A 143,248-nucleotide genomic window follows, 5' to 3' on the forward strand; every position below is an offset into this window, starting at 1 on the left:
TCTGTAGATTGCCATGGATATTACAGTCATTTTACTAATATTAATTCTTCCAATTCATGAACATGGTATATCTTTTCATCTGATAGTGTCATCTTCAGTTTCTTTCATTAGTGTCTTATAGTTTTCTTAGTACAGGTCTTTTACCACCTTAGGTTTATTCCTAGGTATTTTATTCTTTTTGGTGTGATTGTGAATGGGATTGTTTTTTTAATTTCATTTTCTGATAGTTTGTTTTTAGTGTATAGAAGTGAAACAGATTTCTTTTTTTTTTTTTTAATAAATTTATTTATTTATTTTTGGCTGTGTTGGGTCTTCATTTCTGTGCAAGGGCTTTCTCTAGTTGCGGCGAGCGGGGGCCACTCTTCATCGCGGTGCGTGGGCCTCTCACTATCTCGACCTCTCTTGTTGTGGAGCACAGGCTCCAGATGCGCAGGCTCAGTAGTTGTGGCTCACGGGCCCAGTTGCTCCACGGCATGTGGGATCTTCCCAGACCAGGGCTCGAACCCGTGTCCCCTGCATTGGCAGGCAGATTCTCAACCACTGCGCCACCAGGGAAGCCCCTGAAACAGATTTCTTTATATTAATTTTGTATCCTGCCACTTTACCAAGTTCATTGTTCCAAGTTCAGTGTTCCAGTAGTTCTTGGGTTTTATCTTTAGGATTTTCTATGTACACTATGATGTCATCTGTAACCAGTGACATTTAACTTCTACCTTTCCAATTTGGACTCTTTTTATTTCTTTTTCTTTTCTGATTGCTGTGGCTAGGAATTCCAATACTGTGTTGAATAAAAGTGGCAAGAGTGAGCCTCCTTGTCTTGTTCCTGATGTTAGAGGAAATGTTTTCAGCTTTTCACCATTGAGTATGGTATTAGCTGTGGGCTTGTCATATGTGGCTTTTATTATGTTGAGGTGTGTTCCCTCTATACCCATTTTGTTGAGAGTTATATTTCTTTAAAAAACTATCAGGAGCTATGGTTTCTTGATGCAGGACACTTTGAATTACTAATACCATTTTTTTGGCAAACAATAAACATTTATTGAATCAAAGAATTAATGAATGGATGAATGGATAAAATAGTTATTTTTAAAATCTGTCTCATTACCCTTGTTTTCATGAGACCTTTTTTTTTGGCCATGCCATGCAGCTTGTGGGATCTTAGTTCCCCAACCAGGGATCGAACACAGGCCCCAGCAGTGGAAGTTCGGAGTCCTAACCACTGGACCACCAGGGAATTCCTGTCATAAGGCTACTTTTTAAAGCAGTTTTAGGTTCAGAGTAAAATTGTGACGGAGGCACAGAGATTTTCCACATACCCCAAGCCCCACACATGCATAGCCTCCTTTATTATCATCATAACTCATCAGGGTGGTACATTTGTCAAACTGATGAATAAAAATTGAAGCATCATAATCATCTGAAGTCCGTGGTTTACATTAGACTTCACTCTTGGTGTTCAAACATTCTATGGGTTCGGACAAATGTATAATGACATATATGCATCATTATAATATCACACAGAGTATTTTCATTGCCCTCAAAATCCTCTGTGCTCCACATATTCATCACTACTCCCTAAGCCCTGCAAACCACTGACCTTTTTACTGTTTTCATAGTTTTACGTTTTCTAGAATGTCAAATAGCTGGAACGGTAAAGTATGTAGCTTTATCAGATTGGCGTCTTTCACTTATCAATATGCCTTTAAGTTTCTTCCATTTGTCTTTTCATTTGTTTGTTTGTTTGTTTGTTTTCGGCTGTGTTGGATCTTCGTTGTTGTGCGTGGGCTTTCTCTAGTTGCGGTGAGCAGGGGTTACTCTCCATTGCAGTGCGTGGGCTTCTCATTGTGGTAGCTTCTCTTATTGTGGAGCACGGGCTCTAGGTGCACAGGCTTCAGTAGTTGCAGCACATGGACTCACTAGTTGTGGCATGCGAGCTTCAGTAGTTGTGGCTCATGGACTCTAGAGCACAGGCTCAGTAATTGTGGTGCATGGGCTTAGTTGCTCCATATCATGTGGAATCTTCCCAGACCAGGGATTGAACCCATGTCCCCTGCATTAGCAGGTGAATTCTTAGCCTCTGCACTACCAGGGAAGTCCCTTTTCATGGTTTGATAGCTCATTTCTTTTTAGTGCTGGAGAATGTTCCATTCCTGGATGTACTACATTTTATTGACTCATTCACCTACCAAAGGACGTCTTGGCTGCTTCTGAGTTTTGACAATTATTAATAAAGCTGCATAACATTCGAGTGCAGATTTTTGTGTGAACATAAGTTTTCAATTCTTTTGTGTAAATACCAAGATACATGATTAGATTCCACATATAAGTGATATCATATGATATTTGTCTTTCTCTGTCTGACTTACTTCACTTAATGTGATAATCTCTGGGTCCATCCACATTACTGCAAATGACACTATTTCATTCTTTTTTATGGCTGAGTAGTATTCCATTATATATATATATATATATATATATATATATATATATATATATATATATATATATATATATACCACATCTTCTTTATCCATTCATCAGTCAATGGGCATTTAGGTTGCTTCCATGTCTTGGCTATTGTAAACAGTGCTGCTATGAACATTGGGGTGCATGTATCTTTTTGAATTAGAGTTTTCTCCAGATTTATTCCTAGGAGTGGGATTTCTGGATCATATGTTAACACTATTTTTGGTTTTTAAGTAACTTCCATTCAGCTCTCCACAGTGGCAGCACCCATTTACATTCCCACCAACAGTGTAGGCGGGTTCCATTTTCTCCACACCCTCTCCAGCATTTGCTATTTGTAGGCTTTTAAACTATGGCCATTCTGACTGGTGTGAGGTGATACCTCATTGTGGTTTTGATTTGCATTTCTCTAATAATTAGTGATATTGATTATCTTTTCATGTGCCTGTTGGCCATCTGTGTGTCTTCTTTGGAGAAATTTCGGTCTTCTGCCCATTTTTTGATTGAGCTTTTTAAAAAATATTAAGCTGTATGAGTTGTTCATGCTGCCTTGACAACTGCAGCATTATAGAAATTTTGAAGTCAGATAGTGTCAGTCTTCCAATTTTGTTCTTCTCCTTCAATATTTTTTTGTCTATTTTGTGTCATTTGCCTCCACATATAAAGTTTTCAGTCAGCTTGTCCATACCTACAAAATAACTTGCTGGGATTTTGAATGGGATTGCATTGAATTTATAGATAAATTTGGGAAGAACTAAAATCTTGACAATATTGAGTCTTCCTGCCCATGAACATGGATTATCTCTCCATTCACTTAGCTATCCTTTGATTTAATTCAAAAGAGTTTTGTAGTTTTTCTCATGTAGATCACGTAAAAATTTTGTTTGATTAAAACCTAAGCATTTCGGGCTTCCCTGGTGGCGCAGTGGTTGGGAGTCCGCCTGCCGATGCAGGGGACGCGGGTTCGTGCCCCGGTCCGGGAAGATCCCACATGCCGCGGAGTGTCTGGGCCCGTGAGCCATGGCCGCTGGGCCTGCGCGTCCGGAGCCTGTGCTCCGCAGCGGGAGAGGCCACAGAAGTGAGAGGCCCGCATACCGCAAAAAAAAAAAAAAAAAAAAAAAAAAAAACCTAAGCATTTCACTTTTGGGGTGCTAATGTAAATTATATTGTGTTTTTTACTTCAAATTTTGTTTGTTCATTGCTAATATATAGGCAAGCAATTGACTTTTGTATATTAACCTTTTTATTCTGCAGCCTTGGTATAATCATGCATTACTTCCAAGAGGTTTTTTATTTCTTAACAGTTCTTTCATATTCTCTAAGAGATGATCATGTCATCTGTGAACAAAGTTTATCTCTTCCTTACCAATCTGAATACTTTTTACTTACTTTCTTTGCCTTATTGCATACTGGAAGCAAAACTTTCCAGTATGATGTTGAAAAGGAGTGGTGAGAGGGAATATACTTGCCCTATACCAGATATTCATGGGAAGATTTGAATTTCTCAACGGTAGGTATGATGCCTGCTATGGGGTTTTTATGCATATTCTTTATGAAGTTGAGGAAATTTCCCTCTATTCCTATTTTACCCTGAATATTGATGACGAATGAGTTGAATTTTGTCAAATGTTTTCATGCATATATTGTTACGATCATGTGGTTTTTCTTTTTCACCCTATTGATGTGCTGGATTACAATAATTGACTTTTGCATGTTCAACCAGCCTTATGTACCCATAAGAAATCCCACATGATTGTGTGTATACACTGTTGGATTCAATATACTAACATTTTGTTGAAGATTCTTGCCCATATGGCTTTGAAATTATTTCAAAATAAATTATTATTTTTTAAATATCAGAAGTTATGCCTTCAATGATACCATTGATCTCCTTCAAGATTCCTATTACAGTCTTTGCAGGAGTGTTCTTAAAAATTAATCTGGAGTGATGAGGTAAATCCATAGAGACAGAAGCAGATGGATGGTTGCAAGGTAGTGTCAGTCTTCCAACAGGATGGAGGGGAAAAGAGATGACCATTTATGTTGTGGGCTTCATTTAGGGCCGATGAAAATGCGTTGGACCTAGATAGACTTGGTGGCTGTACAACACGGTGATTATACCAAACTCCACTGAAGTACCCTTGAAATGGTTCATTTTATGTTATGTAAATTTCACATCATTAAAAATAATCTCAATCTCCCAGTTTATTGGGATTGACATATATACACCAATATGTATAAAACGGATAACTAATAAGAACCTGCTGTTTAAAAAAATAAATAAAATTATAAAAAAATAAACATAAAAGAGCCAAATGGCTTTTAGAATACCTTTGAGGAAACTTGTCACTGATTAAATAAAGTTGGTCATTTAGACACATGAGGCAAAACAAAAAACAAAAAACAATCTCCCCAAACACACTAATCCAGAGTAAACTTCTGTGCCAATTGTTGATTTCCTTGGCCAACATGCTTAGCATTTCCTTCAATAAATGTGTTGTCATTTGGTTTTGCAGGTCCATTTGGAGTGGGATATCTTCATGATCTCTGTGTCTCCCACAGCCCTCTCCCCATCCTCCGTCCCCACACTCTCCTCTCCTGGTCCTAGTGGTTTCACAGTCACCTCCTCACAGCTCTTTCCTGGGCCAGCTGGATCTCCTGCAGAGATACTGCAGATCTAGTTGGAGATCTAGTCAGAGATCCAGGAGTGCCTGCACTGTGTCCACCTTCCATCTCCCACAGCAGGGCCCCAGGTCCAGCAGAAGATCTTCATCAGCCTCCCTTAGCTGGTGGTCGTTGGGTGGGTGGATGCACGTCAGTCCCCATGTGGTTGGCCAGCTCCTGGCCCTCCCAGCAGGTCATGTCAGTGGAGGCCATGGCGGCTCCTAGCTCTCAGTTGACCCTGAGCTTCAACCTATTGCCCATTTTTGTGTCATCAGTGTTTCCAGATCTTAGAAACATTACTTTTCTATTTGAACCCATGTGAGCTTTTGATTTTTCCCTATGTTATCCATATAGTCATGTGCTGAATTTCAGGGAGGTTTTTACCCCAAGGCAAAGGGACATTTCTCCAAGTGACTGGTGAGTCAACTCTGTAAGAATCACAGTTGGGAGTGGGAGGACTGTAGCTCACCGCCCTGCACCAGCTCAACCAGAGAGGCTCCTGAGTGACTCTAAAGTTTGAAATGACTTAGCTTTAAAACAATTGAGCCTATTTAAAATATTGAACCTGTTTTCATGTTTACCCTGAAGGAATTCAGAACTTGCCACCAGAAAGCATGCTGATATGGCATATTAACTGTTTTGACTTAAAGACACTTGAAAAAAGACAAATCCAAAACAACAACACACTCAGCGCACTCTGACCTTCTTTCATTTTCTTAAAAACAGGAGACAAGTTGCCATTGAAATGCATACTCCTTATGCCAGAAGGAAATAACATTCTTTTTTTCTTTTTTTTGCGGTACGCGGGCCTCTCACTGTTGTGGCCTCTCCCGTTGCGGAGCACAGGCTCCGGACGCGCAGGCTCAGCGGCCATGGCTCACGGGCCTAGCCGCTCTGCGGCATGTGGGATCTTCCCGGACCGGGACACGAACCCGTGTCCCCTGCATCGGCAGGCGGACTCTCATCCACTGCGCCACCAGGGAAGCCCCAGAAATAACATTCTTATCATCAGGACATAAAGTTGAGTCCAGAGAATTCTATACACAGAGACCTTGATAAAATAATTCTAATTATCTTGTCTTCCTCACATAGTGTAATTACTTTTCTACCATTGTTTCTCTTTGTTGAAACACATATAAAAGCAAGTAGGTTTCCCAATTTGGGAGGTTTTCATTTCTTATGAAGTCTCTCCCCATGTCATGTAAAACTTGCATTAAATAAACTTGTATGCTTTCCTCCTGTTGAGTTGTCTTCTGTCAACTGAAGCCGCAGCCCTGCCGCATAAAACCCGAAGAGGGTAACGATAAGCTTTTGCCCCCCAACCACTACAAGCCAAACCTAATTCCAGTTCAGCAGCCTTTGTCTCCAGGGGTGACGTCAATCTGCTTCCCTGTGTTAGAGAAAAGAGTCAGGCACATTACAGATGCAGTTACAAACTGAGAACAAGTCCAAGGAAAAGCCCTGGGCCTCATCTGACTGCTCTCCGTTCCCGCAAAGTGCAGCCCCAGGGTGGGCTCCGTGCCCACGGCTTTGCAGAGGCAGCCCGTTTGCAGTTTCCAGCTGGTCCTCCTGAAAAGGGCAGACAACACCCAAATGGCTTCTTCTCTCTCTGAGCTAGACCCTCCCTCCACAGAGAAGTCAAAGCAGGACTAGCCTCCCTTCAAGGAATCTCTTCCTGAAACGGACATCCTGTTAGAACGGGGTCCTGTGACTCCAGCCACCAGGGACCCTTCCCCACTAGACACTTTCCCTTTTCCACTTCTCCTGCAGGCAGAGATGTCACTGTGCTCACACGCTGGAGAGTGACCATGAGTGGTGCTGACCTAGCTCCTCACATGGTGCTGGAAGACATTACCCAGTCCACCCCAGGTGTGCGCGTGCGTGCACACACACACACACACACACACACGTCATGAAGGCCCATATGCTTTTGTAACTCAGGGTCTTGATCCAGTCCTGAGTAAAACCTGAGGTCTTCTCACCCATCTGGTCTTGGCCCCTAGAGACCAGAAAAGAGAAAAAAAAAGACCAGACACTAACCTGAGCTAACGGGCAGTCTCCCAAATCCTGTGTCCGGGGGATCAAGGCAGGTAGCAGCCACAGCCACCTTGGCTGCTGCACTTTGGCCTGGTCTCCTGCCTGCTTCTCCATCCTGTCTGCTACATGGTGTGGTTGTCATGGGAACCTAGACCCCAGCTCCCCGCTAGCCCTGCTGCCCAAAGTTTAGGTTGACCAACCCTCCTGGTTAGTCAGGGAACAGAGGGAATTCTCAGGACAAGGAGCAGCAGTGTCAAACCAAGAAGGGCCCAGGAAAATAAGGGTGAGTGGTCCCCTCCCAAACCAGGGTGATATAAATGAGGCTCCAGTGGCCAAAGGACAGGGGACAGGTTTTAGTGGTCAGATGGCCAACCGCATGCAGCAGTGTCAAGCAGGTCCCCTGTCAACCTAGCAGGAGATGCTTTCACACAGATGTTAAAGGCTCCAACTTCCTGTACTTCCTGACCCTCCACCAAGTCTACTCCACACTTCCCACCTCACGGGAGGCCATGTGGGAGGGAGCCGACATGTCAAGGGTCATTGCAGGTCTCTGTCGAGAGTTTTCTGTCCTGTTTCCCCCATGAGCTCCTGACATTTCACCCTCTCAGCCCACACCCCAAGCTCGACACCACCCCAGGACCCTCGGGCCAACCTCAGCCCTCCTACAACTACCTGCTCCATCGAGGACACGTACAAGAAGAGAATGTGCCCAACTTTGCCTCCCATGCCCTGCGTACAGAGGCTGTAATGGGTCCAGGGAGGGGAAGCAGGTTGATGTGGGCATGGCTGTCTGCCCATCACAGCCGCCTTGCCCGTGAAGACCCCCAGGGGCTGTGTGTGGAGGATGCAGTGAAGCTGTCTCACCCCCATCTGTCCACTGCTCACTCCACACTCTCCTCTGCCTCAGGGGCACGACAGGGCAGGGCCCCGTGGCCTATCTCACTCCTTGTGGGAGCCCACATTACCTGTCTACCTCACATGAAGGGATCAGTGCTTAGATGTGACACTGGAAACAGTGACCAAACCGACACTTGCTTTGAAAATTTCTTTATTTGGCTTGTCCTATGATAAGAAAAGGCTAATATATACACCACAGGCCAAAGAAGCTGGTTCATAAAGAGTCAGAAAAGAAATTCTATCTAGAACAAGCGCTGCTGCTTCTAGTGTGTGGCTCACTGCCTCACGTGGGATTTTAGGTTCCAGCACCTGCTTGCCTGACATTTTGTCCCAGCACCAAGTCTGCGTTTCTGGGAAAACCTGCTCCCATCTTTCTCACCCCCTCCTCCACCACCCATCACTGTGCACCTGGGCCAGAGTTGGGTGCTCTGTGTGCCAAGCTCTGGACGCTGGTTTCTTCCCTCCTCTTACGGGCTCCAGGGCATGGGGGCCTGTGTCTGAGCACCGCGCGTGTCCTCCTGCTTCACATCCTAGAGCTCAGACGCTGGCCATGGGCAGCACGGGTGCTTCTCCCCAGTGTGAAGGCTGCTACAGCCAAGAGCACGACCAGGAAGACCCCAGCAAAGATGGTGGCACTGTGGTAGCTCCCCTGGGCGCTGGCCTCCTCTTCCAGGTCAACCTCTGGCTGGTCTGGGAAGGAGAGGGGAGAGATGTAAGGACGGGGGTCCCCGGGCAGGGTGATGGCAATCAGAACTGTTTGGTGGGCGGGGAAGAGAAGGGAGAAAAGAGTGCCTTTCAGGAAACTGAGGTCAGACCCCAAAGAGCAGCTGAGTGTCAGCCCTGGCAGATTTCACAGTGTCTTGTTGGCCAACAGGAGCAAAGAAGGTGTGTGAACAGGAAGTCAGAGCTGGGCTTTGGCATAAGATATCTGGCTGAAGGCTACCGATGGATGGGAGGAGAGTGAGTTGGGGCATTTGAGCCCATTTGGGAAATGGGCACAAAGGTCCCAGCAAGAGGGACACCGGCCTTAAGCTACCACAGTGTCGGTGGGAAGAGAAGGGAAAGGAGAGACATGAGCAGTGTCATCATCGGCCGCCTTTGCCCCTCCCCCTGCCCTGCCTTCCTTCTCTCTTGTAGCTCCAGCCCCCGTGGTGGGTACCATGCAGGTGACTTATGGCCGCACTGTGTCCCCTCCCGCTGGAATGGAAGCTCCTCCGGGCAAGGATTTTGATGTATTTAGTTCTCTGTCTCCTGGCACATAATAGGGCTTCCAAAGATGCCGGGAATGTTGCACATGGGAGGAAAGACCCTGGGAGCAGCCAGACTTCTGGGGAAGGGTCTGAATCTGGGCCTGGAGGGGAGCGAGCTGTCAGAGATCCTCTGTGGGGTGAAGCCCTGTGACTGCGGGAGGATTTGTGACCAGTGCTGCTCCGCATCTGCTCCTGTCACCAACGCCGCCACCACATTTGTCGACCTGGCCCGGTCTGGACCAGAAATCATGGGAATCCCTCGGCAAACATTTCCTCACCCACGTGCACAGCAGAACAGCACAGTGGGAAATCTGCTCCCCGTTCTAGATGGGGAAAATGAAATGGCTTTTCCAGGATCAACCCCTGGGAGCCGTGAGAATAAACCAGTCCTGCCTGGACCCACACGGCCCTGCCCAGACCCTGACTGTGCTTCCCCAGGGCTACAGTTTGTCACCATCATTATAAGTAATAATGTGATGATTACTGTTAACGTTGGTGACAGTAACGATAGTAACAAAATCACCGTTCTTTGCAGCCAGTGACTTACACCAGGCAGGGGCCAGAGCAGTGTAACTAACAGTGCTTTGTGTAACGCCCTCAACAGTCCTAAGAGGTAAGTATTAACGTTTTTGTTTTACAGAAGAGGAGTGTGAGGTTGGGTATTCAGAACCCAGAGGGTAAAACCGTCAGGTGTTCTGTGTCCCACATGAGAACTGTCTTGACCACACCCTACATGCGCATCCCCCAGAGACCAGAAGCTCTTGGAAGAAGGTGAGAACCAGGTCTAGCTCCACTTCATATCGCCCAGGGTAGCACAGGAACCCTATTCGAGGGGAAACGGGACACCCACGGAAGCATCCCAAGTCCCCACGGTTCATGGGCCTGGGCCCCGGCAGATGGCGGGGTGGGGTGATGGCCACCTACCCAGGCTCCTCTTCTCAGCATGCGGGACCTGCAGGTGGATGGGTCCCAGGGCGACATCCACCTTCTCCTGGTAGGAGCCCACGCCCCTCTTGGCCCTCACGATGCAGCCTCTGCTGCAGCGGGACGAGGCGTCGTACGCCCTGCACACGACCATCTTGCACTGCAGGTACACGGAGGGGAAGCGGCTCAGGAAGTGGAAGGAACTGAACTTGAAGCGGAGGACGTTGGGCGAGGGCTGGCGGTAGGATCGGTAGGTTTCATCCTTCACACACCTGGAGAAGGAGAGGAGTCACCGTCAGCCCTCAGCAAGGCGCTGCCCTCCTCAAGCCACCCACCCCGTGGGCTGGGCATCCTCCTCAGAGGGTGGCGGTCAGGGGACCGCCTGCTGCCTTCACAGCCTTCCTTGTGGACCACCTGCTGGGCATGCTCTTTGTGCGGCACCCCACCTCCTCCTTCTTGTTTAATCCTTCCAACAGGCTGTGATATGTATGGGCTTCACTACGCGCATTTGATGGCTGCAGAAACTGGCTCAGAGAGACGCTATTGCCTGTCCAGAGCGATGCAGCTGGGACGGGGCAGAGCTGGCATCCCAACCTCCATCTGCTTCAAAATCAGTGTTTTCCCACTACAGGCATGTCTTTTTAATATTAAGGCTTGCCTGGAGTTTAGTCACTCGGTCTAATTTTACTTTATAGTTAACCTGCTTGATGGCCACTCAGTCCTCCAGATGCCCAGAGATGACAGCCTGGCTGGTTAAGCTGGAGCTACTGGGAGCCCAGTCTGCCTTCCTTGAGCTCTGGGCTGGCTGTGTGTGAGTTATCAGGTAGAGGCTGAAGTCCACCCCATGAAGACACTCCTTACCCGCTCCGGATGAGATCATAAGTCAAAGATGTAAAGTCATTGGGAGATGGTGACGCCACACAGGTGTCCACAAATAAGGCCAGGGAGGCGTTAGAATGGAGGATTTCAGCCTGAAGGTACAAATCCTGATTCAGGTCCACATAGTATGGGCTGCTGGTCACGGGATATAAGAATGAAGAGGATGTATAAAAGGAAATGTTCACGTCAAAATTGCTGTATTGTATGTTCTTGACCTCGAGGGTGTCATTAACAATGTACATCGTGTTAACCCAGGTGTTCTGGAGCATTTTGCAGCTGATGTGAATGTGGAGGTCTTTCCTCCTGCTGATAATGCCACTCGAAACAGCTGCTTTGAGGAAGTTGGAGTAGGTGATGGTATCATTATCCACCTGGGGAGACAGGCAGGCGAGCAGAGTCAGGCAAACGTCACCCACTAAGGGAATCTCGTTGCTGCTTTGGGTGAGAATGAGACTGAAGAGATGCTGCAAGATTTCAAAACCCTCCCAGAACCACACAGAGACGGCACATCATGCCTATCACCATGGCTACCATTCCCTGGGATGGATACACTTCACCAACAAGACTCCCTCCTTTCACACATCCCCTTTCCTCTGCCACGTGACGGGGACCACAGTGTGTTGGTGCCTCCCAGGAGCTGCTGCTTATGGAAAGATGGGGGTGTCTGGATGACTCCCTACCCCTGCTGTATGACTAAGCTGAGTTTGGTCTTCATGGCTCAGGGCCCTTCTGGCTTGTTCTATTTCACTCTCACTCTTGCTGGGAGAAATCAGGGGAGGCAGTCGTGGGAGGGGCTAGTGGGATTCGTTTTCACTGTGCTGTTTGGATGGGTCAGTAGTTATTGCAGTTTGGTGTCTGAAGCTGCCGGAGCCCGAAGCAACAGAGATCCAGAGTTATGGCTGCGGCAGGTCTCTGATCTCTGGGGCAGGAAATTCCCCAGAGGCTCGTATGGACCACGAGGTGGTGGTGTGTGTGGGGGATTGGAGTGGGGGCCATGGCAATGCTGGAGCGCTTCCTGTCACGCTTTGCTTCTCCACTCCCCAAACCACAGGACCATTTCCTGCTGTGCCTTTCATGAAGCAGCAAATTCATAAGAATGTTGGTCTCTCATGCTGTTTGATGTGCCTACCGTCTCATAAGAGTGACCTTTCCAGAGACAAGAGTCTCACACCTGGTGGTCTGTAAGCATTTCAAGGAAAGGGTGGTGTCTAAGCATCTCTCTTTTCCCAGGGCTTGGTGTAGTGTTAACTATAGCATCAACAGCATCAGTAAAGATCCATGGAATGGAGGAAAGGTCCAGGGGACAGAAGTCCAACAAAAGTACTTGTGATGAAAGAAGGATGGTGCCAGGAGCAACCAGCCCAAATGGCCAAGAGGACACAGGTGAGCAAGCGCCCCTGGAAGCCCCATGGTCATGATCATCTGGCCGCAGGTGAGGTGAGCACAAGAGCAGCGTCCCCAGGTGGAGACTGGGGGTGGCGCACTCCTTCCCTCCCAAGTGCTGTGATGGTTGTGAGCAAACTTGTCCTTGCCTCGTACGAGTTCCCACCAGCTGTGGGTGCTTCTGCAAGAACAGGCATAAAAATAACACCATAGTGGCCTAAATAGAAGCCCTAAAATGTAAGACAACCTTACTCTTTAAAAAAAAAAAAATAGGGGCTTCCCTGGTGGCTCAGTTGTTGAGAGTCCGCCTGCCAATACAGGGGACACGGGTTCGTGTCCCGGTCCGGGAAGATCCCACATGCCGCGGGGCGGCTGGGCCCGTGAGCCGTGGCCGCTGAGCCTGCGCGTCCGGAGCCTGTGCTCCGCAACGGGAGAGGCCACAACAGTGAGAGGCCCGCGTACCGAAAAAAAAAAACAAAGCAAGTTTGCCACAGCAAGTTAGTCATATACGCTGTCAGGAGCAAAAGTTCATTCCTGGCCATTTGGGAGATTAGACAAGTTCCCTTCTGAAGCCAACACTTGTACAACGTAAATATAATTATTCTTTAGAGCAGCATGTGTTGGAGAGGCTTTCACTTCATGTCTGAAGCTGCAAAATTCAGCTCTGAGTTTGTCCTTTCCAGAAAGACATGCGAAAAGAGAAAAGTTTAAAAACTACCTAAAGTGGTCTTGCCACCCTGGGACCCTTGCCTACTCTCTGACCGTGGGTTTCCCTTTTCTCCCATCAGAGGGAGGCTCTGGCCTGCAGGGAGCGCCAGAGCCCGCACTTTGGACTCAGGTCTGGCAAAGGGCCTAGGAAGGGCTCTATGCCTTCCAGTCCTTCATGGGAAGTACACTGTGTTTTCTGCCTTTATATTTTCTTAAAAAGGGGGGGGGGCTTTATATTGGAGTGCCAATGGTTATTGCAAGAAACCATATAAATGTTGCCACTTTGTTACTCCTTCAAAGACAAGCTGAGGTGCCTTCAGTTGAACTCTGTACAGTCCCATGAAAGTGTTCTTGAATCCACATTTGCCTGTGGTTTCCATGGTCAAGCTAGATTCTGAATGCATGCCAAACAATGAACGTGGGGTGCAGGTTTATTTCTTGATCATCAGAAGCTGTTCTGATTTTAAATTAAAATTCATTATTAGACGTCTGCTCAGTGTGCAAGGCACTTGGGATGGAGTGGGAGTCTGGCAGACATGTCCACGGCTTTCCCATAGAGACTTGGCCCCTTCCGCCTGGCATCCCACTCCTGTGGTGGGGAGACCTTGCCTGTTCAGACACATGATCCAACGTTTGTCAGACACATACTAAACGGGGCACCTGGAGGAGATGCAGAAAGTACCAGCTACGGTTCATGCCGTCCTGCCTTTGAATGCCGGCTCCACAGTTCATGTTCATGTGGCCTTGGGCAAGTGGCTTAACCTCTGCAAGCTTCCGTTTCCTCACAATTAAATGGGAATAGAAGTTGTCTCGAGAATTTTGAAAGTCTCGTGGAACTCTTCGTTCAGTGCCTGGCACGCATACTAGCCCTTAATAATCTGATTATAAAGGCTTAGGCTCCACACCAGGGGCACTGGCAGTTGCAAAGATGAATGAAACACTGGCTTGCCCTGGAGGCACGGTTTGCTAAGGGATACAAGTATTTAAATAAGCAGAGGAATCAGAATGTAGCCTGTGCTGCCCATGACCAGCCACGTTGGAAGACCAGGGCTGGCCCGTGGATTTGGCAGCTCCTATTGGAGATGAAGGAACACAAATAGGATGGATCGGATGTCAGAGGCTCCAGGCTGCATGTCCGGAACTGGGAGGGCTGGGTCACCTTTGGTAGACTGATTCCCCCTGACTAAACTCAGGACAAACCAGAATCCAACACGACTGACTGATAGCACGAAATGTAAAAGCCAGGTCCACTAGAACATTCGCAGGGCGTGACTCATCTGTGCCCTTCTCTGCGTGTAAGCCTCCCTGACCCACTCGGCTCCTATCAGAAGGAGATCTGGTGTCTGCAGGGACTGTCCAGTGGGAGCTGGGGGGCCACAGTGGCAACTGCAGACCCTTGGGCGCGGGCACCCACCTGTGGCCGACAGGCCCATGTGGTTAGCTTAACGAGTGTCCCCTCCTTCTCTCACGGTTCCTTATGACCTTGCCAGATAACGAACAGCACGCTCATAGCACCTAGCCTGGCACGCGGCAAAGGTACGGTACGTCTTTGGTGATGGGCAAACCCTCTGATCGCGTGTGTCACACACATGGTACGTATTTGAGCCTTTTGTGCTGTATATTTATACTGCGGTCCTAAACCTAATAAAAGTATTTGCACTGTGTCTGCTCCCTGACAGACAAAATCTTGAAGTGATTACTTAGGTGTCAGCCAAAAATTCAGAACTTAGAGTGCAGAGTTTAAAATGAATTTACATAAAATTAAATGCAACAACTCTAAGTTTACCATTCGGTGGGGTTTGACAGTAAAAGACTCAACACTCTCATTAATTCAAACAGCTCCATCCTGCCCCTTTGCAGGCAGCCCCCTCCCGCCAGGTCGGCTTACTATGTACACAAATTTCATAGACATGACGTCACAGGGTGGGTAATCTTTCGTGCCTGGCTTCTTTCACTCAGTGCCACATTTTTGAGATTCTCAGCGTCTGGCGTTGGCCCTACCGCTTCCTGGCTAAGTAGCTTTAAGCAGCCTGCTTGACCCCTCAAAGCCCAGTCTCCCTGTTTTTCAAGTAGGATGACAATGAGGGGAGACTTGCATCATCTTGCTGGGGATTTGAGGGAGTTGGACACAGACTAATCTCAGTGTCTGCCACTTGTAGGTGGACAGGATTAAGGAGTTTCCTGAGACATAAGACTTCTCCATGCTAAAATCTGCAAAGTCCCAGGTCAACCAAGACAACTGGTCGCCCCAGGTGGTGACAGCTCAACAAATGATAGCTGCAGAGGCCAATTTACTGTGAAGCTAATGAAGCTTAAGCTTCAGGGCCCGCCTGCACAGGCTCTTCCGGGGCTCAGCAATGCACTGGCACAGCCATGTGTTTTTGTAAGATTTCTAAAACTAAGATATGCTTGCATTCTTTCCATGAATGAGGCACCTGCCTCTCTTGCCCACCCCAACACCAACCTGTATAAGCTCCAGGCCCTTTAGAACCTGGAGCTGCCCCTGGGAGCTGCTATCGCTCTGCCAGGCACCCTCTCTGATGGACAATGTGGGAAAAACTCCCCACTGACTTTCCTTCCTTCTATTTGGACATGGCTGCAGCTACGTCATGGCACCAAGGGATGGATTTATATCTTCAGCCCGATTACGTTCTGGTTATATCATAATCATGTTTTCTGGGTCCCCAGAATTCAAAAAGCACAGCGCAGGGCACTGTAAGAAAGCTGGCCCAGCAGGAGGGAAAGGAAGAAGCTCCAGGCTTACCTGCTGGATGGTGCCACAGCCAGAGTAGGGAACTGTGAAGGTCACCTGGCTCGAAGTCATCTGGGGCTGACACCAGTAGTTCCTGTTCCAGCCGGGAATGACAAGGTTTCTGGCAGAGTAGCCCAGGGACTGGAGGTAGCTCACGCTCACGCTGGCTCGCATGTGATTCTGCAGGCAAAGCAGCTCTGGGGGCCAAGGGCAGACAGTGCGGTCAGTGTCAGCGCCCCCCCCCCCAAGCCCACAGAAAGGAGCAGAGATTGAGATGGCTGGCAGATGGTCTGCGTGCGGACACAGCTCACCACCACGCCCGGTGCCCTGGGGCCCAAGTCAGTTTCACTCTCATGAGACCCCTTGAGGGCACAGGGACTAGGATTCCTCTGATGGAGAAGTGAAGGCAGGGTGTGAAACAAGCAAAATGTTTTGCCAAGTTGCCGCTTATCCATATAGTAAAGTAACGCTCGGGTTGAATTGCGGGGATGTCGGAAAATCAACATCCTTAGCTATGGACCTAAACATAGGTCCTTTAGCTAAGGGGCAGGTCGGTGCTTAAAATCCTGACCTCAAAGAGAGCCAGTACCTCACCTTGCCTGGCCCCTGGCCAATCTGTACATCAGTCCACTTAACAGCTCAAACCGTGGCCATCAGCCTCTGCTGGACGTGGCTGAGTGACCAGCTCAGACCATCTTCAGGCAGCAGCCGAATGTGCTAGGTCTCAGGACAAGGTCACAGTGTCCCACACTCTGGGAAGGCCACAAGGCCTCAAGCCAGGTGATCCCCTCTGCCCTTGACACTGACATCTCACTATCTGTTGAAAGCAACACCTTGCCCTTCTCCTTCATCTCTGCTGACCACAGAAAGGCCAACGCACCACCCATTGGCCATGTCTGGGAGCCAGAGTCCCAAGACCCACTGCTCTTGGCCCCTTTCTGCACCAGATTGAGCCTTGGTGACCTGAAAAGGCGGCTATCATTTCTCATTTCACAGCCATGGGATGGCTGAGCAGCAGAAGTCACTCCGAGGGGCCCCACCCAGACAGACGGGGACTTACTTGTGCTCCCAGTGGAAAGTCTGGAGTAGTATTCAGCCTGGAACCCTCTCATCTTGACGCTGCCATCGCTGACGAAGCGAATGGACATGAAGTTGGATGACGAGGTGAAGGAGTCCCTTGCCCCATCACAAACCCGGGCAAGCAGAGGGGAACTGTGGTGAGGGCCGTCAAACACTTCAATATAATCGTAGTTACAGCCGCCTTCAAGCCTGCAGAGACACAACGCACAGATCTGGCTTCACTTTTTTTTTTTTTTTTTTTTTTTTGCGGTACACGGGCCTCTCACTGTTGTGGCCTCTCCCATCGTGGAGCACGGGCTCTGGATGCGCAGGCTCAGTGGCCATGGCTCACGGGCCCAGCCGCTCCGCGGCATGTGGGATCTTCCCGGACCGGGTCACAAACCCGTTTCCCCTGCATCGGCAGGCAGACTCTCAACCACTGAGCCACCAGGGATCTGGCTTCGCTTTTAACCAGGATTTGATGCAGGGGGTCAGATCTCCGTGAGAGGCATCACACCGCTAAGCCAGAAACTCTGACAAAATTAATAATTGAAAGTAATAGATTTCCTTTTTTATTGAAGTATAGTTGATGTACAATATTATACAAGTTACGGGTGTACAATATAGTGATTCACAATGTTTAAAGGTTATACTCCATTTATAGTTATTATAAAATATTGGCTATATTCCCTGCGTTGTATTGATACAATGTATCCTTGTAGCTTATTTTATACATAATAGTTTCTACCTCTTACTCCCCTACCCCTGTACTGTCCCTTCTCCAATCCCTCTCCCCACTGGTAACCACCAGGTTGTGAGACTTTCTTAAATCGGGGGGAGATTCATCTTCCCATGACCTCCATACATGGTTCTAGTCCTGCCTTTTGGGGTCACACATATGAGATCTACAGCCCCTCTCCTGACAGCCTTTTGCATCACGTGAGAAAGGATCACATCCTACCTTAGACTTTTTCTTTGATCAAAAAGACCCCAGTTTCCCATAGAATTTTTTAAAATCCATGAATTCATAGTGATAGAAACAAATAATTGAACAAAAAAAGTACTGGGCAAGTCAAATAGCCTCTCTGCAGCTTAGGTTTCTTAAGCTGAAATCTCAGCTTAAGTGAAATCTCCCTACCCATGTATACTGAAGTAAGCCGTCGTGAGGCTCAAACAATGTAATATATGGAAAAGTGCTTCATAAAGTGTCACAAATGGTGGTCATTGTTATTAAGGTGCTGACTCAGAACCAGTCACGGTCAACCTTCCTCTAAAGGATTTCATACAGTCCCCCAAATCCAGTAGGAATTGTAATGATGAAGAGATTAAAATAATATTGTACTTTTCACAAAACCCCACACAAATTTCCAAGGCAGAGACTCCCAAGGCCACTGCAACCAGAAATCAAGAGAGAAAACTGCTTTGTTCAGTGGTGGCTGTTAGAGAAGAAATTATGGTACCTCCTTCCCAGGACTCTAGAAACTACTGGTGACTCGCTGTGGTCACCCCCCTCCTTGAACCAATCATGTATCACTGTCATTCTGATGAAGGCTCCTCCACTTAAAACAAGGATTCCAACTCTTCATTGGATGAGGAACAGATAACCTAAGCTCTGCTGCAGGGATTTCTCCTCCTCTGCCCGAAACTCGCCCCAAAAACGGAGGGGGTAGAGTGAAAAGGGTTCAGAAAAACGGGTGCGGTTGTTAATAGGATTCTTGTTATTATTACTCCTCACAATGAGTATTATTACTATTATAATAAATACTGTAATAATAATAATTATTATTACTCCTAACTATAATCCCTCCCACTGGATAACGTTGTCCAAGTATTTTCATATATTTCTCTCTTGTGGCCCTCCCGGTAACCAGCAAGGGTAGGAAAGCACTTATTTTATTCTCCTCTCTTGAGGCTAAGGTGAATTAAGTGATTTCCCGTGGTCGGTCACACAGGAAATTAGTGACATAGGTGCAACTTGAAACCAGGGCTCTGGTCCTGGTGCCACCTCTGTGCTCGGTCGAAAATGGAACCCCTAAGAAGAAATGTCAACGGGGCAAACATCTCTCCTGAAGTTCTAGTTGCCATTTATCCCCTTCTGAAGTGTCTGCAAGGTCCCTCACACACACTTACCGGACGTCTCTGAAGACCACAGTCACATGGTAGTTGTTTTGAACTTCAATGTCCCACACACACTTGGCATTGTTCGGATAGTTCCCAGGGTAGAATGGGCTGAAAAAGCTCCCTGAAGGTTGAGACAGGAAGCCTCCGCAGGAATAATTTGCTGTTGGGATAAAATGGAAATACTGATGACCTAAAATGCACGCTGCACAGTCACCTGGGGGAGATGTTTTTTTTAACAATTCCCAAGACAGAAACCCACCAGGAGGTGCCTAGACCCAAACTGAACACTGATGGTCAGTGGGATGCCCCTCCACAGAGACTGTACTTAGGGAAAACATCTCCTCATCATTCTCCTCATCCCTCCCCAGTGTCACTGTCACTGAGCAGAAGGGAAGGGGGACTTGTCAGGGAGCTCAGAACTTACTGGCTGGGCGGGTGAGGTTGTAAACAGGATCTGTTGACAAAAAGAAAACATAATGATCAGTTTCTTGGTACCCTTGACACAACTGTTGAATCCTTGCTGGCTCTGTGCCTGGAAATGTGCCAACCCTAGGTTCACAGTGAATGCTGGATACAGGCCTTGCCCTCAGGGACCACAGAGCCTGGAGGAGAGGATGGAAAAGAGCAAATCCCAGCGTCATGGGCTGGGCCTGTGATGGAGCAAAGCCCAGGAGGTGGTGGGAGCCTGGAGCTTTGGCTCCTGACCCAGACTGAGCAGGGAAAGGGGGGTGGATAATCAGGGAGGCGAGGCAAAAAGGGAAAAATGGTGTTCCAGGCAGAGAGAACAGTGTGTGCGAAGGAACCTAGGTGTACCGGGCACATTTGGGGAACCTCAGTGTGCACGCAGCAGGGACGGGAGGGATAGCGGGAACTAACCAGATGACAGGAGAGAATTGTGCAGAGCCCTAGAGGTTGTCCTGAGCAGTGAGGATCTGTGACCAGAAGGCCTTGAGGAATCAGTCCCCAAGGCTGGGACTGACCTTGGCATCTCGTGAAGATGCCCCTAGCTGCACTGCAGAGAATGGATCAGAGGGGAGGGGCAGCCGGAAGCTGCTGCTGCTTCAGGAAGCCAGGTGGTGAGGAGGGGAGGGTGGGGACGGAGAGGAAAGGTCTCAGGGGTGGGGGGCAGAGGGGGAGTTCAGCAGCAGCTCAAGAGCAGCCAGTCAGGAGCTCTTGCTGATTACACACCGAGCTCGGAGATGAAGCAGGCTCCAGCCAGCCAGCACTGACCGGGGTCTAGTGTCCAAGGGGAGGGGTGGGGTCTTCACGGGGGAGGAGGGCAGCCTCGCCTAGGGACTGACCAGAGATCCGAATCTTAGGCTGGCCAAGCTACTAAAGGGCAAAGAGGAGCCTAAAGAGAGGCCCAGCCCTCCTGGGGCTGGGACATCAGCTGCAGGCGATGCCACGTGCCAGGAAAGGCAGGAGAGGCAAACTCTTTAGAGAGTGAGCACCATGACTGCAGCTCGGGGACCAGCAGCCAAGGCTGGGGAGAAGAAATCCATGCCCTCTCGGTCAGGTGGAAGAATATGATAGTTACTCTGAGTGGTTGGAGTGGATGGGTGCCACCAATCAAGAAAGAAAATGAAGTGATTTTAGGCTACTGCTGGATCATTTTTTAATTCCATGGTCATCAGTTTGATGGAGAAAATAAATCCTTTTCCTTGCTGCAGGACTTCTCAGAGCCTTGACTATTCCAATTTACACTGTGGCTGGCCAGAAAGGGTCGGAGTATGTAGCGCTTCTCAACATATTTAGCACCAGATATTTTCTCTGTATCATAAAGATATTTGAGGGATTGCTCTGAACGTGAAGCATTCTTTAACAGACAAACGTTTGTACGAGTGTTCCTTGGCCATGTTTCTAGCATGGTCACAGTTCTCTATGGAATGACTAGGAGTTATTTTCATTGGAAACAACGAGAAAACCAAACCTCTTCCCCCACAGCGTCTCTGAACGAGCACTGGCAGCAAGCGGTGGCAGGAGACCAGAGGGGCCCTCCAGCCAGAGGTGAGTAACAGCCATAGTTTGGGGGACTCAGCTTATCACTAAAACAGCTTCCAGAGTCCTCAGTGGAAAGCACTCCATAGGAGGAGGCTGCACTTCTCCTCCTTCTGGACACCTGAGAGGGGAGAATTCTGGAGAGGAGTCTTGGGTTGGGCTGCAGTGACTCACCTGGGGTAGTGTAGTTGATTTCTGCGCCTGCAAGAAAGAGGAAACATGATCAGCCTCAGCACCCAGTATGTACTGAAACACACCCATCAGGTTCCTGAGAGAGAGATGCTGAGTGCCTGGCCCCTACCCTCCAGGGCGTGAGAAGGGCACCATGGGAGTTGTCCAGGAGAGCTGAAGAGCAAACCTCAAACTCATACATCAGGCTCCACAATAAAAATGGTTTGTAGGGAATTTGTTTTTGCAACCTGTATTCACCCTTCTCTCCCCTGGTGGTCCACTAAGGAAGGTGCTACACCAGACCCAAGACATGCAGGGACCAAGGTATATGGGTGATACATTCAGGGAAACTGCCCATCCTTCGGGGAAGTTCAGAGTGAGGGGAGCCCAGCACAAAGAGCCCTTTTCTGGAAAAAAAAACGCACTAAAATAGAAGCTCAATGACTTGGAAGCCAAGCTGAGCAGGTAAAACTGGCGGCCGTGTGGTGCCCACAGCTGTGAGAGTTCAAACTGCTGTGGAACTGCTCTACAGTCAGCCAGACCGAAGGGTCCAGGCAGCCCAACATCATGTATTTCCAACGTCAAGGTCATCAGCTCTGTGTCTAGAGGACCGAGTGGACCCAAACCAGTCAAAAGCCTCACAGCATTTATGGGCGCACTGAGGGAGCAAGATTGAGGTGTCCACTTACAGGTCCAAATCCCGTGTGAGATCTGTCCGGCCCGACCGTAGGTGATGAGAAGTCTGTGCCTGGCAGGCCACACAGGGGCCACAGTCCTGCACACGGCAGACCTGGCACCCAGACAGTGCATCCCAGTTCCCTGGAGGGGCTACCGTCCAGGACTCAGGAACCAAGCCCTCGGCCACCTGCACTCCTAGGCTATGACCTCCATTCACAGACCTCATGACCGAACTAGCCTCTTTTGCCTCTGCCTTGTACTGTGGCATGGAGAAAAAAGGCTTCAAGTCACTTTCAGTTTGGTTCTTTGTTCTCATTCACCAGCTACATGGCTGGCAGCTTGGCATAAAGCTCATACTAATTCTTAGCAGAGAGACAAGGTGATTTAAGGAAGCGAGAAATGTACAAAATGCTCTGAGAGGAGATCAGAGTGTCAGAAGGAAACCACACCCCCAGAGAGGGACACCCAGCTTATTTGAGACCAACCTGAGCAGACGACACTGGCGTCCTCGCTATGTCCACAGTTGTGTGTGTTCCAGCCACTGTGAGGGCAGTTCCACAGGTAGCGCTCGTGCCCCGAGCAGCCCACGTCATCCAGGACGATCGGCCCTGAGCCCTGACCGTACCGGGCACTTCCTGGGGCCGACGTGGCCCGGCCACAGCCCAGCTGCCTGCAGACCACGTCGGCGTCATTGGTGTCCCAGCCGTCGTCACACACGGTGCCCCAGGAGCCTCGGTACAGGACCTCCACTCGGCCCTGACACCTGTCACCTCCATTCACCAGCCTCAGGGCCAAACCTGATTCAGTTCCTGGAAGAAGACGGGAAAATGTACTCTCCTGTGTCTTCCGAAAGAACAGGTCCTGAGGACCGAACGAGATTCAGAAACCTTCCAGGGAAAGACTTCTGAGTTCAAGGTAATGTTTTCCTTATGGACGACCTGACTGAGCCTGGTTATCATCATTTATCCACACGGGGATGTTTGATACAACCCTTGGCTGTGGACTGAGCTACGCATGTTCTCTGATGGGTTCCCCACAAGGCCCAGCTATTCAGTGGCTGATCCCAGCCTTGGGAAGGAGGTGGGAAGAGGGGAAGCCCACAGCCTGAATCCCCAGGGACCACTGAGATGAACTTGAGTCCCTGCAGCAAGAGCCCACCAGAGACAGCTTCCCAGACCCCGCCACGGAGCCACCTTCAGATATTCACTCACACACGGGAACCCCCTCCATCAGGCCCAAGTTTATTCTAAAAATTACTTTTCGCTGAGCACTCACTCATGTCATTCTCAAACCCCAAACTTATGCTGAGTCTTGAACAAGCCATGCACCCCCTGAAAATCATCAGAGCACATGGACATGCTTAGGGACAAAGTGTCTATTGGTAGCAGGCTGTTCAGAGTCGCTCCAGGGCCCTGGGGCTCCTGGATGGTGTCTGTGCAGGTGAGTGGGGAGGGAGGGGAAACCCCGGAGTCAAGAGGCACCAGGCCTCACCTGGCAGGAGCGTGGACTGCGGCCTGGCAGCTGGGAGAGAGAGAAGGCAGATCAGACACCTTGCACAGAAGGGGCACCACAGGGGCAAAGGGGGACGACGCTGAGCAGGTGAGACGCTCAGTCCATGCCTGTGCCCCGCCATGCGGGGTGGGACCTCTGCCGTCCTCACCCCCAAAAGATGCTCCTCCTGAGAGGTCCAGGCACCCAAGCATCCCTTATTTCCAATGTCAAGGTGATTAGCTCTGTGTCTAGATGACCGAGTGCACCCAAACCAGTCATCAGCCTCACAGCATTTATGGGCTCACTGAGGAAGCAAGGCTGAGGGGTCCAGCTCCAGGTCCAAATCTCGTGTGAGGTTTGTCAGGCTCGACTGTAGGCGGTGACAAGGCTGTGCCTGGCAGGCCACACAAGGGCCACTGCCCTGCACACGACAGCTCTGGTGCCCAGACAGTGCATCCCAGTTCCCTGGAGTGGCTACCGTCGAGGCCTCAGGAACCAAACCCTGGGCCACCTGCAGTCCTAGATCATGACCTCCATTCACAGACCTCGTGACAGAACTAGCCTGTTTTTTTTGTTTTTGTTTTTTTCTTTGGCAGCACGTGGGCCTCTCAGTACTGTGGCCTCCTCCGTTGTGGAGCAACAGGCTCCGGATGCGCAGGCTCAGCGGCCATGGGTCACGGGCCCAGACGCTCCGCGGCACGTGGGATCTTCCCGGACTGGGACACAAACCCATGTCCCCTGCATCGGCAGGAAGACTCCCAACCACTGCGCCACCGGGGAAGCTCAGAACTAGCCTCTTTTGCCTCTGGCTTGCACTGTGACATGCAGAAAAAAGGCTTCAAGTCACTTTCAGTTTGGTTCTTTGTTCTCATTCACCAGCAACATGCCTGACAGCTTGTCAAAAAACTCACACTAATTCTTAGCAAAGAGACAAGGTGATTTAAGGAAGCGAGAAATGTAGAAAATGCTTTGAGAGGGGATCAGAGTGTCAGACGGAAACCACACCACCAGAGAGGGACACCCAGCTTATTTGAGACCAACCTGAGCAGACGACACTGGCGTCCTCGCTGTGTCCACAGTTGTGTGTGTTCCAGCCACTGTGAGGGCAGCTCCACAGGTAGCTCTCGTGCCCCATGCAGCGCACATCGTCCAGGACGATCGGGCCAGAGCCCTGACCGTACTGGGCACTTCCTGGGGCCGACGTGGCCCGGCCACAGCCCAGCTGCCTGCAGACCACGTCGGCGTCATTGGTATCCCAGCTGTCGTCACACACGGTGCCCCAGGAGCCTCGGTACAGGACCTCCACCCGGCCCTGACACCTGTGACTTCCATTCACCAGCCTCAGGGCCAAACCTGATTCAGTTCCTGGAAGGAGATGGGAAAATGCACTCTCCTGTGTTTTCCGAAGGAACAGGTCCTGAGGACCGAACGAGATTCAGAATCCTTCCAGGGGAAAGACTTCTGAGTTCAAGGTAATGTTTTCCTTATGGATGACCTGACTGAGCCTGGTTATCATCATTTATCCACACGGGGATGTTTGATACAACCTTCGGCTGTGGACTGAGCTATGCTTGTTCTCTGATGGGTTCCGCACAAGGCCCAGCAATTCGGTGGCTGATCCCAGCCGTGGGAAGGAGGTGGGAAGAGGGGAAGCCCACAGCCTGAATCCCCAGGGACCACTAGGATGAACTTGAGCTCCTGCAGCATGAGCCCACCAGAGAGAGCTTCCCAGACCCCGCCAAGAAGCCTCCTTCGGAAGTTCATTCCCACATGGGCACCCACTCCATCAGGACAAAAGTTATACTAAAAACTACTTTTCGGTGCGCACTAAGTCATGTCATTTTCAAGCCCCAAACTTATGCTGACTCTTGAACAAGGCGTGCACCCACTGAAAATCATCAGAGCACATGGACATGCTTAGGGACTAGGCATCTATTGGTAGCAGGCTGTTCAGAGTCCTTCCACGGCTTGCTGGCTGAAGAGCTAGAAAAAAACCAGTCTCTCTCCCCTCCTGGGCTGTAGACCTGTGGCTAACAACTGCCCCTTGGCAGGAAGCAAGCTGACAGTGAAGTTTATAAACATTAGAAAATAGAGGTAATAAAAGTGCATCGGAAAAGCTGTACTGGAACTTCTGGATCCAACTCTACCTGAAGACCATCCTACCACTGACCTATGGAAGTCATTGCGTCCCCCACCCCTACCCCCAACTCAAGAGAGTGTCAGTTGGGATCCTATCGCTTGGCAACAAAAGCATTCTGAGTAACATATGCCACAACTGGGAGGTGAAGGTTCTCCATTACTCTGGCACGCGACAGGAACCCTCCACAGTAGATGAGGCGCTGAGCTCAGAGGCTCAAACCAAGAGTCAGGAATTGCACCCAGGCCTGAGGAGTGGAGTGTTTTGCAGGACCCAAGTCACGCTTACCGTCGGCAGGAGCTGTGGGCGTCCACCAGCCTGAAGGGAAAACACAGCAGGATTAGAGAGAAGGTGTCTACAGTCAGGGTTGCTCTAGTGACCTGTCACTCACATCAGGGAAAGTGGGGTCTGAGAATCTCCACTGCCTGGGGGAGGAAGAGGCCTTTTCTGAGAACTGGCCGTGAGCCAGAACATGCCCTCAACTGTCCACGGCATGGCGATGAGGCGCCACACTACACAGGAGCGATTAGCACGCTCTCCTGACTGAGGGCTCCCTGGTGAAAGTATCCCTTTTGGACTCCGCGGGGGTGTGGGACCTGAAACAGCCCGGTTCTCCCCGCACTCATAACTCTCGGTCTAGACAATGCTTTCAAGCATTGTTGAGCGCAGGACAGGCCTCCTTGTCACCCAAAGCTCTGGGGAGACACTGTGTAGCCACAATGTCCTTAAATCTCTGAGCCAGACCAGAGGATCCTTGTGCTATGGCTCCTCTGGAAGTGTCTGCTCACTCTAGAGTGACCAGGGCAGGTACTGAGAGGTGGCAAACGTCCACTCGCCCCGCCTGGGGCTCCTGGTTGGTGTCTGTGCAGGTGAGTGGGGAGGGAGGGGACACCCTGGAGTCAAGGGGCAGCAGGACTCACCTGGCAGGGACGTGGACTGGGGCCTGGCAGCTGGGAGAGAGAGAAGGCAGATCAGACACCTTGCACAGAAGGGGCACCACAGGGGCAAAGGGGGTAGACGCTGAGCAGGTGAGACGCTCAGTCCATGCCTGTGCCCCGCCATGCGGGGTGGGACCTCTGCCATCTCATCCCCCAAAGGTGCTCCTCCTGAGAGGTCCAGGCAGCCCAGCATCCCTTATTTCCAATGTCAAGGGGATTAGCTCTGTGTCTAGATGACCGAGTGGACCCAAACCGGTCATCAGCCTCATGGCATTTATGGGCTCACTGAGGAAGCAAGACTGAGGGGTCCAGCTCCAGGTCCAAATCCCGTGTGAGATCTGTCCAGCCCAACTGTAGGTGATGACAGGTTTGTCACCACCACCCAGGGGCCACTGCCATGCACACGGCCGATGTGGTACCCAGACAGTGCATCCCAGTTCCCTGGAGGGGCTACCATCCAGGACTCAGGAACCAAACTCTGGGCCACCTGCACTCCTAGGCCATGACCTCCCTCAGAGATCTCATGACAGAACTAGCATCTTTTGCCTCTGCCTTGCACTGTGGCATGGAGAAAAAAGGCTTCAAGTCACTTTCAGTTTGGTTCTTTGCTCCATTTCACCAGCTACATGCCTGGCAGCTTGTCAAAAGCTCATACTAATTCTTAGCAGAGAGACAAGGTGATTTAAGGAAGCGAGAAATGTAGAAAATGCCTTGAGAGGAGATCAGAGTGTCAGAAGGAAACCACACCCCCAGAGAGGGACACCCAGCTTATTTGAGACCAACCTGAGCAGACGACACTGGCGTCCTCACTGTGCCTACAGTTGTGTGTGTTCCAGGGGCTGTGAGGGCAGCTCCACAGGTTGCTCTCGTGCCCAGAGCAGCCCACGTCATCCAGGACGATTGGCCCTGAGCCCTGACCGTACCAGGCATTTAATGGGGCCGACGTGGCCCAGCCGCAGCCCAGCTGCCTGCAGACTACGTTGGCGTCGTTGGTGTCCCAGCCGTCGTCACACACGGTGCCCCAGGAGCCTCGGTACAGGACCTCCACCCGGCCCTGACACCTGTCACCTCCATTCACCAGCCTCAGGGCCAATCCTGATTCAGTTCCTGGAAGGAGACGGGAAAATGCACTCTCCTGTGTCTTCCGAAGGAACAGGTCCCGAGGACCGAACAAGGTTCAGAATCCTTCCAGGGAAAGACTTCTGAGTTCAAGGTAATGTTCTCCTTCCGGCAGGCATGACTGAGCCTGGTCATCATCATTTAGCCCCACGGGGCTGTTTGATACAACCCTTGGCTGTGGAATGAGCTACACTTTTTCTCTGATGGGTTCCGCACAAGGCCCAGCAATTCGGTGGCTGCTCCCAGCCTTGGGAAGGCGGTGGGAAGAGGGGAAGCCTACAGCCTGAATCCCCAGGGACCACTGGGATGAACTTGAGCCCTTGCAGCAGGAGCCCACCTGAGACAGCTTCCCAGACCCCGCCAAGGAGCCTCCTTCAGATGTTCACTCCCACATGGGCACCCACTCCATCAGGACCAAGGTTATACTAAAAACTACTTTTCGGTGCACACTAACTCATGTCATTTTCAAACCCCAAACTTATGCTGACTTTTGAAGAAGCCGTGCACCCACTGAAAATCATCAGAGCACATGGACATGCTTAGGGACTAGGCATCTATTGGTAGCAGGCTGTTCAGAGTCCTTCCGCGGCTTGCTGGCTGAAGAGCTAGAAAAAAACCAGACTCTCTCCCCTCCTGGGCTGTAGACCTGTGGCTAACAACTGCCCCTTGGCAGGAAGCAAGCTGACAGTGAAGTTTATAAACATTAGAAAATAGAGGTAATAAAAGTGCAGGGGAGAAGCTGTACTGGAACTTCTGGATCCAACTCTACCTGAAGACCATCCTACCACTGACCTATGGAAGTCATTGCGGCCCCCACCCCCACCCCCACCCCCAAGTCAAGAGAGTGTCAGTTGGGATCCTATCACTTGGCAACAAAAGCATTCTGAGTAATGTATGCCACAAGTGGGAGGTGAAGTTTCTCCATAACTCTGGCACGCGAAAGGAACCCTCCACAATAAATGAGGCGCTGAGCTCAGAGGCTCAAACCAAGAGTCAGGAATTGCACCCAGGCCTGAGGAGTGGAGTGTTTTGCAGGACCCAAGTCACGCTTACCATCGGCAGGAGCTGTGGGCGTCCACCAGCCTGAAAGGAAAACACAGCAGGATTAGAGAGAGGGTGTCTACAGTCAGGGTTGCTCTAGTGACCTGTCACTCACATCAGGGAAAGTGGGGTCTGAGAATCTCCACTGCCTGGGGGAGGAAGAGGCCTTTTCTGAAAGCTGGCTGTGAGCCAGATCAGGTCCTCAACTGTCCACGGCACGGCGATGAGGCGCCACACTACACAGGAGCGATTAGCACGCTCTCCTGACTGAGGGCTCCCTGGTGAAAGTATCCCTTTTGGACTCCACGGGGGTGTGGGTGGGACCTGAAACAGCCCGGTTCTCCCCGCACTCATAACTCTCCGTCTAGACAATGCTTTCAAGCATTGTTGAGCGCAGGACAGGCCTCCTTGTCACCCAAAGTTCTGGGGAGACACTGTGTAGCCACAATGTCCTTAAATCTCTGAGCCAGACCCGAGGATCCTTTTGCTATGGCTCCTCTGGAAGCGTCTGCTCGCTCTAAAGTGACCAGGGCAGGTACTGAGAAGTGGCAAACGTCCACTCGCCCCGCCTGGGGCTCCTGGTTGGTGTCTGTGCAGGTGAGTGGGGAGGGAGGGGACACCCTGGAGTCAAGGGGCAGCAGGACTCACCTGGCAGGGACGTGGACTGGGGCCTGGCAGCTGGGAGAGAGAGAAGGCAGATCAGACACCTTGCACAGAAGGGGCACCACAGGGGCAAAGGGGGTAGACGCTGAACAGGTGAGACGCTCAGTCCATGCCTGTGCCCCGCCATGTGGGGTGGGACCTCTGCCATCCTCAGCCCCCCAAAGGTGCTCCTCTTGAGCGGTCCAGGCAGCCCAGCATCCCTTATTTCCAATGTCAAGGGGATTAGCTCTGTGTCTAGATGACCGAGTGGACCCAAACCAGCCATCAGCGTCACAGGATTTATGGGCTCACTGAGGAAGCAAGACTGAGGGGTCCAGTTCAAAGTCCAAATCCCGTGTGAGATCTGTCAGGCTCAACTCTTGGTGGTGACAAGGCTGTGCCTGGCAGGCCACACAGGGGTCACTGCCTTGCACACGGCCGATCTGGTACCCAGACAGTGTATCCCAGTCCCCTGGAGGGGCTACTGTCCAGGACTCAGGAAACAAACCCTGGGCCACCTGCAGTCCTCTGCCGTGACCTCCATTCACAGACATCGTGACCGAACTAGCTCTTTTGCCTCTGCCTTGCAGTGTGGCATGGAGAAAAAGGCTTTAAGTCACTTTCAGTTTGGTTCTTTGTTCTTATTCACCAGCTACATGCCTGGCAGCTTGTCAAAGGATCATACTAATTCTTAGCAGACAGACAAGGTGATTTAAGGAAGCGAGGAATGTAAAAATGCTATAAAAGTGATTCAGAATGTCAGAAGGAAACGACATCCCCAGAGAGGGACACCCAGCTTATGTGAGACCAACCTGAGCAGACGACACTGGCGTCCTCGCTATGTCCACAGTTGTGTGTGTTCCAGGGGCTGTGAGGGCAGCTCCACAGGTAGCTCTCATGCCCCGAGCAGCCCACGTCATCCAGGACGATCGGCCCTGAGCCCTGACCGTACCGGGCATTTCCTGGGGCCGATATGGCCCATCCACAGCTCAGCTGCCTGCAGACCACGTTGGCGTCGTTGGTGTCCCAGCCGTCGTCACACACGGTGCCCCAGGAGCCTCGGTACAGGACCTCCACCAGGCCCTGACACCTGTCACCTCCATTCACCAGCCTCAGGGCCAAATCTGATTCAGTTCCTGGAAGGAGACGGGAAAATGCACTCTCCTGTGTCTTCCAGAGGAAGAGGTCCTGAGGACCGAACGAGGTTCAGAATCCTTCCAGGGAAAGACTTCTGAGTTCAAGGTAATGTTCTCCTTCCGGCAGGCATGACTGAGCCTGGTCATAATCATTTACCCCCACGGGGCTGTTTCATAGAACCCTTGGCTGTGGACTGAGCTACGCATGTTCTCTGATGGGTTCCGCACAAGGCCCAGCATTTCAGTGGCTGATCCCAGCCTTGGGAAGGAAGTGGGAAGAGGGGAAGCCCACAGCCTGATTCCCCTGTGGCCTCTGGGATGAACTTGAGCCCCTGCAGCAGGAGCCCACCAGAGACAGCTTCCCAGACCCTGCCAAGGAGCCTCCTTCAGATGTTCACTCCCACCTGGGAACCCCCTCCATCAGGCCCAAGGTTATTCTAAAAACTACTTTTCGCTGAGCACTCACTCATGTCATTCTCAAACCCCAAACTTATGCTGAGTCTTGAATAAGCCATGCACCCCCTGAAAATCTTCAGAGCACATGGACATGCTTAGGGACAAGGCGTCTATTGGTAGCAGGCTGTTCAGAGTCAGTTAGAAAGAATTACTTCTTTTGTCCTATGAATTGTCATTATTTAACTAAATCATGGTATATCCATACAGTCGTAAACTGTGCAGCCATTAAACTTTATGATGTAGAAATAATTTCAGTGCCATAAAAATGCTAACTTGAAGACCATCAAAAAAGTATTTATTATATACTCAAGTGAAAAAGGATGTTATAAAACAGGGTAAAAAGCATACTGTACTTTGTGTGTGTGTGTGCATGCGCCCGTATATATATATATGGACTATACATCAGAATGCCAATAGTAATTATACATTCATCCATCCATTCATGTGTTCACTATTCTTTCTACTTATGGAATGCCAGACACAATGCTAGATAATAAGGATGCAATAATGAAAATAGCAGACATAATTCCCGCCCTCGGGAAGTGCAGTTTGGCAGAAAAGATACGTGTGATCTTCTGCAAACACACTTCTGATTGTGGAATTCCCTAGCTTAAAACATTTCAGCAGCTCCCACTGCCCTTAGCATAAAGCCAGGAGTTTTAATCTGCACACAAGCTCTGAAGGATCTGGCCCTCCCTCACCCAGCTCTCCCACAATCCCTCCTGTTGCCACCTGTCACTCATTTGAAAAGCCAAGATCCTTCCCACATAGACCATCAAAGCATTCTTTCTGGCTGGAAGGCATTTTACCAATGAACCTGCTTCTCCTGTAAGCCTCAGCAAAAGTGTCACTTCGTAAAGAACTTCCCTTAATCCCTTGAGCAAGTAAAGACTCTGCTAATATGCCTCCCTGCACACTGAACTTTCCCTGTGAAGCACCTGTTGCTGTAATTATATCATTAATTCGGTATTTGATATTTAATACCTGAGTGAGGAGATTAATATATCCTTTTCATTGTTCTGTAATTTTACAAACATTCTTAATGGTGATTTGACCATACACAAAGCAAAGATGGTAAAATGTTTAACGTAATAAGAGTTAGTATTTCTTCAGTACATTCTATGTACAAGGCGCTATATTAAATTTAGCCAGTAAATCTATCTCTGTCCTAAAAAGTATTGAGGAGGTATGCAAAATTTATTTATGAAAATATTCTTCATCACAGGGACATTTATTTAAAATGATGGTAAGAGAAGACAATGACAAGGAAAAGTAGCCATATCATTTCTTAAGAACAATGGAAACCTACTGAACTACATCCATATCATGAGGTAAAAAATACTTGTAAAAGCATGATTATTTGTGAAACTATCCGTTTATTCTTTATCCCCCTTCTTTCTCCCAAAGCTTTGGAGATACTCCAAGAAACAAAAGCCATGAGGTCTATGATTTTGAGAATCACTTATCTCATTCAGAAAAAAGAAGGGGAAGGTGATCTCCTTAGTTAAAACAGAAGTCATCTACCGAGCAGGGGAGAGCGAGGTTGAGAGTGTGCAGGCTCCACGCTGGCTGTGGGTGAGGGCCGGGGCAGGACGTGGTGGGGCAGCCTGGGTGGGCTGTGTGTGCAGGTTGAGGTGGGCTATGCATGTGTCGGCATTAGCTGCATAGACAGCCACGCCTGGGGACAGGAAACCCATGCCCGGGGGGTCAGGTGGAAAAATGTGACACTTACTTTCCGTGATTAGAGCTGATGGACGCCACCAATCTAGAAAGAAAATGAAGTGATTTTAGGATATTGCTGGATAATTCTTTAATTCCAGGTTGTCAGTTTGATGGAGAAAGTCAATCCTTTTCCTTACTGCAGGACTTCTCAGAGCCTTGACCATCCCACCTGCACTGAGACTGGCCAAATGGGTTGGAGTACATCGCACTTCCCACCTTCTTTGGCACCAGATATTATCACTATGGCAATGAGGCAGGAGAAAGATGGGCTCCAGGCTAGACATTTACAACTGGCCTGCTGTTCACACTTCCTGGGGTGAGAAGAAGATGGACTCCAGGCCAGACATTCATTCCCAGCTCCCTGTTTACATTTCCTGAGGCAAGAGACAAATGGGCTCTGGACTACGTATTTATGACCAGAGTCCTATCTATATTTTGAGATCTGCACTTCAATATAAGAAACAACAACAGGAATGGGGTAGATAACTGAACACTGGACACTTTTATGGCAGGGACAAAGAGGGGCTAAACCCTGTTAAAAGATCAAGAGGTCATACATTGCCCATCCTTGGGGCAAGGGAAACATTGCACATGCACAGAAAGGCTCTTTGGGGGTCAAAAAGGAGGGGGCGCCACCCCATAATAGGTGATGCTAAGGCCGTCCCATAGGCCTCTGGGCTGGAATGTATCTTGGAAAAAAGTTGTGCAAGCATGTGGGGAGGGTCCTAGGGCAGGTCAGGTGTGGAAAAAGAAACCAGATAATTGGCCAGAGGTAAACAGAGACCCGGAAGAACTGCCCTGTATAAATGACTTACCCGCCTCTTCACTGCGTTCCTCCTCATTAGGGGGACGCCCACACCCTTGCTCTCCGAGTGTGCATCTCTGCCCTGCTTCTCTCTTAACAGTTTCTCTGTGTGCTCTCCCACTTGTTGTTCTGCTATGTCTCTACTAATAAACTTTGTGCCTGTTTTTACAGTTTTTGCCTCTGTGAGAAATGCGTTTCACTGGGGGCAAAAGCCAGGGGGTGTGGTGCCTAGGATTCCTGGTTTTCATGCAGGCTCCCCATGTTCAATTCCTGGGCAGGGAATCAAGATCTCGCTTCATGCCACTACTCACTGCTGCATCTGTGAGATCAGCAAGAAGATCATTTGGGGGATTGCTCTCAACATGAAGGATTCTTTAACAGACAAACATTTGTAAGACTGCTACTTGGCCATGCTTCTAACATGGTCACAGTTGTCCATGGGATGACTGGGACAGTTATTTTCATCCAAAATGACCAGAGGAAACAATCTTTTTCTTCCAGAGTCTCTCTGAAAGAGCACCGGCAGCAAGCGGTGGCAGGAGACCAGAGGGGCCTTCCAGCCCGAGATGAGTGACAGCCATGGTCTTGGAAATTCGGCTGGTCACTGAAACGGATTCCAGAGTCCTCAGAGGGAAATCACTCCCCAGGAGGAGCATGCTTTTCTCCTTCTATTTCTGGAAACCTGAGAGGGCAGAATTCCAGAGAGGAGCCTTGCTGGGTTAGGCTGCAATGACTCACCTGGGGTAGTGGATTTGATTTCTGGGCCTGCAAGAAAGAGGAAACACGATCAGCCTCAGCACCCAGAAGGCACTGCAAGAAACCCATCAGGTTCCCAAGGGAGAGATGCTGAATGCCCAGCCCCTCTGTGGCCTGAGAAAGGCGGCCTGGGAGTTGTCCAGGAGAGCTGAATAGGAAACTTCAACCTCAGATATCAGTCTACACACAAAAAAATGTTTGGGGGAATTTGTTCTTACAACCTTGGTGTCCATTTCCTGAGGAATGAGTCCGTCCCCGAGACTGGGACTGACCTTGGCATCTCGTGAAGATGCCCCTAGCTGCACTGCAGAGAATGGATCAGAGGGGAGGGGCAGCCGGAAGCTGCTGCTGCTTCAGGAAGCCGGGTGGGGACGGAGAGGAAAGGTCTCAGGGGTGGGGGGCAGAGGGGGAGTTCAGCAGCAGCTCAAGAGCAGCCAGTCAGGAGCTCTTGCTGATTACACACCGAGCTCGGAGATGAAGCAGGCTCCAGCCAGCCAGCACTGACCGGGGTCTAGTGTCCAAGGGGAGGGGTGGGGTCTTCACGGGGGAGGAGGGCAGCCTCGCCTAGGGACTGACCAGAGATCCGAATCTTAGGCTGGCCAAGCTACTAAAGGGCAAAGAGGAGCCTAAAGAGAGGCCCAGCCCTCCTGGGGCTGGGACATCAGCTGCAGGCGATGCCACGTGCCAGGAAAGGCAGGAGAGGCAAACTCTTTAGAGAGTGAGCACCATGACTGCAGCTCGGGGACCAGCAGCCAAGGCTGGGGAGAAGAAATCCATGCCCTCTCGGTCAGGTGGAAGAATATGATAGTTACTCTGAGTGGTTGGAGTGGATGGGTGCCACCAATCAAGAAAGAAAATGAAGTGATTTTAGGCTACTGCTGGATCATTTTTTAATTCCATGGTCATCAGTTTGATGGAGAAAATAAATCCTTTTCCTTGCTGCAGGACTTCTCAGAGCCTTGACTATTCCAATTTACACTGTGGCTGGCCAGAAAGGGTCGGAGTATGTAGCGCTTCTCAACATATTTAGCACCAGATATTTTCTCTGTATCATAAAGATATTTGAGGGATTGCTCTGAACGTGAAGCATTCTTTAACAGACAAACGTTTGTACGAGTGTTCCTTGGCCATGTTTCTAGCATGGTCACAGTTCTCTATGGAATGACTAGGAGTTATTTTCATTGGAAACAACGAGAAAACCAAACCTCTTCCCCCACAGCGTCTCTGAACGAGCACTGGCAGCAAGCGGTGGCAGGAGACCAGAGGGGCCCTCCAGCCAGAGGTGAGTAACAGCCATAGTTTGGGGGACTCAGCTTATCACTAAAACAGCTTCCAGAGTCCTCAGTGGAAAGCACTCCATAGGAGGAGGCTGCACTTCTCCTCCTTCTGGACACCTGAGAGGGGAGAATTCTGGAGAGGAGTCTTGGGTTGGGCTGCAGTGACTCACCTGGGGTAGTGTAGTTGATTTCTGCGCCTGCAAGAAAGAGGAAACATGATCAGCCTCAGCACCCAGTATGTACTGAAACACACCCATCAGGTTCCTGAGAGAGAGATGCTGAGTGCCTGGCCCCTACCCTCCAGGGCGTGAGAAGGGCACCATGGGAGTTGTCCAGGAGAGCTGAAGAGCAAACCTCAAACTCATACATCAGGCTCCACAATAAAAATGGTTTGTAGGGAATTTGTTTTTGCAACCTGTATTCACCCTTCTCTCCCCTGGTGGTCCACTAAGGAAGGTGCTACACCAGACCCAAGACATGCAGGGACCAAGGTATATGGGTGATACATTCAGGGAAACTGCCCATCCTTCGGGGAAGTTCAGAGTGAGGGGAGCCCAGCACAAAGAGCCCTTTTCTGGAAAAAAAAACGCACTAAAATAGAAGCTCAATGACTTGGAAGCCAAGCTGAGCAGGTAAAACTGGCGGCCGTGTGGTGCCCACAGCTGTGAGAGTTCAAACTGCTGTGGAACTGCTCTACAGTCAGCCAGACCGAAGGGTCCAGGCAGCCCAACATCATGTATTTCCAACGTCAAGGTCATCAGCTCTGTGTCTAGAGGACCGAGTGGACCCAAACCAGTCAAAAGCCTCACAGCATTTATGGGCGCACTGAGGGAGCAAGATTGAGGTGTCCACTTACAGGTCCAAATCCCGTGTGAGATCTGTCCGGCCCGACCGTAGGTGATGAGAAGTCTGTGCCTGGCAGGCCACACAGGGGCCACAGTCCTGCACACGGCAGACCTGGCACCCAGACAGTGCATCCCAGTTCCCTGGAGGGGCTACCGTCCAGGACTCAGGAACCAAGCCCTCGGCCACCTGCACTCCTAGGCTATGACCTCCATTCACAGACCTCATGACCGAACTAGCCTCTTTTGCCTCTGCCTTGTACTGTGGCATGGAGAAAAAAGGCTTCAAGTCACTTTCAGTTTGGTTCTTTGTTCTCATTCACCAGCTACATGGCTGGCAGCTTGGCATAAAGCTCATACTAATTCTTAGCAGAGAGACAAGGTGATTTAAGGAAGCGAGAAATGTACAAAATGCTCTGAGAGGAGATCAGAGTGTCAGAAGGAAACCACACCCCCAGAGAGGGACACCCAGCTTATTTGAGACCAACCTGAGCAGACGACACTGGCGTCCTCGCTATGTCCACAGTTGTGTGTGTTCCAGCCACTGTGAGGGCAGTTCCACAGGTAGCGCTCGTGCCCCGAGCAGCCCACGTCATCCAGGACGATCGGCCCTGAGCCCTGACCGTACCGGGCACTTCCTGGGGCCGACGTGGCCCGGCCACAGCCCAGCTGCCTGCAGACCACGTCGGCGTCATTGGTGTCCCAGCCGTCGTCACACACGGTGCCCCAGGAGCCTCGGTACAGGACCTCCACTCGGCCCTGACACCTGTCACCTCCATTCACCAGCCTCAGGGCCAAACCTGATTCAGTTCCTGGAAGAAGACGGGAAAATGTACTCTCCTGTGTCTTCCGAAAGAACAGGTCCTGAGGACCGAACGAGATTCAGAAACCTTCCAGGGAAAGACTTCTGAGTTCAAGGTAATGTTTTCCTTATGGACGACCTGACTGAGCCTGGTTATCATCATTTATCCACACGGGGATGTTTGATACAACCCTTGGCTGTGGACTGAGCTACGCATGTTCTCTGATGGGTTCCCCACAAGGCCCAGCTATTCAGTGGCTGATCCCAGCCTTGGGAAGGAGGTGGGAAGAGGGGAAGCCCACAGCCTGAATCCCCAGGGACCACTGAGATGAACTTGAGTCCCTGCAGCAAGAGCCCACCAGAGACAGCTTCCCAGACCCCGCCACGGAGCCACCTTCAGATATTCACTCACACACGGGAACCCCCTCCATCAGGCCCAAGTTTATTCTAAAAATTACTTTTCGCTGAGCACTCACTCATGTCATTCTCAAACCCCAAACTTATGCTGAGTCTTGAACAAGCCATGCACCCCCTGAAAATCATCAGAGCACATGGACATGCTTAGGGACAAAGTGTCTATTGGTAGCAGGCTGTTCAGAGTCGCTCCAGGGCCCTGGGGCTCCTGGATGGTGTCTGTGCAGGTGAGTGGGGAGGGAGGGGAAACCCCGGAGTCAAGAGGCACCAGGCCTCACCTGGCAGGAGCGTGGACTGCGGCCTGGCAGCTGGGAGAGAGAGAAGGCAGATCAGACACCTTGCACAGAAGGGGCACCACAGGGGCAAAGGGGGACGACGCTGAGCAGGTGAGACGCTCAGTCCATGCCTGTGCCCCGCCATGCGGGGTGGGACCTCTGCCGTCCTCACCCCCAAAAGATGCTCCTCCTGAGAGGTCCAGGCACCCAAGCATCCCTTATTTCCAATGTCAAGGTGATTAGCTCTGTGTCTAGATGACCGAGTGCACCCAAACCAGTCATCAGCCTCACAGCATTTATGGGCTCACTGAGGAAGCAAGGCTGAGGGGTCCAGCTCCAGGTCCAAATCTCGTGTGAGGTTTGTCAGGCTCGACTGTAGGCGGTGACAAGGCTGTGCCTGGCAGGCCACACAAGGGCCACTGCCCTGCACACGACAGCTCTGGTGCCCAGACAGTGCATCCCAGTTCCCTGGAGTGGCTACCGTCGAGGCCTCAGGAACCAAACCCTGGGCCACCTGCAGTCCTAGATCATGACCTCCATTCACAGACCTCGTGACAGAACTAGCCTGTTTTTTTTGTTTTTGTTTTTTTCTTTGGCAGCACGTGGGCCTCTCAGTACTGTGGCCTCCTCCGTTGTGGAGCAACAGGCTCCGGATGCGCAGGCTCAGCGGCCATGGGTCACGGGCCCAGACGCTCCGCGGCACGTGGGATCTTCCCGGACTGGGACACAAACCCATGTCCCCTGCATCGGCAGGAAGACTCCCAACCACTGCGCCACCGGGGAAGCTCAGAACTAGCCTCTTTTGCCTCTGGCTTGCACTGTGACATGCAGAAAAAAGGCTTCAAGTCACTTTCAGTTTGGTTCTTTGTTCTCATTCACCAGCAACATGCCTGACAGCTTGTCAAAAAACTCACACTAATTCTTAGCAAAGAGACAAGGTGATTTAAGGAAGCGAGAAATGTAGAAAATGCTTTGAGAGGGGATCAGAGTGTCAGACGGAAACCACACCACCAGAGAGGGACACCCAGCTTATTTGAGACCAACCTGAGCAGACGACACTGGCGTCCTCGCTGTGTCCACAGTTGTGTGTGTTCCAGCCACTGTGAGGGCAGCTCCACAGGTAGCTCTCGTGCCCCATGCAGCGCACATCGTCCAGGACGATCGGGCCAGAGCCCTGACCGTACTGGGCACTTCCTGGGGCCGACGTGGCCCGGCCACAGCCCAGCTGCCTGCAGACCACGTCGGCGTCATTGGTATCCCAGCTGTCGTCACACACGGTGCCCCAGGAGCCTCGGTACAGGACCTCCACCCGGCCCTGACACCTGTGACTTCCATTCACCAGCCTCAGGGCCAAACCTGATTCAGTTCCTGGAAGGAGATGGGAAAATGCACTCTCCTGTGTTTTCCGAAGGAACAGGTCCTGAGGACCGAACGAGATTCAGAATCCTTCCAGGGGAAAGACTTCTGAGTTCAAGGTAATGTTTTCCTTATGGATGACCTGACTGAGCCTGGTTATCATCATTTATCCACACGGGGATGTTTGATACAACCTTCGGCTGTGGACTGAGCTATGCTTGTTCTCTGATGGGTTCCGCACAAGGCCCAGCAATTCGGTGGCTGATCCCAGCCGTGGGAAGGAGGTGGGAAGAGGGGAAGCCCACAGCCTGAATCCCCAGGGACCACTAGGATGAACTTGAGCTCCTGCAGCATGAGCCCACCAGAGAGAGCTTCCCAGACCCCGCCAAGAAGCCTCCTTCGGAAGTTCATTCCCACATGGGCACCCACTCCATCAGGACAAAAGTTATACTAAAAACTACTTTTCGGTGCGCACTAAGTCATGTCATTTTCAAGCCCCAAACTTATGCTGACTCTTGAACAAGGCGTGCACCCACTGAAAATCATCAGAGCACATGGACATGCTTAGGGACTAGGCATCTATTGGTAGCAGGCTGTTCAGAGTCCTTCCACGGCTTGCTGGCTGAAGAGCTAGAAAAAAACCAGTCTCTCTCCCCTCCTGGGCTGTAGACCTGTGGCTAACAACTGCCCCTTGGCAGGAAGCAAGCTGACAGTGAAGTTTATAAACATTAGAAAATAGAGGTAATAAAAGTGCATCGGAAAAGCTGTACTGGAACTTCTGGATCCAACTCTACCTGAAGACCATCCTACCACTGACCTATGGAAGTCATTGCGTCCCCCACCCCTACCCCCAACTCAAGAGAGTGTCAGTTGGGATCCTATCGCTTGGCAACAAAAGCATTCTGAGTAACATATGCCACAACTGGGAGGTGAAGGTTCTCCATTACTCTGGCACGCGACAGGAACCCTCCACAGTAGATGAGGCGCTGAGCTCAGAGGCTCAAACCAAGAGTCAGGAATTGCACCCAGGCCTGAGGAGTGGAGTGTTTTGCAGGACCCAAGTCACGCTTACCGTCGGCAGGAGCTGTGGGCGTCCACCAGCCTGAAGGGAAAACACAGCAGGATTAGAGAGAAGGTGTCTACAGTCAGGGTTGCTCTAGTGACCTGTCACTCACATCAGGGAAAGTGGGGTCTGAGAATCTCCACTGCCTGGGGGAGGAAGAGGCCTTTTCTGAGAACTGGCCGTGAGCCAGAACATGCCCTCAACTGTCCACGGCATGGCGATGAGGCGCCACACTACACAGGAGCGATTAGCACGCTCTCCTGACTGAGGGCTCCCTGGTGAAAGTATCCCTTTTGGACTCCGCGGGGGTGTGGGACCTGAAACAGCCCGGTTCTCCCCGCACTCATAACTCTCGGTCTAGACAATGCTTTCAAGCATTGTTGAGCGCAGGACAGGCCTCCTTGTCACCCAAAGCTCTGGGGAGACACTGTGTAGCCACAATGTCCTTAAATCTCTGAGCCAGACCAGAGGATCCTTGTGCTATGGCTCCTCTGGAAGTGTCTGCTCACTCTAGAGTGACCAGGGCAGGTACTGAGAGGTGGCAAACGTCCACTCGCCCCGCCTGGGGCTCCTGGTTGGTGTCTGTGCAGGTGAGTGGGGAGGGAGGGGACACCCTGGAGTCAAGGGGCAGCAGGACTCACCTGGCAGGGACGTGGACTGGGGCCTGGCAGCTGGGAGAGAGAGAAGGCAGATCAGACACCTTGCACAGAAGGGGCACCACAGGGGCAAAGGGGGTAGACGCTGAGCAGGTGAGACGCTCAGTCCATGCCTGTGCCCCGCCATGCGGGGTGGGACCTCTGCCATCTCATCCCCCAAAGGTGCTCCTCCTGAGAGGTCCAGGCAGCCCAGCATCCCTTATTTCCAATGTCAAGGGGATTAGCTCTGTGTCTAGATGACCGAGTGGACCCAAACCGGTCATCAGCCTCATGGCATTTATGGGCTCACTGAGGAAGCAAGACTGAGGGGTCCAGCTCCAGGTCCAAATCCCGTGTGAGATCTGTCCAGCCCAACTGTAGGTGATGACAGGTTTGTCACCACCACCCAGGGGCCACTGCCATGCACACGGCCGATGTGGTACCCAGACAGTGCATCCCAGTTCCCTGGAGGGGCTACCATCCAGGACTCAGGAACCAAACTCTGGGCCACCTGCACTCCTAGGCCATGACCTCCCTCAGAGATCTCATGACAGAACTAGCATCTTTTGCCTCTGCCTTGCACTGTGGCATGGAGAAAAAAGGCTTCAAGTCACTTTCAGTTTGGTTCTTTGCTCCATTTCACCAGCTACATGCCTGGCAGCTTGTCAAAAGCTCATACTAATTCTTAGCAGAGAGACAAGGTGATTTAAGGAAGCGAGAAATGTAGAAAATGCCTTGAGAGGAGATCAGAGTGTCAGAAGGAAACCACACCCCCAGAGAGGGACACCCAGCTTATTTGAGACCAACCTGAGCAGACGACACTGGCGTCCTCACTGTGCCTACAGTTGTGTGTGTTCCAGGGGCTGTGAGGGCAGCTCCACAGGTTGCTCTCGTGCCCAGAGCAGCCCACGTCATCCAGGACGATTGGCCCTGAGCCCTGACCGTACCAGGCATTTAATGGGGCCGACGTGGCCCAGCCGCAGCCCAGCTGCCTGCAGACTACGTTGGCGTCGTTGGTGTCCCAGCCGTCGTCACACACGGTGCCCCAGGAGCCTCGGTACAGGACCTCCACCCGGCCCTGACACCTGTCACCTCCATTCACCAGCCTCAGGGCCAATCCTGATTCAGTTCCTGGAAGGAGACGGGAAAATGCACTCTCCTGTGTCTTCCGAAGGAACAGGTCCCGAGGACCGAACAAGGTTCAGAATCCTTCCAGGGAAAGACTTCTGAGTTCAAGGTAATGTTCTCCTTCCGGCAGGCATGACTGAGCCTGGTCATCATCATTTAGCCCCACGGGGCTGTTTGATACAACCCTTGGCTGTGGAATGAGCTACACTTTTTCTCTGATGGGTTCCGCACAAGGCCCAGCAATTCGGTGGCTGCTCCCAGCCTTGGGAAGGCGGTGGGAAGAGGGGAAGCCTACAGCCTGAATCCCCAGGGACCACTGGGATGAACTTGAGCCCTTGCAGCAGGAGCCCACCTGAGACAGCTTCCCAGACCCCGCCAAGGAGCCTCCTTCAGATGTTCACTCCCACATGGGCACCCACTCCATCAGGACCAAGGTTATACTAAAAACTACTTTTCGGTGCACACTAACTCATGTCATTTTCAAACCCCAAACTTATGCTGACTTTTGAAGAAGCCGTGCACCCACTGAAAATCATCAGAGCACATGGACATGCTTAGGGACTAGGCATCTATTGGTAGCAGGCTGTTCAGAGTCCTTCCGCGGCTTGCTGGCTGAAGAGCTAGAAAAAAACCAGACTCTCTCCCCTCCTGGGCTGTAGACCTGTGGCTAACAACTGCCCCTTGGCAGGAAGCAAGCTGACAGTGAAGTTTATAAACATTAGAAAATAGAGGTAATAAAAGTGCAGGGGAGAAGCTGTACTGGAACTTCTGGATCCAACTCTACCTGAAGACCATCCTACCACTGACCTATGGAAGTCATTGCGGCCCCCACCCCCACCCCCACCCCCAAGTCAAGAGAGTGTCAGTTGGGATCCTATCACTTGGCAACAAAAGCATTCTGAGTAATGTATGCCACAAGTGGGAGGTGAAGTTTCTCCATAACTCTGGCACGCGAAAGGAACCCTCCACAATAAATGAGGCGCTGAGCTCAGAGGCTCAAACCAAGAGTCAGGAATTGCACCCAGGCCTGAGGAGTGGAGTGTTTTGCAGGACCCAAGTCACGCTTACCATCGGCAGGAGCTGTGGGCGTCCACCAGCCTGAAAGGAAAACACAGCAGGATTAGAGAGAGGGTGTCTACAGTCAGGGTTGCTCTAGTGACCTGTCACTCACATCAGGGAAAGTGGGGTCTGAGAATCTCCACTGCCTGGGGGAGGAAGAGGCCTTTTCTGAAAGCTGGCTGTGAGCCAGATCAGGTCCTCAACTGTCCACGGCACGGCGATGAGGCGCCACACTACACAGGAGCGATTAGCACGCTCTCCTGACTGAGGGCTCCCTGGTGAAAGTATCCCTTTTGGACTCCACGGGGGTGTGGGTGGGACCTGAAACAGCCCGGTTCTCCCCGCACTCATAACTCTCCGTCTAGACAATGCTTTCAAGCATTGTTGAGCGCAGGACAGGCCTCCTTGTCACCCAAAGTTCTGGGGAGACACTGTGTAGCCACAATGTCCTTAAATCTCTGAGCCAGACCCGAGGATCCTTTTGCTATGGCTCCTCTGGAAGCGTCTGCTCGCTCTAAAGTGACCAGGGCAGGTACTGAGAAGTGGCAAACGTCCACTCGCCCCGCCTGGGGCTCCTGGTTGGTGTCTGTGCAGGTGAGTGGGGAGGGAGGGGACACCCTGGAGTCAAGGGGCAGCAGGACTCACCTGGCAGGGACGTGGACTGGGGCCTGGCAGCTGGGAGAGAGAGAAGGCAGATCAGACACCTTGCACAGAAGGGGCACCACAGGGGCAAAGGGGGTAGACGCTGAACAGGTGAGACGCTCAGTCCATGCCTGTGCCCCGCCATGTGGGGTGGGACCTCTGCCATCCTCAGCCCCCCAAAGGTGCTCCTCTTGAGCGGTCCAGGCAGCCCAGCATCCCTTATTTCCAATGTCAAGGGGATTAGCTCTGTGTCTAGATGACCGAGTGGACCCAAACCAGCCATCAGCGTCACAGGATTTATGGGCTCACTGAGGAAGCAAGACTGAGGGGTCCAGTTCAAAGTCCAAATCCCGTGTGAGATCTGTCAGGCTCAACTCTTGGTGGTGACAAGGCTGTGCCTGGCAGGCCACACAGGGGTCACTGCCTTGCACACGGCCGATCTGGTACCCAGACAGTGTATCCCAGTCCCCTGGAGGGGCTACTGTCCAGGACTCAGGAAACAAACCCTGGGCCACCTGCAGTCCTCTGCCGTGACCTCCATTCACAGACATCGTGACCGAACTAGCTCTTTTGCCTCTGCCTTGCAGTGTGGCATGGAGAAAAAGGCTTTAAGTCACTTTCAGTTTGGTTCTTTGTTCTTATTCACCAGCTACATGCCTGGCAGCTTGTCAAAGGATCATACTAATTCTTAGCAGACAGACAAGGTGATTTAAGGAAGCGAGGAATGTAAAAATGCTATAAAAGTGATTCAGAATGTCAGAAGGAAACGACATCCCCAGAGAGGGACACCCAGCTTATGTGAGACCAACCTGAGCAGACGACACTGGCGTCCTCGCTATGTCCACAGTTGTGTGTGTTCCAGGGGCTGTGAGGGCAGCTCCACAGGTAGCTCTCATGCCCCGAGCAGCCCACGTCATCCAGGACGATCGGCCCTGAGCCCTGACCGTACCGGGCATTTCCTGGGGCCGATATGGCCCATCCACAGCTCAGCTGCCTGCAGACCACGTTGGCGTCGTTGGTGTCCCAGCCGTCGTCACACACGGTGCCCCAGGAGCCTCGGTACAGGACCTCCACCAGGCCCTGACACCTGTCACCTCCATTCACCAGCCTCAGGGCCAAATCTGATTCAGTTCCTGGAAGGAGACGGGAAAATGCACTCTCCTGTGTCTTCCAGAGGAAGAGGTCCTGAGGACCGAACGAGGTTCAGAATCCTTCCAGGGAAAGACTTCTGAGTTCAAGGTAATGTTCTCCTTCCGGCAGGCATGACTGAGCCTGGTCATAATCATTTACCCCCACGGGGCTGTTTCATAGAACCCTTGGCTGTGGACTGAGCTACGCATGTTCTCTGATGGGTTCCGCACAAGGCCCAGCATTTCAGTGGCTGATCCCAGCCTTGGGAAGGAAGTGGGAAGAGGGGAAGCCCACAGCCTGATTCCCCTGTGGCCTCTGGGATGAACTTGAGCCCCTGCAGCAGGAGCCCACCAGAGACAGCTTCCCAGACCCTGCCAAGGAGCCTCCTTCAGATGTTCACTCCCACCTGGGAACCCCCTCCATCAGGCCCAAGGTTATTCTAAAAACTACTTTTCGCTGAGCACTCACTCATGTCATTCTCAAACCCCAAACTTATGCTGAGTCTTGAATAAGCCATGCACCCCCTGAAAATCTTCAGAGCACATGGACATGCTTAGGGACAAGGCGTCTATTGGTAGCAGGCTGTTCAGAGTCAGTTAGAAAGAATTACTTCTTTTGTCCTATGAATTGTCATTATTTAACTAAATCATGGTATATCCATACAGTCGTAAACTGTGCAGCCATTAAACTTTATGATGTAGAAATAATTTCAGTGCCATAAAAATGCTAACTTGAAGACCATCAAAAAAGTATTTATTATATACTCAAGTGAAAAAGGATGTTATAAAACAGGGTAAAAAGCATACTGTACTTTGTGTGTGTGTGTGCATGCGCCCGTATATATATATATGGACTATACATCAGAATGCCAATAGTAATTATACATTCATCCATCCATTCATGTGTTCACTATTCTTTCTACTTATGGAATGCCAGACACAATGCTAGATAATAAGGATGCAATAATGAAAATAGCAGACATAATTCCCGCCCTCGGGAAGTGCAGTTTGGCAGAAAAGATACGTGTGATCTTCTGCAAACACACTTCTGATTGTGGAATTCCCTAGCTTAAAACATTTCAGCAGCTCCCACTGCCCTTAGCATAAAGCCAGGAGTTTTAATCTGCACACAAGCTCTGAAGGATCTGGCCCTCCCTCACCCAGCTCTCCCACAATCCCTCCTGTTGCCACCTGTCACTCATTTGAAAAGCCAAGATCCTTCCCACATAGACCATCAAAGCATTCTTTCTGGCTGGAAGGCATTTTACCAATGAACCTGCTTCTCCTGTAAGCCTCAGCAAAAGTGTCACTTCGTAAAGAACTTCCCTTAATCCCTTGAGCAAGTAAAGACTCTGCTAATATGCCTCCCTGCACACTGAACTTTCCCTGTGAAGCACCTGTTGCTGTAATTATATCATTAATTCGGTATTTGATATTTAATACCTGAGTGAGGAGATTAATATATCCTTTTCATTGTTCTGTAATTTTACAAACATTCTTAATGGTGATTTGACCATACACAAAGCAAAGATGGTAAAATGTTTAACGTAATAAGAGTTAGTATTTCTTCAGTACATTCTATGTACAAGGCGCTATATTAAATTTAGCCAGTAAATCTATCTCTGTCCTAAAAAGTATTGAGGAGGTATGCAAAATTTATTTATGAAAATATTCTTCATCACAGGGGCATTTATTTAAAATGATGGTAAGAGAAGACAATGACAAGGAAAAGTAGCCATATCATTTCTTAAGAACAATGGAAACCTACTGAACTACATCCATATCATGAGGTAAAAAATACTTGTAAAAGCATGATTATTTGTGAAACTATCCGTTTATTCTTTATCCCCCTTCTTTCTCCCAAAGCTTTGGAGATACTCCAAGAAACAAAAGCCATGAGGTCTATGATTTTGAGAATCACTTATCTCATTCAGAAAAAAGAAGGGGAAGGTGATCTCCTTAGTTAAAACAGAAGTCATCTACCGAGCAGGGGAGAGCGAGGTTGAGAGTGTGCAGGCTCCACGCTGGCTGTGGGTGAGGGCCGGGGCAGGACGTGGTGGGGCAGCCTGGGTGGGCTGTGTGTGCAGGTTGAGGTGGGCTATGCATGTGTCGGCATTAGCTGCATAGACAGCCACGCCTGGGGACAGGAAACCCATGCCCGGGGGGTCAGGTGGAAAAATGTGACACTTACTTTCCGTGATTAGAGCTGATGGACGCCACCAATCTAGAAAGAAAATGAAGTGATTTTAGGATATTGCTGGATAATTCTTTAATTCCAGGTTGTCAGTTTGATGGAGAAAGTCAATCCTTTTCCTTACTGCAGGACTTCTCAGAGCCTTGACCATCCCACCTGCACTGAGACTGGCCAAATGGGTTGGAGTACATCGCACTTCCCACCTTCTTTGGCACCAGATATTATCACTATGGCAATGAGGCAGGAGAAAGATGGGCTCCAGGCTAGACATTTACAACTGGCCTGCTGTTCACACTTCCTGGGGTGAGAAGAAGATGGACTCCAGGCCAGACATTCATTCCCAGCTCCCTGTTTACATTTCCTGAGGCAAGAGACAAATGGGCTCTGGACTACGTATTTATGACCAGAGTCCTATCTATATTTTGAGATCTGCACTTCAATATAAGAAACAACAACAGGAATGGGGTAGATAACTGAACACTGGACACTTTTATGGCAGGGACAAAGAGGGGCTAAACCCTGTTAAAAGATCAAGAGGTCATACATTGCCCATCCTTGGGGCAAGGGAAACATTGCACATGCACAGAAAGGCTCTTTGGGGGTCAAAAAGGAGGGGGCGCCACCCCATAATAGGTGATGCTAAGGCCGTCCCATAGGCCTCTGGGCTGGAATGCATCTTGGAAAAAAGTTGTGCAAGCATGTGGGGAGGGTCCTAGGGCAGGTCAGGTGTGGAAAAAGAAACCAGATAATTGGCCAGAGGTAAACAGAGACCCGGAAGAACTGCCCTGTATAAATGACTTACCCGCCTCTTCACTGCGTTCCTCCTCATTAGGGGGACGCCCACACCCTTGCTCTCCGAGTGTGCATCTCTGCCCTGCTTCTCTCTTAACAGTTTCTCTGTGTGCTCTCCCACTTGTTGTTCTGCTATGTCTCTACTAATAAACTTTGTGCCTGTTTTTACAGTTTTTGCCTCTGTGAGAAATGCGTTTCACTGGGGGCAAAAGCCAGGGGGTGTGGTGCCTAGGATTCCTGGTTTTCATGCAGGCTCCCCATGTTCAATTCCTGGGCAGGGAATCAAGATCTCGCTTCATGCCACTACTCACTGCTGCATCTGTGAGATCAGCAAGAAGATCATTTGGGGGATTGCTCTCAACATGAAGGATTCTTTAACAGACAAACATTTGTAAGACTGCTACTTGGCCATGCTTCTAACATGGTCACAGTTGTCCATGGGATGACTGGGACAGTTATTTTCATCCAAAATGACCAGAGGAAACAATCTTTTTCTTCCAGAGTCTCTCTGAAAGAGCACCGGCAGCAAGCGGTGGCAGGAGACCAGAGGGGCCTTCCAGCCCGAGATGAGTGACAGCCATGGTCTTGGAAATTCGGCTGGTCACTGAAACGGATTCCAGAGTCCTCAGAGGGAAATCACTCCCCAGGAGGAGCATGCTTTTCTCCTTCTATTTCTGGAAACCTGAGAGGGCAGAATTCCAGAGAGGAGCCTTGCTGGGTTAGGCTGCAATGACTCACCTGGGGTAGTGGATTTGATTTCTGGGCCTGCAAGAAAGAGGAAACACGATCAGCCTCAGCACCCAGAAGGCACTGCAAGAAACCCATCAGGTTCCCAAGGGAGAGATGCTGAATGCCCAGCCCCTCTGTGGCCTGAGAAAGGCGGCCTGGGAGTTGTCCAGGAGAGCTGAATAGGAAACTTCAACCTCAGATATCAGTCTACACACAAAAAAATGTTTGGGGGAATTTGTTCTTACAACCTTGGTGTCCATTTCCTGAGGAATGAGTCCGTCCCCGAGACTGGGACTGACCTTGGCATCTCGTGAAGATGCCCCTAGCTGCACTGCAGAGAATGGATCAGAGGGGAGGGGCAGCCGGAAGCTGCTGCTGCTTCAGGAAGCCGGGTGGGGACGGAGAGGAAAGGTCTCAGGGGTGGGGGGCAGAGGGGGAGTTCAGCAGCAGCTCAAGAGCAGCCAGTCAGGAGCTCTTGCTGATTACACACCGAGCTCGGAGATGAAGCAGGCTCCAGCCAGCCAGCACTGACCGGGGTCTAGTGTCCAAGGGGAGGGGTGGGGTCTTCACGGGGGAGGAGGGCAGCCTCGCCTAGGGACTGACCAGAGATCCGAATCTTAGGCTGGCCAAGCTACTAAAGGGCAAAGAGGAGCCTAAAGAGAGGCCCAGCCCTCCTGGGGCTGGGACATCAGCTGCAGGCGATGCCACGTGCCAGGAAAGGCAGGAGAGGCAAACTCTTTAGAGAGTGAGCACCATGACTGCAGCTCGGGGACCAGCAGCCAAGGCTGGGGAGAAGAAATCCATGCCCTCTCGGTCAGGTGGAAGAATATGATAGTTACTCTGAGTGGTTGGAGTGGATGGGTGCCACCAATCAAGAAAGAAAATGAAGTGATTTTAGGCTACTGCTGGATCATTTTTTAATTCCATGGTCATCAGTTTGATGGAGAAAATAAATCCTTTTCCTTGCTGCAGGACTTCTCAGAGCCTTGACTATTCCAATTTACACTGTGGCTGGCCAGAAAGGGTCGGAGTATGTAGCGCTTCTCAACATATTTAGCACCAGATATTTTCTCTGTATCATAAAGATATTTGAGGGATTGCTCTGAACGTGAAGCATTCTTTAACAGACAAACGTTTGTACGAGTGTTCCTTGGCCATGTTTCTAGCATGGTCACAGTTCTCTATGGAATGACTAGGAGTTATTTTCATTGGAAACAACGAGAAAACCAAACCTCTTCCCCCACAGCGTCTCTGAACGAGCACTGGCAGCAAGCGGTGGCAGGAGACCAGAGGGGCCCTCCAGCCAGAGGTGAGTAACAGCCATAGTTTGGGGGACTCAGCTTATCACTAAAACAGCTTCCAGAGTCCTCAGTGGAAAGCACTCCATAGGAGGAGGCTGCACTTCTCCTCCTTCTGGACACCTGAGAGGGGAGAATTCTGGAGAGGAGTCTTGGGTTGGGCTGCAGTGACTCACCTGGGGTAGTGTAGTTGATTTCTGCGCCTGCAAGAAAGAGGAAACATGATCAGCCTCAGCACCCAGTATGTACTGAAACACACCCATCAGGTTCCTGAGAGAGAGATGCTGAGTGCCTGGCCCCTACCCTCCAGGGCGTGAGAAGGGCACCATGGGAGTTGTCCAGGAGAGCTGAAGAGCAAACCTCAAACTCATACATCAGGCTCCACAATAAAAATGGTTTGTAGGGAATTTGTTTTTGCAACCTGTATTCACCCTTCTCTCCCCTGGTGGTCCACTAAGGAAGGTGCTACACCAGACCCAAGACATGCAGGGACCAAGGTATATGGGTGATACATTCAGGGAAACTGCCCATCCTTCGGGGAAGTTCAGAGTGAGGGGAGCCCAGCACAAAGAGCCCTTTTCTGGAAAAAAAAACGCACTAAAATAGAAGCTCAATGACTTGGAAGCCAAGCTGAGCAGGTAAAACTGGCGGCCGTGTGGTGCCCACAGCTGTGAGAGTTCAAACTGCTGTGGAACTGCTCTACAGTCAGCCAGACCGAAGGGTCCAGGCAGCCCAACATCATGTATTTCCAACGTCAAGGTCATCAGCTCTGTGTCTAGAGGACCGAGTGGACCCAAACCAGTCAAAAGCCTCACAGCATTTATGGGCGCACTGAGGGAGCAAGATTGAGGTGTCCACTTACAGGTCCAAATCCCGTGTGAGATCTGTCCGGCCCGACCGTAGGTGATGAGAAGTCTGTGCCTGGCAGGCCACACAGGGGCCACAGTCCTGCACACGGCAGACCTGGCACCCAGACAGTGCATCCCAGTTCCCTGGAGGGGCTACCGTCCAGGACTCAGGAACCAAGCCCTCGGCCACCTGCACTCCTAGGCTATGACCTCCATTCACAGACCTCATGACCGAACTAGCCTCTTTTGCCTCTGCCTTGTACTGTGGCATGGAGAAAAAAGGCTTCAAGTCACTTTCAGTTTGGTTCTTTGTTCTCATTCACCAGCTACATGGCTGGCAGCTTGGCATAAAGCTCATACTAATTCTTAGCAGAGAGACAAGGTGATTTAAGGAAGCGAGAAATGTACAAAATGCTCTGAGAGGAGATCAGAGTGTCAGAAGGAAACCACACCCCCAGAGAGGGACACCCAGCTTATTTGAGACCAACCTGAGCAGACGACACTGGCGTCCTCGCTATGTCCACAGTTGTGTGTGTTCCAGCCACTGTGAGGGCAGTTCCACAGGTAGCGCTCGTGCCCCGAGCAGCCCACGTCATCCAGGACGATCGGCCCTGAGCCCTGACCGTACCGGGCACTTCCTGGGGCCGACGTGGCCCGGCCACAGCCCAGCTGCCTGCAGACCACGTCGGCGTCATTGGTGTCCCAGCCGTCGTCACACACGGTGCCCCAGGAGCCTCGGTACAGGACCTCCACTCGGCCCTGACACCTGTCACCTCCATTCACCAGCCTCAGGGCCAAACCTGATTCAGTTCCTGGAAGAAGACGGGAAAATGTACTCTCCTGTGTCTTCCGAAAGAACAGGTCCTGAGGACCGAACGAGATTCAGAAACCTTCCAGGGAAAGACTTCTGAGTTCAAGGTAATGTTTTCCTTATGGACGACCTGACTGAGCCTGGTTATCATCATTTATCCACACGGGGATGTTTGATACAACCCTTGGCTGTGGACTGAGCTACGCATGTTCTCTGATGGGTTCCCCACAAGGCCCAGCTATTCAGTGGCTGATCCCAGCCTTGGGAAGGAGGTGGGAAGAGGGGAAGCCCACAGCCTGAATCCCCAGGGACCACTGAGATGAACTTGAGTCCCTGCAGCAAGAGCCCACCAGAGACAGCTTCCCAGACCCCGCCACGGAGCCACCTTCAGATATTCACTCACACACGGGAACCCCCTCCATCAGGCCCAAGTTTATTCTAAAAATTACTTTTCGCTGAGCACTCACTCATGTCATTCTCAAACCCCAAACTTATGCTGAGTCTTGAACAAGCCATGCACCCCCTGAAAATCATCAGAGCACATGGACATGCTTAGGGACAAAGTGTCTATTGGTAGCAGGCTGTTCAGAGTCGCTCCAGGGCCCTGGGGCTCCTGGATGGTGTCTGTGCAGGTGAGTGGGGAGGGAGGGGAAACCCCGGAGTCAAGAGGCACCAGGCCTCACCTGGCAGGAGCGTGGACTGCGGCCTGGCAGCTGGGAGAGAGAGAAGGCAGATCAGACACCTTGCACAGAAGGGGCACCACAGGGGCAAAGGGGGACGACGCTGAGCAGGTGAGACGCTCAGTCCATGCCTGTGCCCCGCCATGCGGGGTGGGACCTCTGCCGTCCTCACCCCCAAAAGATGCTCCTCCTGAGAGGTCCAGGCACCCAAGCATCCCTTATTTCCAATGTCAAGGTGATTAGCTCTGTGTCTAGATGACCGAGTGCACCCAAACCAGTCATCAGCCTCACAGCATTTATGGGCTCACTGAGGAAGCAAGGCTGAGGGGTCCAGCTCCAGGTCCAAATCTCGTGTGAGGTTTGTCAGGCTCGACTGTAGGCGGTGACAAGGCTGTGCCTGGCAGGCCACACAAGGGCCACTGCCCTGCACACGACAGCTCTGGTGCCCAGACAGTGCATCCCAGTTCCCTGGAGTGGCTACCGTCGAGGCCTCAGGAACCAAACCCTGGGCCACCTGCAGTCCTAGATCATGACCTCCATTCACAGACCTCGTGACAGAACTAGCCTGTTTTTTTTGTTTTTGTTTTTTTCTTTGGCAGCACGTGGGCCTCTCAGTACTGTGGCCTCCTCCGTTGTGGAGCAACAGGCTCCGGATGCGCAGGCTCAGCGGCCATGGGTCACGGGCCCAGACGCTCCGCGGCACGTGGGATCTTCCCGGACTGGGACACAAACCCATGTCCCCTGCATCGGCAGGAAGACTCCCAACCACTGCGCCACCGGGGAAGCTCAGAACTAGCCTCTTTTGCCTCTGGCTTGCACTGTGACATGCAGAAAAAAGGCTTCAAGTCACTTTCAGTTTGGTTCTTTGTTCTCATTCACCAGCAACATGCCTGACAGCTTGTCAAAAAACTCACACTAATTCTTAGCAAAGAGACAAGGTGATTTAAGGAAGCGAGAAATGTAGAAAATGCTTTGAGAGGGGATCAGAGTGTCAGACGGAAACCACACCACCAGAGAGGGACACCCAGCTTATTTGAGACCAACCTGAGCAGACGACACTGGCGTCCTCGCTGTGTCCACAGTTGTGTGTGTTCCAGCCACTGTGAGGGCAGCTCCACAGGTAGCTCTCGTGCCCCATGCAGCGCACATCGTCCAGGACGATCGGGCCAGAGCCCTGACCGTACTGGGCACTTCCTGGGGCCGACGTGGCCCGGCCACAGCCCAGCTGCCTGCAGACCACGTCGGCGTCATTGGTATCCCAGCTGTCGTCACACACGGTGCCCCAGGAGCCTCGGTACAGGACCTCCACCCGGCCCTGACACCTGTGACTTCCATTCACCAGCCTCAGGGCCAAACCTGATTCAGTTCCTGGAAGGAGATGGGAAAATGCACTCTCCTGTGTTTTCCGAAGGAACAGGTCCTGAGGACCGAACGAGATTCAGAATCCTTCCAGGGGAAAGACTTCTGAGTTCAAGGTAATGTTTTCCTTATGGATGACCTGACTGAGCCTGGTTATCATCATTTATCCACACGGGGATGTTTGATACAACCTTCGGCTGTGGACTGAGCTATGCTTGTTCTCTGATGGGTTCCGCACAAGGCCCAGCAATTCGGTGGCTGATCCCAGCCGTGGGAAGGAGGTGGGAAGAGGGGAAGCCCACAGCCTGAATCCCCAGGGACCACTAGGATGAACTTGAGCTCCTGCAGCATGAGCCCACCAGAGAGAGCTTCCCAGACCCCGCCAAGAAGCCTCCTTCGGAAGTTCATTCCCACATGGGCACCCACTCCATCAGGACAAAAGTTATACTAAAAACTACTTTTCGGTGCGCACTAAGTCATGTCATTTTCAAGCCCCAAACTTATGCTGACTCTTGAACAAGGCGTGCACCCACTGAAAATCATCAGAGCACATGGACATGCTTAGGGACTAGGCATCTATTGGTAGCAGGCTGTTCAGAGTCCTTCCACGGCTTGCTGGCTGAAGAGCTAGAAAAAAACCAGTCTCTCTCCCCTCCTGGGCTGTAGACCTGTGGCTAACAACTGCCCCTTGGCAGGAAGCAAGCTGACAGTGAAGTTTATAAACATTAGAAAATAGAGGTAATAAAAGTGCATCGGAAAAGCTGTACTGGAACTTCTGGATCCAACTCTACCTGAAGACCATCCTACCACTGACCTATGGAAGTCATTGCGTCCCCCACCCCTACCCCCAACTCAAGAGAGTGTCAGTTGGGATCCTATCGCTTGGCAACAAAAGCATTCTGAGTAACATATGCCACAACTGGGAGGTGAAGGTTCTCCATTACTCTGGCACGCGACAGGAACCCTCCACAGTAGATGAGGCGCTGAGCTCAGAGGCTCAAACCAAGAGTCAGGAATTGCACCCAGGCCTGAGGAGTGGAGTGTTTTGCAGGACCCAAGTCACGCTTACCGTCGGCAGGAGCTGTGGGCGTCCACCAGCCTGAAGGGAAAACACAGCAGGATTAGAGAGAAGGTGTCTACAGTCAGGGTTGCTCTAGTGACCTGTCACTCACATCAGGGAAAGTGGGGTCTGAGAATCTCCACTGCCTGGGGGAGGAAGAGGCCTTTTCTGAGAACTGGCCGTGAGCCAGAACATGCCCTCAACTGTCCACGGCATGGCGATGAGGCGCCACACTACACAGGAGCGATTAGCACGCTCTCCTGACTGAGGGCTCCCTGGTGAAAGTATCCCTTTTGGACTCCGCGGGGGTGTGGGACCTGAAACAGCCCGGTTCTCCCCGCACTCATAACTCTCGGTCTAGACAATGCTTTCAAGCATTGTTGAGCGCAGGACAGGCCTCCTTGTCACCCAAAGCTCTGGGGAGACACTGTGTAGCCACAATGTCCTTAAATCTCTGAGCCAGACCAGAGGATCCTTGTGCTATGGCTCCTCTGGAAGTGTCTGCTCACTCTAGAGTGACCAGGGCAGGTACTGAGAGGTGGCAAACGTCCACTCGCCCCGCCTGGGGCTCCTGGTTGGTGTCTGTGCAGGTGAGTGGGGAGGGAGGGGACACCCTGGAGTCAAGGGGCAGCAGGACTCACCTGGCAGGGACGTGGACTGGGGCCTGGCAGCTGGGAGAGAGAGAAGGCAGATCAGACACCTTGCACAGAAGGGGCACCACAGGGGCAAAGGGGGTAGACGCTGAGCAGGTGAGACGCTCAGTCCATGCCTGTGCCCCGCCATGCGGGGTGGGACCTCTGCCATCTCATCCCCCAAAGGTGCTCCTCCTGAGAGGTCCAGGCAGCCCAGCATCCCTTATTTCCAATGTCAAGGGGATTAGCTCTGTGTCTAGATGACCGAGTGGACCCAAACCGGTCATCAGCCTCATGGCATTTATGGGCTCACTGAGGAAGCAAGACTGAGGGGTCCAGCTCCAGGTCCAAATCCCGTGTGAGATCTGTCCAGCCCAACTGTAGGTGATGACAGGTTTGTCACCACCACCCAGGGGCCACTGCCATGCACACGGCCGATGTGGTACCCAGACAGTGCATCCCAGTTCCCTGGAGGGGCTACCATCCAGGACTCAGGAACCAAACTCTGGGCCACCTGCACTCCTAGGCCATGACCTCCCTCAGAGATCTCATGACAGAACTAGCATCTTTTGCCTCTGCCTTGCACTGTGGCATGGAGAAAAAAGGCTTCAAGTCACTTTCAGTTTGGTTCTTTGCTCCATTTCACCAGCTACATGCCTGGCAGCTTGTCAAAAGCTCATACTAATTCTTAGCAGAGAGACAAGGTGATTTAAGGAAGCGAGAAATGTAGAAAATGCCTTGAGAGGAGATCAGAGTGTCAGAAGGAAACCACACCCCCAGAGAGGGACACCCAGCTTATTTGAGACCAACCTGAGCAGACGACACTGGCGTCCTCACTGTGCCTACAGTTGTGTGTGTTCCAGGGGCTGTGAGGGCAGCTCCACAGGTTGCTCTCGTGCCCAGAGCAGCCCACGTCATCCAGGACGATTGGCCCTGAGCCCTGACCGTACCAGGCATTTAATGGGGCCGACGTGGCCCAGCCGCAGCCCAGCTGCCTGCAGACTACGTTGGCGTCGTTGGTGTCCCAGCCGTCGTCACACACGGTGCCCCAGGAGCCTCGGTACAGGACCTCCACCCGGCCCTGACACCTGTCACCTCCATTCACCAGCCTCAGGGCCAATCCTGATTCAGTTCCTGGAAGGAGACGGGAAAATGCACTCTCCTGTGTCTTCCGAAGGAACAGGTCCCGAGGACCGAACAAGGTTCAGAATCCTTCCAGGGAAAGACTTCTGAGTTCAAGGTAATGTTCTCCTTCCGGCAGGCATGACTGAGCCTGGTCATCATCATTTAGCCCCACGGGGCTGTTTGATACAACCCTTGGCTGTGGAATGAGCTACACTTTTTCTCTGATGGGTTCCGCACAAGGCCCAGCAATTCGGTGGCTGCTCCCAGCCTTGGGAAGGCGGTGGGAAGAGGGGAAGCCTACAGCCTGAATCCCCAGGGACCACTGGGATGAACTTGAGCCCTTGCAGCAGGAGCCCACCTGAGACAGCTTCCCAGACCCCGCCAAGGAGCCTCCTTCAGATGTTCACTCCCACATGGGCACCCACTCCATCAGGACCAAGGTTATACTAAAAACTACTTTTCGGTGCACACTAACTCATGTCATTTTCAAACCCCAAACTTATGCTGACTTTTGAAGAAGCCGTGCACCCACTGAAAATCATCAGAGCACATGGACATGCTTAGGGACTAGGCATCTATTGGTAGCAGGCTGTTCAGAGTCCTTCCGCGGCTTGCTGGCTGAAGAGCTAGAAAAAAACCAGACTCTCTCCCCTCCTGGGCTGTAGACCTGTGGCTAACAACTGCCCCTTGGCAGGAAGCAAGCTGACAGTGAAGTTTATAAACATTAGAAAATAGAGGTAATAAAAGTGCAGGGGAGAAGCTGTACTGGAACTTCTGGATCCAACTCTACCTGAAGACCATCCTACCACTGACCTATGGAAGTCATTGCGGCCCCCACCCCCACCCCCACCCCCAAGTCAAGAGAGTGTCAGTTGGGATCCTATCACTTGGCAACAAAAGCATTCTGAGTAATGTATGCCACAAGTGGGAGGTGAAGTTTCTCCATAACTCTGGCACGCGAAAGGAACCCTCCACAATAAATGAGGCGCTGAGCTCAGAGGCTCAAACCAAGAGTCAGGAATTGCACCCAGGCCTGAGGAGTGGAGTGTTTTGCAGGACCCAAGTCACGCTTACCATCGGCAGGAGCTGTGGGCGTCCACCAGCCTGAAAGGAAAACACAGCAGGATTAGAGAGAGGGTGTCTACAGTCAGGGTTGCTCTAGTGACCTGTCACTCACATCAGGGAAAGTGGGGTCTGAGAATCTCCACTGCCTGGGGGAGGAAGAGGCCTTTTCTGAAAGCTGGCTGTGAGCCAGATCAGGTCCTCAACTGTCCACGGCACGGCGATGAGGCGCCACACTACACAGGAGCGATTAGCACGCTCTCCTGACTGAGGGCTCCCTGGTGAAAGTATCCCTTTTGGACTCCACGGGGGTGTGGGTGGGACCTGAAACAGCCCGGTTCTCCCCGCACTCATAACTCTCCGTCTAGACAATGCTTTCAAGCATTGTTGAGCGCAGGACAGGCCTCCTTGTCACCCAAAGTTCTGGGGAGACACTGTGTAGCCACAATGTCCTTAAATCTCTGAGCCAGACCCGAGGATCCTTTTGCTATGGCTCCTCTGGAAGCGTCTGCTCGCTCTAAAGTGACCAGGGCAGGTACTGAGAAGTGGCAAACGTCCACTCGCCCCGCCTGGGGCTCCTGGTTGGTGTCTGTGCAGGTGAGTGGGGAGGGAGGGGACACCCTGGAGTCAAGGGGCAGCAGGACTCACCTGGCAGGGACGTGGACTGGGGCCTGGCAGCTGGGAGAGAGAGAAGGCAGATCAGACACCTTGCACAGAAGGGGCACCACAGGGGCAAAGGGGGTAGACGCTGAACAGGTGAGACGCTCAGTCCATGCCTGTGCCCCGCCATGTGGGGTGGGACCTCTGCCATCCTCAGCCCCCCAAAGGTGCTCCTCTTGAGCGGTCCAGGCAGCCCAGCATCCCTTATTTCCAATGTCAAGGGGATTAGCTCTGTGTCTAGATGACCGAGTGGACCCAAACCAGCCATCAGCGTCACAGGATTTATGGGCTCACTGAGGAAGCAAGACTGAGGGGTCCAGTTCAAAGTCCAAATCCCGTGTGAGATCTGTCAGGCTCAACTCTTGGTGGTGACAAGGCTGTGCCTGGCAGGCCACACAGGGGTCACTGCCTTGCACACGGCCGATCTGGTACCCAGACAGTGTATCCCAGTCCCCTGGAGGGGCTACTGTCCAGGACTCAGGAAACAAACCCTGGGCCACCTGCAGTCCTCTGCCGTGACCTCCATTCACAGACATCGTGACCGAACTAGCTCTTTTGCCTCTGCCTTGCAGTGTGGCATGGAGAAAAAGGCTTTAAGTCACTTTCAGTTTGGTTCTTTGTTCTTATTCACCAGCTACATGCCTGGCAGCTTGTCAAAGGATCATACTAATTCTTAGCAGACAGACAAGGTGATTTAAGGAAGCGAGGAATGTAAAAATGCTATAAAAGTGATTCAGAATGTCAGAAGGAAACGACATCCCCAGAGAGGGACACCCAGCTTATGTGAGACCAACCTGAGCAGACGACACTGGCGTCCTCGCTATGTCCACAGTTGTGTGTGTTCCAGGGGCTGTGAGGGCAGCTCCACAGGTAGCTCTCATGCCCCGAGCAGCCCACGTCATCCAGGACGATCGGCCCTGAGCCCTGACCGTACCGGGCATTTCCTGGGGCCGATATGGCCCATCCACAGCTCAGCTGCCTGCAGACCACGTTGGCGTCGTTGGTGTCCCAGCCGTCGTCACACACGGTGCCCCAGGAGCCTCGGTACAGGACCTCCACCAGGCCCTGACACCTGTCACCTCCATTCACCAGCCTCAGGGCCAAATCTGATTCAGTTCCTGGAAGGAGACGGGAAAATGCACTCTCCTGTGTCTTCCAGAGGAAGAGGTCCTGAGGACCGAACGAGGTTCAGAATCCTTCCAGGGAAAGACTTCTGAGTTCAAGGTAATGTTCTCCTTCCGGCAGGCATGACTGAGCCTGGTCATAATCATTTACCCCCACGGGGCTGTTTCATAGAACCCTTGGCTGTGGACTGAGCTACGCATGTTCTCTGATGGGTTCCGCACAAGGCCCAGCATTTCAGTGGCTGATCCCAGCCTTGGGAAGGAAGTGGGAAGAGGGGAAGCCCACAGCCTGATTCCCCTGTGGCCTCTGGGATGAACTTGAGCCCCTGCAGCAGGAGCCCACCAGAGACAGCTTCCCAGACCCTGCCAAGGAGCCTCCTTCAGATGTTCACTCCCACCTGGGAACCCCCTCCATCAGGCCCAAGGTTATTCTAAAAACTACTTTTCGCTGAGCACTCACTCATGTCATTCTCAAACCCCAAACTTATGCTGAGTCTTGAATAAGCCATGCACCCCCTGAAAATCTTCAGAGCACATGGACATGCTTAGGGACAAGGCGTCTATTGGTAGCAGGCTGTTCAGAGTCAGTTAGAAAGAATTACTTCTTTTGTCCTATGAATTGTCATTATTTAACTAAATCATGGTATATCCATACAGTCGTAAACTGTGCAGCCATTAAACTTTATGATGTAGAAATAATTTCAGTGCCATAAAAATGCTAACTTGAAGACCATCAAAAAAGTATTTATTATATACTCAAGTGAAAAAGGATGTTATAAAACAGGGTAAAAAGCATACTGTACTTTGTGTGTGTGTGTGCATGCGCCCGTATATATATATATGGACTATACATCAGAATGCCAATAGTAATTATACATTCATCCATCCATTCATGTGTTCACTATTCTTTCTACTTATGGAATGCCAGACACAATGCTAGATAATAAGGATGCAATAATGAAAATAGCAGACATAATTCCCGCCCTCGGGAAGTGCAGTTTGGCAGAAAAGATACGTGTGATCTTCTGCAAACACACTTCTGATTGTGGAATTCCCTAGCTTAAAACATTTCAGCAGCTCCCACTGCCCTTAGCATAAAGCCAGGAGTTTTAATCTGCACACAAGCTCTGAAGGATCTGGCCCTCCCTCACCCAGCTCTCCCACAATCCCTCCTGTTGCCACCTGTCACTCATTTGAAAAGCCAAGATCCTTCCCACATAGACCATCAAAGCATTCTTTCTGGCTGGAAGGCATTTTACCAATGAACCTGCTTCTCCTGTAAGCCTCAGCAAAAGTGTCACTTCGTAAAGAACTTCCCTTAATCCCTTGAGCAAGTAAAGACTCTGCTAATATGCCTCCCTGCACACTGAACTTTCCCTGTGAAGCACCTGTTGCTGTAATTATATCATTAATTCGGTATTTGATATTTAATACCTGAGTGAGGAGATTAATATATCCTTTTCATTGTTCTGTAATTTTACAAACATTCTTAATGGTGATTTGACCATACACAAAGCAAAGATGGTAAAATGTTTAACGTAATAAGAGTTAGTATTTCTTCAGTACATTCTATGTACAAGGCGCTATATTAAATTTAGCCAGTAAATCTATCTCTGTCCTAAAAAGTATTGAGGAGGTATGCAAAATTTATTTATGAAAATATTCTTCATCACAGGGGCATTTATTTAAAATGATGGTAAGAGAAGACAATGACAAGGAAAAGTAGCCATATCATTTCTTAAGAACAATGGAAACCTACTGAACTACATCCATATCATGAGGTAAAAAATACTTGTAAAAGCATGATTATTTGTGAAACTATCCGTTTATTCTTTATCCCCCTTCTTTCTCCCAAAGCTTTGGAGATACTCCAAGAAACAAAAGCCATGAGGTCTATGATTTTGAGAATCACTTATCTCATTCAGAAAAAAGAAGGGGAAGGTGATCTCCTTAGTTAAAACAGAAGTCATCTACCGAGCAGGGGAGAGCGAGGTTGAGAGTGTGCAGGCTCCACGCTGGCTGTGGGTGAGGGCCGGGGCAGGACGTGGTGGGGCAGCCTGGGTGGGCTGTGTGTGCAGGTTGAGGTGGGCTATGCATGTGTCGGCATTAGCTGCATAGACAGCCACGCCTGGGGACAGGAAACCCATGCCCGGGGGGTCAGGTGGAAAAATGTGACACTTACTTTCCGTGATTAGAGCTGATGGACGCCACCAATCTAGAAAGAAAATGAAGTGATTTTAGGATATTGCTGGATAATTCTTTAATTCCAGGTTGTCAGTTTGATGGAGAAAGTCAATCCTTTTCCTTACTGCAGGACTTCTCAGAGCCTTGACCATCCCACCTGCACTGAGACTGGCCAAATGGGTTGGAGTACATCGCACTTCCCACCTTCTTTGGCACCAGATATTATCACTATGGCAATGAGGCAGGAGAAAGATGGGCTCCAGGCTAGACATTTACAACTGGCCTGCTGTTCACACTTCCTGGGGTGAGAAGAAGATGGACTCCAGGCCAGACATTCATTCCCAGCTCCCTGTTTACATTTCCTGAGGCAAGAGACAAATGGGCTCTGGACTACGTATTTATGACCAGAGTCCTATCTATATTTTGAGATCTGCACTTCAATATAAGAAACAACAACAGGAATGGGGTAGATAACTGAACACTGGACACTTTTATGGCAGGGACAAAGAGGGGCTAAACCCTGTTAAAAGATCAAGAGGTCATACATTGCCCATCCTTGGGGCAAGGGAAACATTGCACATGCACAGAAAGGCTCTTTGGGGGTCAAAAAGGAGGGGGCGCCACCCCATAATAGGTGATGCTAAGGCCGTCCCATAGGCCTCTGGGCTGGAATGCATCTTGGAAAAAAGTTGTGCAAGCATGTGGGGAGGGTCCTAGGGCAGGTCAGGTGTGGAAAAAGAAACCAGATAATTGGCCAGAGGTAAACAGAGACCCGGAAGAACTGCCCTGTATAAATGACTTACCCGCCTCTTCACTGCGTTCCTCCTCATTAGGGGGACGCCCACACCCTTGCTCTCCGAGTGTGCATCTCTGCCCTGCTTCTCTCTTAACAGTTTCTCTGTGTGCTCTCCCACTTGTTGTTCTGCTATGTCTCTACTAATAAACTTTGTGCCTGTTTTTACAGTTTTTGCCTCTGTGAGAAATGCGTTTCACTGGGGGCAAAAGCCAGGGGGTGTGGTGCCTAGGATTCCTGGTTTTCATGCAGGCTCCCCATGTTCAATTCCTGGGCAGGGAATCAAGATCTCGCTTCATGCCACTACTCACTGCTGCATCTGTGAGATCAGCAAGAAGATCATTTGGGGGATTGCTCTCAACATGAAGGATTCTTTAACAGACAAACATTTGTAAGACTGCTACTTGGCCATGCTTCTAACATGGTCACAGTTGTCCATGGGATGACTGGGACAGTTATTTTCATCCAAAATGACCAGAGGAAACAATCTTTTTCTTCCAGAGTCTCTCTGAAAGAGCACCGGCAGCAAGCGGTGGCAGGAGACCAGAGGGGCCTTCCAGCCCGAGATGAGTGACAGCCATGGTCTTGGAAATTCGGCTGGTCACTGAAACGGATTCCAGAGTCCTCAGAGGGAAATCACTCCCCAGGAGGAGCATGCTTTTCTCCTTCTATTTCTGGAAACCTGAGAGGGCAGAATTCCAGAGAGGAGCCTTGCTGGGTTAGGCTGCAATGACTCACCTGGGGTAGTGGATTTGATTTCTGGGCCTGCAAGAAAGAGGAAACACGATCAGCCTCAGCACCCAGAAGGCACTGCAAGAAACCCATCAGGTTCCCAAGGGAGAGATGCTGAATGCCCAGCCCCTCTGTGGCCTGAGAAAGGCGGCCTGGGAGTTGTCCAGGAGAGCTGAATAGGAAACTTCAACCTCAGATATCAGTCTACACACAAAAAAATGTTTGGGGGAATTTGTTCTTACAACCTTGGTGTCCATTTCCTGAGGAATGAGTCCGTCCCCGAGACTGGGACTGACCTTGGCATCTCGTGAAGATGCCCCTAGCTGCACTGCAGAGAATGGATCAGAGGGGAGGGGCAGCCGGAAGCTGCTGCTGCTTCAGGAAGCCGGGTGGGGACGGAGAGGAAAGGTCTCAGGGGTGGGGGGCAGAGGGGGAGTTCAGCAGCAGCTCAAGAGCAGCCAGTCAGGAGCTCTTGCTGATTACACACCGAGCTCGGAGATGAAGCAGGCTCCAGCCAGCCAGCACTGACCGGGGTCTAGTGTCCAAGGGGAGGGGTGGGGTCTTCACGGGGGAGGAGGGCAGCCTCGCCTAGGGACTGACCAGAGATCCGAATCTTAGGCTGGCCAAGCTACTAAAGGGCAAAGAGGAGCCTAAAGAGAGGCCCAGCCCTCCTGGGGCTGGGACATCAGCTGCAGGCGATGCCACGTGCCAGGAAAGGCAGGAGAGGCAAACTCTTTAGAGAGTGAGCACCATGACTGCAGCTCGGGGACCAGCAGCCAAGGCTGGGGAGAAGAAATCCATGCCCTCTCGGTCAGGTGGAAGAATATGATAGTTACTCTGAGTGGTTGGAGTGGATGGGTGCCACCAATCAAGAAAGAAAATGAAGTGATTTTAGGCTACTGCTGGATCATTTTTTAATTCCATGGTCATCAGTTTGATGGAGAAAATAAATCCTTTTCCTTGCTGCAGGACTTCTCAGAGCCTTGACTATTCCAATTTACACTGTGGCTGGCCAGAAAGGGTCGGAGTATGTAGCGCTTCTCAACATATTTAGCACCAGATATTTTCTCTGTATCATAAAGATATTTGAGGGATTGCTCTGAACGTGAAGCATTCTTTAACAGACAAACGTTTGTACGAGTGTTCCTTGGCCATGTTTCTAGCATGGTCACAGTTCTCTATGGAATGACTAGGAGTTATTTTCATTGGAAACAACGAGAAAACCAAACCTCTTCCCCCACAGCGTCTCTGAACGAGCACTGGCAGCAAGCGGTGGCAGGAGACCAGAGGGGCCCTCCAGCCAGAGGTGAGTAACAGCCATAGTTTGGGGGACTCAGCTTATCACTAAAACAGCTTCCAGAGTCCTCAGTGGAAAGCACTCCATAGGAGGAGGCTGCACTTCTCCTCCTTCTGGACACCTGAGAGGGGAGAATTCTGGAGAGGAGTCTTGGGTTGGGCTGCAGTGACTCACCTGGGGTAGTGTAGTTGATTTCTGCGCCTGCAAGAAAGAGGAAACATGATCAGCCTCAGCACCCAGTATGTACTGAAACACACCCATCAGGTTCCTGAGAGAGAGATGCTGAGTGCCTGGCCCCTACCCTCCAGGGCGTGAGAAGGGCACCATGGGAGTTGTCCAGGAGAGCTGAAGAGCAAACCTCAAACTCATACATCAGGCTCCACAATAAAAATGGTTTGTAGGGAATTTGTTTTTGCAACCTGTATTCACCCTTCTCTCCCCTGGTGGTCCACTAAGGAAGGTGCTACACCAGACCCAAGACATGCAGGGACCAAGGTATATGGGTGATACATTCAGGGAAACTGCCCATCCTTCGGGGAAGTTCAGAGTGAGGGGAGCCCAGCACAAAGAGCCCTTTTCTGGAAAAAAAACGCACTAAAATAGAAGCTCAATGACTTGGAAGCCAAGCTGAGCAGGTAAAACTGGCGGCCGTGTGGTGCCCACAGCTGTGAGAGTTCAAACTGCTGTGGAACTGCTCTACAGTCAGCCAGACCGAAGGGTCCAGGCAGCCCAACATCATGTATTTCCAACGTCAAGGTCATCAGCTCTGTGTCTAGAGGACCGAGTGGACCCAAACCAGTCAAAAGCCTCACAGCATTTATGGGCGCACTGAGGGAGCAAGATTGAGGTGTCCACTTACAGGTCCAAATCCCGTGTGAGATCTGTCCGGCCCGACCGTAGGTGATGAGAAGTCTGTGCCTGGCAGGCCACACAGGGGCCACAGTCCTGCACACGGCAGACCTGGCACCCAGACAGTGCATCCCAGTTCCCTGGAGGGGCTACCGTCCAGGACTCAGGAACCAAGCCCTCGGCCACCTGCACTCCTAGGCTATGACCTCCATTCACAGACCTCATGACCGAACTAGCCTCTTTTGCCTCTGCCTTGTACTGTGGCATGGAGAAAAAAGGCTTCAAGTCACTTTCAGTTTGGTTCTTTGTTCTCATTCACCAGCTACATGGCTGGCAGCTTGGCATAAAGCTCATACTAATTCTTAGCAGAGAGACAAGGTGATTTAAGGAAGCGAGAAATGTACAAAATGCTCTGAGAGGAGATCAGAGTGTCAGAAGGAAACCACACCCCCAGAGAGGGACACCCAGCTTATTTGAGACCAACCTGAGCAGACGACACTGGCGTCCTCGCTATGTCCACAGTTGTGTGTGTTCCAGCCACTGTGAGGGCAGTTCCACAGGTAGCGCTCGTGCCCCGAGCAGCCCACGTCATCCAGGACGATCGGCCCTGAGCCCTGACCGTACCGGGCACTTCCTGGGGCCGACGTGGCCCGGCCACAGCCCAGCTGCCTGCAGACCACGTCGGCGTCATTGGTGTCCCAGCCGTCGTCACACACGGTGCCCCAGGAGCCTCGGTACAGGACCTCCACTCGGCCCTGACACCTGTCACCTCCATTCACCAGCCTCAGGGCCAAACCTGATTCAGTTCCTGGAAGAAGACGGGAAAATGTACTCTCCTGTGTCTTCCGAAAGAACAGGTCCTGAGGACCGAACGAGATTCAGAAACCTTCCAGGGAAAGACTTCTGAGTTCAAGGTAATGTTTTCCTTATGGACGACCTGACTGAGCCTGGTTATCATCATTTATCCACACGGGGATGTTTGATACAACCCTTGGCTGTGGACTGAGCTACGCATGTTCTCTGATGGGTTCCCCACAAGGCCCAGCTATTCAGTGGCTGATCCCAGCCTTGGGAAGGAGGTGGGAAGAGGGGAAGCCCACAGCCTGAATCCCCAGGGACCACTGAGATGAACTTGAGTCCCTGCAGCAAGAGCCCACCAGAGACAGCTTCCCAGACCCCGCCACGGAGCCACCTTCAGATATTCACTCACACACGGGAACCCCCTCCATCAGGCCCAAGTTTATTCTAAAAATTACTTTTCGCTGAGCACTCACTCATGTCATTCTCAAACCCCAAACTTATGCTGAGTCTTGAACAAGCCATGCACCCCCTGAAAATCATCAGAGCACATGGACATGCTTAGGGACAAAGTGTCTATTGGTAGCAGGCTGTTCAGAGTCGCTCCAGGGCCCTGGGGCTCCTGGATGGTGTCTGTGCAGGTGAGTGGGGAGGGAGGGGAAACCCCGGAGTCAAGAGGCACCAGGCCTCACCTGGCAGGAGCGTGGACTGCGGCCTGGCAGCTGGGAGAGAGAGAAGGCAGATCAGACACCTTGCACAGAAGGGGCACCACAGGGGCAAAGGGGGACGACGCTGAGCAGGTGAAACGCTCAGTCCATGCCTGTGCCCCGCCATGCGGGGTGGGACCTCTGCCGTCCTCACCCCCAAAAGATGCTCCTCCTGAGAGGTCCAGGCACCCAAGCATCCCTTATTTCCAATGTCAAGGTGATTAGCTCTGTGTCTAGATGACCGAGTGCACCCAAACCAGTCATCAGCCTCACAGCATTTATGGGCTCACTGAGGAAGCAAGGCTGAGGGGTCCAGCTCCAGGTCCAAATCTCGTGTGAGGTTTGTCAGGCTCGACTGTAGGCGGTGACAAGGCTGTGCCTGGCAGGCCACACAAGGGCCACTGCCCTGCACACGACAGCTCTGGTGCCCAGACAGTGCATCCCAGTTCCCTGGAGTGGCTACCGTCGAGGCCTCAGGAACCAAACCCTGGGCCACCTGCAGTCCTAGATCATGACCTCCATTCACAGACCTCGTGACAGAACTAGCCTGTTTTTTTTGTTTTTGTTTTTTTCTTTGGCAGCACGTGGGCCTCTCAGTACTGTGGCCTCCTCCGTTGTGGAGCAACAGGCTCCGGATGCGCAGGCTCAGCGGCCATGGGTCACGGGCCCAGACGCTCCGCGGCACGTGGGATCTTCCCGGACTGGGACACAAACCCATGTCCCCTGCATCGGCAGGAAGACTCCCAACCACTGCGCCACCGGGGAAGCTCAGAACTAGCCTCTTTTGCCTCTGGCTTGCACTGTGACATGCAGAAAAAAGGCTTCAAGTCACTTTCAGTTTGGTTCTTTGTTCTCATTCACCAGCAACATGCCTGACAGCTTGTCAAAAAACTCACACTAATTCTTAGCAAAGAGACAAGGTGATTTAAGGAAGCGAGAAATGTAGAAAATGCTTTGAGAGGGGATCAGAGTGTCAGACGGAAACCACACCACCAGAGAGGGACACCCAGCTTATTTGAGACCAACCTGAGCAGACGACACTGGCGTCCTCGCTGTGTCCACAGTTGTGTGTGTTCCAGCCACTGTGAGGGCAGCTCCACAGGTAGCTCTCGTGCCCCATGCAGCGCACATCGTCCAGGACGATCGGGCCAGAGCCCTGACCGTACTGGGCACTTCCTGGGGCCGACGTGGCCCGGCCACAGCCCAGCTGCCTGCAGACCACGTCGGCGTCATTGGTATCCCAGCTGTCGTCACACACGGTGCCCCAGGAGCCTCGGTACAGGACCTCCACCCGGCCCTGACACCTGTGACTTCCATTCACCAGCCTCAGGGCCAAACCTGATTCAGTTCCTGGAAGGAGATGGGAAAATGCACTCTCCTGTGTTTTCCGAAGGAACAGGTCCTGAGGACCGAACGAGATTCAGAATCCTTCCAGGGGAAAGACTTCTGAGTTCAAGGTAATGTTTTCCTTATGGATGACCTGACTGAGCCTGGTTATCATCATTTATCCACACGGGGATGTTTGATACAACCTTCGGCTGTGGACTGAGCTATGCTTGTTCTCTGATGGGTTCCGCACAAGGCCCAGCAATTCGGTGGCTGATCCCAGCCGTGGGAAGGAGGTGGGAAGAGGGGAAGCCCACAGCCTGAATCCCCAGGGACCACTAGGATGAACTTGAGCTCCTGCAGCATGAGCCCACCAGAGAGAGCTTCCCAGACCCCGCCAAGAAGCCTCCTTCGGAAGTTCATTCCCACATGGGCACCCACTCCATCAGGACAAAAGTTATACTAAAAACTACTTTTCGGTGCGCACTAAGTCATGTCATTTTCAAGCCCCAAACTTATGCTGACTCTTGAACAAGGCGTGCACCCACTGAAAATCATCAGAGCACATGGACATGCTTAGGGACTAGGCATCTATTGGTAGCAGGCTGTTCAGAGTCCTTCCACGGCTTGCTGGCTGAAGAGCTAGAAAAAAACCAGTCTCTCTCCCCTCCTGGGCTGTAGACCTGTGGCTAACAACTGCCCCTTGGCAGGAAGCAAGCTGACAGTGAAGTTTATAAACATTAGAAAATAGAGGTAATAAAAGTGCATCGGAAAAGCTGTACTGGAACTTCTGGATCCAACTCTACCTGAAGACCATCCTACCACTGACCTATGGAAGTCATTGCGTCCCCCACCCCTACCCCCAACTCAAGAGAGTGTCAGTTGGGATCCTATCGCTTGGCAACAAAAGCATTCTGAGTAACATATGCCACAACTGGGAGGTGAAGGTTCTCCATTACTCTGGCACGCGACAGGAACCCTCCACAGTAGATGAGGCGCTGAGCTCAGAGGCTCAAACCAAGAGTCAGGAATTGCACCCAGGCCTGAGGAGTGGAGTGTTTTGCAGGACCCAAGTCACGCTTACCGTCGGCAGGAGCTGTGGGCGTCCACCAGCCTGAAGGGAAAACACAGCAGGATTAGAGAGAAGGTGTCTACAGTCAGGGTTGCTCTAGTGACCTGTCACTCACATCAGGGAAAGTGGGGTCTGAGAATCTCCACTGCCTGGGGGAGGAAGAGGCCTTTTCTGAGAACTGGCCGTGAGCCAGAACATGCCCTCAACTGTCCACGGCATGGCGATGAGGCGCCACACTACACAGGAGCGATTAGCACGCTCTCCTGACTGAGGGCTCCCTGGTGAAAGTATCCCTTTTGGACTCCGCGGGGGTGTGGGACCTGAAACAGCCCGGTTCTCCCCGCACTCATAACTCTCGGTCTAGACAATGCTTTCAAGCATTGTTGAGCGCAGGACAGGCCTCCTTGTCACCCAAAGCTCTGGGGAGACACTGTGTAGCCACAATGTCCTTAAATCTCTGAGCCAGACCAGAGGATCCTTGTGCTATGGCTCCTCTGGAAGTGTCTGCTCACTCTAGAGTGACCAGGGCAGGTACTGAGAGGTGGCAAACGTCCACTCGCCCCGCCTGGGGCTCCTGGTTGGTGTCTGTGCAGGTGAGTGGGGAGGGAGGGGACACCCTGGAGTCAAGGGGCAGCAGGACTCACCTGGCAGGGACGTGGACTGGGGCCTGGCAGCTGGGAGAGAGAGAAGGCAGATCAGACACCTTGCACAGAAGGGGCACCACAGGGGCAAAGGGGGTAGACGCTGAGCAGGTGAGACGCTCAGTCCATGCCTGTGCCCCGCCATGCGGGGTGGGACCTCTGCCATCTCATCCCCCAAAGGTGCTCCTCCTGAGAGGTCCAGGCAGCCCAGCATCCCTTATTTCCAATGTCAAGGGGATTAGCTCTGTGTCTAGATGACCGAGTGGACCCAAACCGGTCATCAGCCTCATGGCATTTATGGGCTCACTGAGGAAGCAAGACTGAGGGGTCCAGCTCCAGGTCCAAATCCCGTGTGAGATCTGTCCAGCCCAACTGTAGGTGATGACAGGTTTGTCACCACCACCCAGGGGCCACTGCCATGCACACGGCCGATGTGGTACCCAGACAGTGCATCCCAGTTCCCTGGAGGGGCTACCATCCAGGACTCAGGAACCAAACTCTGGGCCACCTGCACTCCTAGGCCATGACCTCCCTCAGAGATCTCATGACAGAACTAGCATCTTTTGCCTCTGCCTTGCACTGTGGCATGGAGAAAAAAGGCTTCAAGTCACTTTCAGTTTGGTTCTTTGCTCCATTTCACCAGCTACATGCCTGGCAGCTTGTCAAAAGCTCATACTAATTCTTAGCAGAGAGACAAGGTGATTTAAGGAAGCGAGAAATGTAGAAAATGCCTTGAGAGGAGATCAGAGTGTCAGAAGGAAACCACACCCCCAGAGAGGGACACCCAGCTTATTTGAGACCAACCTGAGCAGACGACACTGGCGTCCTCACTGTGCCTACAGTTGTGTGTGTTCCAGGGGCTGTGAGGGCAGCTCCACAGGTTGCTCTCGTGCCCAGAGCAGCCCACGTCATCCAGGACGATTGGCCCTGAGCCCTGACCGTACCAGGCATTTAATGGGGCCGACGTGGCCCAGCCGCAGCCCAGCTGCCTGCAGACTACGTTGGCGTCGTTGGTGTCCCAGCCGTCGTCACACACGGTGCCCCAGGAGCCTCGGTACAGGACCTCCACCCGGCCCTGACACCTGTCACCTCCATTCACCAGCCTCAGGGCCAATCCTGATTCAGTTCCTGGAAGGAGACGGGAAAATGCACTCTCCTGTGTCTTCCGAAGGAACAGGTCCCGAGGACCGAACAAGGTTCAGAATCCTTCCAGGGAAAGACTTCTGAGTTCAAGGTAATGTTCTCCTTCCGGCAGGCATGACTGAGCCTGGTCATCATCATTTAGCCCCACGGGGCTGTTTGATACAACCCTTGGCTGTGGAATGAGCTACACTTTTTCTCTGATGGGTTCCGCACAAGGCCCAGCAATTCGGTGGCTGCTCCCAGCCTTGGGAAGGCGGTGGGAAGAGGGGAAGCCTACAGCCTGAATCCCCAGGGACCACTGGGATGAACTTGAGCCCTTGCAGCAGGAGCCCACCTGAGACAGCTTCCCAGACCCCGCCAAGGAGCCTCCTTCAGATGTTCACTCCCACATGGGCACCCACTCCATCAGGACCAAGGTTATACTAAAAACTACTTTTCGGTGCACACTAACTCATGTCATTTTCAAACCCCAAACTTATGCTGACTTTTGAAGAAGCCGTGCACCCACTGAAAATCATCAGAGCACATGGACATGCTTAGGGACTAGGCATCTATTGGTAGCAGGCTGTTCAGAGTCCTTCCGCGGCTTGCTGGCTGAAGAGCTAGAAAAAAACCAGACTCTCTCCCCTCCTGGGCTGTAGACCTGTGGCTAACAACTGCCCCTTGGCAGGAAGCAAGCTGACAGTGAAGTTTATAAACATTAGAAAATAGAGGTAATAAAAGTGCAGGGGAGAAGCTGTACTGGAACTTCTGGATCCAACTCTACCTGAAGACCATCCTACCACTGACCTATGGAAGTCATTGCGGCCCCCACCCCCACCCCCACCCCCAAGTCAAGAGAGTGTCAGTTGGGATCCTATCACTTGGCAACAAAAGCATTCTGAGTAATGTATGCCACAAGTGGGAGGTGAAGTTTCTCCATAACTCTGGCACGCGAAAGGAACCCTCCACAATAAATGAGGCGCTGAGCTCAGAGGCTCAAACCAAGAGTCAGGAATTGCACCCAGGCCTGAGGAGTGGAGTGTTTTGCAGGACCCAAGTCACGCTTACCATCGGCAGGAGCTGTGGGCGTCCACCAGCCTGAAAGGAAAACACAGCAGGATTAGAGAGAGGGTGTCTACAGTCAGGGTTGCTCTAGTGACCTGTCACTCACATCAGGGAAAGTGGGGTCTGAGAATCTCCACTGCCTGGGGGAGGAAGAGGCCTTTTCTGAAAGCTGGCTGTGAGCCAGATCAGGTCCTCAACTGTCCACGGCACGGCGATGAGGCGCCACACTACACAGGAGCGATTAGCACGCTCTCCTGACTGAGGGCTCCCTGGTGAAAGTATCCCTTTTGGACTCCACGGGGGTGTGGGTGGGACCTGAAACAGCCCGGTTCTCCCCGCACTCATAACTCTCCGTCTAGACAATGCTTTCAAGCATTGTTGAGCGCAGGACAGGCCTCCTTGTCACCCAAAGTTCTGGGGAGACACTGTGTAGCCACAATGTCCTTAAATCTCTGAGCCAGACCCGAGGATCCTTTTGCTATGGCTCCTCTGGAAGCGTCTGCTCGCTCTAAAGTGACCAGGGCAGGTACTGAGAAGTGGCAAACGTCCACTCGCCCCGCCTGGGGCTCCTGGTTGGTGTCTGTGCAGGTGAGTGGGGAGGGAGGGGACACCCTGGAGTCAAGGGGCAGCAGGACTCACCTGGCAGGGACGTGGACTGGGGCCTGGCAGCTGGGAGAGAGAGAAGGCAGATCAGACACCTTGCACAGAAGGGGCACCACAGGGGCAAAGGGGGTAGACGCTGAACAGGTGAGACGCTCAGTCCATGCCTGTGCCCCGCCATGTGGGGTGGGACCTCTGCCATCCTCAGCCCCCCAAAGGTGCTCCTCTTGAGCGGTCCAGGCAGCCCAGCATCCCTTATTTCCAATGTCAAGGGGATTAGCTCTGTGTCTAGATGACCGAGTGGACCCAAACCAGCCATCAGCGTCACAGGATTTATGGGCTCACTGAGGAAGCAAGACTGAGGGGTCCAGTTCAAAGTCCAAATCCCGTGTGAGATCTGTCAGGCTCAACTCTTGGTGGTGACAAGGCTGTGCCTGGCAGGCCACACAGGGGTCACTGCCTTGCACACGGCCGATCTGGTACCCAGACAGTGTATCCCAGTCCCCTGGAGGGGCTACTGTCCAGGACTCAGGAAACAAACCCTGGGCCACCTGCAGTCCTCTGCCGTGACCTCCATTCACAGACATCGTGACCGAACTAGCTCTTTTGCCTCTGCCTTGCAGTGTGGCATGGAGAAAAAGGCTTTAAGTCACTTTCAGTTTGGTTCTTTGTTCTTATTCACCAGCTACATGCCTGGCAGCTTGTCAAAGGATCATACTAATTCTTAGCAGACAGACAAGGTGATTTAAGGAAGCGAGGAATGTAAAAATGCTATAAAAGTGATTCAGAATGTCAGAAGGAAACGACATCCCCAGAGAGGGACACCCAGCTTATGTGAGACCAACCTGAGCAGACGACACTGGCGTCCTCGCTATGTCCACAGTTGTGTGTGTTCCAGGGGCTGTGAGGGCAGCTCCACAGGTAGCTCTCATGCCCCGAGCAGCCCACGTCATCCAGGACGATCGGCCCTGAGCCCTGACCGTACCGGGCATTTCCTGGGGCCGATATGGCCCATCCACAGCTCAGCTGCCTGCAGACCACGTTGGCGTCGTTGGTGTCCCAGCCGTCGTCACACACGGTGCCCCAGGAGCCTCGGTACAGGACCTCCACCAGGCCCTGACACCTGTCACCTCCATTCACCAGCCTCAGGGCCAAATCTGATTCAGTTCCTGGAAGGAGACGGGAAAATGCACTCTCCTGTGTCTTCCAGAGGAAGAGGTCCTGAGGACCGAACGAGGTTCAGAATCCTTCCAGGGAAAGACTTCTGAGTTCAAGGTAATGTTCTCCTTCCGGCAGGCATGACTGAGCCTGGTCATAATCATTTACCCCCACGGGGCTGTTTCATAGAACCCTTGGCTGTGGACTGAGCTACGCATGTTCTCTGATGGGTTCCGCACAAGGCCCAGCATTTCAGTGGCTGATCCCAGCCTTGGGAAGGAAGTGGGAAGAGGGGAAGCCCACAGCCTGATTCCCCTGTGGCCTCTGGGATGAACTTGAGCCCCTGCAGCAGGAGCCCACCAGAGACAGCTTCCCAGACCCTGCCAAGGAGCCTCCTTCAGATGTTCACTCCCACCTGGGAACCCCCTCCATCAGGCCCAAGGTTATTCTAAAAACTACTTTTCGCTGAGCACTCACTCATGTCATTCTCAAACCCCAAACTTATGCTGAGTCTTGAATAAGCCATGCACCCCCTGAAAATCTTCAGAGCACATGGACATGCTTAGGGACAAGGCGTCTATTGGTAGCAGGCTGTTCAGAGTCAGTTAGAAAGAATTACTTCTTTTGTCCTATGAATTGTCATTATTTAACTAAATCATGGTATATCCATACAGTCGTAAACTGTGCAGCCATTAAACTTTATGATGTAGAAATAATTTCAGTGCCATAAAAATGCTAACTTGAAGACCATCAAAAAAGTATTTATTATATACTCAAGTGAAAAAGGATGTTATAAAACAGGGTAAAAAGCATACTGTACTTTGTGTGTGTGTGTGCATGCGCCCGTATATATATATATGGACTATACATCAGAATGCCAATAGTAATTATACATTCATCCATCCATTCATGTGTTCACTATTCTTTCTACTTATGGAATGCCAGACACAATGCTAGATAATAAGGATGCAATAATGAAAATAGCAGACATAATTCCCGCCCTCGGGAAGTGCAGTTTGGCAGAAAAGATACGTGTGATCTTCTGCAAACACACTTCTGATTGTGGAATTCCCTAGCTTAAAACATTTCAGCAGCTCCCACTGCCCTTAGCATAAAGCCAGGAGTTTTAATCTGCACACAAGCTCTGAAGGATCTGGCCCTCCCTCACCCAGCTCTCCCACAATCCCTCCTGTTGCCACCTGTCACTCATTTGAAAAGCCAAGATCCTTCCCACATAGACCATCAAAGCATTCTTTCTGGCTGGAAGGCATTTTACCAATGAACCTGCTTCTCCTGTAAGCCTCAGCAAAAGTGTCACTTCGTAAAGAACTTCCCTTAATCCCTTGAGCAAGTAAAGACTCTGCTAATATGCCTCCCTGCACACTGAACTTTCCCTGTGAAGCACCTGTTGCTGTAATTATATCATTAATTCGGTATTTGATATTTAATACCTGAGTGAGGAGATTAATATATCCTTTTCATTGTTCTGTAATTTTACAAACATTCTTAATGGTGATTTGACCATACACAAAGCAAAGATGGTAAAATGTTTAACGTAATAAGAGTTAGTATTTCTTCAGTACATTCTATGTACAAGGCGCTATATTAAATTTAGCCAGTAAATCTATCTCTGTCCTAAAAAGTATTGAGGAGGTATGCAAAATTTATTTATGAAAATATTCTTCATCACAGGGGCATTTATTTAAAATGATGGTAAGAGAAGACAATGACAAGGAAAAGTAGCCATATCATTTCTTAAGAACAATGGAAACCTACTGAACTACATCCATATCATGAGGTAAAAAATACTTGTAAAAGCATGATTATTTGTGAAACTATCCGTTTATTCTTTATCCCCCTTCTTTCTCCCAAAGCTTTGGAGATACTCCAAGAAACAAAAGCCATGAGGTCTATGATTTTGAGAATCACTTATCTCATTCAGAAAAAAGAAGGGGAAGGTGATCTCCTTAGTTAAAACAGAAGTCATCTACCGAGCAGGGGAGAGCGAGGTTGAGAGTGTGCAGGCTCCACGCTGGCTGTGGGTGAGGGCCGGGGCAGGACGTGGTGGGGCAGCCTGGGTGGGCTGTGTGTGCAGGTTGAGGTGGGCTATGCATGTGTCGGCATTAGCTGCATAGACAGCCACGCCTGGGGACAGGAAACCCATGCCCGGGGGGTCAGGTGGAAAAATGTGACACTTACTTTCCGTGATTAGAGCTGATGGACGCCACCAATCTAGAAAGAAAATGAAGTGATTTTAGGATATTGCTGGATAATTCTTTAATTCCAGGTTGTCAGTTTGATGGAGAAAGTCAATCCTTTTCCTTACTGCAGGACTTCTCAGAGCCTTGACCATCCCACCTGCACTGAGACTGGCCAAATGGGTTGGAGTACATCGCACTTCCCACCTTCTTTGGCACCAGATATTATCACTATGGCAATGAGGCAGGAGAAAGATGGGCTCCAGGCTAGACATTTACAACTGGCCTGCTGTTCACACTTCCTGGGGTGAGAAGAAGATGGACTCCAGGCCAGACATTCATTCCCAGCTCCCTGTTTACATTTCCTGAGGCAAGAGACAAATGGGCTCTGGACTACGTATTTATGACCAGAGTCCTATCTATATTTTGAGATCTGCACTTCAATATAAGAAACAACAACAGGAATGGGGTAGATAACTGAACACTGGACACTTTTATGGCAGGGACAAAGAGGGGCTAAACCCTGTTAAAAGATCAAGAGGTCATACATTGCCCATCCTTGGGGCAAGGGAAACATTGCACATGCACAGAAAGGCTCTTTGGGGGTCAAAAAGGAGGGGGCGCCACCCCATAATAGGTGATGCTAAGGCCGTCCCATAGGCCTCTGGGCTGGAATGCATCTTGGAAAAAAGTTGTGCAAGCATGTGGGGAGGGTCCTAGGGCAGGTCAGGTGTGGAAAAAGAAACCAGATAATTGGCCAGAGGTAAACAGAGACCCGGAAGAACTGCCCTGTATAAATGACTTACCCGCCTCTTCACTGCGTTCCTCCTCATTAGGGGGACGCCCACACCCTTGCTCTCCGAGTGTGCATCTCTGCCCTGCTTCTCTCTTAACAGTTTCTCTGTGTGCTCTCCCACTTGTTGTTCTGCTATGTCTCTACTAATAAACTTTGTGCCTGTTTTTACAGTTTTTGCCTCCGTGAGAAATGCGTTTCACTGGGGGCAAAAGCCAGGGGGTGTGGTGCCTAGGATTCCTGGTTTTCATGCAGGCTCCCCATGTTCAATTCCTGGGCAGGGAATCAAGATCTCGCTTCATGCCACTACTCACTGCTGCATCTGTGAGATCAGCAAGAAGATCATTTGGGGGATTGCTCTCAACATGAAGGATTCTTTAACAGACAAACATTTGTAAGACTGCTACTTGGCCATGCTTCTAACATGGTCACAGTTGTCCATGGGATGACTGGGACAGTTATTTTCATCCAAAATGACCAGAGGAAACAATCTTTTTCTTCCAGAGTCTCTCTGAAAGAGCACTGGCAGCAAGCGGTGGCAGGAGACCAGAGGGGCCTTCCAGCCCGAGATGAGTGACAGCCATGGTCTTGGAAATTCGGCTGGTCACTGAAACGGATTCCAGAGTCCTCAGAGGGAAATCACTCCCCAGGAGGAGCATGCTTTTCTCCTTCTATTTCTGGAAACCTGAGAGGGCAGAATTCCAGAGAGGAGCCTTGCTGGGTTAGGCTGCAATGACTCACCTGGGGTAGTGGATTTGATTTCTGGGCCTGCAAGAAAGAGGAAACACGATCAGCCTCAGCACCCAGAAGGCACTGCAAGAAACCCATCAGGTTCCCAAGGGAGAGATGCTGAATGCCCAGCCCCTCTGTGGCCTGAGAAAGGCGGCCTGGGAGTTGTCCAGGAGAGCTGAATAGGAAACTTCAACCTCAGATATCAGTCTACACACAAAAAAATGTTTGGGGGAATTTGTTCTTACAACCTTGGTGTCCATTTCCTGAGGAATGAGTCCGTCCCCGAGACTGGGACTGACCTTGGCATCTCGTGAAGATGCCCCTAGCTGCACTGCAGAGAATGGATCAGAGGGGAGGGGCAGCCGGAAGCTGCTGCTGCTTCAGGAAGCCGGGTGGGGACGGAGAGGAAAGGTCTCAGGGGTGGGGGGCAGAGGGGGAGTTCAGCAGCAGCTCAAGAGCAGCCAGTCAGGAGCTCTTGCTGATTACACACCGAGCTCGGAGATGAAGCAGGCTCCAGCCAGCCAGCACTGACCGGGGTCTAGTGTCCAAGGGGAGGGGTGGGGTCTTCACGGGGGAGGAGGGCAGCCTCGCCTAGGGACTGACCAGAGATCCGAATCTTAGGCTGGCCAAGCTACTAAAGGGCAAAGAGGAGCCTAAAGAGAGGCCCAGCCCTCCTGGGGCTGGGACATCAGCTGCAGGCGATGCCACGTGCCAGGAAAGGCAGGAGAGGCAAACTCTTTAGAGAGTGAGCACCATGACTGCAGCTCGGGGACCAGCAGCCAAGGCTGGGGAGAAGAAATCCATGCCCTCTCGGTCAGGTGGAAGAATATGATAGTTACTCTGAGTGGTTGGAGTGGATGGGTGCCACCAATCAAGAAAGAAAATGAAGTGATTTTAGGCTACTGCTGGATCATTTTTTAATTCCATGGTCATCAGTTTGATGGAGAAAATAAATCCTTTTCCTTGCTGCAGGACTTCTCAGAGCCTTGACTATTCCAATTTACACTGTGGCTGGCCAGAAAGGGTCGGAGTATGTAGCGCTTCTCAACATATTTAGCACCAGATATTTTCTCTGTATCATAAAGATATTTGAGGGATTGCTCTGAACGTGAAGCATTCTTTAACAGACAAACGTTTGTACGAGTGTTCCTTGGCCATGTTTCTAGCATGGTCACAGTTCTCTATGGAATGACTAGGAGTTATTTTCATTGGAAACAACGAGAAAACCAAACCTCTTCCCCCACAGCGTCTCTGAACGAGCACTGGCAGCAAGCGGTGGCAGGAGACCAGAGGGGCCCTCCAGCCAGAGGTGAGTAACAGCCATAGTTTGGGGGACTCAGCTTATCACTAAAACAGCTTCCAGAGTCCTCAGTGGAAAGCACTCCATAGGAGGAGGCTGCACTTCTCCTCCTTCTGGACACCTGAGAGGGGAGAATTCTGGAGAGGAGTCTTGGGTTGGGCTGCAGTGACTCACCTGGGGTAGTGTAGTTGATTTCTGCGCCTGCAAGAAAGAGGAAACATGATCAGCCTCAGCACCCAGTATGTACTGAAACACACCCATCAGGTTCCTGAGAGAGAGATGCTGAGTGCCTGGCCCCTACCCTCCAGGGCGTGAGAAGGGCACCATGGGAGTTGTCCAGGAGAGCTGAAGAGCAAACCTCAAACTCATACATCAGGCTCCACAATAAAAATGGTTTGTAGGGAATTTGTTTTTGCAACCTGTATTCACCCTTCTCTCCCCTGGTGGTCCACTAAGGAAGGTGCTACACCAGACCCAAGACATGCAGGGACCAAGGTATATGGGTGATACATTCAGGGAAACTGCCCATCCTTCGGGGAAGTTCAGAGTGAGGGGAGCCCAGCACAAAGAGCCCTTTTCTGGAAAAAAAAACGCACTAAAATAGAAGCTCAATGACTTGGAAGCCAAGCTGAGCAGGTAAAACTGGCGGCCGTGTGGTGCCCACAGCTGTGAGAGTTCAAACTGCTGTGGAACTGCTCTACAGTCAGCCAGACCGAAGGGTCCAGGCAGCCCAACATCATGTATTTCCAACGTCAAGGTCATCAGCTCTGTGTCTAGAGGACCGAGTGGACCCAAACCAGTCAAAAGCCTCACAGCATTATGGGGGCACTGAGGGAGCAAGGTTGAGGTGTCCAGTTACAGGTCCAAATCCCATGTGAGATCTGTCCGGCCCGACCGTAGGTGATGAGAAGTCTGTGCCTGGCAGGCCACACAGGGGCCACAGTCCTGCACACGGCAGACCTGGCACCCAGACAGTGCATCCCAGTTCCCTGGAGGGGCTACCGTCCAGGACTCGGGAACCAAGCCCTCGGCCACCTGCACTCCTAGGCTATGACCTCCATTCAGAGACCTCGTGACAGAACTAGCCTCTTTTCCCTCTGCTTTGCACTGTGGCATGGAGAAAAAAGGCTTCAAGTCACTTTCAGTTTGGTTCTTTGCTCCATTTCACCAGCTACATGCCTGGCAGCTTGTCAAAAGCTCATACTAATTCTTAGCAGAGGAACAAGGTGATTTAAGGAAGCGAGAAATGTAGAAAATGCCTTGAGAGGAGATCAGAGTGTCAGAAGGAAACCACACCCCCAGAGAGGGACACCCAGCTTATTTGAGACCAACCTGAGCAGACGACACTGGCGTCCTCGCTATGTCCACAGTTGTGTGTGTTCCAGCCACTGTGAGGGCAGCTCCACAGGTAGCGCTCGTGCCCCGAGCAGCCCACGTCATCCAGGACGATCGGCCCTGAGCCCTGACCGTACCGGGCACTTCCTGGGGCCGACGTGGCCCGGCCACAGCCCAGCTGCCTGCAGACCACGTCGGCGTCGTTGGTGTCCCAGCCGTCGTCACACACGGTGCCCCAGGAGCCTCGGTACAGGACCTCCACCCGGCCCTGACACCTGTCACCTCCATTCACCAGCCTCAGGGCCAATCCCGATTCAGTTCCTGGAAGGAGACGGGAAAATGCACTCTCCTGTGTCTTCCGAAGGAACAGGTCCTGAGGACCGAACGAGATTCAGAATCCATCCAGGTAAAGACTTCTGAGTTCAAGGTGATGTTTTCCTTCTGGAGGACCTGACTGAGCCTGGTCATCATCATTTATCCCCACGGGGCTGTTTGATACAACCCTCGGCTGTGGACTGAGCTACGCATGTTCTCTGATGGGTTCCCCACAAGGCCCAGCAATTGAGTGGCTGATCCAATCCTCGGGAAGGAGGTGGGAAGAGGGGAAGCCCACAGCCTGAATCCCCAGGGACCACTGGGAGGAACTTGAGCCCCTGCAGCAGGAGCCCACCAGAGACAGCTTCCCAGACGCCGCCAAGGAGCCACCTTCAGATGTTCCCTCCCACGTGGGAACCCATTCCATCAGTTCCAAGCTTATTCTGAAGACTACTTTTCCGCTGAGCACTTACTCATGTCATTTTCCAACCCAAAACGTAATCTGAAACTTGAACAAGCCGTGTACGCACTGAAAATCATCAGAGCACATGGACATGCTTAGGGACTAGGCATCTATTGGTAGCAGGCTGTTCAGAGTCCTTCCAGGGCTTGCCGGCTAAAGAGCTAGAAAAAAAACATACTCTCTCCCCTCCTGGGCTGTAGACCTGTGGCTAACAACTGCCCCTTGGCAGGAAGCAATCTGACAGGGAAGTTCATAAACATTAGAAAATAGAGGTAATAAAAGTGCATCGGAAAAGCTGTACTGGAACTTCTGGATCCAGCTCTACCTGAAGACCATCCTACCACTGACCTATGGAAGTCATTGCGGCCCCCACCCCCACCCCCACCCCCAAGTCAAGAGAGTGTCAGTTGGGATCCTATCACTTGGCAACAAAAGCATTCTGAGTAATGTATGCCACAAGTGGGAGGTGATGGTTCTCCATAACTCTGGCACGCGACAGGAACCCTCCACAATAAATGAGGCGCTGAGCTCAGAGGCCCAAACCGAGAGTCAGGAATTGCACCCAGGCCTGAGGAGTGGAGTGTTTTGCAGGACCCAAGTCACGCTTACCGTCGGCAGGAGCTGTGGGCGTCCACCAGCCTGAAGGGAAAACACAGCAGGATTAGAGAGAGGGTGTCTACAGTCAGGGTTGCTCTAGTGACCTGTCACTCACATCAGGGAAAGCGGGGTCTGAGTATCTCCACTGCCTGGGGGAGGAGAGGCCTTTTCTGAGAGCTGGCCGTGAGCCAGAACATGCCCTCAACTGTCCACGGCATGGCAATGAGGCGCCACACTACACAGGAGCGATTAGCACGCTCTCCTGACTGAGGGCTCCCTGGTGAAAGTATCTCTTTCGGACTCCGTGGGGGTGTGGGACCTGAAACAGCCCGGTTCTCCCCGCACACATAACTCTCGGTCTAGACAATGCTTTCAAGCATTGTTGAGCGCAGGACAGGCCTCCTTGTCACCCAAAGTTCTGGGGAGACACTGTGTAGCCACAATGTCCTTAAATCTCTGAGCCAGACCCGAGGATCTTTCTGCTATGGCTCCTCTGGAAGCGTCTGCTCGCTCTAGAGTGACCAGGGCAGGTACTGAGAGGTGGCAAACGTCCACTCGCCCCCCTTGGGGCTCCTGGTTGGTGTCTGTGCAGGTGAGTGGGGAGGGAGGGGACACCCTGGAGTCAAGGGGCAGCAGGACTCACCTGGCAGGGACGTGGACTGGGGCCTGGCAGCTGGGAGAGAGAGAAGGCAGATCAGACACCTTGCACAGAAGGGGCACCACAGGGGCAAAGGGGGACGACGCTGAGCAGGTGAGACGCTCCTTCCATGACTGTGCTGCGCTACGCGGGGTGGGACCTCTGCCGTCCACACCCCCAAAAGATGCTCCTCCTGAGAGGTCCAGGCAGCCCAGCATCCCTTATTTCCAATGTCAAGGGGATTAGCTCTGTGTCTAGATGACCGAGTGGACCCAAACCGGTCATCAGCCTCATGGCATTTATGGGCTCACTGAGGAAGCAAGACTGAGAGGTCCAGCTGCAGGTCCAAATCCCATGTGAGATCTGTCAGGCTCGACTGTAGGTGGTGACAAGGCTGTGCCTGGCAGGCCACACAGGGGTCACTGCCCTGCACACGACAGCCCTGGTGTGCAGACAGTGCATCCCAGTTCCCTGGAGGGGCTACTGTCCAGGACTCAGGAACCAAACTCTGTGCCACCTGCACTCCTAGGCCATGACCTCCATTCAGAGACCTCGTGACAGAACTAGCCTCTTTTCCCTCTGCTTTGCACTGTGGCATGGAGAAAAAAGGCTTCAAGTCACTTTCAGTTTGGTTCTTTGCTCCATTTCACCAGCTACATGCCTGGCAGCTTGTCAAAAGCTCATACTAATTCTTAGCAGAGAAACAAGGTGATTTAAGGAAGCGAGAAATGTAGAAAATGCCTTGAGAGGAGATCAGAGTGTCAGAAGGAAACCACACCCCCAGAGAGGGACACCCAGCTTATTTGAGACCAACCTGAGCAGACGACACTGGCGTCCTCGCTATGTCTACAGTTGTGTGTGTTCCAGCCACTGTGAGGGCAGCTCCACAGGTAGCGCTCGTGCCCCGAGCAGCGCACGTCATCCAGGACGATCGGCCCTGAGCCCTGACCGTACCGGGCACTTCCTGGGGCCGACGTGGCCCGGCCACAGCCCAGCTGCCTGCAGACCACGTCGGCGTCGTTGGTGTCCCAGCCGTCGTCACACACGGTGCCCCAGGAGCCTCGGTACAGGACCTCCACCCGGCCCTGACACCTGTCACCTCCATTCACCAGCCTCAGGGCCAATCCCGATTCAGTTCCTGGAAGGAGACGGGAAAATGCACTCTCCTGTGTCTTCCGAAGGAACAGGTCCTGAGGACCGAACGAGATTCAGAATCCATCCAGGTAAAGACTTCTGAGTTCAAGGTGATGTTTTCCTTCTGGAGGACCTGACTGAGCCTGGTCATCATCATTTATCCCCACGGGGCTGTTTGATACAACCCTCGGCTGTGGACTGAGCTACGCATGTTCTCTGATGGGTTCCCCACAAGGCCCAGCAATTGAGTGGCTGATCCAATCCTCGGGAAGGAGGTGGGAAGAGGGGAAGCCCACAGCCTGAATCCCCAGGGACCACTGGGAGGAACTTGAGCCCCTGCAGCAGGAGCCCACCAGAGACAGCTTCCCAGACGCCGCCAAGGAGCCACCTTCAGATGTTCCCTCCCACGTGGGAACCCATTCCATCAGTTCCAAGCTTATTCTGAAGACTACTTTTCCGCTGAGCACTTACTCATGTCATTTTCCAACCCAAAACGTAATCTGAAACTTGAACAAGCCGTGTACGCACTGAAAATCATCAGAGCACATGGACATGCTTAGGGACTAGGCATCTATTGGTAGCAGGCTGTTCAGAGTCCTTCCAGGGCTTGCCGGCTAAAGAGCTAGAAAAAAAACATACTCTCTCCCCTCCTGGGCTGTAGACCTGTGGCTAACAACTGCCCCTTGGCAGGAAGCAATCTGACAGGGAAGTTCATAAACATTAGAAAATAGAGGTAATAAAAGTGCATCGGAAAAGCTGTACTGGAACTTCTGGATCCAGCTCTACCTGAAGACCATCCTACCACTGACCTATGGAAGTCATTGCGGCCCCCACCCCCACCCCCACCCCCAAGTCAAGAGAGTGTCAGTTGGGATCCTATCACTTGGCAACAAAAGCATTCTGAGTAATGTATGCCACAAGTGGGAGGTGATGGTTCTCCATAACTCTGGCACGCGACAGGAACCCTCCACAATAAATGAGGCGCTGAGCTCAGAGGCCCAAACCGAGAGTCAGGAATTGCACCCAGGCCTGAGGAGTGGAGTGTTTTGCAGGACCCAAGTCACGCTTACCGTCGGCAGGAGCTGTGGGCGTCCACCAGCCTGAAGGGAAAACACAGCAGGATTAGAGAGAGGGTGTCTACAGTCAGGGTTGCTCTAGTGACCTGTCACTCACATCAGGGAAAGCGGGGTCTGAGTATCTCCACTGCCTGGGGGAGGAGAGGCCTTTTCTGAGAGCTGGCCGTGAGCCAGAACATGCCCTCAACTGTCCACGGCATGGCAATGAGGCGCCACACTACACAGGAGCGATTAGCACGCTCTCCTGACTGAGGGCTCCCTGGTGAAAGTATCTCTTTTGGACTCCGTGGGGGTGTGGGACCTGAAACAGCCCGGTTCTCCCCGCACACATAACTCTCGGTCTAGACAATGCTTTCAAGCATTGTTGAGCGCAGGACAGGCCTCCTTGTCACCCAAAGTTCTGGGGAGACACTGTGTAGCCACAATGTCCTTAAATCTCTGAGCCAGACCCGAGGATCTTTCTGCTATGGCTCCTCTGGAAGCGTCTGCTCGCTCTAGAGTGACCAGGGCAGGTACTGAGAGGTGGCAAACGTCCACTCGCCCCCCTTGGGGCTCCTGGTTGGTGTCTGTGCAGGTGAGTGGGGAGGGAGGGGACACCCTGGAGTCAAGGGGCAGCAGGACTCACCTGGCAGGGACGTGGACTGGGGCCTGGCAGCTGGGAGAGAGAGAAGGCAGATCAGACACCTTGCACAGAAGGGGCACCACAGGGGCAAAGGGGGACGACGCTGAGCAGGTGAGACGCTCCTTCCATGACTGTGCTGCGCTACGCGGGGTGGGACCTCTGCCGTCCACACCCCCAAAAGATGCTCCTCCTGAGAGGTCCAGGCAGCCCAGCATCCCTTATTTCCAATGTCAAGGGGATTAGCTCTGTGTCTAGATGACCGAGTGGACCCAAACCGGTCATCAGCCTCATGGCATTTATGGGCTCACTGAGGAAGCAAGACTGAGAGGTCCAGCTGCAGGTCCAAATCCCATGTGAGATCTGTCAGGCTCGACTGTAGGTGGTGACAAGGCTGTGCCTGGCAGGCCACACAGGGGTCACTGCCCTGCACACGACAGCCCTGGTGTGCAGACAGTGCATCCCAGTTCCCTGGAGGGGCTACTGTCCAGGACTCAGGAACCAAACTCTGTGCCACCTGCACTCCTAGGCCATGACCTCCATTCAGAGACCTCGTGACAGAACTAGCCTCTTTTCCCTCTGCTTTGCACTGTGGCATGGAGAAAAAAGGCTTCAAGTCACTTTCAGTTTGGTTCTTTGCTCCATTTCACCAGCTACATGCCTGGCAGCTTGTCAAAAGCTCATACTAATTCTTAGCAGAGAAACAAGGTGATTTAAGGAAGCGAGAAATGTAGAAAATGCCTTGAGAGGAGATCAGAGTGTCAGAAGGAAACCACACCCCCAGAGAGGGACACCCAGCTTATTTGAGACCAACCTGAGCAGACGACACTGGCGTCCTCGCTATGTCTACAGTTGTGTGTGTTCCAGCCACTGTGAGGGCAGCTCCACAGGTAGCGCTCGTGCCCCGAGCAGCGCACGTCATCCAGGACGATCGGCCCTGAGCCCTGACTGTACCGGGCACTTCCTGGGGCCGACGTGGCCCGGCCACAGCCCAGCTGCCTGCAGACCACGTCGGCGTCGTTGGTGTCCCAGCCGTCGTCACACACGGTGCCCCAGGAGCCTCGGTACAGGACCTCCACCCGGCCCTGACACCTGTCACCTCCATTCACCAGCCTCAGGGCCAATCCCGATTCAGTTCCTGGAAGGAGACGGGAAAATGCACTCTCCTGTGTCTTCCGAAGGAACAGGTCCTGAGGACCGAACGAGATTCAGAATCCATCCAGGTAAAGACTTCTGAGTTCAAGGTGATGTTTTCCTTCTGGAGGACCTGACTGAGCCTGGTCATCATCATTTATCCCCACGGGGCTGTTTGATACAACCCTCGGCTGTGGACTGAGCTACGCATGTTCTCTGATGGGTTCCCCACAAGGCCCAGCAATTGAGTGGCTGATCCAATCCTCGGGAAGGAGGTGGGAAGAGGGGAAGCCCACAGCCTGAATCCCCAGGGACCACTGGGAGGAACTTGAGCCCCTGCAGCAGGAGCCCACCAGAGACAGCTTCCCAGACGCCGCCAAGGAGCCACCTTCAGATGTTCCCTCCCACGTGGGAACCCATTCCATCAGTTCCAAGCTTATTCTGAAGACTACTTTTCCGCTGAGCACTTACTCATGTCATTTTCCAACCCAAAACGTAATCTGAAACTTGAATAAGCCGTGTACGCACTGAAAATCATCAGAGCACATGGACATGCTTAGGGACTAGGCATCTATTGGTAGCAGGCTGTTCAGAGTCCTTCCAGGGCTTGCCGGCTAAAGAGCTAGAAAAAAAACATACTCTCTCCCCTCCTGGGCTGTAGACCTGTGGCTAACAACTGCCCCTTGGCAGGAAGCAATCTGACAGGGAAGTTCATAAACATTAGAAAATAGAGGTAATAAAAGTGCATCGGAAAAGCTGTACTGGAACTTCTGGATCCAGCTCTACCTGAAGACCATCCTACCACTGACCTATGGAAGTCATTGCGGCCCCCACCCCCACCCCCACCCCCAAGTCAAGAGAGTGTCAGTTGGGATCCTATCACTTGGCAACAAAAGCATTCTGAGTAATGTATGCCACAAGTGGGAGGTGATGGTTCTCCATAACTCTGGCACGCGACAGGAACCCTCCACAATAAATGAGGCGCTGAGCTCAGAGGCCCAAACCAAGAGTCGGGAATTGCACCCAGGCCTGAGGAGTGGAGTGTTTTGCAGGACCCAAGTCACGCTTACCGTCGGCAGGAGCTGTGGGCGTCCACCAGCCTGAAGGGAAAACACAGCAGGATTAGAGAGAGGGTGTCTACAGTCAGGGTTGCTCTAGTGACCTGTCACTCACATCAGGGAAAGTGGGGTCTGAGAATCTCCACTGCCTGGGGGAGGAAGAGGCCTTTTCTGAGAGCTGGCCGTGAGCCAGAACATGCCCTCAACTGTCCACGGCATGGCGATGAGGCGCCACACTACACAGGAGCGATTAGCACGCTCTCCTGACTGAGGGCTCCCTGGTGAAAGTATCCCTTTTGGACTCCGCGGGGGTGTGGGACCTGAAACAGCCCGGTTCTCCCCGCACACATAACTCTCGGTCTAGACAATGCTTTCAAGCATTGTTGAGCGCAGGACAGGCCTCCTTGTCACCCAAAGCTCTGGGGAGACACTGTGTAGCCACAATGTCCTTAAATCTCTGAGCCAGACCCGAGGATCTTTCTGCTATGGCTCCTCTGGAAGCGTCTGCTCGCTCTAGAGTGACCAGGGCAGGTACTGAGAGGTGGCAAACGTCCACTCGCCCCGCCTGGGGCTCCTGGTTGGAGTCTGTGGAGGTGAGTGGGGAGGGAGGGGACACCCCGGAGTCAAGTGGCACCAGGACTCACCTGGCAGGAGCGTGGACTGGGGCCTGGCAGCTGGGAGAGAGAGAAGGCAGATCAGACACCTTGCACAGAAGGGGCACCACAGTGGCAAAGGGGGATGACGCTGAGCAGGTGAGACGCTCAGTCCATGCCTGTGCCCCGCCACGCGGGGTGGGACCTCTGCCGTCTTCACCCCCCAAAGATGCTCATCCTGAGAGGTCCAGGCACCCAAGCATCCCTTATTTCCAATGTCAAGGGGATTAGCTCTGTGTCTAGATGACCGAGTGGAACCAAACCGGTCATCAGCGTCACGGCATTTATGGGCTCACTAAGGAAGCAAGACTGAGAGGTCCAGCTGCAGGTCCAAATCCCATGTGAGATCTGTCAGGCTCGACTGTAGGTGGTGACAAGGCTGTGCCTGGCAGGCCACACAGGGGTCACTGCCCTGCACACGACAGCCCTGGTGTGCAGACAGTGCATCCCAGTTCCCTGGAGGGGCTACTGTCCAGGACTCAGGAACCAAACTCTGTGCCACCTGCACTCCTAGGCCATGACCTCCATTCAGAGACCTCGTGACAGAACTAGCCTCTTTTCCCTCTGCTTTGCACTGTGGCATGGAGAAAAAAGGCTTCAAGTCACTTTCAGTTTGGTTCTTTGCTCCATTTCACCAGCTACATGCCTGGCAGCTTGTCAAAAGCTCATACTAATTCTTAGCAGAGAAACAAGGTGATTTAAGGAAGCGAGAAATGTAGAAAATGCCTTGAGAGGAGATCAGAGTGTCAGAAGGAAACCACACCCCCAGAGAGGGACACCCAGCTTATTTGAGACCAACCTGAGCAGACGACACTGGCGTCCTCGCTATGTCTACAGTTGTGTGTGTTCCAGCCACTGTGAGGGCAGCTCCACAGGTAGCGCTCGTGCCCCGAGCAGCGCACGTCATCCAGGACGATCGGCCCTGAGCCCTGACCGTACCGGGCACTTCCTGGGGCCGACGTGGCCCGGCCACAGCCCAGCTGCCTGCAGACCACGTCGGCGTCGTTGGTGTCCCAGCCGTCGTCACACACGGTGCCCCAGGAGCCTCGGTACAGGACCTCCACCCGGCCCTGACACCTGTCACCTCCATTCACCAGCCTCAGGGCCAATCCCGATTCAGTTCCTGGAAGGAGACGGGAAAATGCACTCTCCTGTGTCTTCCGAAGGAACAGGTCCTGAGGACCGAACGAGATTCAGAATCCATCCAGGTAAAGACTTCTGAGTTCAAGGTGATGTTTTCCTTCTGGAGGACCTGACTGAGCCTGGTCATCATCATTTATCCCCACGGGGCTGTTTGATACAACCCTCGGCTGTGGACTGAGCTACGCATGTTCTCTGATGGGTTCCCCACAAGGCCCAGCAATTGAGTGGCTGATCCAATCCTCGGGAAGGAGGTGGGAAGAGGGGAAGCCCACAGCCTGAATCCCCAGGGACCACTGGGAGGAACTTGAGCCCCTGCAGCAGGAGCCCACCAGAGACAGCTTCCCAGACGCCGCCAAGGAGCCACCTTCAGATGTTCCCTCCCACGTGGGAACCCATTCCATCAGTTCCAAGCTTATTCTGAAGACTACTTTTCCGCTGAGCACTTACTCATGTCATTTTCCAACCCAAAACGTAATCTGAAACTTGAACAAGCCGTGTACGCACTGAAAATCATCAGAGCACATGGACATGCTTAGGGACTAGGCATCTATTGGTAGCAGGCTGTTCAGAGTCCTTCCAGGGCTTGCCGGCTAAAGAGCTAGAAAAAAAACATACTCTCTCCCCTCCTGGGCTGTAGACCTGTGGCTAACAACTGCCCCTTGGCAGGAAGCAATCTGACAGGGAAGTTCATAAACATTAGAAAATAGAGGTAATAAAAGTGCATCGGAAAAGCTGTACTGGAACTTCTGGATCCAGCTCTACCTGAAGACCATCCTACCACTGACCTATGGAAGTCATTGCGGCCCCCACCCCCACCCCCACCCCCAAGTCAAGAGAGTGTCAGTTGGGATCCTATCACTTGGCAACAAAAGCATTCTGAGTAATGTATGCCACAAGTGGGAGGTGATGGTTCTCCATAACTCTGGCACGCGACAGGAACCCTCCACAATAAATGAGGCGCTGAGCTCAGAGGCCCAAACCGAGAGTCAGGAATTGCACCCAGGCCTGAGGAGTGGAGTGTTTTGCAGGACCCAAGTCACGCTTACCGTCGGCAGGAGCTGTGGGCGTCCACCAGCCTGAAGGGAAAACACAGCAGGATTAGAGAGAGGGTGTCTACAGTCAGGGTTGCTCTAGTGACCTGTCACTCACATCAGGGAAAGCGGGGTCTGAGTATCTCCACTGCCTGGGGGAGGAGAGGCCTTTTCTGAGAGCTGGCCGTGAGCCAGAACATGCCCTCAACTGTCCACGGCATGGCAATGAGGCGCCACACTACACAGGAGCGATTAGCACGCTCTCCTGACTGAGGGCTCCCTGGTGAAAGTATCTCTTTCGGACTCCGTGGGGGTGTGGGACCTGAAACAGCCCGGTTCTCCCCGCACACATAACTCTCGGTCTAGACAATGCTTTCAAGCATTGTTGAGCGCAGGACAGGCCTCCTTGTCACCCAAAGTTCTGGGGAGACACTGTGTAGCCACAATGTCCTTAAATCTCTGAGCCAGACCCGAGGATCTTTCTGCTATGGCTCCTCTGGAAGCGTCTGCTCGCTCTAGAGTGACCAGGGCAGGTACTGAGAGGTGGCAAACGTCCACTCGCCCCCCTTGGGGCTCCTGGTTGGTGTCTGTGCAGGTGAGTGGGGAGGGAGGGGACACCCTGGAGTCAAGGGGCAGCAGGACTCACCTGGCAGGGACGTGGACTGGGGCCTGGCAGCTGGGAGAGAGAGAAGGCAGATCAGACACCTTGCACAGAAGGGGCACCACAGGGGCAAAGGGGGACGACGCTGAGCAGGTGAGACGCTCCTTCCATGACTGTGCTGCGCTACGCGGGGTGGGACCTCTGCCGTCCACACCCCCAAAAGATGCTCCTCCTGAGAGGTCCAGGCAGCCCAGCATCCCTTATTTCCAATGTCAAGGGGATTAGCTCTGTGTCTAGATGACCGAGTGGACCCAAACCGGTCATCAGCCTCATGGCATTTATGGGCTCACTGAGGAAGCAAGACTGAGAGGTCCAGCTGCAGGTCCAAATCCCATGTGAGATCTGTCAGGCTCGACTGTAGGTGGTGACAAGGCTGTGCCTGGCAGGCCACACAGGGGTCACTGCCCTGCACACGACAGCCCTGGTGTGCAGACAGTGCATCCCAGTTCCCTGGAGGGGCTACTGTCCAGGACTCAGGAACCAAACTCTGTGCCACCTGCACTCCTAGGCCATGACCTCCATTCAGAGACCTCGTGACAGAACTAGCCTCTTTTCCCTCTGCTTTGCACTGTGGCATGGAGAAAAAAGGCTTCAAGTCACTTTCAGTTTGGTTCTTTGCTCCATTTCACCAGCTACATGCCTGGCAGCTTGTCAAAAGCTCATACTAATTCTTAGCAGAGAAACAAGGTGATTTAAGGAAGCGAGAAATGTAGAAAATGCCTTGAGAGGAGATCAGAGTGTCAGAAGGAAACCACACCCCCAGAGAGGGACACCCAGCTTATTTGAGACCAACCTGAGCAGACGACACTGGCGTCCTCGCTATGTCTACAGTTGTGTGTGTTCCAGCCACTGTGAGGGCAGCTCCACAGGTAGCGCTCGTGCCCCGAGCAGCGCACGTCATCCAGGACGATCGGCCCTGAGCCCTGACCGTACCGGGCACTTCCTGGGGCCGACGTGGCCCGGCCACAGCCCAGCTGCCTGCAGACCACGTCGGCGTCGTTGGTGTCCCAGCCGTCGTCACACACGGTGCCCCAGGAGCCTCGGTACAGGACCTCCACCCGGCCCTGACACCTGTCACCTCCATTCACCAGCCTCAGGGCCAATCCCGATTCAGTTCCTGGAAGGAGACGGGAAAATGCACTCTCCTGTGTCTTCCGAAGGAACAGGTCCTGAGGACCGAACGAGATTCAGAATCCATCCAGGTAAAGACTTCTGAGTTCAAGGTGATGTTTTCCTTCTGGAGGACCTGACTGAGCCTGGTCATCATCATTTATCCCCACGGGGCTGTTTGATACAACCCTCGGCTGTGGACTGAGCTACGCATGTTCTCTGATGGGTTCCCCACAAGGCCCAGCAATTGAGTGGCTGATCCAATCCTCGGGAAGGAGGTGGGAAGAGGGGAAGCCCACAGCCTGAATCCCCAGGGACCACTGGGAGGAACTTGAGCCCCTGCAGCAGGAGCCCACCAGAGACAGCTTCCCAGACGCCGCCAAGGAGCCACCTTCAGATGTTCCCTCCCACGTGGGAACCCATTCCATCAGTTCCAAGCTTATTCTGAAGACTACTTTTCCGCTGAGCACTTACTCATGTCATTTTCCAACCCAAAACGTAATCTGAAACTTGAACAAGCCGTGTACGCACTGAAAATCATCAGAGCACATGGACATGCTTAGGGACTAGGCATCTATTGGTAGCAGGCTGTTCAGAGTCCTTCCAGGGCTTGCCGGCTAAAGAGCTAGAAAAAAAACATACTCTCTCCCCTCCTGGGCTGTAGACCTGTGGCTAACAACTGCCCCTTGGCAGGAAGCAATCTGACAGGGAAGTTCATAAACATTAGAAAATAGAGGTAATAAAAGTGCATCGGAAAAGCTGTACTGGAACTTCTGGATCCAGCTCTACCTGAAGACCATCCTACCACTGACCTATGGAAGTCATTGCGGCCCCCACCCCCACCCCCACCCCCAAGTCAAGAGAGTGTCAGTTGGGATCCTATCACTTGGCAACAAAAGCATTCTGAGTAATGTATGCCACAAGTGGGAGGTGATGGTTCTCCATAACTCTGGCACGCGACAGGAACCCTCCACAATAAATGAGGCGCTGAGCTCAGAGGCCCAAACCGAGAGTCAGGAATTGCACCCAGGCCTGAGGAGTGGAGTGTTTTGCAGGACCCAAGTCACGCTTACCGTCGGCAGGAGCTGTGGGCGTCCACCAGCCTGAAGGGAAAACACAGCAGGATTAGAGAGAGGGTGTCTACAGTCAGGGTTGCTCTAGTGACCTGTCACTCACATCAGGGAAAGCGGGGTCTGAGTATCTCCACTGCCTGGGGGAGGAGAGGCCTTTTCTGAGAGCTGGCCGTGAGCCAGAACATGCCCTCAACTGTCCACGGCATGGCAATGAGGCGCCACACTACACAGGAGCGATTAGCACGCTCTCCTGACTGAGGGCTCCCTGGTGAAAGTATCTCTTTTGGACTCCGTGGGGGTGTGGGACCTGAAACAGCCCGGTTCTCCCCGCACACATAACTCTCGGTCTAGACAATGCTTTCAAGCATTGTTGAGCGCAGGACAGGCCTCCTTGTCACCCAAAGTTCTGGGGAGACACTGTGTAGCCACAATGTCCTTAAATCTCTGAGCCAGACCCGAGGATCTTTCTGCTATGGCTCCTCTGGAAGCGTCTGCTCGCTCTAGAGTGACCAGGGCAGGTACTGAGAGGTGGCAAACGTCCACTCGCCCCCCTTGGGGCTCCTGGTTGGTGTCTGTGCAGGTGAGTGGGGAGGGAGGGGACACCCTGGAGTCAAGGGGCAGCAGGACTCACCTGGCAGGGACGTGGACTGGGGCCTGGCAGCTGGGAGAGAGAGAAGGCAGATCAGACACCTTGCACAGAAGGGGCACCACAGGGGCAAAGAGGGACGACGCTGAGCAGGTGAGACGCTCCTTCCATGACTGTGCTGCGCTACGCGGGGTGGGACCTCTGCCGTCCACACCCCCAAAAGATGCTCCTCCTGAGAGGTCCAGGCAGCCCAGCATCCCTTATTTCCAATGTCAAGGGGATTAGCTCTGTGTCTAGATGACCGAGTGGACCCAAACCGGTCATCAGCCTCATGGCATTTATGGGCTCACTGAGGAAGCAAGACTGAGAGGTCCAGCTGCAGGTCCAAATCCCATGTGAGATCTGTCAGGCTCGACTGTAGGTGGTGACAAGGCTGTGCCTGGCAGGCCACACAGGGGTCACTGCCCTGCACACGACAGCCCTGGTGTGCAGACAGTGCATCCCAGTTCCCTGGAGGGGCTACTGTCCAGGACTCAGGAACCAAACTCTGTGCCACCTGCACTCCTAGGCCATGACCTCCATTCAGAGACCTCGTGACAGAACTAGCCTCTTTTCCCTCTGCTTTGCACTGTGGCATGGAGAAAAAAGGCTTCAAGTCACTTTCAGTTTGGTTCTTTGCTCCATTTCACCAGCTACATGCCTGGCAGCTTGTCAAAAGCTCATACTAATTCTTAGCAGAGAAACAAGGTGATTTAAGGAAGCGAGAAATGTAGAAAATGCTTTGAGAGGAGATCAGAGTGTCAGAAGGAAACCACACCCCCAGAGAGGGACACCCAGCTTATTTGAGACCAACCTGAGCAGACGACACTGGCGTCCTCGCTATGTCCACAGTTGTGTGTGTTCCAGCCACTGTGAGGGCAGCTCCACAGGTAGCGCTCGTGCCCCGAGCAGCGCACGTCATCCAGGACGATCGGCCCTGAGCCCTGACCGTACCGGGCACTTCCTGGGGCCGACGTGGCCCGGCCACAGCCCAGCTGCCTGCAGACCACGTCGGCGTCGTTGGTGTCCCAGCCGTCGTCACACACGGTGCCCCAGGAGCCTCGGTACAGGACCTCCACCCGGCCCTGACACCTGTCACCTCCATTCACCAGCCTCAGGGCCAATCCCGATTCAGTTCCTGGAAGGAGACGGGAAAATGCACTCTCCTGTGTCTTCCGAAGGAACAGGTCCTGAGGACCGAACGAGATTCAGAATCCATCCAGGTAAAGACTTCTGAGTTCAAGGTGATGTTTTCCTTCTGGAGGACCTGACTGAGCCTGGTCATCATCATTTATCCCCACGGGGCTGTTTGATACAACCCTCGGCTGTGGACTGAGCTACGCATGTTCTCTGATGGGTTCCCCACAAGGCCCAGCAATTGAGTGGCTGATCCAATCCTCGGGAAGGAGGTGGGAAGAGGGGAAGCCCACAGCCTGAATCCCCAGGGACCACTGGGAGGAACTTGAGCCCCTGCAGCAGGAGCCCACCAGAGACAGCTTCCCAGACGCCGCCAAGGAGCCACCTTCAGATGTTCCCTCCCACGTGGGAACCCATTCCATCAGTTCCAAGCTTATTCTGAAGACTACTTTTCCGCTGAGCACTTACTCATGTCATTTTCCAACCCAAAACGTAATCTGAAACTTGAACAAGCCGTGTACGCACTGAAAATCATCAGAGCACATGGACATGCTTAGGGACTAGGCATCTATTGGTAGCAGGCTGTTCAGAGTCCTTCCAGGGCTTGCCGGCTAAAGAGCTAGAAAAAAAACATACTCTCTCCCCTCCTGGGCTGTAGACCTGTGGCTAACAACTGCCCCTTGGCAGGAAGCAATCTGACAGGGAAGTTCATAAACATTAGAAAATAGAGGTAATAAAAGTGCATCGGAAAAGCTGTACTGGAACTTCTGGATCCAGCTCTACCTGAAGACCATCCTACCACTGACCTATGGAAGTCATTGCGGCCCCCACCCCCACCCCCACCCCCAAGTCAAGAGAGTGTCAGTTGGGATCCTATCACTTGGCAACAAAAGCATTCTGAGTAATGTATGCCACAAGTGGGAGGTGATGGTTCTCCATAACTCTGGCACGCGACAGGAACCCTCCACAATAAATGAGGCGCTGAGCTCAGAGGCCCAAACCGAGAGTCAGGAATTGCACCCAGGCCTGAGGAGTGGAGTGTTTTGCAGGACCCAAGTCACGCTTACCGTCGGCAGGAGCTGTGGGCGTCCACCAGCCTGAAGGGAAAACACAGCAGGATTAGAGAGAGGGTGTCTACAGTCAGGGTTGCTCTAGTGACCTGTCACTCACATCAGGGAAAGCGGGGTCTGAGTATCTCCACTGCCTGGGGGAGGAGAGGCCTTTTCTGAGAGCTGGCCGTGAGCCAGAATTTGCCCTCAACTGTCCACGGCATGGCAATGAGGCGCCACACTACACAGGAGCGATTAGCACGCTCTCCTGACTGAGGGCTCCCTGGTGAAAGTATCTCTTTCGGACTCCGTGGGGGTGTGGGACCTGAAACAGCCCGGTTCTCCCCGCACACATAACTCTCGGTCTAGACAATGCTTTCAAGCATTGTTGAGCGCAGGACAGGCCTCCTTGTCACCCAAAGTTCTGGGGAGACACTGTGTAGCCACAATGTCCTTAAATCTCTGAGCCAGACCCGAGGATCTTTCTGCTATGGCTCCTCTGGAAGCGTCTGCTCGCTCTAGAGTGACCAGGGCAGGTACTGAGAGGTGGCAAACGTCCACTCGCCCCCCTTGGGGCTCCTGGTTGGTGTCTGTGCAGGTGAGTGGGGAGGGAGGGGACACCCTGGAGTCAAGGGGCAGCAGGACTCACCTGGCAGGGACGTGGACTGGGGCCTGGCAGCTGGGAGAGAGAGAAGGCAGATCAGACACCTTGCACAGAAGGGGCACCACAGGGGCAAAGGGGGACGACGCTGAGCAGGTGAGACGCTCCTTCCATGACTGTGCTGCGCTACGCGGGGTGGGACCTCTGCCGTCCACACCCCCAAAAGATGCTCCTCCTGAGAGGTCCAGGCAGCCCAGCATCCCTTATTTCCAATGTCAAGGGGATTAGCTCTGTGTCTAGATGACCGAGTGGACCCAAACCGGTCATCAGCCTCATGGCATTTATGGGCTCACTGAGGAAGCAAGACTGAGAGGTCCAGCTGCAGGTCCAAATCCCATGTGAGATCTGTCAGGCTCGACTGTAGGTGGTGACAAGGCTGTGCCTGGCAGGCCACACAGGGGTCACTGCCCTGCACACGACAGCCCTGGTGTGCAGACAGTGCATCCCAGTTCCCTGGAGGGGCTACTGTCCAGGACTCAGGAACCAAACTCTGTGCCACCTGCACTCCTAGGCCATGACCTCCATTCAGAGACCTCGTGACAGAACTAGCCTCTTTTCCCTCTGCTTTGCACTGTGGCATGGAGAAAAAAGGCTTCAAGTCACTTTCAGTTTGGTTCTTTGCTCCATTTCACCAGCTACATGCCTGGCAGCTTGTCAAAAGCTCATACTAATTCTTAGCAGAGAAACAAGGTGATTTAAGGAAGCGAGAAATGTAGAAAATGCTTTGAGAGGAGATCAGAGTGTCAGAAGGAAACCACACCCCCAGAGAGGGACACCCAGCTTATTTGAGACCAACCTGAGCAGACGACACTGGCGTCCTCGCTATGTCCACAGTTGTGTGTGTTCCAGCCACTGTGAGGGCAGCTCCACAGGTAGCGCTCGTGCCCCGAGCAGCGCACGTCATCCAGGACGATCGGCCCTGAGCCCTGACCGTACCGGGCACTTCCTGGGGCCGACGTGGCCCGGCCACAGCCCAGCTGCCTGCAGACCACGTCGGCGTCGTTGGTGTCCCAGCCGTCGTCACACACGGTGCCCCAGGAGCCTCGGTACAGGACCTCCACCCGGCCCTGACACCTGTCACCTCCATTCACCAGCCTCAGGGCCAATCCCGATTCAGTTCCTGGAAGGAGACGGGAAAATGCACTCTCCTGTGTCTTCCGAAGGAACAGGTCCTGAGGACCGAACGAGATTCAGAATCCATCCAGGTAAAGACTTCTGAGTTCAAGGTGATGTTTTCCTTCTGGAGGACCTGACTGAGCCTGGTCATCATCATTTATCCCCACGGGGCTGTTTGATACAACCCTCGGCTGTGGACTGAGCTACGCATGTTCTCTGATGGGTTCCCCACAAGGCCCAGCAATTGAGTGGCTGATCCAATCCTCGGGAAGGAGGTGGGAAGAGGGGAAGCCCACAGCCTGAATCCCCAGGGACCACTGGGAGGAACTTGAGCCCCTGCAGCAGGAGCCCACCAGAGACAGCTTCCCAGACGCCGCCAAGGAGCCACCTTCAGATGTTCCCTCCCACGTGGGAACCCATTCCATCAGTTCCAAGCTTATTCTGAAGACTACTTTTCCGCTGAGCACTTACTCATGTCATTTTCCAACCCAAAACGTAATCTGAAACTTGAACAAGCCGTGTACGCACTGAAAATCATCAGAGCACATGGACATGCTTAGGGACTAGGCATCTATTGGTAGCAGGCTGTTCAGAGTCCTTCCAGGGCTTGCCGGCTAAAGAGCTAGAAAAAAAACATACTCTCTCCCCTCCTGGGCTGTAGACCTGTGGCTAACAACTGCCCCTTGGCAGGAAGCAATCTGACAGGGAAGTTCATAAACATTAGAAAATAGAGGTAATAAAAGTGCATCGGGGGCTTCCCTGGTGGCGCAGTGGTTGAGAGTCCGCCTGCCGATGCAGGGGACACGGGTTCGTGCCCCGGTCTGGGAAGATCCCACATGCCGCGGAGCGGTTGGGCCCGTGAGCCATGGCCGTTGGGCCTGCGCGTCCGGAGCCTGTGCTCCGCAACGGGAGAGGCCACAACAGTGAGAGGCCCGCATACAGCAAAAAAAAAAAAAAAAAAAAAAAAAAAAAAGTGCATCGGAAAAGCTGTACTGGAACTTCTGGATCCAGCTCTACCTGAAGACCATCCTACCACTGACCTATGGAAGTCATTGCGGCCCCCACCCCCACCCCCACCCCCAAGTCAAGAGAGTGTCAGTTGGGATCCTATCACTTGGCAACAAAAGCATTCTGAGTAATGTATGCCACAAGTGGGAGGTGATGGTTCTCCATAACTCTGGCACGCGACAGGAACCCTCCACAATAAATGAGGCGCTGAGCTCAGAGGCCCAAACCAAGAGTCGGGAATTGCACCCAGGCCTGAGGAGTGGAGTGTTTTGCAGGACCCAAGTCACGCTTACCGTCGGCAGGAGCTGTGGGCGTCCACCAGCCTGAAGGGAAAACACAGCAGGATTAGAGAGAGGGTGTCTACAGTCAGGGTTGCTCTAGTGACCTGTCACTCACATCAGGGAAAGTGGGGTCTGAGAATCTCCACTGCCTGGGGGAGGAAGAGGCCTTTTCTGAGAGCTGGCCGTGAGCCAGAACATGCCCTCAACTGTCCACGGCATGGCGATGAGGCGCCACACTACACAGGAGCGATTAGCACGCTCTCCTGACTGAGGGCTCCCTGGTGAAAGTATCCCTTTTGGACTCCGCGGGGGTGTGGGACCTGAAACAGCCCGGTTCTCCCCGCACACATAACTCTCGGTCTAGACAATGCTTTCAAGCATTGTTGAGCGCAGGACAGGCCTCCTTGTCACCCAAAGCTCTGGGGAGACACTGTGTAGCCACAATGTCCTTAAATCTCTGAGCCAGACCCGAGGATCTTTCTGCTATGGCTCCTCTGGAAGCGTCTGCTCGCTCTAGAGTGACCAGGGCAGGTACTGAGAGGTGGCAAACGTCCACTCGCCCCGCCTGGGGCTCCTGGTTGGAGTCTGTGGAGGTGAGTGGGGAGGGAGGGGACACCCCGGAGTCAAGTGGCACCAGGACTCACCTGGCAGGAGCGTGGACTGGGGCCTGGCAGCTGGGAGAGAGAGAAGGCAGATCAGACACCTTGCACAGAAGGGGCACCACAGTGGCAAAGGGGGATGACGCTGAGCAGGTGAGACGCTCAGTCCATGCCTGTGCCCCGCCACGCGGGGTGGGACCTCTGCCGTCTTCACCCCCCAAAGATGCTCATCCTGAGAGGTCCAGGCACCCAAGCATCCCTTATTTCCAATGTCAAGGGGATTAGCTCTGTGTCTAGATGAACGAGTGGATCCAAACCGGTCATCAGCGTCACGGCATTTATGGGCTCACTAAGGAAGCAAGACTGAGGGGTCCAGCTCCAGGTCCAAATCCCGTGTGAGATCTGTCCAGCCCAACTGTAGGTGATGACAATTTTGTGTATGGTAGCCACCCAGGGGCCACTGCCCTGCACACGGCCGATCTGGTACCCAGACAGTGCATCCCAGTTTCCTGGAGGGGCTACAATCCAGGACTCAGGAAACAAACCCTGGGCCACCCGCACTCCTAAGCCATGACCTCCATTCAGAGACCTCGTGACAGAACTAGCCTCTTTTGCATCTGCCTTGCACTGTGGCATGGAGAAAAAAAGGCTTCAAGTCACTTTCAGTTTGGTTCTTTGTTCTTATTCATCAGCTACATGCCTGGGAGCTTGTCAAAAAGCTCATACTGGGCTTCCCTGGTGGCGCAGTGTTTGGGAGTCCACCTGCCGATGCAGGGGAAATGGGTTTGTGCCCCGGTCCGGGAAGTACCCACGTGCCGCGGAGCGGCTGGTCCCGTGAGCCATGGCCTCTGAGCCTGTGCGACCAGAACGTGCGCTCCGCAATGGGAGAGGCCACAGCAGTGAGGGGCCCGCGTACCGGAAAAAAAAAAACAAACACAAAAACATGCACATACTAATTCTCAGCAGAGAGACATGGTGATTTAAGGAAGCAAGAAATGTAGAAAATGCTCTGAGAGGGGATCAGAGTGTCAGATGGAAACCACACCCCCAGAGAGGGACACCCAGCTTATCTGAGACCAACCTGAGCAGACGACACTGGCGTCCTCGCCGTGTCCGCAGTTGTGTGTGTTCCAGCCCCTGTGAGGGCAGCTCCACAGGTAGCTCTCGTGCCCCGAGCAGCCCACATCATCCAGGACGATTGGCCCTGAGCCCTGACCATACCGGGCACTTCCTGGGGCCGACGAAGCCCGACCACAGCCCAGCTGCCTGCAGACCACGTCGGCGTCGTTGGTGTCCCAGCTGTCGTCACACACGGTGCCCCAGGAGCCTCGGTACAGGACCTCCACTCGGCCCTGACACCTGTCACCTCCATTCACCAGCCTCAGGGCCAAACCTGATTCACGTCCTGGAAGGAGACGGGAAAATGCACTCTCCTGTGTCTTCCAGAGGAAGAGGTCCTGAGGACCGAACGAGATTCAGAATCCTTCCAGGGAAAGACTTCTGAGTTCAAGGTAATGTTCTCCTTCCGGCAGGCATGACTGAGCCTGGTCATCATCATTTATCCCCACAGGGCTCTTTGATAGAAGCCTCTGCTTTGGACTGAGCTACGCTTTTTCTCTCAGCCCATTCAGTCCCTAGAGGGCAGCACAAGGACAGCGCCTCATGTCTCTCCTGAGGTCACAGGCCTAAGGCCGGTTCCAGACTCAGGGGACTTCTGGACTGTGACTCTCCCCCGGGCAGCAATCACCTTTCTTTTATGCCCAGGAGTTAATCTTCATCACAGGGAAGGGAGCAGAGATTCCTATTCTGCCCAAGTCTGAAGATGCTCAAATGCAGAGGCATAGCCCATCACTCCAAGAGGAGGCAAGCACGAAGGTAACCCCAACCCACCCAGGATACACCCAGGCTAGAGCGTCATGGTCGCAGGAAGAAGACCAAGACCATCCCCGTTTTGGTAGCTTCTTGGCTCCCGGGTGGTTCTCCCTGGGTTCTGGCCGCGCCCCTGGAGATGACGGGACCGGGCCAGACAGAAGCAGTTCAGGCATTTTACACCCAACCCCTCGGGCTGGAGAGCCATCCATGGCCTGAGAGACCGGGAGAGGTACCAGCAGGATGGAGAGGCATCCAGAGCCCACACTGACCTCCTGGAGGAGAAGCTTTCCTGAGCATCTGGACCCGATCCCACCGGACACAGCTCACCAGTCCACTAAGATCGGACCTCAGACCTGGCCTCCAGAGACTCGTGCTTCACTCACAGGCACAAGGATATGGACGGCCACACCCTGAACCTCCTCCTGTCACATCTACACCCCCAGTTTATCCAGAAGCAGAAAATAAGCCCCCGGGAGATGGATAGGATTATTTACCTGTTGGTGACGGAGCACGTGAGGTTAAAAGCGGCCAGGAGGCTGGAAGTGGCAACAAAGGGAAAGGTCAGAGTTAGACAGCACAGGAAGGAAGACTTGGCAAAACTTTTACCCAGCATGATGACACCAGTTCCACATCTGGAACCTGCCGCTTGCTCCCTGTGTTTGCTGAGCAAGCCTCCTGCTCAGCTAGCTCCTCTGGGACAACGGCCCTGTCTGAGGTCAGCCGGCCCCCTCCACCTCTCTAAGCCTGGCATGTTCTCCTCCCCATGAGAAAACCTTTGCCACCTCCCTTCCATGAGCCCTGTCCGCACTGGTACATCTGAGGGGTTGTCCAGAGGCAGAAGTGGACAGAAAAGTCAGGGGGTGAAGCTGGAGCCAATCACGGTCCCTGGCACCCAGAGCACTGCAGTCCCTTATGACCCTCCATCTCCTGGGCACTGTCCCTGCCACGTCCGGTTGCAGGTGTGGCTCTGTTGGATCTGAGGTGTGGCCCGGAGTGAGGGATGCAGGCACTCCTCCCTGCTCTCATGTCCCATCAACAGAAGGTCAGTGATTATCAACCTTCCTTCTCCCACAAAACTCTCCTCAGCTGGGATGTAACAGGGCCTAGAGTGGTGGAACTCATTCTTGGTTCTCTGAACCTGCAGGTGACAATCTCTGAGACAGTATGAAGGACAGGACGTGACAACTCAGATGGATCAATGGGAAGGCGGGAGTGTTGGAAACCCCACGTCTAGTGAAGAAGAATCAGCTGGGAGACTGAGCAGGGGAGGGGACAAGGATGTGTCCCTCCCAGGTTCTGCAAAGTACAGCGATTCCCCCAGAGGGGAGAAGAATGGGGGATGGGCAGGGAGTAAAGGGACATCCGGAGGAAGGTCGCCGGAGCCTCACTGGGCCAGGCGGTGGACTGGGGCCGAGCAGCTGCGAGAAAGACAAGGAAAGTCAGACACAAAGCACACAGGGGTCCCACTGGGATCCCAGGTGGAAGAAGCTCAGCCTTCGCACGTTGCTGAGGCTTTTCTTAGGGCCTCCGCGTGGAGAGCGTGTGCCCACCATTGACGACTCAGTCCACTGGGGCTCCTCGTTGTGTCTCACTGCCTGTGCCTGACCGCCTGGACCTGAGGGCTTACTTTCCTGGATATGAAAGTCCCTGGTATGCCTGCGACCGGCCACCGGTGCGACTGGCCACCGGAGCTTCCGCCTTAACTCCCTGTGGGAACAGCAAGGATGAGCCCCAGCGGTTAGGGTAGGACCCCAAGTCCACCAGCCCAGCTGCAATGAGGGTGAGGCTCATCCAGGCGCCCCAGAGTTTCTGCCTGGGGTCCAGCTCCTGCCCCAGTGTCCTAGCAGGCTCGGTACCAATCCACACAGCCACCCCCTCCCGTACGCCTCCGCCTTCTCAACTGTGTGCACCGCACTCACACGTGCACCTCTTACACTGGAACTCTGTTGACTGAGTCGGCTATGAGAGGACCCCAGTCTGTAGGCCATCAAGGGCACCTTTCCCTTTTGGTAATAGCATCCCCTAGACTCCGCCAGGGGCGTGGGACCTGAAACAGCCCTGTTCTCCCGGCACACATAACTCTTGGTCTAGACAATGCTTTCGAGCAGAAATGACCCCAGGACAGGTCTCCTTGTCACCCAAAGCTCTGGGGAGACACTGTGTAGCCACAATGTCCTTAAATCTCTGAGCCAGACCCGAGGATCCTTGTGCTATGGCTCCTCTGGGAGCGTCTGCTCGCTCTAGAGTGACCAGGGCAGGTACTGAGAGGTGGCGAACGTCCACTCGCCCCGCCTGGGGCTCCGGGTTGGAGTCTGTGGAGGTGAGTGGGGAGGGAGGGGACACCCCGGAGTCAAGGGGCAGCAGGACTCACCTGGCAGGAGCGTGGACTGGGGCCTGGCAGCTGGGAGAGAGAGAAGGCAGATCAGACACCTTGCACAGAAGGGGCACCACAGGGGCAAAGGGGGATGAGGATGGCACAAGAACACCGCCTCATGTCTCTCTTGAGGTCACAGGCCTAACGCCAGTTCCAGACTCACACCATTTTTAATGGCTACCATTCCCTGGGCAGTGGGTCACTTTGAACATGGCCATGAGTTAACCTTCATCACAGGAAAATGAACAGATACTTTCCTTCCCCAAGCCCAGGCTGCCAGATCCTCAGGCTCTACTGACTGACCTCCCAGCTCTCCTCCTTGGGGTATCCCCAGGGGGGTTTACAGGACCTCTGATGTCCACAGGCTGAAGGGTCATTGTTCTTGTATAGTGAAAAGAAATAAATGTGGCCTCATATGGGCTCAGGAAAGGGCACAGAAGATGTGGTCCCCTCAGCAGGTATGCACCTGCCTCTGCAGGCTGTGCAGCCAGAGACCCAGGACCCTAGCCTGACCAGAGGTCAACATGCATTAGTGAGGACCACACGGTAGGCTCTGAGCATGGGCACTAAGGCCCTCTTGGAGACAGAACACCAAGCTCCATCTTGGAGCTCCTTGGAGATACCTCTGCAGGTTGATTCCTCCCATCTCTCAGAGTCAAGGTCCATGGAAGAGACACCTTTTCAGGCCCGAGGCCTTGTTCAGAAGTCCCCACCCTTGAAAGCTGAGCACCCCCATCTCTTACAGCACCTGCACCTCTTCTGGATCAGAGATGGACCTCTGGGTGCAGAAAGGTAATGAGCCCACAGGGATCCCACATAACAAACTTTACCTTCTGCTGCACTTGCTGTTGAGGGTTCCTCTGTGACAAACAAAGCTACAGAGTGGAGAGAAGGAAAGGTCATTCGATGTTGGCTCTCCTCCGGGAGGGTTGACCCCCTGCACCCTGGCTCAGAAAAGGGGCTGGATGCAAAGATCTGGAAGGCCTGCCCACTGCCCAAAGGCTGTCTTCCTTCTGAAGCAGAACCCATCTCTCTGTCACTCTGTCAGCCCTCATTCAATGCTGGAGGCCACCAGGGACATTCTTGGCTCCGGACATTCACCACCTCCTATGCTTCCACAATGTCCATCCAAAATATCACCCTTTGATGAACAGCCCAAATCTATCCACAAGATTAAACTTCAAATACCAACTGCCTATTTCTATGGCTCAAACGTAGTCTCGAATGACAATACCTACCATCACTGAGATATTCCTCAATGTGGTCCCAGTTAGGAGGAAAGGCAGGTTCCAAAGATGGAGCCCCAAATGTCAAAATAACCTGCTCCCAAGTGACTGCTTGGACAGACATGCTCTCTTGGGGAGCACACTCCCATGTGACAGCTGGATTATCATGGTCACATCCTGTGCATAGTGACATGTATGTACACACAGCAGTCCACATAGTAAATGCCAGAGGTTGCTCTAAAGATGGATACTTTGACTAGAAACACCCCTTTGGGGCACACAAGACGAGTGACATCCTTAGAGGCTTCTTTGTGGATTAAAGGACCCATTGGTGCTAGAAGACCCACCAGCACTCTGAGCTTAAAGGAGAAATGTTGCGATTTGCTAGGTTAAGTCAGGGAGAATTTCTCTTCTTCACTGAGGCTGTAAATAACCTTCATTTGTCATTTAATCACCAATAAAGAGAACATATTGGTTACTGCTTAGTTTGCTTTGGGTAGAGATTTAAGTTTTAAAGACCAAAACTCCCCAATCCTTCTTCCTTGCAGTTAAAAGGATGAGAAGGTACCACTTAGGAAGGTGTTTGGTCATCCCAGGCCAGGGATGGCTGTGATGCTGTGCACAGGATCGTGCACCCCAGGGGACGGCACCAGCAAGCTCTGGGAGTGCCGAGACTAAAACCCACCTCCACCACTTCAGGCGACTTGCCTGAAGCTTTAGGACTTCAGGCAAGTCGCCTGCCCTCTCTGAAACTCCATTTCTTTATCTGTGAGAAGGGACAGTGACACCTGCCCCCTAACATCAAATAAGAGTAGAGAAGGTAAACTGCAGAGTGTTCCGGGTATGCGTCACGACACTGAGGACCTCGGGAGCCCTGTCCTCAGGGTGGCACAGGTGACAGTGTCAGTGACGTCTGCGCTACCTGAGCGCCCGACTCCAGCGTGCTCCCCGTGGCCACATTCACGGTCACACCACCTGCTGTGGGGCAACTGGGCGGGGCAGGGGATGCTCCCTTCCCAAGCAGTGCACGGTGCCCGTGAGAACGTCCCCTGAGCCCTGACCAGGGTGGGTCCCACCAGGTGGGTCCCGGTGCGTCCCACTCATGGCCGGCAGTGAACGACCACAGCCGAGCTGTGGGCAAACAACGTCTGCATCCTGGGTGTCCCAGCTGTCATCACACACGGTGTCCCAGCAGCCTTGGTACAGGAGCTCCACCTGGCCCTGACACTGGTCACCTCCATTCCCTGGCCACCCTGCGTGGACACGGTGGAAAGCCCTTGCCGTCACGCTCTCTGCCGCCCCGGCTTTCACCAGCCGGCACCCTCGGCCCTCCGTCCTCTGACCACTGTCCCCTCTCCTGGACTGACGTTTCTCCTCTCTCAGGACCCTATATATGGCGGCTCCCCCAGCGCCATCTCAGCCCTCTTCTCTTCCCCACCTGGAGGGCCTCATGTACTCAGAGAGCTTTCCAGGAAGAAGACCCCCAATTCCACCTCTCCAGCCCTGAGCAGCCCTGAGCAGCCCAGCCCCGAGCTCTGGACCAACGTTTTCAAATGGCCTCCTAGATCCCATCCCTTCCCCCGGCCGACCCCGGCCACACTGAGCACAGGCTCTTTCCTCCACCTGAACCAGCAGTGTCATCAGGCTCCACATTAACTGTGTCGGAAATGTGGGCATAATATTTGATCCCTCCTTCTCCCCATCCCTTATACCCAGCCTGTCTCCAAGGTCGTGTTTCTGTTTTTACACCGCCATTTTGCGAGGTTAGGTCTTCCGTCCCTTGAGCCTGGCCTTCCCCAGGGGCCGGCCTATTCGTCTCCCCGCCCCTGCCCTTCCTGTCTCGAATCCATCCACACCCACAGACTTAACCAGCATTCCTGAGGTGCCTACTCTGTGCCAGTTCCTGTGCTGAGCTGATTCATCTGTCTCCCCCAGACAGGGCACCGTGTTCCTGCCTGCCATGGTCCTGTGCAATCACCCACGCTGATGACACAAGGAAAACAGGCAACAGGTTTTGAGGGATCCAGCCCAGTGTCCTGACAACAGGAGCCTTGTCAGCGGTTAGTCTGAGGTTATGAGAAATTTTGGGTCGGGGAGTGATCAGAGAGGTTAGAATGGGATGGAAGAGAAAGGGGCAGGTGGCGCTCATGGCTGTTGTCAGGGTAGGGGTTGGGGAGAGAGAGAGGAAAGGCCAAATGGACTATCTGTTGGGTTTTCCCAAGGTGCATTCTGGGCTCCCTTAGCCCCTCCTGCTGTCCCCTTCTGGTCACTCCTGTGAAAAGTCCCTGCAGAAGAGATCTCAGCCTCGGCCTGTGCCTTGCTGGAGGTCAGTCACCAGAAAGCTGTCCCTCAAGTCCCTTCCAGGCCATTTCTGGACTCTCAGGGCATGCTCTGAAAGGGCAGGGATTGGCCTCAAAACAGCTAAGACCCAATGGCAGGGCCAGCTGCCCTAAGTGAGCACATGAAGGACCCTGACGTATCAAATTTGGTGCAAAGTGTGCGTATTCTCACTGAGCAGAGGAGAAGAGATGATACATTTAGAAAGAATCCTGGACAGAGGCAAAGGCACCTGTTCTGGGTTCAAATCTCTGCCCAGCCACTGACCCACCATGTGACCTTAGACAAAGAACTTGAGAAGTTACCTAACAATGCCCCGGTTTCCCCATCTGCACAAGGAAGGCGATGATACTACTTCCCTCAAAGTGTTGTTGGAAAGACTTCATGATAATAGCACTTACTATGTGCATTAGTTGAGCACTTACTATGCATCAGCCAGTCTTTTAAATGCTTTTTTATACATTAACTCATTTGGTGCACGAAAATAATTTTGTGCAGGGTACAAAGCAAATGCTTGGGAGATGTTAGCTATCTTTGATAGAACTGACAGTCATGGTGAGCAGAGGCACTGATTTTTTTTCACCTCTGTCTCCTGACACCAAGCTGAAGGTAATCTCATGCAATGAATAACTGAGAGGCAGAGAGAAGAAGGAAGGTGAATAACAGACAAAACTGGCTGAACATGTGTCTGGGACACGCAGAGGATCTCTGCACCCTTGACCCCTCCCTCTCCATCCCTGCACTCTAAAGGGCAGGCACTTGCTCTGTGGCCAAGATAGCACTCAGCCTCAGGTAACCCTGGCCGACCCAGCCAGCGAGCAAAACCCCGGGAAGACAAATAAAGAGAAAATATCTTACCATCATCTGTGGTGTGGAGAACCCACAGATCTAGAAAGAAATCAAATTCATCTTAGGCGATTCTGCTGTTTGTAAATGATCTACAGTCACAGAAACTGGCTTGAAGTTCACCTCACAATCATGCCACAGGGTGCTGTGGTTCAATGTTGGGTTTCTGTGCCTGCAGCGTTCTTGCTGAAAGTGTTTGGGGTTTTACAATAGACCTTTAAAACAAGTGGGTTGGATCTGGGGTGTTCAGTAATATTAGATGTAATGCAGTACATGTCTCCTTACCAGGCCCTCTAACACTAGTTACAGTCCCAGGATGTGATCTATGCTCAGGAAGCACCCAGCTTATTTCACGCTCTCAGGTACTATCTTTTCTGCCATACAGAATGAATCTATCTCAGTGAAGTTGAAGGATTCTGTGGATGGGAGCCTTGTCTGGGCCCTCTCCATGGACGAAGGGGAGGATGTCTGGCCTAAGGGGATGGTACGGAGGGACAGGGGAGCACAAAGTGGAGACTGTGCCCAACTGCTCACTGCTTGATGCATCGGTTTGAGACATGACCAAGCATGAGCATCCGGGAGATGTGCTCATGGATACATCTCTGGATTTGCCTCCATCATCTCCATGCAGATTTAGACGAGGACTTGGAAAGCAGACAAGGACCGAGTCTGACTGCAGCTGCCCACACACCAGCTCTTCACCCATTTGCCCCAAAACACAAACGGTGTTCTACCACCAATGGCAGATGACACTTCTAAACTTTGTTGATTAGAAGCCTTTTTTTTTCTAGAGCTTCAGAAAATGTATCAAAGGCACAGTTTGGGGAATGGGACCTAGAGATAACCTCCCATCAGCACACTACGCTGGTTAGCTACAGGATATAAGGATGACTAAGCATGGGGACGGGGGAGTATCTGACTGCAGGGGGAGGGTGGCTACTGTCAACCTAAGTCTGTATCTGTTCCCTCAAGTTCCTGGCAACAGTGCCAATGAATAACAGAATAACACTCTTCCTTCCTCCTCTGTCTGGCTAACTCCACCATCAGCCCCAGACCTCAGTTCACCTGTGACTTCCTCGGGGCTGCTCTCTCTGATGGCTTGACAATGTCTCTCTTGCTCTGGACCTCTTGCTGCAGCACCCATCACAGCTGTAGTTGTAACTGTGTGCTCAGAGATTAATGTCTATCTTTCCATTGGACCCTGAGTCCCTGCAGGGACTTCTCCTGTTTAGAAGGATCCCTGGTAGGACCTCTTCTGGCCAAATGAGGTGGCATGGATGTCGAAGCCATGGTGAAAGATGTGTAAAAGTTCAATGTCAGCAATTCACTTATGGAAAAGTCTTTACATCAACAAGTCAGACTTATGATGTAGCCAATAACCATTTGGGAAAATGTTAAAAAACCTGCATTTACTTGACATTAAGCAAAATACAGACATTAAGAAAAAATAAGTTTAAAAACGTAGCCCTTAAAATATATACACGTATCTTCTGTCGCTTGCTTTGGAAATTTTTAACAAAGTCCCATAATTACATTGTAAACATGAAAACTTAATTCAGCCCTGGGCCATGCAGCATGCTTGCTCAAAGTGTGGTCTGCAGACCATCCTTAGTTTCGGTTATATAAAAATGCAGATTCCTGAGCACCACCCCAGACCAGCCAAATCCGAGTGTCTGGAGTGGGGAGGTGAACTCTGAGGACCTGCATTCAGCCAAATATCCTAGTTGATTCTGATGTGCACTGAAGTTTGAGGCAAAGGCAAATTAAAATTGAAGAAGAACCTAACTGGATAACCACATGGTCCATTTATGCTGTAGCTGAAAGAAGTTTCTATTGCCCTTGTATTTCCATAAAGGACACAAACCATATTCTTATGCAACCTTCATACCATTCATCAAAGTCCAGTGAGGCAGTGTTTATTCTTTAAGATATAAATAACTGTATAGAAGGATAAATAAATTTTAAACCAAATACAAGATGCTGTTTTCAAAGTACTTACCACTTGTTCTGGGAAGATCTGATTCAGAAACTATAAAGGAATAAGAGAAAAATCAGACGCATGCATGTTTCATGCACAGGGAACCCTAAACAAAAATCCACCTTTGAGCCATTGCTTTTCTTATAGTTGACTCTGAACTAAAGATGTAACAACTGCATGTAACTCAACATCAACAAATCTGGAATCTGTTTTTGAAATTTAATTCAAATTGAAAAGATTTCTTGAGACTCTAGTGCAATGAGAGGTCTAGGCTTGCTTCTGAAATGCCTCAAAAGTCCACACCTGTGTCATCTCTTCTCCTCCTTCACAGACACCCAAGGGTGCTGATTTTTAAAAGCTTAATCATGGCAGAAGATTTTGTACATTTTCTAACCTGGGGACCTGGGGTCATATTCGAGTTTTATATGTGTCCTCTTAGTTAATCCTCGTACAACCCCATAGGGAAACTGAGGCTCGGGTAGGTGACCCAATCAACTGACTAGTAAGTGACGGGGTAGGATTTGTGCTCAAACAGTTGCTCTTAACCATTTCACTATTCTGCCTCCCAGTGTATGTATGTGTGTGTGTGTGTGTGTGTGTGTGTGTGTGTGTGTGTGTATATATATATATATATTTTTTTTTTTTTTTTTTGGTACGCGGGCCTCTCACTGTTGTGGCCTCTCCCGTTGCGGAGCACAGACTCTGGATGCGCAGGCTCAGCGGCCATGGCTCACAGGCCTAGCTGCTCCGCAGCATGAGGGATCTTCCCAGACCGGGGCACAAACCCGTGTCCCCTGAATGGGCAGGCGGACTCTCAACCGCTGCGCCACCAGGGAAGCCCCCAGTATATATATTTTTAACGTTTGTATTATTTGGCCCAAATCATGGTCTGCAGTTTTGCACAGGCAGGTATGCTCATGCATGCACAGGACTAGAATAAAAGAGGAATTAGGGAACAGAAGAAGTTAGCCTTTAAAGCACTGACTGAGGCAGGGGTATTCATTATTTCCCCAAGACCTGTTAACAATTCTAGAAAAGAAGAGAAATGTGATTCTATCCAGAGAGACTCAGTTAGATGCTGCTGTCCCTGTCTGCCCCTGCTGCCCTGCTGTCTATAACCCCTGCTGGACACCCAGTGGGGCAGTCTGGGGGACAGGGACCTTAGGAAAGAAGTGTGGCTGGACAGAGACTTGCATGGAAACTTGGGGCCTATCTTATGGTCAGTATGACACCTCACAAGGAAGGAGCTAAGGGTCCAAGTGGACTCCCTCAGAGGACCTGTCCTACATCTAAAACCCAGCAGGACTCTGCAGCCAGCAGTCCCTCCTGAGTTCTTGGGGGTGGCCTTGGGCACCACAATCACCCGGCTCCCGAGTTTGATAGAGTTACCAGAGCTGAGTGTCTGTGTCTCCCAAAAAGTAGTTTCTCTGGTGTCACTCACTGTTGAGGTTGCTGAAAATACAAGGAAAAATAGCCAAATGAGAGGTCTTCCGAAAACAAGAATTAAATCCGGACCCACCTTCCCACCAGCTAATTCAAGCAGGGGAGAAAGTTGCATTACTCTTTGCTTTGGAAGGTAGCTGGACCCATTGTTCATTAATTGATTCACTCAGGGAATATGGACCAGTCTCTGACCACACAGGGGGCACAGGACAGTAGGGACCCATCATAGAGGGTAAGGTGTAGTCCTCTGGAGCTCAGAGGCCACCTGGCAGCCAGACTTGCTAACCGGTAACTCTCCATCTTGGCCAATGAGGAGCACAGTGGAAGGGGAATGGGAATCTCAAAAGGAGCAATTCCTGGGCTTGGGAGAAGGGCAGGAGGAATCCAGAGAGGAGAGGATATTTCAACAAGGCTTAGAAGAAGACATAGACATACATCAGGAAAAAACAGCGTGGAAGTCGAGTTGCCAGATGAAACACAGGATGCCCAGTTAAATTTGAATTTCAGATAAACAATGAATACTGCTTTAATATAAGTATGTCTGCAATATTACATGGGATATATGTATACTTAAGAAAAAAATTTATCTGAAATTCGAATTTAACTGGGTGCATTGTATTGTTATATGCAATATCCGGCTACTCTAGATGAAAGGCATCCCATACGTGGCAGTAGACTAGAAGTTGTCTTAACTACCCTATATGTAACCCACTAGCCAGATCCACTGAGGCTCTCCATCCTCTCTGTAAACCTACTAAACTCTAGGCTGGTATGCTAATATCTAGTACACTTGGCATCTTTCACTCCAGCCAAGCTGTGTGATCGATTAAAGGCAGGTATGAGTCCTGAACCTGTTTATGCTGGTTGTACCTGGCCTTAGATTAAATATTAAGTAAATTGATCAAATATGGGTACAAAAAGAAAGATGTCTTAAAAAAAATAAGGCTGAATGCTTTGGAAATAAAATAAAATAAAGTTGCTAAAAGAAATCAAGTGGATTAAACAGCAAAAAGTAGAAGGATATGTAAAGCAATAGAACTTCTCCCCTCATACTGCTTTGCAAATGTCTTTCGTTTCATGCTCTACTTTAGAGAAACTAAAATTAGAAATTATAGATAATGCCAAATGGGCATAGTTTTTGGAAGAAAGACATTGCAGAATTGCAGAAGATCCCTACTGAGAGAAAAGCCTACAGCAACAAATTGGCAGATCAAAGTGTGTTTATATGTTTTAAGATAAAATAAAACATTTAAAATGTGTCTGTATCATATTTTATGATTACCCCATTTTAAACAACATTTTTGAAAAACCAACCAACTACCGGACCCAGTCACGTTAGAAAAGTGTTCCTTTAGAACAGTGGCTCTTAAAATGGTTCCATGAATCAGCAGCTCCAGCCAGCATGTGGGAATTTGTACAAAATGTACGTTTTTAGGCCTCCCCCAGCCTTAAGAATTTACCCTGGAGGTGGTGCCCAACAATATGTGTTTTTAACAGGCGTTCGAGGTGATTCTGATACACACTAAGGTTTGAAAAACGCTCGTGTCCTGCACCAAGAGCGTTTCGACACAGTGATAGGGAATAATTCATTCAACAATCATTTACTGGTACCTCCTGCATGCTAGACTCCAGGAGGCCGGGGGAATGTTGAGATTACATGATGCCGCCTCTGGTAATTGGCTCTAGTTGTCGAGACCTGCAGGTAAGCAATGACAGGACAGGGGACTGAGGGCTCTGATTGCTGGACGTCCAGGAGTCCGGCAGAAGATCACGCGAGATTTCCTGGAATGGGACCTGGACGTCCAAGGGGATGTGCGCCAGGCAGAGGGGAAGATGTGGGTGAAAATGGGCTCCAAGGAAGTAAAGACATTATGAATAAACTTTCTTTTTGAAATAAACTCATGAGAATAAAACTACAAACTCTATGTGAAGCTTCTTGGCTGTCTCCTGGCAGATGAAGAGATGAATCAGGTTTCTGGATGGAAGGACTGAATATAGGAAAATCAGTCGTTCTAAACTAATTCATAGGTTTGATATAATTTCCATCCAAAGGTTTTTCTTGGATTGATTGGTTCTTTAAAAAATGATTCTGAAGTTTATCAGGAAAAAATAAATAGGCTAAAAATGACTGATAAGTTCTTGAAAAAGAAAAAAATACTGATGGGGCAGGGGCAGGGGTGGGGGCAGTGAGAGTGGGGCTGGGAGGTCTTGTCCACCTATGAACCTGGGAGACTGGTGACTTAGGTTCAAATTCTAGCTCTGCTGCTTATTTGGTCTCTAAACTTGGGCAATTCATTAATTCTCACTCAGTCCTAGTTTCCTCATCTGCAAAAAGGTAGTTACACGAACCTACTTCACAAGGTTATTGTGAAGACAAAATCAGAAAAATATATCAAGTGCTTAATATAGTGTTTGCCATGTAGTCAGCATTCAAAAAATTATTATTAGCTCCAAAATATTCAAAATAAAGCTATAAAATTAAAACAAAGTTTAAAAATTTTAATAATTTTAAAATTATTTTAGATACCTATTTCACATCAGAAAGCAAAATAATTTTCAGAACAGAAGAACTAGATTTTTTAAAAACACACCAAAACAGGAAACTAATTAAATGTTTATCTGATTCTGTGAAATTTCTAGGTGTTAAATCAACAGGAAATCAAAAAGGAAAATAGCAATAAATTTAATTTTGTAAAAATATAAAATATTTGTGTGGAAGAAAATCAAAATTAAAAGGCAAACAACAAACTGGGAAAATGTTTGTCATCAATGTAACGGACAAAGTATTAACATCCAAATTATAGAGAGAATTTATATAAATCAACAAAGATGATACTAGCTTTCACACACACAAAATAAATGGATAAAGGATATAAACAGACACTTCAAGGAAAAGGAATGTAAATGGCTTAAAAACATTCACCTTCACTGTAAGCAAAGAAATGCAAATTAAAATGACTGTACACCGTTTTTCACCCAACAATTCATCCAAGATTTTTGTGGTACGTGGGCCTCTCACTGTTGCGGCCTCTCCTGTTGCGGAGCACAGGCTCCGGACGCACAGGCTCAGCGGCCATGGCTCACGGGCCCAGCCGCTCCGCGGCATGTGGGATCTTCCCGGACCGGGGCACGAACCCACGTCCCCTGCATCAGCAGGCGGACTCTCAACCACTGCGCCACCAGGGAAGCCCCCAGCCAAGATTTTTGAATAATAATATTCAGATCCAGTGAAGGTGTAGAAAATTGCCACTCTTGTTTTTTTACTGATTGGAGAAAGAATTGGTATACTGCTAGAAAATAATTTATCAATATGTTTTAAAAGTCTCAAAATGATCAACTCTTTGACTTAGTAATTCCACTTCTAAGAACCTAGCCAAAGGAAATCATAATTTACTTAATGTGGAGAAAGATGCACGAACAAACATCATCCTCACAGTATTAGCCATTATAATTACAGAAAGAACCTGAAAGAGGGTGGAAGAAATAGGGAGAGGTTGGTAAAAGGGTACAAACTTTCACTGATACCATGAATAAGTTCTCAGGATCTAATGTAAAACATGGGGACTATAGTTGATAACACTGTATTTATTGTACAATTGGAATTTGTTAAGAGGGTAGAACTTAAATGCTCTCACCAAAATCAAAGATAAAAATGTGAGGAGATAGATATGTTCATTAACTAGGTGGGGGAGAACATTTTCACAATGCATATGCATATCAAATCACCACGAGGTACTCTTTAAATATCCTATAAATTTCTTGGTCAATTGTACCTCAATAAAGCTGAAATTTAAAAAAAAAAGAAGGAGAAAACCTGAAAAAACGTCAGTCTCCAAAATCATGACTGCATGTTAAAATGTTCAGAATATAAACTATAGAAAGACTGTATATGAAAAGATATCACTTAGGGACTTCCCTGGTGGTCCAGTGGCTCAGACTCTGAGCTTCCACTGCAGGGGGCACAGGGTCGATCCCTGGTCAGGGAACTAAGATCCCTCATGCCGCACAGTTGCGGCCAGAAAAAATGATATCACATAATTTGAAAGAAATACATATTTTAACAAAGGCAATCTCGGGTGATAGGATGATGCGAGTTTTCACCTCTTCTCTTTCTCTAGCTCCTACATTTTCCACACTAACTATGCATTAAAAGCTGTGGTTTGAGGCTGAAGGCATGAGATGAGGTGGCAGGTAAGGTAGGAGGCAGATTCTTTTAGGTGTGCAGGGAACTGGGGTTGTAGCCTAAAAGAAAAAAACAAGGGTAAAAAGAAAAAGAAGATAAGGAAAAAATGAAGCTAAGGATAAAGCAGAGAGGGAGGAAGAGGAGAGAGAAAGAAGGAGGGGAGAGGGGAGAGGTAGGGAGGGGAGATGCTCATACCTTTTAGCAATTAGGACATTCCGGCATTAAGCTAATTAAGCTAGTATCTCATTTTATCTTCACAATAGCCTTTATGGTAGAATTATTACGCAGTCTGTTCTATAGAAGAGAAATCCAAGGCTTAGGGAAGGAAAACAACCCGTCAAAGGTCACACAACTGTGACAGAGTGAAACTGATGCTGGAAGTCGAGTGCACTGATCCCAGAGCAAGTGTGCTCACAGCTCAGCTCCACTGCTTCCCAAAATTCAAGTGAAAACACTGAGATTCCATTTCAACTTGTCAGAAAGCAAAACATTCTGAAATAATAATATTTAGTAATGGAGAGGCTGTGGTCAGTATTGTTCCTGATACAGTGTCTGGCTCCCCAGAAACTATACATAAGGGAAGAGAAATACTTCACAGGACCTGGCACAGGGCACAGAGGGGATGTCTCAGGGCACAAGCACCCTCTCTCCTGCCCTTCCATCACCATCAGTGGGAGCCTTTGTTAGGCTCTTGGTGATGCACTGTGTTGTACTAAGTAAGCAAGATGTGGTCCCTGCCCTCCAGGGACTCCCGGCATAGCAGGATCTCTAGAAAAATCCACAGATGATCTAGTGTAAGAGTTAAGATGTTATGGGAGAATAAGAATGGCAACCATAGGGTGACACACTGCGTGTGTGTGTGTGTGCATGTGTGTGTGTGTCGAGAGTACATGTCAGGGTTCCTGGATGGGACAGTGTCCATCGTATTTAAAAATAGCAGCTAGATTTAGCCAGGGGAGGGGAAGAATAAGACTGCGTTGCAGGTGGAGGGGACGGCGTGAACGCAGTCACCATGGCAAGAGGCAGCATTACTGCAGGGCCCAAGGTGGGCAGAACAGGTTGCTTTGTACTGTGAGACATCCTGCTACCAAGTAACCTGGAAAACAGGTAGAACAAATAAAATCATGGGGTGGAAAACAGCAGGGAACAAGTGGGAACTGAAACCCAGGTGGGGGTCTGGAGAGACACAGGAGGCTGGAGAGGATGGCCGGGCAGGAATGCAGGGTCCCGGTGTCAGACTGTGACACTTTGGGACTCGGTCCCGGGGCACGGCCTTGGACTTTATCTTCTTTCTGTAACATTCCGCACCTAGACTGGACTGAGTGACATAATGCCCGGGGGGACTTTTGCACAGTAAAGACAAGTTGCAGCCAAGGGAACTGGCGAGGGAGTAATAAGACATCTGTGAGGTCTGTTTAAGTGATAACAGAAGTGCCTCCCCCAGTCCAATGACACCCGCATAAGGACCTTGAAGTCCTTCCATTCCATTTCCTCCTTTTTTTCATGGTGTTAATCATTGCCAAAACCCCTGATAAACCGTGAAAAGGGGAAGTACAGGCATTAACACTTAGCTAGGAATTAGTTTGTAAGCAATTATTACTTTCTATTTTGCAAAACATTGACCTTGAAGAAATGGGGCCAAGGGAAGTTGAGTTAAAAGAAATTCTTTCACAATAACTTTACAGAATTATAGAAAAGTTGCAGAAAATACAGAGAGTTCCCATATACTCTTACCCAATTTTCCCTCATGCTAACATCTCACATGACTGAGGTACGTTTGTCACAATTACCAAATCAACAATGGTACATTCCTACTAACTAAACTCCAGACTTTATTTGGATTTCACCAGTTTTTCCTTTTTCTAGGATCCAGTCCAAGATACCACTTTGCATTTAGGAAGTTATGTGAGGAAAATGCCTAGAAGAGTAACAGTGGATGGCACCCAGTCCCCCTCACACCCTCCAGGTGCCAGACACCGCGTGGGTGACCTCAGGTCTATACAACCCTGTGAATCTGGAACACAACCCCAATTTACCAGTGAAGAAAATGAGGCTTGCAGAGGCTCCAGAGCTGGTAAATGGCAGAACCAAAGACATTGCCAGGAGCAGCAGGCGTTCCATGGCCCCTAGAGCCCAGCACAAACCTGAGCTCACTGACTCCTTCTCAAGAATTTGTGCAGAGACCGGAACTGAGAAGAGTGTCTGCTGCATGGGTTCCCCCAGCACAAAGCTCCCCCGGGGGGCTCCAGCACTCCTCAGATCTCTGCAAGGAACAGCAGGGGTTAATGGGCCAAAGCCGCTACCCGCTACCCGAATGCCAGCAGACCTCCTCCTGGTTCAAATCCCGGTCCACCGTCCGCAGCAACTGCTGACCTTGGACGGGACACAGAACCCTTCTGAGCCTCAGTTTCCTCACCTGCAATGCAGATACCTAACTCGTTAGCAGATTTAGAGAAGGGAAGATAGGTACCCTGTCTCACAGAGCAACTGGTACAGAGCCAGCACTTTGCAGAGGGTTAATTCTTATGTCTAAAATACAAATGCAGGCACACTTGTATGTGTGTGTCTGGGCATATGTGTGCACATAACATCATGTCAAACCACAGGTTCCTTCAAGCCACGCGTAGAAGCTGCCTTAAGCCCCTTTGTAGGTAAGGACATGGCAATTTGCTCCCTGTCCTTTAGGGGCTGACATGAATCCCCTGTCACTTTTCAGAGCCAGTGCAAGTCCAGGGATTAACTTCGTACTCATAAAAGCTGGAGCTAAGAACACTGACTTCCATTTTCAAATATTTTGATGGAGGCACAATCTCCAGCCCCCAGATTGTCCAGAGCCAGTACCCCCTGAGGTCCTCCTGACAAGAAGGGAAGGTGGGTGTCAACTGTCAGCGTGTTCCTGGTCAGAGACAGAGAGCGAGAGAGACAGAGAGAAAAAAAGAGAGAACTAATTGACAGACTGGCTAATCGTCCTGTTCACTTAGCATCTTGGTAAAATGACATTGAGATTCAAGGTCTCACTGATTTGCCCAGGGCTCTTTCGTGTCCATTTTATCACATGACACTCTAAGAACACAAAGATATGCTTGACTAACTAAGCTTCAGATCATTTCTCTAGGACTTCCCTGGTGGTGTGGTGGTTAAGAATCTGCCTGCCAATGCAGGGGACACGGGTTCGATCCCTGGTCCAGGAAGATCCCACATGCCGTGGAGCAACTAAGCCCGTGCGCCACAACTACTTAGCCTGCACTCTAGAGCCTGCGAACCACAACTACTGAGCCCACGTGCCACAACTACTGAAGCCCATGCACCTAGAGCCCGTGCTCCGCAACAAAAGAAGCCACCGCAAGGAGAAGCCCAAGCACTGCAACGAAGAATAACCCCTGCTTGCCACAACTAGAGAAAGCCCGTGCGCAGCGATGAAGACCCAACACAGCCAAAAATAAATAAATAAATTATTTTTTAAAAAGAGAGAATTTAACCACATCTTATAAAAAATATCATTTCTCTAAAGCGGTGACAGACACAAACTTGCAATCTTAATGATCATATCTGTGCTCAGCCACTTGATCTGATTTTGCTTGGTAAATATTAATTAATAAGCCAGACACACCTGCAGAAAGACGTCACATTATGAGCATTTCCAGGGCAATCTTTTCTGCCCATTTTCATCAGTACACAAACTAAGGGCTTAACCAATGATGACAAAGTTTTAGGGCCTCTTAATAGTGCACACTTCTCCTTAATTTCAGGAATTTTTCTAAGACCAATCAATCATTTCGTTAGTTGAGTGACTCACTGTAGACACTGACATAATGAATGACTTTTTCTAACTACAACCATGGCATTTCTCAGCCAGAAACAAAATAAAAATACTTGCAATTACAATGATTAGCAAAGAATTGCCCCCACCCTTGATAGAAAACTCCCCTTGAGATGGAAAGTCTAGCACCAAGAAACACATATAATTTGCCATGATTTGGAGTTAGAGCAGTGAAATTAACAAACGTAGTAATTAGATATAATACCTGTAGATAGAACTTGGCCCAATAAAAGACATATTTCAAGGCTGACTGTAGAGATCCCCATTTTCTGGGTTCTTCTCAATTTGAATACAAATGCCTTGATATTTATAAGTTCCTCGCTATAAGGAGGCGTGTCTCCCGGGGTACTCCATTTCTACTGCTGCCGTAAAGATAAAGGAAGTAAGTGACCTTTCTAACAATCGATGGTTAATCTGTGGGAGCAATTTAGGCGTGTTAGATTGATTGTCATATGAACAGTCTGGCTATTCTCCAACTGCAAAAGCACTGACATTAGCGATGCAATTTCCACTTCCTTCTAGGTGAACCTCTAAGTCTCTCAAGTGCTCCCTGAATATAGGCTTGATTTTAACCTTGGAGAATGTGAATGAATTTGTGGGAAAACTGCTCCAAGGTTTGGGGCACAGCAGGATGTAGGTTACTGAGCAAATACAGGACATGGTGCCAAAGGGGAAAAGCATCTCTTGGGGATGATTTGCCCTGGCAGGGAGGTCTCCCGTTGGCCCTTTGCCTTGGAGAAATGAGGATGGCGACAGTGCAGACATGACTGGAGAGCAGAAGACGTGAGTGTTACCCATGGATTCCACGGGCTTATATTAGCTTTAGCCATCACTTTCTGCCTCTAGCATGGATTCCATAACCCAGGAGCTGAGAACATGGGACCTCAAACTGAACCACCTCCAACCACTCACAATCTTTGATTTCTTGTCCTTGGCATTCACATTGTCTGACCTTTGGAGCTTGGCAAACCCACCACACCTGCCCCCAACCTTGCCCGCAATCCCTCTCTTACATAGGTATCGCTTTGGGACCCCCAGCCTTTCTTTATCACCAGACTCTAGTTTTATCCCGACAATCTACCAAGAAGGTTTCTTGTCATTTATTTTTTATCAAAACTCTATTGGTGGTTGGTAACTCTTGGTTAGAAGCATATGGCTTTGTAGGACTTGCCTCTGTTATCGTGGCCTGAGTGAGCCATGTTCCACCTTTCAGCTGAGATGTGGAGGCTATGAGATGACACCTTGGCTTCCTTGCCACAGAGCTGTTAACCCCTAGTCTCCTGGTGCTTCGTTCTGGAAGGATACCAGGAGCCCGTGCCTTGTATCAGCCACCAAGCAGGATTTAGGGCTGGATGTCTGCATTAGGCTTCATCCAGATGAAAGTTACTTTCAACCTTGGATTTCTTTTTTAATCCTATAGCTCTTCCCATCGTTCCCAAGTTCCTCCTCTCCCCTTGATGAGAATAGGCAAATTTCCGCAGGATAACCTCACTCTTTTTCATTCTCCTACTTTCAGTCCAACAGTTGATGAGAGTCGGGTGACAAGAAAACCAGGATACACATCTGCTAGGGAATGCCTAAGACCAGACAGCACCGTGGATTCCTCTTACGGGGGTTATGATTGTTTGGATCTTGAAGGGCTGGGCTGAGAATGATTGTGAAGTGCTGAGTTTGGGATCATCAAAAAAAGAGTGCTGTGATTGATTCGTAATGCCTGCCCTGAGCACAGCAGACAAAAATAGAGATAGGAGTATGAAATATCCACCAGGGAGGAGGGGGTACAAAGTGTCCCTCCCCCACAGAAGTACACTGTCTTGTCTTAGAGACAGACCTGCATGGTGACAATGACAACAGGGCATGAGTATTAATACAAGTTGCTATGGGAGAATACAGGGAATAAAACATGTAAGTCAGATGGCAGAAGCAGTTTCTCTAAGGAAGTGAGACTTGAAATATAAGCAGGGGTCATCGGGCAAACAAGGGTGGGAAGACCAGATGAGGAACAGGAGTGACCTTCGAGGATTGTGTGAGAGTGGAGTGGGTGGTAGGGATCCTGCCAGGAGACTGTGGAGGAAACCCCATCAATAGCTCAGCTCAGAGCAGAAAGAACAGCACCATTTCCTCATTTTTGTCATTGTGATGACCCTGTCCTTTCGCCCTTGTGGTTAGCGTAAAGATCCTAACACAACAAGGGCTTGTGAGCTTTTTGTTCAGAAGACACCAGGAAGAAGGAAGAGGAGGGAACCTACCTGTCATTTCAAAGCGAGCTGGAGAGGTGTGTCCAGGTGAAAAGGTGGGTGATGTCAGTGGAGCAGGAAGGCGGTGGGGTCCTGGATGTGAGGGAAGAACACAGTGGGGCCACAGGGCACCTGCCACCACAGTGTGGGTCCTTCATCACCAGGACCCCACCCTGTCCCAAGGCCCTTTGTGTCCCATGGCCTTTTATCAGACCCTGTTCAGAGTGGTCTTCCTCTTGTGTAGAGAGGAGGGTCCTGGAGAGACCCACCCCTCTCAGAGGGCCAACCTTTCTTTCCCCTGCCCACTGGTTAGAAGCATCTATGTCAACAGCCTGTCTGGGTAGAAGACCAGAGCTACAGAACTCCATTTCCTAATGAAACCTAACATTAAGAACAGTAGGAAGAAAGAAAAACTCATTAAAGATCCAAGACTCTGCCCTCAGACCCCATTTCTCAAGGACCTTCCCTGGGTGATTATGGTCCTGATGACTACCTGCTCTTGAAAACTCCAGAAGGCAGAACCAAGCGCTGGGCCTCAACCCGGGAGGCATGGCCTTCACTGGGGAGAATCCTCTATAGGGGTCCCTCATGGCTTTTTTTTAAGAGGCAGAACACTTTCCTAAATTGAAAGTCGTGGGGAAGCTCCAAATATGAACATTAACAAGTCAGTGGGACCGCTCTGAGTGTGGCAGGGGAGTCCCTGCCAGCTCAGCCAGTGCCACCAGCCCATCCTCCTAGAGGGCAGCCTGTGGCAGAGCTGGGGGTTCCCTGATGGAGGCCAGCTCCTCCCTTTACAGACCAGGAACTGGAGGCTCAGAGAGGCTCCTGGGGTTGCCAGAGGCTCTGCCCTGATACTGAGCTGGGTCCCAGGTGGACGCCGTAGAGCAGGCACCTGCCCTCAGCTTGGATTATCTAAGCCCCTTTCCCTAGAGGTTGGCTCTACATCCTGCCGGCCACCTGGGTCCTCCCACCCTGTGAGGTCTCTGATCTCTGAGCCCGGGAGCCCCGTGACGTGGGACAGACCTAGGTGGGAAGAATCGGGGCTGTGGCCTCTCAGGCATCACCGTATGCTTCCAGGTACTGGGTCCCAGGAGTCTGTGTGACCATGGCTCCCCTTCGGGTGTCAGTTTGACCCCTAAAATCTAATTTTACTGTCGCTGAGTAACCTGACATAATTGTTAGCCATTGTTACCATTGTAACAACCCTCTGGGCACTGTGTATGTGATACCTACAATGTTGCAACATCACTCAGCTTTGCTCTCAGAGAGCCTGTCTTCCCAACCAGGTTACCAGGGACCCGCACCCCACCCCAGCCCCCAGCCTGAGGACCAAGCTGAGCCTCATCCTTTCCTGCTGCTCCTCTGTACTTGGGAGCTTCAAGCCGATCAGGTGTTCAGTCGGCACTGGCTGTTGAAGGTGGCTGTCAAGAGCAGCACCACCCCCGGCCCCTGCCTTCCAGGGTAACCTACAGCCTCGAGCAGGGGACACTCCAGGGAGAGGAAGTGACACGCAGAGCCAGGCCAGTGTCCAGGGCGGGAGAAACTGCCTCTCGTGAGAAGGATGGAGAGTGGAGGCCTGACACAGCTCTCTGCTCACCAGGGGGCAGTCCAACTGCAGAATCTTCCCGCAACAAACACAGCCCTCTAATGACCCTAGAAAATAGAAGGTTCGCCATATTCTTCTCATCTTTCTCAGAGCAATGCGGAAAGCCCTCACCATGGTTTACAAGGGCCTGCTCAACCAACCCCCATGACCTCTCTCCCTGCAGCCCACTCTGGCAATCATCCAGCCCCAGGACCTTTGCACTTGCTGTTTTCTCTGCCTGGAAGACTTTTCCCCCAGAAATCTGTGAGTTCACCCCTCCCTTCCTTCAGGACTTTTCTGACATATCATCTCCTCCAGGCAGACTTTCCTGACCATCCCTCCCCAGCACTCCCTACCCCCTCCACAGCCCTTCTCACCATCTGGCCTCCTTATATTTTACTTCTTTATTCTTTTGCCTGTCTGCCCACTAAAACTTAAGCTTCATGAGGCAGGAATTTGTGTCTGTTTTGTTTACTGCTGTATCCCCAGAATCTAGAACAATACTTAGCACATAGTAGGTACTCAGAATGAGTTGACTGAATGAGTGTGGGCAGATCGGAAGAGGAGGACCAGGGCTCTTTACCCAGATGGTTTGAGTGAGTTCTACATTAACTGGGTGTCAACCACGTGCTGAGGATTATGTTATCCATACATCTGTTCAGTCAACAAATAAGTGCTAAGCGCCTACGATGTTCCAGGAACTGCTCTAGGTAATAGGGCTGAAGTTCAAAGCCAGATAGACATGACCACTGCCCTCCTGGGCTTTATAAACTAGGGCAACACAGACAATAGGCAAGAGATAAATACGTAGGGAGAAACATTTCAGATTGGGATAAGAATTTTGAAGGAAATGAACAAGGTGATAGAATAGCAAGTATCTGTGGTAGGGAGGGCTATTTGGATAGGGTGGTCAAAATCTCACACTAGCTCAATAACTCCTTCAGAGATTCCTCATCTGAGGCTCAGAGAAGTTAAGTAACTTATGAAAGTCACACAGCTAGAAAGTGGCAGAGCCAGAGCTTGAACTGAAATCTAACTCCAAAGCCTGGTATTTCTCCACTAGACCCCAAAGCCTTCCCCGTCCCCCAAGAAGACTGTGTTTCCATTCAAATGGCAGGCCTTGTGTCCAAGTGCCCCCCACCAAAGGATGCCTTGCTATTCAGAAACATTCACAGGAATGGGTAGAGAAGGAACACTGGCTCTGAGGTCATCAGAACAAGCACAGAATTTTTTGACATATGCCCCACGAAAGATGCTAAACGGCTTCTCCCTGAAAGAATAAAGGGAGAACATCTTTAAAGGCAACACTAGATCTAGACCAACATGGTTGGAACCAGTATAGGCAAAATTGCAGTGCCCAATAGGCTCACAGCAAAGTGGGGAAATAAAACATCAGAGATGCGACCATCTCCCTGGAGTTATTGAATCCTTAACACTTTCCCTTAAGGTACATGAGGTTGGTGGAGCCCAGCACGCTGCCCTTCCAAGGGGGTTATTGCAACTGAGCAGGGAAGCCTCAAGCGTGAAGGTCTAACAGCAAAGCGAAGGAAGCGCAAGGCAGTGGGGGACAGTGGGGATGGCTGCTTCCGCGGGGCTGTAGACGGGATGGTGGCATCGTGGCGTGTTAGCCTTTTCAAGTTCAATTCGCCCCAGTGTGATCAGATTCTAGGAAGTCCAGTTACATTAGTTACACTCGCCAGACACTAATTGGTGAGCCAGGAGACCAATCCATTCATTTGCAATCGGAGTATCCTTTGACTAAAGAATTCTTCTGCTTGAGAGATCAGATTATATGCCAGTCGTTTGCTTGGGGAACAAAGAATAAGAACAAGGAAACTGGCTAGTGTCCAAAAGAAACTCTTATCAAGATAATGGAGCCTGTCATTACCCCATTTGGGAAGTCTCAGCATAAAGAACCGTTTGGGGTTCCTCTAAACGCTTGTCACACTGTCTGCCCTTCCAAACCCCTGACATGGGGCCCCTGGTAAGTAAGAGACACAGGAGACTCAGATAGACCAGGTCCAACCAGAGCATGGGTGAACTTGGGCCACAGCCAGGTTGGTTCGTTTCATGATTTTTCATGTTCGATTCAGTTGCTTCAGAAGGGTGGCATTTGACCGTCTTTTTGTTAAATTAAGGGACTAGAGCTCAGTTACTTTAGGTGAAGTCTTGTGGTCCAAAGGGGCTCATGATGGGTCTACTGAAGGGTTTCCTGAGCTGCAGGAGAATCCATCAGCCCCAGCTCCTTCAACACCCTTACACATGACTGGGCAACAACATAGAGGGGAGGATGAAACAGAAACAGAAGTTACCACCCGTACGCATGACAATCTAGAAAGACTGAACCACCAGCTAAGCCAACCTGATTACATGTACCCAAATCACACCTGTCTTTGAGTCTAAAAATCAACTGTACCAGTCCTGGATGGTGGGGGTGGGTGGTGGGTTTTTACATGTGTAAAAACCATTATAATGTTCGAATCGACCGGAAACATAACAGGAGTGCAGTGGGAAAAGGCGCCACCAAAAGTGAATGGATCTAAGGGCATCTTAATTGCTGCTCAGGTGTGGGGTGGGCCTGAATGAGGAAGAACTCACTTCCCTCTGGATGAACCAGACCATACCTCAAGTACTAGCTCAGGTTCATCTGGCCAGTTGGTGCACTAAAACCACTGGTGCTCACAGCGTGGTCCCTGGACCACCAGCACCGGCATCACCTGGGCACCTGTTAGAACTGCAAAGTCTCGGGCGGCAGAGTGGGTCCCAGCAATCTGCGGGAGCTCCGAGTCTCACTCTGCACTACACAAACCTGCGGGGAACGCTGCCTGCGCGGCGGGCTCACTTGCCCAGCCGGGGACATCCAGGTGAGTAAAGCAGGGCCCTGAACTGCAGGGACAAAGCAGGGCCAGTGGTGGTGGGGAAGGAGATTTTAGAGATGATGGTAGCTGAAGTCAGGAATGTAAGCTGGGGGCCGACTGGCTGGCAAGGGCATAGGGACAAAGGGGATGAGGGAGCCCAGGAAAACCAGTTCTGCTCCAAGTCTCTGGGCCTCCAGGTGAAAGAGGCACCACATGGGACAGGGAGCCCAGGAGGAAGGGTGGGCACTGGGGACAATGAACGCTTTGTCTCTTCTCTTCCCTCTTGACGGACTCTGATCCCTTGGCTTCATGGACCCGGGACACGCACTCACCCCAGTGCTTTCTCCCCAGTCCCTGCTTCCCCCGCCCTCTTCGAACTTCCCACTGGTCACCTCCAACTGCACAAAAGCTTAACCTGCACCTTCAGTTGATGCAGCCCTGGAGGAGGTGGGAGAGGGGCCCTGAGACAAGATACTACACTGAAGGACCAGCAGCAGGGCTGGCCGAGACTGAGCCACAGATGACAGCAACCCAGACCCCTGGACGGTGGTGTCCTCTCCACCCAGCGTGGGGCGGGGAAAATGTTGGGAGGTTCCAAGGGTGGGGGTCTGGAAGGCGTGATGAAAAGGAGGAGTAAGGCTGGGGGTGAAGCAGATGAACCTGGGGCCCACCTGTGAAATGAGGTCTGGACCTGTCATCATCCGTGAAGAGGCACGAAGAACAGGGAGGGTGGAGGCTCGTGGCCGGGAGTGGTGTCTGTCAGCAGCACATCAGGCTGAGGTTCTTCAAGCTGCTAAGGTCTGGTGTGGCCATGGGATAAAGGAAGGTCACTGGGCAGAAGGGGTCCAAGAACCGAGGCGCTGCTGGATTCTGCACTTCAACGTGACCCCGACCTGCTATTCCCAGACACTTGCTTTCACAGACCTATCAATTTTCAGATAAATGTTATTTGGGGTCATTTTTGTCCCCACAAGCCTGCCATGTTTTATTTGGTAAATGAAGATGTTTTGAAAGCCCAGTTTTCATCACCATTGTTTCATAAACGTATAGATGTTTAAACAAAAAGAATCGGGGATGACAGAAGATCAGATTCAAGGACCATCCTTCCTGAGACCTGTTTTCTCATTTTGCCACAGATCAGTCCCTTTTCATCCTGGTGGCGCTGTCCACACATCAGCATCTGGGGGCCAGCGGTGAGAGCCAACGGCAGATGCCAGGGGAGCATCCCTGCCTGAGAGGGACCGAAGACGTCCAGTCTCCCCCGGACAGCCCCGCTTCTTACTTCCTATCCCAGAGCCATGATTGCTGGAGCATCCGTCCATTTACACCAGTGTCCTGGTTGGGATGAGTTGACATGGCCCCCGCGCCCTCCCACATCTGGCCCCTGCTCACTGGCCTCCAGCCCGGCTGGCCTTGCTTCCTGTCCTCAGCCACACCATGTGCCCTTTCCCCGCAGGATCTGGAACTCTCTGCTCCCATCCTTAGCTCTCCTTCAACAGGGAGTATGGGCCTTTCAAGCCAGTGAAACAACACCAAAGCAGAAGAGGAAAGCCATGTGGGCATCACAGGAGGGGGTGACACTGGTGGTAAATGATCCAGATTCAAACCCAGACTGACCATCCCCAATACTGTGGATCTTCACATGTCTCTGGACCCCAGAATTGGAGGGGAAATATGAGGGGAGCCCAGCTCTTAGCAGGAGCCCAGCAGGACCACCATCGGACCCTTGGGAAGGGCATCAGACCCAAGCCACCACTCTCAGTCTTGGAGATGAGGCCTGTGTCCAGCCTTTCATTCTGATTCTGAGGATAGAGGGCAGTGGTTCCAAACAGCAATCAAAGTGGACAGAGAAGAGCATCCCGAAGGACCTTATCACCCAAAAGGAAAGCTTTTTATTAAAAAAAGGAGGATCACCTGTTGCCCACATTGGCTGAAGAGCCCACTGGAGTCCCAAAGTGACCTCAGGTGGCAGGGGTGGCCCCAGGGACTGGGAAGCTGTGGCCATGGCTGCTTGGCTCCTGAGAGCTGGTTCACATTGAGTTTGAGGCAGTGGTTCAAATCCACTTCTTTGTTCATGAACAACCCTCAAGTTAGGCTTCCTTTTGGCCTTGACAGGTGGTGTTGAAAACCACAACACCTACTATAAAACTCCAAGGAAATTGGAACGAAAAAAGAGTCTTAAAAGGGTATAGGGCAATGACAAGCACCTAACACTCAGCCAAACCAAAGAAAACAAAAGTACCTTAAAAACAGCACAGCCATAATGGAGTTCTTATGCACGGCCAGCGAAGAAGGCAACGTGATTGATGGCCTCCACAAAGCTCTCACTGGGTCTCAGCTAGTTCCTTGAGTGAGAAATGTTTCGTCCATATTTCCTTCTTCCTTGTTACAACACAAGACTCAGAGAGCCAGTGCACATGTGTGTATGTGTATGTGTGTGCTGCACCCACGCATGGGCAGTATCCCCCAGGAGATGCCTGACCAACCATCTGGGTGGATTTAATGGAATGAAGCACATTTTTGCCGTAGCCTTTGATCGGGCTGAGAATTGACCACCAGGGAGTCCAGTCCAGGAGGGAGCTGACCTCAGGCCAAGAGAGCCAGCCTGGCTTTACCCAAGGCTGGGGGAGAGCTGCATGACCTACCCCACCTCTGGGGTCACTTCTGAGCCATTGGTGGCCTGGGCTCTGAAGAGGGGCTCTGGACTGGTAGGCGAGCTGGTGCCTAACCCTTTCCTCTTGCCGAAAGTGCCAGGGCATAGGGAGGGCTTTAACCCTTTCTCATTCAGCCAAAAGACTTATTCAGAATTCTCTCTCCTCCTCTGGGCTTGCCTCACACATTCTCAGAAAACCGGATTAAGCCCTCTTGCCTCTCTCCACGAAGCCTTTTCTCTCCACACTCATGGAGTCAGTGGCCCCACTCACTCCCTGTCTTCCTCTGGCTCACATGCAACATTGGACGGGGCCTAATTATTCTGCATATCACAATCTGGGTCCTCCTTGTGAAACCAGGAACCACAGCTTCCACTCCCCCAGCACTGCATACCCAGCAAGATCTCAAACAGCAATTGAGTTGCAAAAGCTGTCATGCTCTCAGCACCCTGTACTTGACCACAAAGCCTCACGTATGCTCTTCAGGTGAGACTCAGCCCACTTCACAGATGAGGAAAATTGAGGCTCGCAGAGGTGAAGTACCTACTCCCACAATCAAGTTTAATAAGTGAGCAGAGTGAGGAGAGCTCAGGACACAAACCCACGACTACCTGACTCGGATCCTACAAGCTCCCTGATGATACTCTTCTTGGTTGAGATTCCCTGATGGGTTGTGATATTTCTCCCATAGTTTGTGTGCACCTGCCTTGCTCCAAAACAGTTTGATGCGATTTTCAAAACCACATATGGTGTAATAGCAAGGAGAGAAATGTTTAACAAGACCATGAAAACTAATGGTAGGTTAGAAAACAAAGCCAGGGGAAATTTTCAACACAAAATTGAGAAATACCATAAGGTCTTCCACCGAAGGACCTTAGTTGCTAGAGAGCAATTGGAATTGTGGCTCTAAGCTTCCTAGCAGCCAAAGCAAAGAAGGAAACAAGATCAGTATAAAAGTTAACTCATCTGTTGTTCTTTTTTTTTTTTTTTGTGGTATGCGGGCCTCTCACTGTTGTGGCCTCTCCCATCACGGAGCACAGGCTCCAGACGCGCAGGTTCAGCGGCCATGGCTCACGGGCCCAGCCGCCCTGCGGTATGTGGGATCTTCCCGGACCGGGGCACGAACCCGTGTCCCCTGCATCGGCAGGCGGACTCTCAACCACTGCGCCACCAGGGAAGCCCCCTCATCTGTTGTTCTTAGAGGCATTAGTTTTCTTGTTCCCAAGCCCTGAAAAAATGTCTCCCAAATGGCCTCACGGACAGGTTACCTGGGTGAAACACGGCAGCTTTCAAATCATATTCCCACATCCCTGGGGTGCCCTGGGTGTGATGAAGAGAAGGGCGAGGAAGCTAGCTCTCCTCCTGCACCCACCTCCTCCCCACCAACCTCAGCTCCAGCAGGGCAGAGATTACACTTGAATGCTACGGTGGCCTGTGAAGCCTAGAGATAGGCAGCTCCTGCGTGTCAATTCACGGCCATCAGGAATTTTGACTTTGACTTTATTAAAATCTTCCATCTTATCCTATTTTCTAGCACCCAGAACTCCCAGGAGGCTTTCATTTTTCTACGCAAACAGACGCACAAGGATCTCAGACCCGTGCAAGAAGCCCCACATCTGGACCCCCTTGTCCCTTTCTCCTCTCCTCCTCCTCTTCACTGCTAGGAGCCCTCAGTGCCTTTCCTGAGCTGACAAACCCCCTTGGAGGTGGTTTTTCTCTTGACCTTATTATTCTCTCAAGAATTCTCCAGTAGAGCTTTTGTCTCTTCTCTCCTCGAAAGGAGGGAGAAGGGAAAAACACTCCACACTCAGCAGAGAGAGAAGGGCTGTGTCCCCCTCCTAAAATATACAGAATGTCCTTGATTATAATATGGCGTGGATTATATAGAAGTCTTGTCCTGAGTTGATAACTATGTTGGAAGAGGAGGAAGGGAGGAACAGCACAGTAAAAGTGTCTCAACTGAGACAATTCCCGATTTCAGAACTGTTAAAAACCGAGCCCACAACGTGTATGTGTGAATCAACAAAACAGTTTGATTAGAAAAGATTTTTTTCTGATAGCTCCTCGCAATACAAAAAAGAGAGCTTAGACGTCATCTACTCAATGCCCCTAAAGGTTATATATCTTCCCTAAGTTTCCCGACCCCTCCCTGATCAAAGTTCTTTTCCGTTCCAGCTGATGACTCTTTACAGGTTTCTAATAAAACTAAGAACCTACAACTCCTTGATCACCACTGCCTCTCCAGCAGCAAACTGCAATGATAGCTTCAAGATAAGTGGAGATAAGAGAGCCAGAGTTTTTGAAGCTGGCTTCCTGGTTGAACCAGAAATACCTTGCCTCCCTTGTCCTGTGGCCCAAGGTGAGGAGGACCCTCCCTGGGGATGGAGCAACTTTCTCCAGGTCCTCCTGGAAGCTGTCCTCACAGAACCGTAGAAACTTACACAGGGCAGGGGCTCATTAAATTTCCCTTTTGTTTCTCAATAGGGCGACCTGCAGTGGGAAGCTGATGAGGTTGCTCCAGACTGATTCCAAAGTCAGAGGCCACTGAGCTCTTCTGGTGAGGGCTTGGGGGGGCATGGAATCATCAGGGGTATCAGGGGTATCGGCTTAAAATACAGATGCCTGGGTCCCACGCCCTTGAGATTCTGATGCACTAAGTTTGGGGTTGGACCTGGAGATCTTTCTGCTTAAATTTCCCAGACGATTTTGATATACACCAAGGTGTGGGGACTGAGAGAGGCCAGCTCTGAGCAGGACCTCCTGGCTGCAAACACAGAAGGAAATTCACACTGGGGCAGTGGCAGATTCATTTGAGAACAGCAGAAAGGAGGTTTGGGCTGCAAGGAGGTGATTTCAAACAGCTTATGGAGGACTCTGCATTTAATTTTGAGGAGGAGAGTGGTGAGATGCGTCTTTTATAAAGACGGACAATAGAACAAGAAATGACAGTGTGTCTGTATTGGGATGCATGGAGGTGCACACACATTTATCGAGCACAGCCACACCCGTCATATTGTGCAGGAGGCTGGAAAACTACCAGGAAGAATAAAATAATCCCTGCCTGAAGAAACGAACAATCCAGCTGGACAGAAAAATCACTGGCTCATCAGAAAATAACAGATGGAAACTTTTCGGCCCCTCTAAGACCTTAGAGACCATAGAAGATTTTGACTTTAAGAAAAAAGCTTAGATGAACTCTAATTCCTTTAAAAGCTTGAATCTGGGGAACAGATAAGAGTCAGATCTCTAATAGGGAAAGATTTGTGAGATGGTACCTGGCAGTGCCTAGGCATGTGTAAGTTCAAATCTTCATCTACATTATGTATTCACTTTTTTTATAGCTAGAAAATCACTGGGTGTTTTGTTTGTTTGTTTGTTTGTTTGCAGTACACGGGCCTCTCAGCGTTGTGGCCTCTCCCGTTGCGGAGCACAGGCTCCGGACGCGCAGGCTCAGCGGCCATGGCCCATGGGCCCAGCCGCTCTGTGGCATGTGGGATCTTCCCGGACCGGGGCACGAACCCATGTCCCCTGCATCGGCAGGCGGACTCTCAACCACTGTGCCACCAGGGAAGCCCTCACTGGGTGTTTTGAATTATTATTTGCATAAATATTTTTTATTTAAAAGGTACAAATGAAATCACAGGCAGTACACAAGCCATCTGTGCTGTGTCTGGTGGGTGAATGCACCAGGTGGCCTGTGAAGTCAGCTTCCATGGATTCGAGGGATGCAAGGAGACTTAGAGCAGTTTAAGGCTTCAGGTGGACCTTGTGGGTGCTGTCAAAATCCTTGACATTTCTGGGAGATGTGTCCCCAGATCTTGTAAGTGTCTGATCACAAACTGCTTTAGAAAATTCTAATGTATTGACAGAACAGCAGCCAGAGGGAGTTGAAATAAGCTGTAATTTGAGTCATGAATTACCATTTGTGCTTAGATTTAAAACAGTCTCATCGACAAATTGCTGCAACAAGCTATCAAAATTTTATTTCCAGGGCTCTGGAAATAAACCACGGTGCTCTACAGCGCTTCTGAGGAACACCAGCCTAAGTTTTCTTTCTGCCACAGGGGGCGATACTAAATTTTTAAGGGACAAAAACAAAAAATAAATTTGTGTTTCGATTACACCATGGACTGCGTTTTTTCAGCGTATCAATTACACAAGCAAATTTCTAAAGGACAAGTACGATTTTTAAAATAAGTTACAAAATAATAAAATGAATGGCTTCCTATCATAACACAGACTCCCACCTATTCCCCTAAAAGATTTAGGAGTCTCGAAATGGCCCCGGAAGGATTTTAAGTATATTTTCTTTACACAAAAGAGATGTCCTTGAAACGTCATGAGTAACAGTGTGTGAATGGAACTTCATTTGTATGGAAAGTAGGGAAACTGGCCTTTTAAAGGAATCCATCAGGACCTTACTCGTACATTGAAAAATCATTTGCTAGTGATTTGGGGGTAAATCAGGCTTCTGAAGCATCAGCTCGCTCAAAGGTTTAGTTTACTTTACTTTTCTAGGTTAATTAAACTCTTCTTTCCATTTTGCCTGAGAAACGGAAATTCAAAAGGCAAATCAGCTGTCCTGATAACCGGAGAGCAGGAGCACCCAGTCTTAAACCCACAGGAAGGCATGGCTCCTTCACCTAAGTCTTTAGGACCCCTTGGCTTCCCTGCTTGGAAACCACCCACCTGCAGTTTCAGGTCCCCTTAAGTCGCAGGATCCCAGCACCAGCAAGAACCTCAGCGAACATTCACATCCAATTCTTCTCCTGCCCCTGTTTTAGAGATGAGAAAACAGAGTTCCGGGGAAGTCAAAGCACACATCCAAATTCAAAGGAGTGGGTCCAACCCCTCCTGCTTCCCACTGGTCACCCTGACTCTGGGAAGTCCCCCCTCGGAAGCGGCTGCTGCAGGCTGCACAGAGCTGCTTGCCCTCCAGACCAGACCGTTCAGCTGGGGGACGTGTGTGACGGGAAGGACAGGCCGCACAAGGCCACTGTGGGGAAAAGGGAAACATCTCACCCAGCTTCCGAGCTGTGCAGGGGCCACTCAGGTAAGTGTCCTCCAGAAGGACTGAGCCGCCCTATCAGTGAGAAGCCCCCGCAGCCCCCGCCATGCCCCGGAAGCCCCGGGACAAGGGGCAGGTCATGTGAGTGCCCGTTGTGTGGCAGTGACTACAGCAAAGGTTGCGCAGGGGTGGGGGACAGCTTCCTGTGCCCACTGCCAGCACAGACTTCCCAGCTGCCCTCGGTCACCTCAGTCAGCGTCCACGGCCTGTCCTTCCACATGGCGGGGCCTCAGTCCTCTCCGACCTCTTCCTAGTCTGTCTTCCTTTCTTTTTGACCTGCTCTTCCGGAGCCAGACAGAGGGTTCCCTAGCCTCCCCTTTGCCTGCTGGCTTTCGGGGCCTTCACCCTCACCCTCTCACCACCTGATTCCTTGTCTGGGCAGCCTCATCTCAGAATTCAAGCATGGTCCTGCCAAAGAGCCAGGCCTGAGACCGCCCACCCCACTGGTACCTGCCTGTCTCCATCCTGATTATCGTCCTGTTGCCCTGTGCCTGGAACAGGCATCCTTCCCCACGTGGCTCTTTCACAGCCTTCCTAGTCCTGTCCCACTCTGTTGTTCTTCGCCTCGCGCGGTGTCCACAGGGTTTTCGCCATCTGTCATCATGAGCTCAGGAACTAACGCTTAAAGCTTCAGGGTGTACATTTCAGGGGCCTCTGTCAGGTCACCGGGCTAGGGCTTGCCAGCCACACCGTGTTCATCACAGAACACACATGCGTTATATCTGGGGATCTTTGGACAAGAAGTGTTTCACTAAGAAGCCAACATATCCGCACCACAGTCTTCAGGTTAGAATATCTCTTTGAACCAACCCCAGGTGGTGAACCTTTCTTGCTTTGAAAAAATTCAGAAAACAGGGCTCCACTACTCTCAGCCACCTTATTTAGTGGGAAATAAAACACAAGTCATGAGAATAAATGTTGTTAAACACTGTCTAAAATCAGGAAGTGTCCCTTTGTCCCAGTCCTGCTAGGGCAAGGTTCCCTCTGCCTTCCTCTGAGACCAGCAGAAACAGGAATGGGATGGAATGGCCCGTGTCAGCCTGGCTGAGAAGCACCCTTGCCCTAAATAAGCATGTGTGCACAGGTGCACAGGCACAAACACAGGCAAAGGAGAAAAAGAGATTCAGCTGGATATTAAATTAAACCTGTCATTCAGAATTTTTTCAAAATTCATTTTGTGCATTATAGATGGCATCTTTTCTCAGGTCCACATGTTATATGAATTTCTCCTACCACCTAGAATATTTCATGGTTCCTTTCCTTGTTCTAATTGGGCCACTGCTGGACTGTAGGAATTGTGCTGACAGTGCTTGTGCCATACAGAAGCCATCACAGTGTCTGTGACTAGAAAGGACAGGCCCTCTTTTTTCTGTTCCAATTCAAAAAAATCAGGGGAGGACTCTGATTGGCCTAATTTAAGTTCAGTGCTCACCCCTGAACCAATGAGCAAAGGCCAGTTGCTGGAGTCTCTAAGACCATGGCAACTCCTGCTCCAGTGGATGAAGCAGTTTCCCAAAGCAAAAGGAAAGCTACCCTCAAAAGAATCGAAGACAAAACACTCAAGACAATAGACATCCAAAATAAAGTATTCATAAGTCTGTACATAGGTGTAGTGAGCTATGACAACACCACTGCCTGAAGACACATTTAAACATAATAAATACATTGAACAGAAGGTAACAAAATGCCAATAGCTATTACATTAAGACGGTAGATGGTAGAAACTGAATACCTTTATATTTTTCTAAGAAAAGTTAGAATTATGTATTAAGTTTAGAAATTTAGGGGTAAGAATAAAATAAGAAATGCAGAATTTATAGCTTCCACATCAGCAAAGGAGGAAAAGGGAACATGAAAAAGTTTCATCAATCTAATCGAAGGAAGGACTGCAAAAAAATGCAAACAAAAAGGATGGGAAGCACAAATCATAAAAGAAGATGTTTAAAATAAGTTTAAATATATGGGAAATCACAATAAATGTAGATTATGCTTACTCTTTAAAAGAAACAGACTATCCATTCATATTTTCTTAACTAAGCTATATTCTGTCTATAAATTCATGCCTAAAACAAAATGACACAGAAATATTGAGGAAAGATATACTGTATAAGTACTAAACCATAGTTTGCATAATGGTATTAATTTATAGTAAAGTATGATATGACTTACCAAAAATCATTAATATAGATAAGGAAGAATGCTACATAGTAATAAAAGAAACATTCCACCAAAATTTGGTTGCATCTACCAAAATAATCTGGAAACATATTAAGCAAAAACTGAGGATCTTAGCAGGTTTTTCTCAGACACTTACAGATCAAGCAGGCATAACATTGTTAAGAATACAGAAGAGTTGTTTAAAAAAAAAATGGGGCTATTAGTCACCAAGCCTTGATTAAAATCCAACCACTAATGCAATTTCAGGTAAATCATAAAAGGCAGAAGTTTTCACTCCGTGATTCTCAGTTCCCTTTCTCTTAACAGCCCGAAAATAATTTATCAGTGAATAACATGACTGAAAGATGATAGTTATTGGAAAATGATCATTTAATCATTAACCTGATACAAGACACATTTATAAAACCTGCCACAGGGCTTCCCTGGTGGTGCAGTGGTTGAGAGTCCGCCTGCTGATGTAGGGGACACGGGTTCGTGCCTCGGTCCGGGAAGATCCCACATGCCGCGGAGCGGCTAGGCCCGTGAGCCATGGTCATTGAGCCTGCACATCCGGAGCCTGTGCTCCACAACGGGAGAGGCCACAACAGTGAGAGGCCCGTGTACCGCCAAAAAAAAAACAAAAACAAAAAAACAAAAAAAAAAACTTGCCACAGGGTAACAATTTTATAAAAGCAAGAGCAAGCCAGTCCTTGACTTTTTATCCTTTCATCCCTTTGAAAAAATTGGCATCAAGCTGAAAGAACAAGAAGACCACCAATATCTCCTGTTGCTCTCTGCCATAAGACCTGCTACCTATTGACCAATGGCCTGGTCACCATTCAGGAACTCTTTCTATAGCAGTGCTTCCCATCTAGATTTTGGCAGGAACTTGAAAAATAAAAGACTCAAAACAACACTAAAGATTACAACAGGATTTCCATGCCATCTATAAAAGCATTCACAGTTAATGTGATATTCACTTGGCTGGTTTTTACCACCATATCTCCGTTTGATCAAGAATGTTTGTTGCCCTGACTGTATTCTCTTAAATACTCACGTCCACATCTGTCTCTGACTCAATTTCATGCTAAGCCTCATGACTCTTTGGGGAAAGAGCTACCTCGCTTCAAATGCCTGCTTAGTTCAACGAGCCTATGATCAATACCACCTAACAAAATAAATCTTTTATTAAAACAAAAGTACATTTTAAATGTTTATCTGACTCTTATCCAAGGGTTCATAACCTGTTGAGGTTCCACTCGAGAACCACAGTTCTAGGGTCTTATTATCCTGACATCCTAGAAGTTTTCCTTTATAACATTTTGCTTTCATTTAAGTCCAGTTCCAGGAAGGGGGAAAAAAAATGAAAAAAACTTGCATAATCCATTCAATAAGAATTTGCAGAATGCCGGCTCCATGTCAGTTCCTGGGCCAGGGGTTGGGCTTCAAAATGAGTAATACAAGGTCCCTGCTCTTAAAGTGCTTCTGAAACAATGGGGAGAACTATAAAGCAGATAGTAACCATCCAGTGTGATACCGTAACTAAGGAGGCTCTGGGGGCACCAAGGAGGGGCCTCTTGCTTGGGGACTGGCACAGAGTGAGAGCATTAGTCACTAAGGCCACGCTCCACCCAAGTCATGAAACAAAGTAGGTAGTAAGGAAGCAGAGGCAGGAAGGGAGGGTGGGGAGGGTTTTGTGGACAAGAGGATTAGCACGTGCAAGGCCATGAAGATACGAGAAAGTACTGGCACACTGGGAGAATTGCCAGGGAAGCATAGAGTGGGAGGAGGAGGCACCTGGTGAGAGATGGGGGGCCTTGTGTGAGCCCCTGAACGAGGAGACGGAGCATTCGTGGCTGTAGAAGGGGGCTTGGTTTCATCTCAACAGCAATTTCTCATGGATCTAGAGGCCTGATATACCCACCTCTTTGCTGTAGCTTCTTTGGGTTTGAATCAATTCTTTAGCCTTTTGACCTGTTTCCAGCTGCCATCAGATACATCTAGAAGGCTTCAATGCCCATTGTCTACAGGACAGACTTCCAAGTTTGACATTCAAGGGCCTGCACCACCTCCATCCAATCTACCTGCTTCTGCACACACTCTCTCCTCCCGACCAACCATGTCCTAGTAACAGAGCTTACCCTCTTCCAACTCTTCTCATTTGCTTACAACGGCCAGCCCTCCTGCAAACTTATTTATCCTCTAAGACCCACCTCAGAGCTTGAGAATATGTCTGGCATTTCATACATGCCATCTGGCATTGTCAAATTTCTCATAAGTTTATTTCTCATCTCCCGAGCTAAACTGTGAGCTCCTAGACGCAGGGGATGTGCTCATAAAGGCACAATGTACGTTTTAAAAAGTGGATTGGATTAACATGGGTCAGAACTTGAGCTTTGTGCAATTGTTGTTAAAAGGAAGATTCAAGGTTAGGGAATGTTAAAGCCTAGCACCAGAGACAGTTTTACTTAACAGAGTGCAGGAGAGTGGACAAGAACCTATGTTCTCACTATGAGATTCTGACGATTTCACCATGGTTCCTGTACTGCCAAGGTTATCTCCTGACCACCAGTCATATCAGCAACCACTGACATCCATAAAGGTCTGAATTACTAAACAGCAAGATATGGAGGATATTTAGCTCTGAAAGTGGCAACGTAAATCTATGAGGGGAATTTCCCCTTTTACTGTATAAACTTTGGCTTTGTTTGACCCTATTGTTCATACATAAGATATAGTCAAAATAAAAACAGCTATTAACGGGGTTTTTTTTAGTGCCAAATAACCAGAAAGCTTACAAAAAAATAATGTCATATTTGGATATTGTGTTCTTGGCCAAGAAATCAACAACAAATTAATCATGGATTTAGCAAATCCTAGTAAAGAAAAGTTGATCATAATAACCGTGAAGGGGGAATTCGCTGGCGGTCCAGTGGTTAGGACTCTGCGTTTCCACTGAGGGGGCACAGGTTTGATCCCCTGGTCAGGGGAATAGGATCCCAGATGCCACTCAGCACAGCCAAAAAAATAAAATCTTAAAGGTTTCCATAAATTATGGGGAATTCCCAGGTGGCCTAGTGGTTAGGATTCCAGGCTTTCACTGCCAGGGCCGGGGGTCAATCCCTGGCCTGGGAACTGAGATCCCACAAGCTGTGCAGCATGGCAAAAAAAAAAAAAGAAGAAGGAAGCATTTTAATTAGCATTAACTGTGTCAGCCTTGTTAGATTTATAAGGACTTTGAGAAAGATGTTACTGGGTGCCTCCATGCTCTATATGAACCTCCGATTTTTCCCTCAATACCTTTTTCTACAGCAAGTAGAGAAGTCAAAGATCATTCCGTGAATCTTAAGTCCTTCAAACAGACCCATAAAAGCACTTCTATTGGTTGATGGCAGAGTTTCTGCTCAGAACAGCAGTTTGAGAATCAGGAATCATCATTTATTCCACAAATATTTATTGCATCTACTGTGTGCCAGGCACTGTACAGTGAGCAAAGAGCACAGGAGGCCTGCCTTCCTGGGGCTTCCAGACTAGAGGAGGAACCATAAGCAATCAAACATGTAGGTAAAGAGGGACTAAAATAACATTCTCCCCTTTATCCACTCCTATTTTATTTGAGTCCCCCGACTAATTTATTTGGATGCATTTAACGACCACCAACGAAGAACAGTGTAGTAATCTGTTCTTGATTTGCCTCATCCTTTCCCATAAGGGGTTTATTGAGCTTGCTTGCTTGAACTTGACCACAGAAATACTTCTTACTTGAGTTGAGTCAAAAAGGCAATTCTCTTTAGTACAAGTATTCTAATTTGAGCATCCAGACCTTTCCCTGGGAAAGACAGCTGAGGAGCTCCCTCCACTGAGGACCCAGATTCTGACTTTGGCAGAATTTGTGATTCAAGGAAGAAGACTGGGGTCAGCCCACTGGACCCTCAGCTTCAAAAGAGTCAAGGGCTGGTGAAAAGTAGTAACTGCCAGTGCGGTTTTGAATCCCACCAGACTGCAAGCATGGTGCGTTGTAAGTGCTCCATAATCCATTTATGATTAATTTCTTTTGTGCCGGGGGCTCCCAAACCTGGTCCCATGGACATATGGGCTTGAGAGGCCTATGAACATTTAAAGTACAGGGGTGTGTGCATCTTCCTAGTCATAGAGTCCATGGCTTTCATCCAATTCTCAGAAGAGTCTGAGCTTTAGAAGTTGATGTTCTCATCTAACGAACCATTATGAGCGGAGGTCCAAAGTGCAGGAAGAAGAGCAATGAATTCAAGTTCTGCAGTCAAGATAGTTCATAGGAGGGCACCCAAACCGCTCTGGAAGACCAGACAACGATGACAGAGAGAAGCTTTACTAGCATTGTGCTGCAGTATTTCATTTATCCACCCATAGTTTATGAGACAAGTACCAATGTTATCATACCCACTTTACGGATGAGTAAACTGAGGCTTGGGAAAGTTAAGTAAGTAGACTCTTATCACAAATAATAAGTGACAGTGCTTGGATTCAATCCCAGGTCTAAGCCTAAGTGGTTTCCAGCCTGTGTGCTTAACCACTAGCTTGTATTTGCTCTTCCCAAGGTCAGAAGCACTTGCCGTCTCCTATGGGAACACAAGAGCACTACGATTACAAAGAGCCTCTAGCTGTCCCCTTTGCCAATAAAATCAAGTCGAAAGCCTGGTACCGGTAGGCCCCAAAGGTGTCTCCAGCAAAATCTGATTTAAAAAAAAAGAAAGGGAATCCAGACAGGTTCCCAAGACTTCACAATGCTCAGAGCTCTGACTCAGGTGAACGCATTTCAAAGAGCCATTGTGCATGTTAATTACAGGTAAACAGGTGGACATAATAGTCTCTGTTGACTCTTTTCAGGTCTAGTCATTTCCTTTGGTCTGCTCAAGGGTGAAACACTCAAGTTCACCATCCCCTGTCAAGATCTAAAGCTTATAATTCAACTGAATTCAACCATAATCTAACCCAGCACCTATCACTTACAAGTCAACAAGCCCCGGGCAACTGTGGGCAGGAAGGTGGTCACAGAGATGAATAAGACATTTCATATGTCCCTCCTGGCACAAAACTAAGGATGCAGGATACATTTTATGTCATCTGTACAGCCCTAAAAACTAGGCGCCGATCTATGGAGTCGGATTGAAGAATGGTGGCAATGATGAGGATCATCACTGTCGCCTCCATTTAACAAGGACCAACATGGCGCTGGCACGTTATACACAGTGTCCCAAAGCACTGCAACAATTCTAGGAGGTAAGTTTTATCGGCCCATTTTAGAGCTGCAGTAAAGTGAAGAATATTGCCCAGCGGCGCTACAATAATAGCTAACTAATTGGCGGAGTGAGAGCTTGAACCCAGTTCTGTTTGCCTCCAGAGCCCTGCCTACTTCCAACCAGCTCGTTCTGCAAACCTTTTGCTGTAATGTGAATACCCTCTGGTTTATCTGTTTTATGTACTTGGTCTTCCAAAAGCATATTCAAAATAGTAATTTTTAAAACACAGTGTAATTCTAGATTTTAGCACCACAACAACATAGATCCGTGATCTAGGAAGAGTTAAGAGCTTCATGCTGACCTTTCCTTTTCAACATTATTTTAAGAAGTCTTCCATTCACAGTTACCCATTCACTGGATCATGAGCAATTCACATCTTCCACCCCAAGCCCCGGGCTGGTGTTCTAGAAGCCCTTCTCCTGGGGAGCTGCCTAAAACTAGGTGATCTGGTTTCCTTCCCATGAAAATGGGCTTGAGACACCTACCTAATATCCAACATTATCCAGTGTGTTCATCTTTACACTTCAGTTAATCATTTTCAGTGTTTTGTCACAGTTTACACCATGCAAGTAATGCACAGCACAAAAATAATCTGCCAGAAAGATTAGTTGTCATTGTTCCAGTGTTATAAAACTACCAAATTGCTGACGTAAGTTATCAGTCACTTAGATAGTGAGAAAACACCATGTCCCAAGAGTGGCTTTATTTTATGAATAACTTTGATTCCCCAAAGTTTTCCAGGCAAAAAGTCCAGCTTCCTCTATTTGTCAAACGTCAGGCTCCTAAGAGCCATATATCATACTATAAAGTAGTATACTGATAACATGAGTTAACAGGTGGAATAATACATGTTAATTTAGGGAAACTGATGTCTGCTGGACATGCCATAAAATGCTTACTGTTGTTACTCCTAATAATTGTTTTTTGGGTTTGTTTTGTTTTGTTTGTTTGTTTTTCGGTCACACGGCATGTGAGTTCTTAGTTCCCTGACCAGGGACTGGACCTACACCCCCTGAACTGGAAGCGTAGAATCTTAACCTCTGGACCGCCAGGGAAATCCGTTTACTCCTAATAATTGTTACTAGAGGGCAATTAGGAGATAGCTTTTATCCAGACTGTTCTGTACTCTATAGAAATCTTACAGGAAAATCAATCATGAGAATTAATTGGTTCAGCCCAGGTGTACTAAGGCCCCAAACTTCATGCTAATTAAGTTCATAAAACTGCTAAGATTGTTAATCTTTTGAAAAACTTTTGTCCAATAAACAGAAAAGTCACACTGTTCTCAAATCTTAGGTAACATCAGAATCAAGGGGTCTGGGAGGGGGTAAGGAATCTTAATATTTGCTCAGGTAATTCTGATACAGGTGATCTTTGAGATTGCACGTTAAAAGGATGTAGCTGACCATCTGGGTACAGGGCATCCCCTCCCCTGGCAGGATGCCTATCAGCAATGCCCTGGGGCTGACCCACACCCTGGTGTAAGGAACAGTAATGCTAATAGTTCCCGGTCCTTGTTTTTCCTTATTCTTTTCAGAGGCAAGGGCTTGGGTCTAAGGATAAAGGCCATTTTAACCCCTGGGAAGGTGGCTAATTTGCTGAGCTGGCAAGTGACTGTAAATCATAGAGGCAGATATGCTCCAAGCAGCTTACCAAGTCCCTGCTCTCTCTCAGAAACTCCTACCCCCTTGGCCACAGTGCCTTCACTTAATCCCTCCCTCCATCCTCTCACCAATTCTCTCCCTCCTTCATGTCCCCTGGGCTCCAGTACCTCCCCTTCTCCTGGTTCTTTGTCTTTAAGTTTAAAGAAATGTTTATCTTCACGGCTGTTCATTTAAAAATCAGAGAACTCCTATTTTAATTTCACTTACAAAAGTTGACCCAGTTTAATTGTGTTTTCGTTTGTATGTTGTTTTCTTTGTATGATGGGGCCCCTCAGTCACTAGCTAATCATTCATTTCTTTTGAGCTGGGACCTCTAAAAACACAAAGATTTTAGATGTGCTTTTCTTGAGGGAAGAGAGTTGTTTTACTCATGCCTGCATTGCTTTCCACAGAGACAATACTCTCAGAAATAGAACAAGTGCTCAAAATATAGCTACTGAATTAAGTCAGTCCAGGCTTCAGAAACTTACATCCTGGCTGGGGGTGTGGACATAAGTGCAGGGGAAAAAATCATGACATGGACCGTATTAGTTTCTTATTGCTTGTGGAACAAATTAC

General features: G+C 50.8%; 1 protein-coding gene across 11 annotated transcripts; it reads right to left on the reverse strand.

Annotated features, from left to right (window-relative positions):
• Positions 1-8,208: 8,208 nt before the first annotated feature.
• Positions 8,209-119,457, reverse strand: DMBT1 (deleted in malignant brain tumors 1; the record flags this gene model as incomplete). Of its 11 annotated transcripts, XM_081240042.1 has the most annotated exons (81): positions 8,209-8,754; positions 10,239-10,510; positions 11,100-11,488; positions 15,973-16,157; positions 17,021-17,229; positions 19,150-19,300; positions 19,565-19,594; positions 21,313-21,339; positions 22,473-22,796; positions 24,520-24,843; positions 25,904-25,933; positions 26,536-26,565; positions 27,337-27,660; positions 28,726-28,755; positions 29,362-29,391; positions 30,168-30,491; positions 32,680-32,712; positions 34,213-34,239; positions 35,678-35,704; positions 36,838-37,161; positions 38,885-39,208; positions 40,269-40,298; positions 40,901-40,930; positions 41,702-42,025; positions 43,091-43,120; positions 43,727-43,756; positions 44,533-44,856; positions 47,045-47,077; positions 48,578-48,604; positions 50,043-50,069; positions 51,203-51,526; positions 53,250-53,573; positions 54,634-54,663; positions 55,266-55,295; positions 56,067-56,390; positions 57,456-57,485; positions 58,092-58,121; positions 58,898-59,221; positions 61,410-61,442; positions 62,943-62,969; positions 64,408-64,434; positions 65,567-65,890; positions 67,614-67,937; positions 68,998-69,027; positions 69,630-69,659; positions 70,431-70,754; positions 71,820-71,849; positions 72,456-72,485; positions 73,262-73,585; positions 75,774-75,806; positions 77,307-77,333; positions 78,772-78,798; positions 79,930-80,253; positions 81,320-81,349; positions 81,951-81,980; positions 82,759-83,082; positions 84,149-84,178; positions 84,780-84,809; positions 85,588-85,911; positions 86,978-87,007; positions 87,610-87,639; positions 88,418-88,741; positions 89,808-89,837; positions 90,439-90,468; positions 91,247-91,570; positions 92,637-92,666; positions 93,268-93,297; positions 94,076-94,399; positions 95,466-95,495; positions 96,097-96,126; positions 96,905-97,228; positions 98,526-98,555; positions 99,158-99,187; positions 100,194-100,517; positions 101,479-101,520; positions 103,356-103,385; positions 104,189-104,233; positions 107,780-107,809; positions 109,767-109,796; positions 111,135-111,197; positions 119,397-119,457. In XM_081240042.1, 81 exons carry the CDS (start codon positions 119,455-119,457, stop codon positions 8,588-8,590), a joined length of 10,755 nt encoding a protein of 3,584 aa, XP_081096168.1. In that variant the 3' UTR covers positions 8,209-8,587. The 11 variants fall into 11 exon arrangements, with proteins under 11 accessions (XP_081096168.1, XP_081096171.1, XP_081096170.1 ...); XM_081240045.1 differs by lacking the exon at positions 111,135-111,197; XM_081240044.1 differs by lacking the exons at positions 79,930-80,253; positions 81,320-81,349; positions 81,951-81,980.
• Between the last annotated feature and the right edge of the window lie 23,791 nt (positions 119,458-143,248).

This window comes from Mesoplodon bidens, assembly GCF_964165515.1.
Source record: "Mesoplodon bidens genome assembly, chromosome: 1".
NCBI classification, from domain to species: Eukaryota; Metazoa; Chordata; class Mammalia; order Artiodactyla; family Ziphiidae; genus Mesoplodon; species Mesoplodon bidens.